This window comes from Patella vulgata, chromosome 5 (assembly GCF_932274485.2).
Source record: "Patella vulgata chromosome 5, xgPatVulg1.2, whole genome shotgun sequence".
NCBI classification, from domain to species: Eukaryota; Metazoa; Mollusca; class Gastropoda; family Patellidae; genus Patella; species Patella vulgata.
The window spans coordinates 43,750,616-43,894,794 of record NC_065883.2 but is presented as its reverse complement, the minus strand read 5'-3'; positions in this window follow the sequence as shown (position 1 = coordinate 43,894,794).

Here is a 144,179-nt window from a genome sequence, read left to right as displayed (position 1 = left end):
AACGAGGCTATCAACATTGATACAATGTAAACAATACACTATGGAGACGAACAGGACTTTTGCCGTTTTTAATACCTTAAATCACTGTCCAAAATTTTAGGGAAGACCCCAGATTAAACGAAGGGCTGTCATGTTGCTGTACTTGGGGTAGATTTTATTGAACGGAAAGAATAGACACACTCGCTCAAAAGCTCAAGTATCAGAGGCTAAACCAGCAATGGGCAGAGAGGGATTTCTCGGACCATTGCTTCAGGAATATGGCGATGACATTGTCTACAGATCTGTACTAGAGAACGCAGCCTTTAAAAAAACAAATCATAAAATGAATATTGTACACGTTTTCTATTGGCTATAAACACCATTTAATACGTGTACATGTTGGTTCATGCTTATTATTAGCCTTGATGACATTTTTTTTTAAAACGAAACATAGTCAGAAGTCCTTTATCTGATCTTATTTATTGTCAGTGTTGTCTATAAAATATCTCTGAGTGCTGGTGTTATATCGTCTAGTTTACCATGTAAAATGACTCCTAAATCTCCAGCTGATGGTCTTCAATCGTCAACATCGTCACAACACCGATAATCCTTGCAATTAGAAATATTTAAGATTAGATTAGTATATATAGTGGGTAAATTAAGCTAATTAATACAGATAATTCTAACTTGAAATTTGTAATTTAGAACATAAAATATCAGTCTTTATGCATTGAGTTAAACTACTTCTATATTAGCTCTGGCTTCTAATATCCAACAATTGCTTTGATGGGCAGTATTTACGGGTGTCGTGCAGGAAACAGGACATTTTGATTATTTCTGTAATATGTGATATTTCTTCCAGTTCGGTTTATTTCGCTGCACTTTTTTTTTTATCCTGTAACCACATTTCAAATCTACTGTATCTAATTCGTATTTTTTACAGATAGATAAATTGTTGGCTCTATTACGAAACAGGTAGCCGATATGTGTAGCCCAGTGAATACGCTGCCTCGCCAACCAGTAAGTCTCGGCTTCGCTCCGGGTGTTGGCCGAGAAATTCTCGGGATTTTTCCGACGTGGTTTCCCTTTGTGAGTGGTGCAGGACGTAGGGCCTGGCAAACAACAGGCCGTAGTGCGCCTGTTCGGGCAAAGTTTCCGTCATAGCACATTTTATAGCCTATGCCCGTCTTCATTACCCCAGTCGGTGCAGAAAATAGGACGTTAAGCCTCATTTAATTTCATTTCAGAACAAACCAGTAGGCTATTATAAATATTAAACGTCATTGATAGTTCAAAAACTAATCTTAGTCTTGTATTATTGTTTAATTGGAGAGTTGGTTGATATATACTCTTCAAAAAAAGTAGGGGATATTGAAATGCAACCTATGCAGGTTGTGATATCATAAATAGTCACTGACACTTGACATGCTTTCAGAGTATGTTCACAGATGAAGAACTTATCGCCCCACTGAGCTATACGCGCGACACGCAATAGCGCCATACATGTGGGAGGGGTTCATTGTCAAATTTGACACTTTAAGGAAGGGGTTACGTTACGTGTGTTACGTTTAATTTGAAATGAGGGGATCACGTGGCTAAGTGGGTAAGGCGATAGCCTATGAGTTTGCGCAGAAGCCTTCAACTTGATCAGCGTACAGAATGACGGTGTCATCGTTGTCGTTGATGAACTTTGGCATCACGGGTTGGGTATTCTTGAACTAAATCTACCTCGTGACGTCATGTTCGATCGAAATAAGTCTGTTCCTTGACTTGACTAACAAACAGGCTTCCCGTGGGACTATTGGCTATATGTTTGCTTATATATTTTAATAATTCCAAACGCTACAACTTTCTAATTCTAATGACAGTTTTTAAAAATATTCAGGATCCTTTTGCGATAAAAATAGTAAGAATATTGGGTGTTATTTTCTTTATTTAAGCAAAAGAATGGGTCTGTATAATTGCAAATGGCAGAAATGGCGTCACGTGACCAATTTGAGATGGCAGTGTCAAGAACAAACGCCCTGAAGGAATGGAGGTATCGCCTTGTAATTTTCAGGGTACTTTGACAGTGCCGTGACACGTTTGTAGCCGGAGTTGTTAGTCATAGCGTCATTGGTTCCAGCATTGCGCATGTGCTAAGGTCAAATCTCATTTCTGCTCCGCGACATCTAGGCACTGACCTTTTTGCTGGAATTTTGAGAGAGTCACCCCATATATATGTATACTAGGAAGAGGCTGTGAAAATTTCAGCTTGCTAGATTCAGTCAAAATAGAGATATGGGCTCAATACATGTCTAGAAATGGCAAATTTGACCGAATGTCATTTCTGGGGCGTCAAAGTGTCATCTATGTAATGCCCTGTATTGCATTCTATTAATGCCAGTAGGCTGTAATTGGGAGAGGTACCTCTGCAGGGACTGTTGGAGAATATATAAAACTATCGAGGAGGTAGCATGACTGGAAGGTACCAAGGCAGTGGGGTTGAGTTCTGCGTTCTTGGGCGATTCCTTGCCATTTTGAGCTATCTTCATGTATCAGCACTGCTTTCTTTTAATATTGGAGCTAGGAAGCTGAAATTGTGAGAGATTCATACTTCATGTATTCCTGGGTGGCTGTGAAAATGTCAGATTCATAGCTGCAAAAATAAGGAAATGCAGCCTTCCACAATTGAGTGTCAAAAATCACTTCATGACTGAAATAAGCCTATTGTTTGACTAACAAACAGTATTCCCGTGGGACTATTGCCTTGAGGTTTTTACAGTGCCTTCGTATACCACCCCATCATCAAGAGCCTTATCTCTTAAAATCGCTCATATCTTATCGATTTATCATTGTTCTCGAGATCGCAGCTTTTTCTGCTTTTAGTATGTGATAGATATGAGTAGTGTGCACCCTAAATTACAATTCCCAGATATTAGATAAGGATGGTTCCATTTGTTTTAACAATTTAAATTTTTAGGACAATGCGTATAATACTAATACCTATCACGTACGGATGATCCGATAAAGTGCGCTTGGGGTAACAATTTTTAAAAAAAAAATTATAAGCCCGAAAATGCGGATTTTGGCTAAAAATCATTTTTTGGGAATCGGATCAAAATGGGACTAGAGTACAAAGTCTGGGACGGTATTCTACCGATTGTATCAACATTTCCAGGTTCTGCGACCACCGGTGCCGGTGTTGATGCCAAAATCATTTCTGTCCCCCTTGTAGAAGCAGGGTCAGGTGAAGTGGTGCCGTGTCAAGAACAAATATCTTGAAGGAATGGAGGTATCGCCTTGACATTTTCAGGGCACCTAACTACCCACCTGAAAAGTTCATACATGGAATTTGGTAGTCATGGTACCATTGGTTCAAGCGTAGGGCATGTGCAAAGGCCAAAAGTCGCTAAATATATACGTTACTATGAACGGGTACTTTTCTTTTTTTTTTTTTTTTTAACCCTTGTCGATTCACGTGGGGTCTCCGTGAAGCACATGTACATGTTTTATAGTGTTTTGTAAGAACTACTGGGTACAATTTTCTGAAATTTAGTGACTTTGTCTCCAATACATTTTTACACGTAGCAAAGAGATCGGTATTCATATGCTTCCCACATGCAGAGTTATGTCACATGCAAATCAGGCCCAACGCTTGAAGGGAACAAGGGGTCCAACCGGACCCCTAACTTGTAACTCACAGTAGTGATTTTGCTAATGTGTTTGCTGCCTGAAATCATATTGCGTATGCCAGAGTATTCCCATGTTTAGCATCTGCATATTACAAATACCAAAAATTAAATGATGAATTCCAAATATTGAATGGTTTTTGTATCAAGCGTGAATTGCCATTTAACCTTTTTAACACAAAGTACACAAAGTAGCAATTTGGTGAGAATTATTCAATCTTTTCAATACGCTACTAAAATGTTTTTGGATAATAATTTAGTTGTTTTTCAGATGTCAAATATGAATGCAAATAAAAACCAAACCGCTGCCTTTTAATTCAAATATATCTGTATGTAAAAACTTGAATTATAACTGGGTCCATATGGACCCCATGATACCTGCTATGTGATTCTCACAACGTGAACCCACAAGGGTTTAATGGTCTTAGATCTTCTAAATTTCGGCTACCCCGCCATTTTCGTCCCCGGGGCGACCGAAAATGGTCTCAAAATTAAAATCGGTGGTTTCAAGTGGCGCGACAGTAAGGACAGTAAGGACGTGGCGCGCATGTGCGCACGCACTTCGATTTTAAGCCGATTGCGCTCTGAAAAAGGGTTCGTACAATTTGAAACTCAGTGTTAATATAGGTGACCACAAGGCAAAAATGGCCAAAGTCGGCGTTTCCACTTGTATATCCTAAATACTTCTTTTAAAAATGGTGTAAAGTCTTCGAAATTTCTTCAAAATTAAAATGGGAGCATTCTACGATTATTTCTTTTTTAAAAATGTTCGAAATTTCGGCTACCCCACCATTTTCGACTTTTGCGCATCCGAATCTGGTCTCAAAATTAAAATAGGAGCAATCTACGGTTTTTGGGTTTGTTTTTTTTTTAAATTTTCATTTCGGTAACCTCGGGAAAATGGCCATCCTTCGACTTGCAAAGGTTGAAACTGGAAGTAGGTGTTATGGAATGCTGCGGAAGGTCATAGGGCGGGTACCAAGTGAATTTCAGGCTGATACCCACGAAAGTACGGATGCTGTGAGCAAACGGGCACGCGTATTTCGATTTTTGGCCGAATTTGAACTGATTTCGGGCTGAAAATGGGCACGTACTCAGGGGCCCGGGTATCTGCCCTAATATTTTGGTGCCGATCGTTCCTTTGGAAGGGGCCGATCGTAGCGATAATCCACCTAAAAAACGGACGAAAAGGGAAAATGTCGATTTTGGCATTTCGATACTCTCTAGAAAATGCCCATCGCTCAGCCCCTATGGATGGGCAATGGGCCAAAGTACCTGCCCTGATATTTTGGTGCCAATCGTTCCTTTGGAAGGGGCCGAGCGTAGCGATAATCCACCTAAAAAACGGACGAAAAGGGAAAATGTCGATTTTGGCAATGCGATACTCTCAAGAAAATACCCATCACTCAGCCCCTATGGATAGAATGTCCCTGAAATTTGGAGGGTGGTCGGTGGGGCCGTGGACACGTGCCCACCAAAAATTGGCAAGATCGCCCTGGGGGTTCAGATTTGATTAAAGTTCTTCCTTAAAAGTCGAATTTAGGGTAGGTAAGTATCTGATCAGAACCCTACTCAAGGGTCTTGAGCCAAATTTTCTGTCATTTTCCTGGGGTTAGGGCGAAAACATAAAAAAAAGTTGGGGTTAGGCTAACCCTCCCTAAACCTCATATTCATATTTCTATCCCCGACCCAAAGACTTTTTTCTCCAAGTCACGTTTTTCTAAACCTAGCCCCTTCCCCTGCGGCTAGTGGCTGAAATTTGGTATGACGGTGGGCTTGTGAATGGTCCCTAACCCTCTTTGGTTTCGACCCCCTAACCCGAACCCTTCTTCAGGGTACTTTTAAGGTCAAAACGTGAGCTGTGGCCATACCCTGTGTGTCTGAAATTTTCAGAGCCGCCTCGTAATATAAAGGCTATACGGGGCGATTCTCTCGAAATTCCAGCTTCCTTGCTCCAAAAATAAGGAAAAGGGCCAGGCGTTGCAGAGCAGAGAAATGACATTTGACCTTTGCACATCCGGCTACGAACTTGTGACGGCCCTGCCAAGGTACCCTGAAAATTTCAAGGCAATACCCCCATTCCATCAAGGCTTTTGTTCTTCACACTGCTATCTCAAAAGTTCTGCGATCTCGAAAGTACACATTGCCGCCATGATGGAAATGGTCACGTGACGCCATTTGCAATTATAACAAACACATTCTTTTGCTTAAACAAAGATAAAAACAGCCAATATTCTTATTTTTTTATTGCAAAAGGATCCTGCATATTTCTAAAAACTAGAAATTTGAAAGTTGTAGCGTTTGGAATTATTTAAAATAAGCAAACATAACTTAATAATGCTGTCACGTTGTAGCCAGGATCCGCTAATCTTTAATTCTGAGACTAACATGCTAATTTTTACACAAACGTTTTATTGATATATCAGGCCCATTTGAGGAAAGTCTTGGCCCAATAGTTGCAGAATTCATCAAATGCATGTGATATTTTTCACTCAATAGTGGACGGCTGCATTTCCTTATTGAAGCAGCTATGACCCTGAAATTTTCACACCACCTTGCTGTAGATAATGCGAAGGTGCTGTGAACATCTCGGTGCTGTGAACATATGTTCACAGCTGAAATAATAAGAAAATGCAGGACTCCACAGTTGTGCAATATATAAGGTTCATACGAAGTAACTGCTTCCAAATCTTTAATATAGATGTAATTGGTCTGAAATTTTAACACAACTTTCCTGCATACATAACTTAGTTACTGTTAAAATTTGAGTTCTTTAGTTCAATATATTAAGCAAATGCGATCAGTTTTATCTGCCAAATTGCTGTCCGTGTGTCGTATGAAGGCTTCACACAGCTGGCATATAGGGTATAAAATCTTTAATATTGATGCTAGGAGTCTGAAATTAGCAGAGCACTTTCATAATGTATATAGGATGATGTCTCAAAATTCCAGCTAACTAGATTTAGGAGAAATGGAGATATGCAAAATTGAAATTGGGAAAGGCGATTTCTGACATAGTTCTGCATATGACACTGAAATCCATTTTTAGTGTGACATTGATATCTACATCTAGGGTTTGCAAGAGTTATTGGGCGTTTTTACGAAAAACCGATTATGGCTAATCGATTTGCATTCCCTTTCCAAACACATTTACGGCAAAAATTAGCCTAATCGGTTTCACCTAATTGTCGTATTTACCCCGACGATTGCCAAAACGATTATGCAAATCTTAAAACTAGATCGCCTGCCGGATTGACGATTCGATTTCCAAGATTTCGTCCCCAAAATAGGACACGACGTGCCCAACGTTAGTTAGTTGACTAAGAGGTCCAGGAAACTTTTGTACGCAGCGGATTTTTCAAAAATTGAGTTGTATTTCTTTATTGAACCAAAATCTGCTCACTGTTTAGAAAATGACCAAAACCAAGATGGCGGCCATGTGAACGGTGACCTTTATGCAATGCATTTGATGAATTCTGCAACTATTGGGCCAAGATTTTCCTCAAATGGGCCTGATATATCAATAAAACGTTGTGTAAAAATTAGCATGTTAGTCTCAGATTGGCTACAACGTGACAGCATTATTAAGTTATGTTTGCTTATTTTAAATAATTCCAAACGCTACAACTTTCAAATTTCTAGTTTTTAGAAATATTCAGGATCCTTTTGCAATAAAAAAATAAGAATATTGGCTGTTTTTATCTTTGTTTAAGCAAAAGAATGTGTTTGTTATAATTGCAAATGGCGTCACGTGACCATTTCCATCATGGCGGCAATGTGTACTTTCGAGATCGCAGAACTTTTGAGATAGCAGTGTGAAGAACAAAGGCCTTGATGGAATGGGGGTATTGCCTTGAAATTTTCAGGGTACCTTGGCAGGGCCGTCACAAGTTCGTAGCCAGATGTGCATAGGTCAAATGTCATTTCTCTGCTCTGCAACGCCTGGCCCTTTTCCTTATTTTTGGAGCAAGGAAGCTGGAATTTCGAGAGAATCGCCCCGTATACCCTTTATATTACGAGGCGGCTCTGAAAATTTCAGCTTCAATGTGTTCAGACACACAGGGTATGGCCACAGCTCACGTTTTGACCTTAAAAGTACCCTGAAAAAGGGTTAGGGTTAGGGGGTCGAAACCAAAGAGGGTTAGGAGCCATTCACAAGGCCCACCGTCATACCAAATTTCAGCCCATAGCCGCAGGGGAAGGGGCTAGGTTTAGAAAAACGTGACTTGGAGAAAAAAGTCTTTGGGTCGGGGATAGAAATATGAATATGAGGTTTAGGGAGGGTTAGCCTAACCCCAACATTTATTTATGTTTTCGCCCTAACCCCAGGAAAATGACCGAAAATTTGGCTCAAGACCCTTGAGTAGGGTTCTGATCAGATACTTACCTACCCTAAATTCGACTTTTAAGGAAGAACTTTAATCAAATCTGAACCCCCAGGGCGATCTTGCCCATTTTTGGTGGGCACGTGTCCACGGCCCCCACCGACCACCCTCCAAATTTCAAGGACATTCTATCCATAGGGGCTGAGTGATGGGTATTTTCTTGAGAGTATCGCATTGCCAAAATCGACATTTTCCCTTTTCATCCGTTTTTTAGGTGGATTATCGCTACGCTCGGCCCCTTCCAAAGGAACGATCGGCACCAAAATATCAGGGCAGGTACTTTGGCCCATTGCCCATCCATAGGGGCTGAGCGATGGGCATTTTCTAGAGAGTATCGAAATGCCAAAATCGACATTTTCCCTTTTCGCCCGTTTTTTAGGTGGATTATCGCTACGATCGGCCCCTTCCAAAGGAACGATCGGCACCAAAATATTAGGGCAGATACCCGGGCCCCTGAGTACGTGCCCTTTTTCAGCCCGAAATCAGGTAAAATTCGGCCAAAAATGGAAATACGCGTGCCCGTTTGCTCACAGCATCCGTACTTTCGTGGGTACCCGCCCTATGACCTTCCGCAGCGGTTTGGTTTTTATTTGCATTCATATTTGACATCTGAAAAACAACTAAATTATTATCCAAAAACATTTCAGTAGCATATTGAAAAGATTGAATAATTCTCACCAAATTGCTACTTTGTGTACTTTGTGATAAAAAGGTTAAATGGCAATTCACGCTTGATACAAAAACCATTCAATATTTGGAATTCATCATTTAATTTTTGGTATTTGTAATATGCAGATGCTAAACATGGGAATACTCTGGCATACGCAATATGATTTCAGGCAGCAAACACATTAGCAAAATCACTACTGTGAGTTACAAGTTAGGGGTCCGGTTGGACCCCTTGTTCCCTTCAAGCGTTGGGCCTGATTTGCATGTGACATAATTCTGCATGTGGGAAGCATATGAATACCGATCTCTTTGCTACGTGTAAAAATGTATTGGAGACAAAGTCACTAAATTTCAGAAAGTTGTACCCAGTAGTTGTTAAAAAACAGTATAAAAAATGTGCATGTGCTCCACGGAGACCCCACGTGAACCGACAAGGGTTAAAAAAAAAAAAAAAGTACCCGTTCATAGTAACGTATATATTTAGCGACTTTTGGCCTTTGCACATGCCCTACGCTTGAACCAATGGTACCATGACTACCAAATTCCAGGTATGAACTTTTCAGGTGGGTAGTTAGGTGCCCTGAAAATGTCAAGGCGATACCTCCATTCCTTCAAGATATTTGTTCTTGACACGGCACCACTTCACCTGACCCGGCTTCTATAAGGGGGACAGAAATGATTTTGGCATCAACACCGGCACCGGTGGTCACAGAACCTGGAAATGTTGATACAATCGGTAGAATACCGTCCCAGACTTTGTACTCTAGTCCCATTTTGATCCGATTCCCAAAAAATGATTTTTAGCCAAAATCCGCATTTTCGGGCTTATAATTTTTTTTTTAAAAATTGTTACCCCAAGCGCACTTTATCGGATCATCCGTACGTGATAGGTATTAGTATTATACGCATTGTCCTAAAAATTTAAATTGTTAAAACAAATGGAACCATCCTTATCTAATATCTGGGAATTGTAATTTAGGGTGCACACTACTCATATCTATCACATACTAAAAGCAGAAAAAGCTGCGATCTCGAGAACAATGATAAATCGATAAGATATGAGCGATTTTAAGAGATAAGGCTCTTGATGATGGGGTGGTATACGAAGGCACTGTAAAAACCTCAAGGCAATAGTCCCACGGGAATACTGTTTGTTAGTCAAACAATAGGCTTATTTCAGTCATGAAGTGATTTTTGACACTCAATTGTGGAAGGCTGCATTTCCTTATTTTTGCAGCTATGAATCTGACATTTTCACAGCCACCCAGGAATACATGAAGTATGAATCTCTCACAATTTCAGCTTCCTAGCTCCAATATTAAAAGAAAGCAGTGCTGATACATGAAGATAGCTCAAAATGGCAAGGAATCGCCCAAGAACGCAGAACTCAACCCCACTGCCTTGGTACCTTCTAGTCATGCTACCTCCTCGATAGTTTTATATATTCTCCAACAGTCCCTGCAGAGGTACCTCTCCCAATTACAGCCTACTGGCATTAATAGAATGCAATACAGGGCATTACATAGATGACACTTTGACGCCCCAGAAATGACATTCGGTCAAATTTGCCATTTTTAGACATGTATTGAGCCCATATCTCTATTTTGACTGAATCTAGCAAGCTGAAATTTTCACAGCCTCTTCCTAGTATACATATATATGGGGTGACCCTCTCAAAATTCCAGCAAAAAGGTCAGTGCCTAGATGTCGCGGAGCAGAAATGAGATTTGACCTTAGCACATGCGCAATGCTGGAACCAATGACGCTATGACTAACAACTCCGGCTACAAACGTGTCACGGCACTGTCAAAGTACCCTGAAAATTACAAGGCGATACCTCCATTCCTTCAGGGCGTTTGTTCTTGACACTGCCATCTCAAATTGGTCACGTGACGCCATTTCTGCCATTTGCAATTATACAGACCCATTCTTTTGCTTAAATAAAGAAAATAACACCCAATATTCTTACTATTTTTATCGCAAAAGGATCCTGAATATTTTTAAAAACTGTCATTAGAATTAGAAAGTTGTAGCGTTTGGAATTATTAAAATATATAAGCAAACATATAGCCAATAGTCCCACGGGAAGCCTGTTTGTTAGTCAAGTCAAGGAACAGACTTATTTCGATCGAACATGACGTCACGAGGTAGATTTAGTTCAAGAATACCCAACCCGTGATGCCAAAGTTCATCAACGACAACGATGACACCGTCATTCTGTACGCTGATCAAGTTGAAGGCTTCTGCGCAAACTTATAGGCCGTTGTTTTGAATGGTGTATTTTACCAACCCTTATACTTGCCCCTTCAAGAGTAATAAATTATAATTTAAGTTATGAAATTATTAACTTAGACTCTTTGAACAGCAACAATTTAACAGAGTAACCTGCTCTTCAAGCAAGGCGAATCGGGTGACTAGGCTACATTTATGGAAACACACAATGAAAATACAATAAATCGTACACTGCCTACGATTACGTGCCTCTTGCTTTGATATGTATTGTTACACAGTTACGAACCGGACTAGGTTTTTTTTCATTTACCGAGTGAAATTTGTTCAACTAAAATATTCTAACATATTTAGTCCATAAATACGAAACACCACCATCGCGGACAAGTATACTCAGCCAAATTAAAAACTTGACACTCGGGATTTTTGGGACTAGATTTTTAATATTTGGTTTGTGCACAGACGACCTTGACATCAACAGAAAGCAAGAATACGTCTCGCCGAAAGTCCTTGACATTGATAACGTTCGTGATGTCACAGTACCCCCCAAAATGAAATTCACAGACTTGGAGAACAATCGGAATAAAGTGTTTAGTAACGGTTGTGGCCTCCTCTAGCGTATCGTATTGCCACACAACGTCGTGGATCTCAGAACATTAGTAAACACTACCCGAGGAAGACGTCGCCACTGCCCAGCAAAAGCATGTTGAAGGTCCTGCAACGTCAGTGGTGGATTCACTTGCTGACGAACACGTCGACCCAGTTCGTCCCAGATGTGTTCAATAGGATTAAGGTCGGGGCTAAGCGACGGCCAATCCAGGACTTGGACACCGGCATTTTTTAAAAAATTCTAGGTAGCAATTGCTGTATGGGGTCGAGCATTGTCTTGTTGAAACGTTAGTCCAGGCCCATGTCTCTGCATAAACGGAAGAAGAACAGGTTGCAAAATCTGATCCCTGTACTGGACAGCATTTAAGTTCCCTTGGACAGCAACAAGAGGAGAACGTCCATGTGCACAAAAAGAACCCCAAACCATGACGCTGCCGCCACCAAATCGGTCAACTTTTCTGACGCATACTTGAGCGTAACGTTCACCTCGTCTGCGGTACACTCGGGCCCTGCCATAGGGAAATCTCAAAGTGAATCGGGATTCGTCACTTAAGACAACCGAATTCCACTGTCTTTGAGTAAATCTTATGTGTCTTGTGGCCCACACAAGTCGGTTACGGCGATGAAGAGGTGTCAATATTAGTCCATTATAGGGCCTCCGAGCTCGAAGATCAGCAGCCTGCAAGCGATTTCGAACAGTTTGTGCAGTTACCCTTCCACCAAACATGTTTCACGAAATTTTTAACTAAGATAAAATCCAAATTTGAGTAATTTGATTGGATAATATTAGATTGATTTTAGTGCTTAGCCGATCAAAATTGAAGTATTTACTAAAATTGGATTTTATCTTTAGTTAAGATTTCGAGAAACAGGGCCCTGGGCAGTAGGCATTAGGGCGGCTCCAGGAACTCCATTTTGTCTCGCTAAACGCGTGATGATCAAATGGAAACTCATGAGCCGTTGTTTTGATTGGTCTACTTTACTAACCCTTCTTCTTGCCTCTTCAAGAGTATTAAATTATAATTTAAGTTATGAAATGATTAACTTACTGTCTGTTCCAGGTAATACTACGACTCGAAAATTGCTTGTCATTTCTTCAAATTTTAATTAAAATGGCTAAAACTTTGTGAAATACCTCGAATGGTCACCCCATTGCTTTCTTTCTTGTGAGAACTAAGTTCAGGTCAAGTTTTATAGCCTTTCTCCTTTGTAAAATCGAAGTTTGTTGACATCTTACTACTGGAAACAGCCATGTTTGGCCTAGTTGTCTGGAGGAGCCTAAGTGGACAAGAGTTCAAAGAGTTATTTACTGAATCCCAGACCACAGTTGTTTGTCCCACTAACTTGAATATTTAATTTCCCCCCGTGATAGAACGTTTTATCTTGAAATTGTGCATAACAATATTCTGTTATTTAAGGGACTATATTTTCCTAACATTCGTTTGTTTTTCTTTTCTTTTCTACTACAACATCGGAAACAAATCTGTTGTGCCTAAATTTAAAGGTGTATATTTAAAGGAATAAAAGTATGTGAAACTATTGTAAATCCAAAAAATTTTAAGACATCTTACAAATATTTTACACTTTATCCCAAAGGTTACTATTCCAATCCGATTAAAATACAGATAAAAATTTCGTTTCGTTTTTTATACATTCGATGGCCTACACCACTTGAAGATCTGACAAGTTATAGTGGGAGTTCACGTCGGGGGTCAACAGCGCGACTTTTGATCTTACGACATCAGACATTGATTAATCAATCAGCGTTAACGTTTCTAGTGGCTTACCCACAGTTCCGTGCATCAAAAGCCCAAGAACTCGCTGTTGATTTATATATTCGCAAAAATATAATTTTTGCCAGAATGACGTCATTTTCAGTGACCAATTGATAAAATCTAAGGAATATTCACAGAAAATCAAACAACTATTTATTCTTTTATGGGCATAAAAAGTTGAAAAGTGATTCCCACAAAATTGCTTATTTCCTGGACATTTGAAATGATCTATGGATTTTCGTTTGCTCTTATATATGACTTATATATGCCTTTGAAAATAGTTGTGTTTCAGCCTTAAGATCTAAATTGCAGGAAAACGAAATTCGAAAATTGGTTTCAGTCTTGCTTTGCTTATTTACAACAGCAGCTAAATTTTAACCCCTAAAAGTGTTCTCTCAATCAGAGCTATAAAGTCTCAGTAAACAAAATTCGGAATCGATTACCCGACATATTTATTCAAATTGAAATAAGGGCTAACCTTTTACACCAATTTACTTATTTCTGAGAGTTCGCATGGTTCTGAAATGTGCCGACTTTTCAAAATAGCTTTAATCTTTAAGTCACTCAAAATTATCCAATGAGAATTTTGGTGCGAAATAAAGTCTCAGAAAACAAAATTCGGAATCGATTACCCGACATATTTATTCAAATTGAAATAAGGGCTAACCTTTTACACCAATTTACTTATTTCTGAGACTTCGCATGGTTCTGAAATGTGCCGACTTTTCAAAATAGCTTTAATCTTTAAGTCACTCAAAATTATCCAATGAGAATTTTGGTGCGAAATAAGCAAGGTGGAAACAGAAAAAAAACCCCATATCAATTTGAACAAAAACAATATTGTTTCAAACAAGCTTCGAAGTGTGAAAACCTAATAAGTATTATTGTCGCGAAACAAACATTTCTAACCGAATGCACCAAATTTATGAAGTACCTGTCTACCCTAATGCGAAATGCAAGCACCCCATTTAACGCACGCGTAGTCGAAATGTTTATGTTCTGAGAAAGTGACAATGTCGAAATATATGACATTTACAAGAGAATACTGGATTTTTTCGGACTTCTAGTCATTTATTCTAAGGAAAGAAATCAAAGGGATGACAAAGTTTTAGCCATTTTAATTTAAACTTGAAGGCATGGCAAGCATTTTTCGAGTCGGAGTATCACCTGGAACAGACAGTAGGGCCTTTGAGCAGCAATAATTTAAAAGAGTAATCTGCTCTTCAAGCAAGGCGAATCGAGGGTGTGAAATAGGCTATCGATGAGCTATACAAGCCTACTCTCATTATTTTGTTGTATGGTAGTCTCAAGGGAGGGGGAGGGGTGTTGAGACTAGTTGCGTTATTATTATGTGTTGAGAGATTTTACAATAATTTCGTTCAGTCTGAATTAAAGAACAGTTATCAAACATAAAATATTAACCACTTAGGTTTTCCCCGATATAACCAATTTTAATATATAAAACGATTAAATGTTTAAAGATACATTATGGGAGATTAGATAAAGAGCTGGCAGTTCTCATTATAATAGGTAAAACAAACTAGATAATGTAAGGGAATTTGCTGAAATTTTCAGTCAAATTGAGCCACTCTAAATCGATAATTTAGCGATTGAAATTTAGGCCTAGCCTCGATCATCATTACTAAAGTCGGTACGATAAACAAGCCAACAGCGAGGCTGATGTTCCCCGTCGAAATCGCAAAATAAATAGATGACACATATTAATTAATCGCACAATTATTTTTTTCAAAAGTATCGAGCAATCAAACTATACAGAAGTTTCATCAAGATTATCTTGTCCCAAAGCATCGACCAATGAAATTGATAGCTCTGCTTAGCTTTAGCTCGAAATGTTAATCATTGATCTTAGTCAAGACATTCACCTAATGAACATCTACACCAAGTTAAAACATTCTACGCCAATTAAAAGCAGAGTTGTTATGTCGCAAAGTCTTGCCCAATCTTGTTGCCTCTCGCTCCTTAGCCTAAGCAGAAAATTCGAACCATCGAACTTAGTCAAGGTAATGATATAATGAATCTACTTTCGGAGTTTCATCGCTCTCACTTCATTATAACCAAAGTTATCGTGCCCCAAAGCATCAACCAATCAGATTGCTTATCTCTACTTACCTTAAGCAGACAATGTTCATCATCGAACTCATCAAGGCATTCACCTAATGAAATCCTACACAAAGTTTGAACATTCTACCTCAATGGGGGATCTCCGTCAGTTATCTCATTAGAAGGAGAGTTATCGTGTTCCAAAGTCTCGGCCAATCAAATTGCTTATCCCTCTGCTTACCCTCAGCAGAAAATGTTCATTATCGAACTTAGTCAAGGTATTGATGTGATAAAACTATACACCAAGTGTCCTCACTCTCACTTAATTGGAACTAAGGTTATAGACACCTACCTAATAGACACCTACGCCAAGTGTGAACATTCTAACTCAATTAGAATGAGGGTTATTGTGTTCCAAAGTCTCGACCAATTAAATTGCTTATCGCTGTGCTTACCCCGAGCAGAAGATTATCGAACTTAGTCAAGGTATTGGTGTAATGAAACTATACACTAAGTCTCGCCACTCACACTTAATTAGAACTAAAGTTATCGTGCCCCAAAGCATCAATCAATCAAATTGCTAATTTCGGCTTACCCTAAACAGAAAATGCTCATCTTCGAACTCCATCAAGGTTTTGACCTAATAAACACATACACCAAGTTTGAACAATTAGAAAGAGAGTTATTGTGTATCAAAAAGTGTGATGGACAGACAGACGGACGGACGGACATACGGACGGACGAGCCCATTTTAAGAGTCCTCTGCTTTCTTCGAAAGGCGGGGGACAAAAAACTTTTTAATTTAATCATCAATGATCGTTGAGCTGCAGATGGAATTATAATCCAGTAAATATCGTAGGCTAGCGATGACATGTTTAAACACACATTATGCAAGAGCTAAATCTGCCTATTGCAGGTCTTTCTTTGGGCCTTAAATGTTATCTAAATTATTAATTAGACATTAATTAACTTATCAAGACTATAGTCAACTCTCGATGCCATCGTTAGCCTGCGATATTTAATGGATTTGAATACGTTTTGTAATGAATGAAAATGGGGTTTAACGTCCACTCGACACAAACTAGGTTATTTCGGGACTAACATATAGTTCAATTTTATTTCAATAATTCGCTTGTGCGTAGGGGTCTTTAGCAGTGGGAGGAAACTGAGGACCCGGAGAAAACCCACGAGGTTGGACAGGCGACGTACTCCTTGTCACGTACAAGCGGGGATTCGAAGCCACGCCACTTGACTCAATGATAGAACCTACGATTTCATGGACACGTGTTAAACCACTGGACCATACCCCCCCCACACACACACACACACACACATACCGGCATTTGTCAGACCCTCGACTCCGAACATACTTATGGGGACGTCATGATCCACCCATGCAATCAAGACCTTTTTTGGCATTTATAGAGAGTTTGACATTCTAATCAATATTAGACATTGTAAAAACTGATGAAATTGAAAATAAAGATATTTATCATTGTGGGAACATCGTTGTGGGGGCCTGTTGATCATTGTGGGGACAGTCTCACAAGGCTGGGTATATTGGAATAGCCAACTCATACACTCTATTCTAGTTTTAGATACATAGCAAGGACCAATAATTTCCCTACCTGGGAGAGGAAAGTTTTGAATGAAAAGGCATAAAGGGTATGTTCTTTTGAAGATTACGGCTAACAATTAAACTATTTAATATTAATTGTTTGAATAAAGTAACAGGATAGTTACCAAATAGCGAAATAAGGTAAAATATCCGTGAAGAATATGGAAACTATGTGAAGAACACTTACAAAATCTTTTTATATATTTTTTTCCGATTTGAAGACCAAAATAATTACAAAGTCCTCTAGATAGAAACCAGACCCATAGTTCTATCACTACGATATCTTCATTATTGGGACGTCCCCACACTGACGGGTAAATTCCATTTTATAACACTTGCACAGCATAAACAACAAGCATTAACAAATACATTATGGGAACAGATGCATAGCTGCCCACAAATATAGTCTGTCTTGCATAGTTATCCCTCTTTAAGAGTAAAACACAATATTAGCTGCATTATGGGGTCGTCCCCGTAATGATAGGTATATTATGTTGCATAACACTTGCACACCATAAGCAACAAGCATTACCAGGACTTCTTATAAACTTTTGTCATTTGCTACATACAGTTGTCTCCCCTTTAACTACATCCTAAATTGCCACACTTATTTTAAGTATTTAAAAAAAAACATTCACCCGCATTATGCAGATGCCGCCATCTTATAACACTCGCATACATGTGTCTACCCAAGGGCTACCTACATGCGAAATTTCAGTGCCCTGGGAGCAAGGGGAGTGGCAAGGTTTAAGAAAAAGTTACACAGGTCGGGGGTAGAAATGGCAATAGAGGGGTTAAAAATGATTATTCTGACCTCGGGGCATCCAAATATGGTCTCAAAATTAAAATCGAACACCTAGTTCCATCTCTATTTTTTTTTTACTTTATGTACCCCCGGGAAAATGGCCACCGCTCGCCCCGCATGGGTCGGGCCCAAAAATTTCTTTTTTGGAATTGTGCTTGGGACCATAGGCCAGGTACCTAGTGAGTTTCAAGTAGGGATGTGACGCCATTTTTTTGGACGATTTTGCTCTGGAAAAGGGCTCTTATGGGGACGAGGGGGTCCCAATTTGGCTGAAAAAAGAAATTTCATTTCGGTAACCTCGGGAAAATTGTCACCCCTCGACTGACGGATGTCGGAACCAGAAGTGGGTGATATGGAACGCTGTGCAATGTCCTGGGGTAGGTACCTAGTGAACTTTACGATGAAACCACCGAAGGTACGGATGTTGTGAGCAAACGGGCACGCGTATTCGGATTTTTAGCCAAAATTGGACGAATTTTGCTCCGAAAAAGGGCCCGTACTCAGCCTCCAGGGGTCCGAAGGATCCCAAATTAGGCTGAGAGATGGGCGATGTGATGAGGTACCTGCCCTGAAATTTGATGTCGATCGGCCCTCTGAAAGTGTCGGGCGTAGCGATAATCCTAATGAAAAATAGGCGAAAATGGAAAAAATCGATTTTGGCATTCCGGTGCCCCCTAGAAAACGCCCATAACTCATCCCCTATGGTTAATAGATACATTCTGTGCAAATTTGAAGGCAATCGGACCACCGGAACGATGCCTGTGCAGTGAAAATCAACCCTGGTCGTGAAAATATGCTCATTCTTTACGCCATGGCGGCCATACTAGATCCACCCGACTCTACCAAACCACACCAAAATTCATCTAAATCTATCCCATATTCCATTTTCATTTCTGCATATTTCAATTTCTCTTGCATCTATAAAGCTGAACTTTTAAGACATCCAACCCGTATACGTCATGAAAGTGCATTGCAAATATCAGGCTCATTGGATTAATATTAAAGATTGTAGACCATAAATTCCTGGTGTATCACGCCGTCATACGACACACGTTTAGCAACTTGGAATGCAAAACTGCATAATATTTTATCGAATGACCTCAAATTTTCACAGTGGCTACGTTATGTATGTAGGAAGGTTGTGGGAAAATGGCAGGTTCTTTGAATCAATATTAAAGATTTGGAAGCAGTTACTTTTGTCCGTAAAAGATCGAAATACCACGAACTGAGCCTGCCCTGAAATTCTTAATTGTTGACTGATCAGGCTGAAATTTGGGTACCACCTTCCTGAATATAGTACGAAGATATACAGGATCAACGTTGGCCCAATGTTTTTTTTCTCTCATTATTTTTTCTAATTATTTCCTATCTTCCCCGGAGGAACTAGTCCTCGCGGCTACGCCCACTAAATCAACCCTTGCGCGTCACGTGGTGCCCTTGAAATCTTCTACGGAGACCGGAAGTAGGTTAAAGGGGCACATAATGGTCATTTGACCTTGACCCCTGATTGTCAAACCAAGGTCACCACGAGACTCCCAGGGGTCAATTTAGTTTAAGAGGCCGCGACCTCAAGGTTGTCAGATCATGTTTGGGAAGGACGAGTTATCTGCCCTTAGACCACATCACTTCAATGCTCAATGACTTTGTAGGGAAATTTGCCCCAAAAATGTCTTTCAATAGCCCCGGGATTTGGTGGCCCGATAGACCGACCCCACGTTTGTTCTTCATTTTTTTAAAATCGTCAACCAAAAGTCGTGACCTTGACCCGCTAGGGGCCTCGGAAGTATTTTGGTTTTTGACACCTAGGGGCCCATCTAATAAAGTCAGGGCCACTGGACCTTGACCTTTCGACATGTCATCTCAGCCCACATGACCCCGGTAGGTCATGGTCGTCTGAAAGGGTCAAGGATACACAAATATCTACTGACTCGGGTGCTCCCGGGAACATGTTGGGACCCCGGGTCCGACGGCAAATCAAAGGTCATGACCTTGGATGGACAATTCACTGACCTTTCGAATGGGACCTTTGACCTGACCCTTGACCTTGGGATCGAAAAAGTCTCAAAACTTCATGTACCACCCAGACTTTCGCCAATAAAGGTCAAGGTCAAAGTCGTGACCCGCAAGGTTAGTTACAGGCTTGTCACCTGAGTCATGGTCATGACATTGCCTGCCCGGGACGACAATTTAGGTAAAAAGTCATATCCCCAGACTTTCAAAAAAGAAACTGAAAGCGGAACTTTCAAAATGTAATTTGGAAGAAAATATTTTGCTTTCTTGTCAGTAAAATTAAGGGCCCGAAATTCGATGACTTAAGTATAATAAAACATTGTGACTTTCTTGTCATTGAACACGGCGAATTTGTACTGCATTGATTGCGGATGAAAACACTTCGTCAGGCCCTACTCGGCGGTGTGCGACATCGATCATTTATTTTTTTTTTATTTTTTGGGAATCATAATTTCTTTTAATGCATTAAAGTTATTAGTGTAATAAACAGGCTATACTGGCCTACGTTTGCGTCCGTCAAGTATTATACAAAATGTATAATGGACTGTAAACGAGATGCGTCTCCCGCGCCTAAATGTCACGTTTTTTACATTCGGTGTTTTTCAATTGAAATAATAACACAAAGCACATTCAGTGCATAAAACAAGAATTGCAATGCGCTTAGCTATATAAATTGACGTATGATCTCGGTTAACGACGTAGATCGAGATTTAATAACACAATATAAAATATAATACATTTTAATTAAGACTTATTGTAAAACAAGAGTGAAATTCAGTGAAATTTGAAAATTTTGCTCAATCTCACTGCAATGACCAAATTTCACTGAAATCTCAACAAAATTTCACTGAAATCTCAAAATTTCACTGAATAAAAATACATTTTGGTCTATTACTGAAATTAACAGTTTTTTGGGTCTACTGAAATTTCACTGAAATAAAGAATTATTTTTGTCAACTGGAATTTCACTGAAATTTTTATGTTGCAAATTTCATTGAAATTACAAAATAAAAAATGACATTTTTTCATTGAAAATATTTTAATAAATGCATACATGGATTTTACAAAGAATAATTTGTAAGTTGTGAAAGAGAGCATTTTGAAATTATAATAGTGTCTGAAGATGTAATGTTTTTAATTTCCATGTTATTATTTAAATTACCGTATCACAAATTCTGAAATGGGTGAGAAAAAAAATTGAAAACATTTACACTTTATTTACAGTAAATATTTTACGATGAATTGATATAAAATCATGTTTTGAAATCAACCCTTTATTAATATTTAAAAAAAAAACAGAGAATAAAACTAAACCAAACTTAATTCAAGTTTTTACGTCATTGTATATTATTAGCGTAAACAATAACGAGATTCCAACCAAGACTGGCACGAGACGATGTCGGGTGCAAGGTTACTATGACGTCAATGGGCGAACCGCAATATTTATAAAACAATTGGAATGTAAAACAAACAAAGAAATTCTTAATTCTATAATTGTTGGAACAGTAGGACGTTAAACCCCATTTCATTTCATTTCTATAATTGTTGTAAATTGTATGGAACTCTCACGCAAACAAAAAATCACCTCGCGTGTTTCATGACTAAATTGATAAACTGGTGCGGCTTTTTTTTACACAGATTAACAGCCTAATTGAGCTACTATGTTCGTTTCGCGTAAAGTTTCCGTAATTTTAACACCCGTTTTAATTTGACGCGAAGTTGGAATCATTAGGTTCTGTTTATGCATAGATAATACCGTATTTATTGTAGGATACTTTCGCAGTAATTAATTATAAAATGGATGTACCGATAAGAAGAAGGCCTACTGGCAAAAGCAGCCATGGTGAGTATTTAAATTCTACTTCTAGTAATCTGGCTATTAATTTTCGTAATTCAAATTATATGTGACCTGGTTACAAAGTGGTTGTGTTTCGTTTGAAAAAAATAAGGTAAAACCGTTCTCTCTAAAAAAAAAAAAAAAGGTCACGGATCCACGATAAATAGAACAAAAAATATTTTAAAAATGATTGATAGAAAATCCAATTTTAAGACTACAACAAACAATATTTACAATTGTGATAATTATCAGTGTTAATCTTGAGTATTTAGAAGTAAATGCCTGCCACTCCGGCACTAGTGTGACTAGTGACAGCCTACATGTGTACACATTGATCCCTATTTAACTGGTTAACCAAAATTTATTTTAAATTATGTGTGATAAACCGTCATGATATTGAATTTTATACATAACATGTAGTTTTTAAAATATCGGTATACAGGTTTACTTTGTTTTTCATCGGGCTAATTTTGAAAATCTTCACATGAAGAATTTTGTACTTGATTTGTCTGTATAAATTTGACAAATCAATGTCATACTGCTGTATAACTTATATATATAGAACATTACATGGCACATGCATATATGTTTTTTTAAATATTATTTTGATTGTGACATTTTAGGCTAAATATTAGAAGACAGAATAAAAACCTTACAATAAAATAGTAATGATGGAAGAGGATCAAAATTTCCATTTTCCAGTTTAATTTTATCAAAGGTTGTAAATTGTAAGTAGATATCTAAATATTGGACTTTCCAATGGCAATAACTATCGTTATATTTGTTTTCGTGCACATAAGCTAACAGCATTAGACACATTGCTTGTACTGAGAGTAAAATATTCATCTGAAAATGTTATTTTTTTATTTTACGTCATTGATAGACCTGGTTTGACGTCACGAAGCTATCGCATAATCGAATTTTAGCAAAGCTGTTAATCATGATGTGCATGGTTCAGTTAAAGAACAAGAATTACATTCCATAAGTTTTCATATCTGTAGCACTGAAAGGAATTATTTATGAACAATCATGAACTATATACTGTAAAACATTGAAATCTTTCCGGATAGCTGTTGAATGCTGCGCTATCTCCTCTTATCATTCACACTTCCAACTAAAGTTGGGGATCATGGTAGCTAAGTGGGTAAGACGCTTGGTCGCTATCCTGGAGGTCGGGTGTTCGATCCCTGCATTGGCCGAGAAGGTTCATCCCGATTTTCCAGCGTGATTTCCCATTGTCAGTGATACAGGACGGAGGGCCTGATAAGAACGGCTGTCTAGTCGTTCTGATGGGACGATAAACCAAGGTCTCGTGTACACATTGGCGTGCAAATAAAAGATCCCTTGGTAGTTGGAATTCAATATAAAAGTAGGCTGTAGCGCCGCTGCCTGGCAAAATTTCCCTCATAGCACACTGTATGGCGTATGCCCATCTTCATTAGTCCACTTCGGAGAAGAACAGTGAGGCGTTAAACCCCATTTCATTTCATTTCAAACTAAAGTTATATGGCTAGCCTGATTTTAAATCTGAAACAGGTCATTTAAATGTATATTAAAGAAATAAACTTTCCTTTTACCTCATTTATGCAATTATGAAAAACACTGACACTACTGGCCAATGAATCAATGATGCATGAATCGCTGTCATTTGCCGGAATTTTCAGTGTTGTTCACAACTGCATAAATGAAGTACATGTAAGTGACGTTAATTCCTAAAATGATAAAAGTATACAATAACCTTAGGATCAGGATGCATTGTGAGAGCGAAACCTGCCTATTTACAGGTTTTTATTTTGCTTCAAATGTTATATAATTTATTTACACGACAACCCTATAATGAACTGTCTATAACATCGGATGGCACAGATGTAAACAGATGAAATACAATCCTCATTTAATGATTTCATTTAAAAATGGAAAGGCGCAGCTGACTCTTGATTAACAAGTAATCTTGCTCCGATAATAAATGTGGTTTAATGTCCTACTGTTCAGAATAAAGTAATTTGAATGAATTTTTAAATACCGGTTTATAACTTTTTAATTATTTATTTTGGAATTCCCCCTTGTCAGTGATGCAGGACGGAGGGCCTGGCAAGGACAGCTGTCTAGTCCTTCGTATGAGAACCGAGGTCTCGTGTATACATTGGAATGCACGTAAAAGATCCCTTGGCAGTTGAATTTCGATATAAGAGTAGGTGATAGTGCCGCTGCCCGGGCAAAATTTCCCTCATAGCACACTGTATGGCGTATGCCCGTCTTCATTAGCCCAGCATAGGAGCAGAACAGTAGGACGTTAAACCCCATTTCATTTCATTTCATTTTCTATTTTGGAACTATTATAGCAAATATAGCCAGCTCTTTATCTAAATCTTACATAGTGCATCTTTATGGTATAAGAATTTTTTTTAAAATAGTTTTTATACGCCCATATTTTCATGTGGGCGTATATTGGCGTCGCCCCTGTCTGTCCGTCCATAATTGTTTGTGAACACTCTACAGGTCACAATTTTTATCCGATTTCAATGAAACTTGAAATATAGGTTCATCACCCTAAGATCCCAGTTCATTTCGATATTGGTATGTATCAGACTGTATCTTCATGGATTATGGCCCTTGATTGTACAAAATATCACGTTTTTAGCTTGTGAACACTGTAGAGGTCATATTTTTTATCCGATTTGGTTTAAACTTGAAATGTATGTTTATAACCCACAGATCTCGGTTCCTTTCGATATTCGCACATATTGGACCATAATTTCTTGAATTATGGCCCCTGATTGTACGAAAAATCGCGTTTTTAGCTTGTGGACCCTATAGAGGTCACAATTTTTATCTGATTTACAAAAGCGTTAAATATATCACCGTTACACCCTAAGGATGGTTGAGTTCCAATTTCGTAAAAATCGGACCAAAACCTACGGACAAAATGGCCGCCCCTCGTTCGCAAATAGTGTCAAAATATTGTGTATCAGGGTTGTGGACCCTCTGGAGGTCACAATTTTAATCTGAGTTTGATGAAACTTGAAATGCATGTTTGTAATCCAAAGATATTGGTACCTTTCAATATTCGCGCATATCGGATCATAACTTCCTGAATTATGGCCCTTGATTAAACAAAAAATCACATTTTTAGCTTGTGGTCTCTGTAGAGGTCGAAATTTTTATTCGATTTATAAAAAACGTGTGAATATATCACCATTACACATTAAGATCTTGGTTCCTTTTGTTAATCGCGGATACCCAAACTTAAATTCCTAGATTATGGCCCAAGATTGTTTGAAAAGAGTCTAGAGGTCATAATTTTTTTTCCGATTTTAAAAACCGTTTAAATACATCACCATTTCGGGAAAATCGAAATGAAACTGCCCGACAAAATGGCCGCTCTTTGTACACAAATTGTGTAGAAGTGGGTGGACCCTCTAGAGGTCACAATTTATATCCGATTTTGATGAAACTTAAAGCATATCTTTATATCCCAGAGATCTCAGCCCCTTTTGATATTTGCACATTACAGGCCATGACTTTCGAGATTATTGCCCCTGATTGTACAAAAAATCGCGTTTGTTTTTAGTTTGTTCTCTGTCGATCTCTCTTGCAAAATGTGGAGGTTTCCTGCCTGGCAGGCACTGGTTATTACATTTTATGAGATATCCTTTTTGTGTCTAAATTATAGCTGCCTGCAGAAAACAGGGCCATTCAGAGGCCAATGCCAAGGAATGATTGAAGGCTTGGCTGCGCTACATTTCGGACAGAAAAGAAGACAGAAAAAGGAGCAGCATTTGAGGGGAGGTATTATTTTGAAAGTCTTTTTAATGTTTACATTCTTCAATTTGGATTTGCTAATATTAGAAGTAAAATCAATCTCTTCAATTCTTTACAATGAATGAAATGGTGAAATGTAATTAAATGTCTGTTCTCCTCCAACTGGGCAAATAAAGACGGACATACGCTATACAGTGTGCTATGAGGGAAATTTTATCTGGGCATCAGTGCTGTGACCTACTTTTATATCGAATTCCAACTGCCAATTCCACGACCTCAAGGCTAGGGAGCAAGCGTCTACTCACTTAGCTTCTGAATGAAATGGTATAGATACCTTAATTTCATATATTAAAATGACAAAATTATTAGAGTAAATTGTTGATATTAGACATAGATTTACGGTAATAATTATATTAATCTAAATCATTATTTATTTGTAGCTGTGGAAGTTGAAGATCTCTTTTCCTCTGATGAAGAAGGTTAGATAATGAAATGGCAATTCTTACTATAATAGTTAAAAACTAGATAATGTAAAGGGAATATGCTGAAAATGTTTTGTCAAATTATTTTAAAATCACAGTAGCCTTGATTGTCATTGTTACCGCTAAGTAACGGTTAAGTAACACAGTCTTGATTATCCTCTTTTTGCTTTTAATCATCAATGGCCGTTGAAGAGCAGATCGGATTGAAATCAAATCAAAGTCGGAGATATCAGATGGCATCGAGAGTTTAATATTGCCTTTTCATGATAATAAATGTCTAATTAGTAATTTAGATACCATTTCAGGCATAATAATGTTTAAATTTACAATAAACAGAGATATCAATGATCTTTTGGGGCTTTCTTATTTATTTCCAGCCTTTCAAGGGATCAAAATTTGTCTTTGAGAATCACATGCAGCAAGTATGAATGCACAATTTTTGAAGAGTAATGCCAAGTTTCATATCGATTGTCCTTGAACTGTGTGAGACTTTCGCATTTTTTAAAAGCCCACCCAAAAGAACAAGAAGAACAATAAAATGAGTAGTGCTTGGGGTCCTGTTTCTGGTAAAAAGACATTTAGATAGCTCTTATAATAAACTGGGGGACAGGGGTGGGGGGTAACCTAATCCACCATTATTTTGATTCATGTCAAAATATTGATTTTTTTACGATTCACGTTTCTTTATGCCAATTTGTCATTTTCATTTTAAAAAAACAGCATTTGTATGTGACATAAGTTGAAATAGTGGTGGATTTGGGTAGATTTAGGTGGCTTTTGCTTAAGTCTAATTGTGCTGTGGTGTTATTACATGCATAATGGGGTCTAAGCAAATTGGAAGAGGGTGGGGAGGGTGTGCAGTATGGGGGGGGGGGCTGTAATTTGGTCAATGTTGGACCAACATTGGTCCAACGTTGGCCCAACAGATTTAAATATACTGGATCAATGTTAGCCCAATGTTGTCCCAATGTAAGTTTGGCCACCATTGGGCCAACGTTGGCCTAACAGATTTAAATATACAGGATCAACGTTGGCCCAATGTTGGCCCAATGTAAGTTTTGCCAACATTGGGCAGCCATTGGGCCAATGTTGGACAACTACGTTGGACCAATGTAACTGCATACATTGGGAAAGATCTTAGACCATATATTCCTCATTGGATTAATATTAAAGATTAATATTCCTGCTGTATAAGGCCGTCACACGACACACGTTCAGCAAAACGCTCGAAATACCACGAACTGAGCCTGCCCTGAAACTCTTAATTGTTGACTGATCAGGCTAAAATTTGAATACCACCATCCTGAATATAGTACGAAGGTGCTGTGGAAATTGCAGGCTCGTTGGATTAATAATAAAGATTTTAGACAATATATTCCTGCTGTATAGAGCCGTCACATGACACACGTTCAGCAAAACGCTTGAAATACCACGAACTGAGCCTGCCCTGAAACTCTTAATTCTTGACTTATCAGGGAACTTGGATACCACATTCCTGAATATAGTACGAGGGTGCTGTGCAAATTTCAATGCAATAGTCCTACGAGAAGGCTAAAAATGACAGGCCTATTTCGGTCGAACATGACGTCATGACTTCAATATTGTCAGGCAACTAAGGAGGGGGTGCATTTCCTTAATATTCCTCAATGCAATAGTCCTACGAGAAGGCTAAAAATGACAGGCCTATTTCGGTCGAACATGACGTCATGACTTCAATATTGTCACCCAACTAAGGAGGGGGTGCATTTCCTTAATATTGCAGCTATGAACCTTCCAATATATTACACAAAGTGACCCTGCGAATTTCAGGTTCATAGCTTCAGCCAAAATCAAATGCAAGCACATTCAGTTGAGCGAAAAACCGCATTCTGTACATAGACCAGTTTCTATTGAAAAATGTCGTTTTATGCTTATCACTGCCTAAAATATACAGTTCTACTTGACCTAACAAGCTGAAATTTACACAGCCGACTTGGAATACACGTAGGATGATTCTCTGAAAATTTCCGCTTAATCGCTCCAATATTTCCAAAAAATACCAGGGCTCATACATCTGCATACTGGGAAAAGAGACGGAATTGCAAAAAAGTGCACAACTGAACCCCACAGCCATGATCCCTTCTAGGCATCCTTGAAATTTATATATGTTCTCCCTCAATACCTGACGAGGTAACTCTCCAAATTACAGCCCATTAGCATTAATAGAATGCAACACAGAGCTTTACATTGATGACAGAGAAATGAATTTCAGCTTTGCACATGCGCACGGTGAACCAATGCTACCATCAGTACGGGATTCCGGCTACGAACTTGTCACGACACTGCTAAGGTACCCTGCAAATTTCAAGGCGATACCTACATTCTTTGAAGTCCGGCATCACGTCATCGGTATCACGTGATCGCGGCCCTTTGCATTAAAATTGACGCATTATTTTGCTAAAATAACTAGCCTGGAGGTCGGGTGTTCGATCCCTGCATTGGCCGAGAAAGTTCATCCAGATTTTCCGGCGTGGTTCCCCCTTGTCAGTGATGCAGGACGGAGGGCCTGACAAGGACAGCTGTCTAGTCATTCGGATGAGACGAAAAACCGAGGTCCCGTGTACACATTGGCGTGCACGTAAAAAATCCCTTGACAGTTGGAATTCGATATAAGAGTAGGCCGTAGTGCCGCTGTCCGGGCAAAATTACCCTCATAGCACACTGTATGGCGTATGCCCGTCTTCATTAGCCCAGTTCGGAGCAAAACAGTAGGACGTTAAACCCCATTTCATTTCATTTCATTGCTAAAATAAAGAAAACTTACTGCCAATAGTCTATTTTCATTTATTGATCCTGGATATATCTAAATATTGTCATTAAAATTAGAACGTTGTAGCGATTGTAATTATTAAAATATAAGCAAATATAGCGTCATAATGACGTCACGTTGAAGATATAGCCCCCAAATCTTTAATTCTGAAACTAACAAGCTCATGTTTTCACAAAAGTTTTATCAATATGTCAGGAACATTTGGAGAAAGTCTTGAGGCAATAGCTGCATAATTCAACAAATGCATTGCATAAAGGTCACGTGGTCGCCATTTGCATTTTCGTCATTTTCTAATAGTGAGCAGATTTTGGTTGAATGAAGAAATACAAATCCATTTTTCAAAATTCCGCTTGATACAAAACGTTCCTGGACATCTTGGTCAACTGCTATTAACTCTTGCAAGCCCTACATGTAGATATTAATGTCACAATAACTTTGTATGTTAGTGCCAAATGTTGAACTTTTCGAGGAATCCCTTAATCCATTTTCATCGAATTAATATTAAAGATTTTAGACCATATATTCCTGCTGTATAAGGCCGTCACACGACACACGTTCAGCAAAACGCTCGAAATACCACGAACTGATACTGCCCTGAAACTCTTAATTGTTGACTGATCAGGCCGAAATTTGGATACCACCTTCCTGAATACTTCCGGTATAGAGAGAATTGTCGGGGTAGTTTTAATAATCGGGTTGGACAATTAAATGGCCGCAGGGCTCTGTAATGATATATACATTATCTGATCAGGTAAAATGCCCCGTAATTAGGTCAGCTATCTGAATGTGTAACCCTTTCGTAAAAATATGTTTAAATAATAAAGTAATAGAGCATTTTCGAAAATTTCACGATTTTTCGATTTTTTTCGATTTTCAGCCCCTTTTTTTTATCCTATTCCAGACATTTCAAAGTCTTATTGGATGGCTTCATGCACAAGACTATCGAATGAACTGTCGAAAGAGAAAGTTAAAAAAAATTGTAGGTTAAGTTTTTTGAGATAAAGGCGTACAAAAACGCTCCAAATCAGAAAATACTTGATTTTCAGCGTGCCATATTTTGCTGTCTTTGAATATTCGAATATTGACGGAGAAATTGCGTTTTTCAAATCACCCATGTATTGACCTAATATCTCCATTTTGAATGAATCGATTGAGCTGAAATTTTCAGGGCCACCTTGTAATGTATATGGGGTGATTCTCTGCAAATGTAGGGAGCTGCCGTGGGCGGTAGAGTTCAGCCTAGGCCATGACCTCGAGCCCACGTGTCAGCCCCGTGACCGGCCTTCCGTAACCTGACTTTGAATTTGATCTTGACCTTTCTGGCTACAGTCCAGACGGTACATGAAAATTTGTACCTGCGGGGTGACTTTGAGCCTTTGAGATGATCTTGACTCACCAAGATCATGCAGGTCTGCTCAAAGGTCAAGGTCCGGTGGGCGTGACCTTATCCGGACCTCACCAGGGTTGATATAGTTCAAGAATATCCAGCCTTGGGCGCCGCCCATAGGCCCTTCTGGGTGTTTGAGGAAATCCGATCTAATCGAAAGTTAGTTTTTCACGGTGGTATACCTATTGAACAAGATACTAAAAAGTTACTATTTTAAACGATGATAAGTAATCTTTTGGTAATGGTCACCCGAGGTCATGACTCATACCCCCGTGACAGACCTTCCATCCCATGACCTTGATCTTGACCTTGACCGTTTTCCCAAAAGTCTACATGGTATTGGGAGTTTTTCGACCCCAGGGTAAATCGGCAGATCAAAGCTCATGGTCAAATATGAAAGGTCAATAAATTGTCCTTCAAGTGTCGTGATCTTTGTTGTGTCAAAGGGGGCTGAGGGAGTTCCCGGGGGCCCAATACATCGGGATGGGACGAAATTTTGTTGACCTTCACCTTTTGGGATGACCTTGAACTAACGTGGGCACTGGGGCCCAGTCGACATGACCAAAGGTCAAGGCGAGAAGGCGTGAAAATATACGGGGGCCCGATGGGGGCGCAAAGGCGAAATACATTCCGGGGCACCCAGCGGGTCAAGGTCACGACTTTTGTTTGACGATTTTGAGAAATGAAGAATAAATGTGGGGTCTGTCTATCAGGTCACCATGCCCCTGACCGTTCGGACGACCTTGACACACGTCCCACCTCCGGGACTGGCGCGAAACACAAGGCGGCCCGGGATTGTAACAACGACCTTCAACTCGCGGCCTCTTGAACTAAATCGACCCCGGGCGTGCTCCATGACTTTGGTTTGACATCCAGATGTCGAGGTCAAGGTCAATCGTGTTTTGGACGTCAATTTCGCCCACTTCCGGTCGCTGGAAGTGCATTTTGATGTAACCGGGCGACTTTTCGGGGTCGATATACTTAACGAATACCCAACCTGGGACCTCGCCCACGAGGAGCCGTGTGCGGGATCTTTGAATGTGACTTTTTACCTATGTTGCCGCCAGGGGCATGGTATGTCAGCCAAGGTCATGACCTTGACCCAAGGGATAGACCCTGGCTAGTGGGGCGTGACCTTGACATTTACCTTGGCATTTCTAGCGAATGTCTGGATGGTACATGAAATTTTGGGAATTTTTCGATCCCAAGGTCAAAAGTCAGATCAAAGGTCAAGGTCTCGTATAAAAGGCCATTGATGTGTGCACCCATGGTCATGACCTTTGACATGCCACGTGGCCATGGACCCAACCAGAGGCACCCGAGTCGGAATATATTTTGGTGACCTTGACCTTTCAGATGAGCTTGACCTATCAGGGTCACGCGGGTCCCGATGTCATGTCGAAAGGTCAATGTCCGGTGGTCCTGACTTAATTAGTTTGGCCCCTTGTTGGCGATTTTAAAAAAATAAAGAACAAATGTTGGATCGATCTATCGGGTCGCAAGATCTCGTGCCGATCGGAAGACATTTTTGGGTCAAAATGGTCTGAGCAAGTCAAATAGCTGGCTTTTTAATGCTCTGGTCAAAGGGGAGGTAACTGGCCCCTCCCGAATCGCATCCGACGACCTTATACAAAATCGACCGCTGGGAGTCACGTAGTGACCTTGGTTTGACCCTCAAATGTCAAGGTCAAATGACACTTGTGTCTCCACTTCCAGTCGTGGCAGAAAAATTTCAAGGACATCAGGAAACGCGCAAGCTTCGATTTGTGGGGGATAGCCGTCAGGACTAATTCCGAGGAAGATCTGAAAAAATAATGATTAAAAAAGAACTGTTCGTCTGATTTAATAACCATGTCTTGTGCTTAATCTTGCTCAAGTGTTGCCACTTTTGTGGAGACTTGGTATGCTTGGAAATGTATTGAGCCCATATCTCCATTTTGAGTGAATCTAGCAAGCTGAAAGATTCACAGCCACCTTGTGATATATATAGGGTGATTCTCTTACAATTCCAGCTTCCTAGCTTCAAAATTAAGCAAAAGGGTCAGGTTGTCAGGTTCATCTCTTTCAATAACCATGTCATGTGCTTAATCTTGCTCAAGTTTGCAACTTCTGTGGGGACTTGGTACGAAGTCGTTGATTGGTCAATATTTAAAGACAGTGTAAGGCTCATTCTGATTGGATATCACTCACACTCTGTCAAATATAAGGTGGCGTGCAATGTGCTTTGTAAATTGTGTGAAGGTGTGTCTAAAAATACCGATGTTTGCTCACATGTTGGGACATTGTGAGCACCTGGGCAAAAAAACATTGTGGGGACAACGAAAAAGGTCCCCACATGGTTGGTGTGCTGTCAAGTTCGTGTGCAAACACCAGGGGGAAGCAATTTGACTGAAATTTCCATTGTCTTTTCATTATCTATTTTTTTTTACCATTATAGCTAGACCTGTCAACTAATGTCCCTTTGAAGGTGTTAATGTTTACTGAAGAAAGAATATGAACAAAGTCTTTCACCTAATTAAGGGTTTTAATTACGTATAATGAACGCTGCACTATGCTTAACATAAGATTAATCAGTTGCCTTCAGTATTCCCTAAATGATCCATTTGTTAGCACAGCAATCTTAAGATGCTGTATAGAATTTGAAACCGTTGACACAATAAACACATAAAAAAACTACAGTTCTAAGGTTTATTTCTGAGAGTTTTTAATGGTAGCTGAAGATGCAGTCAAAAACCCCAAAGCAATTCCTTTGATATAAATGCCCCTACATTAATCGACAGTAGAATAATAACCTTAAACCCCAGGTCAAATACAACTTCTGAAATACTTTTATTTTAGAATGTTAGGTTATAATCACGATGTAATATTTTACAGGTTTGGTAAAGGAACTTGATATGCATAAGAAGGATTACGCAGGGAAATATCTCACATCTCACTCAACATACGTACTTGTTCAAAAAGAACTTATAGTGGATGAAAATATGAAACTATTGGATGGAATACAACCAGTAGCTGTAGCCGATAAAGATTATTTATACACCCCTTTATTAGAACAAATAGTTGAACTTTTTCCAGAATTTAAAGTGCACGTGCAAGATGTTGAGATTAAAAAACCGAGACGACATTTAGCCAAGTCACCGAGTCCTGCAGGCAGATTTCTTAAAAGTAAAAAGGGTGGCAACAAAACTAAAACAAAACGATCATTAACTCCAAAAGACTGATATGGAATTTAAATAATGTTTTATCAGAAACAATGAACTAACTGCTTATGTTTTGCATCTATTGCAGTTTAGTTTTCCTGGAAACAAAAACAGTAACAATTGAGCTCTTTCTCTGGTCAAAATACGTAATCCGCACTTACTGAACCTGAAAACAAGTTTTATGTGCGTTTGGAAATAAATAGATTGTTTTCGGATTGTAAATCAATATAATGACCTGAAATGTACGGAAGCGTATAGGGGTCATGCAAAATTTTGTAGAAGGTCTCGGGATCCTGCGATCCTGTAATACTTTCTCGAAATCCCGTGATCACCTGGTAATTTTCTTGAGATCTCAATTTAATGTTCTCGAAATCCCCTGATAATTTTCCTGGGATATTGATACCCTGTGTGCATTTTCTCGAGAATTCGAGTTAATGTTCTCGAGATCTTGACATCCTGTGTAAATTTTGTCGAGATCCCGAGTTAATATGAAACCTTATATGATAGTGTCTCCACGTTGTAATGCAACCATTGGCCCAATACTTCGCACCAAATTTGATAAAAAAAAAATAACTAACATTTGTTACAAAGGAAAACTGCTAACTAACGAAAGAATAAACGGACAATCGATAGGGTACCCATGATTTACACTAAATTTGAAATTTGATTAAAATCGATAGAGTTCATCGTCTTATGGTCTAAATACTTCACACCAAATATGAAATTCAAAACCCTCCCACGTTAGCTTTAATATGTGAAGCTTTGAATTACAGACATGCTTGTTAAATTGTTTCAATTTAATGTTTGGGCGACGTTTAATAGAAAATGTCAATTTTTGCATGGTTTTCAGACCATATTTTGTTTTAGAATAAAGCTAGACACAGAGTTTATTGTCTTGTGGCACAAATGCTTCGAAGCAGATATTATATCAAAAATCTTGAAAAACTCAGGACTCTAACACGTTCACAAGGTTTACCGGAAAATAGGAATAACGCCATAACAAAACGCCAGGGAGCGCTGCAAATCAATAAGGTTCATTGTTCCGCCGAAAATATATAGGGTTCCTCTGCTTATGACACTAATGATTCAAAGGAAATTTGAACGATTGCCACGCAAAGTGTGGAGATACGCCCACGCAGCATCTATGCCTCAAGAACAGATTATTCGAAAGGAAGACTTGGTTGTTTATTAAATTGAATAAGGATCGAACATTCTTCAAGAAATCTAACCTCTATCGTGTTTACGTGCTTGTTATATCTCTGGGAGAGAAAACCTTATATTGCTGAAAATTAACAGGGGTCATCCTTGTCGCCGAACATTGAATTTCGAAAATTATTTAAAAACAAGGATTTCAAAGAATGGAGGGTATAACTCCGGATCGGAAGATCGCTAACCATTGAATATCCATAAATTTCGTGTATCCAAAGCTTCACACAAAATTTTAAAAGTAAAGCCTCTATGGCGTGAACAAGGCTTTCAGGGAGCGGGCGGGGAGGGGGCTATATTAAGGAACAGAAGGTCACAGAATGCTGAATATCGATAGGGTTCGTCCTCTCATCGTCACATATTTGAAAGAAATACGGACAAAGAGGGTAACTCTCAAACAGAAGCTTGCGGAGTACTGACAATCGAAAGGTCTTATGGTTTCACACCACATTTGAAAAGCTGTAGCCTCTATTCCGTTAACAAGTTTTTCGGGTAAGGGGCATAACTCCAGGACGACAAGGGGCGATAGTAGCGACAGGGGCCGTCCTTTCATGGTCCCAATGCTTTACACTAAATTTGAAACAAATCCGTTAAAAACTGTTTGGCTCTATCGTGCTATTAAGTTTTTCGGGAAAGTGTGTGTGTGGGGGGGGGGGGGGTGTAACCTCCGAAACGACAGATTGTGGGGCGCTGAGAATACGTTAAATCTCCATAAAATTTACACAGCATGGCAAGATCCCGAGAACAGTAACTCGAATTCTCGTGTTCGTTAACACAGGATGGGAGATTCTCGAGAATATTATTAGGGGATTTCGAGAACATTAAATTGAGATTTATAAAAAGTATCACAGGATCTCAGGATCTCGAGGTCTTCTACAAAATTTTGCATGACCCCTATACGCTTCCGTAGAAATGCGCCTCTATAAAAGTTTTAGAAGATACCAAATTAATATATAAATGACTAGTATATACTATATATAACTGTTTATATTAAACATCTGTTATCTTACGACTTTCTTTTTTTTATTTGTTTCCTGTCTCTCCATTTATGTAAGAGTAATATTTCTTTTAACTATTTCATTCAAAATTGTGTGACTTCAAGCTAAATAATCCTAATTCTGCATGTGAAAAAGATATTGCGCTTATGGACCACGCGTATAATTTCTGGCAATTCACTATTGATAGACGATAGACTGTGAGGGTGGCGGGTATCACTCCATAAATGTATTCATACCAAAGACGTATACTGATATATAGGGCTCTGATTCATATACCATGCATTGTTTATGCTGTTAACTCGATTTTGTCATTAAAGATCACCCGTCAGGTAGATATGGTACATGGTTAGTATTATAGATTCCGTTCATAATCTACTGGAAATACCGTTTATGCGTTCTTTAGAATTAAAGCTAGTCCAATACCCAATCGCCTAGATAGCAGGTTTTACAAAAAAGCAACACACACTGTATAATTTTGTTGAATATCAAAGATGCCTTCCCATGTACAAACTGGGTGATTTGATGATATATTTGGACTAAAACATATTTAAACTATTTAATAATCTATCAAAACTGTGTTTCAAATCCCTCTCAAAACATTGTATTCGCTAGGAAATACCCCAACATATAAAAAAATCTATTTATAGAAACCATATTGACACTTAACTTGATTAAGGGAGGGTCTATTTTCCAGAATGTATTTGTCGTCACTTACTGTCCATTTACCATACATATTGAAGCTTACGTAAATTCTTGGCCGTTACATGTTTTTGAGTGAAAAAATCGGTGTGTCTTTTCACCACCGACGACCGCCAGGACAACCAACGGCCGCCGATTGTTTTCAAACTACAAGATATTATTAACACACTCAGAATAGGGAATATTAAGTTTGGGATCTCACACCAAATTTCAGACGAATCGGTCAAAAACATTTGATTTTACACAACTTTTAATTATCCATCATTAAGACGACACAGCCATTCGGGAAGCCATTAATGTTTACTATTGAGACTCGAATACCAAGACACTAATATGACTTGCTGAACACCAAGCACGCTTCTTACATCACTGACCATAAATAATAATAATAACAATTTTCGTCATTTTGTTAAGCAGCTATTCTTTACGAATATAAATAGCCACGGTAGCTCAATGACAAAGCGCTGTCACGATAATCAGACGGTTCGATCCCTATTTTTCATAAAAACGGTATAATACGACTAATCTAATGCTAATGGTCTCTTTATCAGTTTTAATGCATAAGACCATGTCACATAATCCGATGGTCTCTTTAACATTTTTTTATATATGAGACCATGTCGTATACCTCGATGGTCTCTTTAACAATTTTAATACATGAGACCATAATATAGCACCTTGGTGGTCTCTTGAACACTTAATATATGAGACCATACATTTAATTCCTGATGCACTTTCGTACACTTAGTACTTTCCGTGATCGCAGACACTTAAAATGTGCTGAGGGTGTTAGGGGTCACAAAATATGAACTCACAGCATCTTTCAGACCAATCGGTCAATAACTTTTGATTTTAGACAACTTTTTAAACAGTTTTGCGTACCTTGGTGGTCTCTATACTATTTTAAATGCATGCGACCATGTTGTATACCTCGATTGTCTCTTTAACAATTAAAATGCATGAGACCACAATATAGCTCCTTGGTGGTCTCTTTAACAGTTTTAATATAAGAGACCATCCATTCAAATTCTAATGCACTTTCGTACACTTTGTACTTCCCGTTATTGTAGAGACTTGAAATTTGCTGAGGGTCTTCAGGGTCACTAATTATGAACTCACATCAAATTCCAGACGAATCAGTCAATCACGTATATTTTACATAATATAGCAACCGTCGTGGTCCCTTGAACATTTTGAATATATGAGACCATACATTTAATTTCTAATGCACTTTCGTACACTTTGTACTTCCGGTGATTGTAGAGATTTGAAATTTGCTGAGGGTGTTCAGTGTCCCTAATTATGAACTCACATCAAATTTCAGACGAATCGGTCAATAACTTTTGATTTTACATAACATAGCACCCCGGTGGTCTCTTGAACAGTTTTAATATATGAGACCATCCATATAATTGCTAATGCACTTTCGTACACTTTGTACTTCCAGTGATTGTAGAAAATTGAAATTTGCTGAGGGTGTTCAGGGTCCCTAATTATAAACTCACATCAAATTTCAGACGAATCGGTCAATAACTTTTGATTTTACATAATATAGCACCGTGGTGGTCTCTTGAACAGTTTTAATATATGAGACCATCTATTTAATTTCTAAGGCACTTTCGTACACTTTGTACTTTCCGTGATTGTAGAGACTTGTAATTTGCTGAGGGTGTTCAGGGACACTAATTATGAACTCACATCAAATTTCAGACAAATCGGTCAATAACTTTTGATTTTACATAATATAGCACCGTGATGGTCTCTTGAACAGTTTTACTATATGAGACCATCGATTTAATTGCTAATGCTCTTTCGTACACTTTCTACTTCCCGTGATCATAGAGACTTGAAATTTGCTTAGGGTGTTCAGGGTCCCTAATTATAAACTCACATCAAATTTCAGACGAATCGGTCAATAACTTTTGATTTGACATAATATAGCACCGTGATGGTCTCTTCAACAGTTTTAATATATGAGACCATATATTTAATTTTTAATGCACTTTCGTACACTTTGTACTTCCCGTGATTGTAGAGATTTGAAATTTGCTGAGGGTGTTCAGGGTCACTAATTATGAACTCAAGCCAAATTTCAGACGAATCGGTCAATTAATTTTGAATTTTGATTTTACATAATATAGCACCGTGATGGTCTCTTGAATAGTTTTAATATATGAGACCATCTATTTAATTTATAATGCACTTTCGTACACTTTGTACTTCCCATGATTGTAGAGACTTGAAATTTGCTGAGAGTGTTCAGGAACACTAATTATGAAATCACATCAAATTTCAGACCAATCGGTCAATAACTTTTGATTTTACATAATTATAGCACCGTGGTGGTCTCTTGAACAGTTTTTATATATATATGAGACCATCTATTTAATTATTAATGCATTTTCGTACACTTTGTACTTCTCGTGATTGTAGAGATTTGAAATTTGCTGAGGGTGTTCAGGGTCCCTAATTATAAACTCACATCAAATTTCAGACGAATCGGTCAATAACTTTTGATTTTACATAATATAGCACCATGATGGTCTCTTCAACAGTTTTAATATATGAGACCATATATTTAATTTTTAATGCACTTTCGTACACTTTGTACTTCCCGTAATTGTAGAGATTTGAAATTTGCTGAGGGTGTTCGGGGTCACTAATTATGAACTCACATGAAATTTAAGACCAATCGGCCAATAACTTTTGATTTTACATAATACAGCAATCGTGGTGGTCTCTTGAACAGTTTTAATATATGAGACCATATATTGAATTCCTAATGCACTTTCGTACACCTTGTACTTCCCGTGATTGTAGAGATTTGAAATTTGCTGGGGGTGTTCAGGGTCCCTAATTATAAACTCACATCAAATTTCAGACGAATCGGTCAATAAATTTTGATTTTACATAGTATAGAACCGTGATGGTCCCTTGTATAGTTTTAATATATGAGACCATATATTTAATTCCTAATGCACTTTCGTACACCTTGTACTTCCCGTGATTGTAGAGATTTGAAATTTGCTGAGGGTGTTCAGGTTCGCTAATTATGAACTCACATCAAATTCCAGACGAATCGGTCAATAACTTTTGATTTTACATACGCGATGACACCCTATCTTGTGTATCATACTGTTGGGTCGCGTGAAATTGAAACTGTTAAGTAGACCTCTAAGGTTGTACATAGTCCTGCGTATTATACGATAAGGTCCCATGTAATAAAACTGATAAAGGGACCACCAACTTTAAAAAAAATAGTCTCCTGTATTATACGATGTAGTCTCATGCAACTAAAACTTTTAAACGGCCCACTAGGGTACAACAATATGGTCCCATGTTTTAGGGCACGGTAGGTTCTCATGCATTATAACAGAAATAGGATATGGTCCCATGTAATCAAAACTTTGAAAGAGACCATACAGGTACAATATGGTCCCTTGTTTTATAGCATATGTTCCCATGAAATTAAAATTGTTTAATAGACCTGCATGGTACAAAATAATCCCGTGTATTCTACGATATGCATTTAAACTGTTAAGGGTCCATGAAGGTACATTATTTTATCGGATATTTTTCAGGTTTTCTGTATTGAGATATATGGAGAACGCATTTGTGAACAGGAAAGTGTTTAACTGAGCTTTAAATGTATTTCAGGAGTAAATGGTTTGTAATGTATGAAAGCAATGAATTCCCAAAGAGAAGAGGAAAGAATGTGAACCATCTATTTGAAATTCAAAAATTTGCCATTCACAATTTCTCATGTGAAATTACACCTAACTGTTTAATTATAATGGTCGTATGGTATATATATATATATAATGACAGACTAATATCTCGTGTAGTTTATACCATTATATTTGATAATACGTGTATTTTATGAATAGATAGTCTATATTTTCAACTGTAGAATTACAAAACTAACAGTAAATTATATGTTGAATATATCTAAAACGAAATGTTACTATTTTCTTAATCTTTTGCTATTCTTCGTCAATTAAGACCGAGGTGTTGTAGAGCTGGCAAGACTAAACAAAGATTAATTAAGACAGTCATTAGTGAAAGAATTCCTATTGTCAAGACCAGCCAAGGTGTTAATCTTAATAACTTAATTGATCTGACCCTAAATGCTCCAGCAAAGAAAGTGGAAAACGAGATAAATTAATTCTGAAAAGTTTAGTTTATGCATATTGAATACCAGATCTGTCTGAAATAAAACTGATGAAGTGAATGAATATGTTAATGATAATGATGTGGATTTATTTATTGCAAGTGAGTCGTGGATTCGTAGTGAAGACACAGTTATCACCGCAGGGGGGCGGTGGGGGTGGGGTTAGTTTAGGTTTTTAATCGATTACATCACTACTTTATCAGTTTGAATCGTTTTGTAGCACTAATGAATAATTTTAAAACAGGCCTGGTTCTCACAATCGTTTACGTTGACTGAAATATTGTGGAAATGGTAGGGGAATTTATCGATGGTACGGATTCGTTCTTCCTTGTTCATTGGGCAAAAAAAGAAAAAATGTTCTGTATTTTCCATGTAGTAGGCACACTTACATGAAGGATTTTCGGAGAAATGCATTAGAAATTTATGATAATTTAGTGCGCTTTTACCATGTCTAAGTTTTGTATGGACGACATTTACTGAGCGATTGCCAAAGTAGAAGTATAAGGGGGCTTGTTTATCATGTTTGGAAAAATGCTGTTTAAATGTTTTAAGTGAAGAGGAATCTTCAACATTGGCAGGTAGTTCATTCCAATCGTGGGACAAAGGAAGATTTATAGGGGTCTGTATTACAATGGACAGATCGTACAGAGTTGGTGTCGCGCAGAAAATATGGATTATTGTCAGATATTTTAGGTGGGACAAGAAGACATAAGTTTTGGGGGCCAGTTTGTTTACTAGTTTGTAAAATATGGTTAACCTATGCCTATATCTTCGTTGTTTCAGTGAAGTGAGTCCTGATTCCGTGTATAGAATTTTGTGGGATGTACCTTTAACCAAACCCGTTATAGTTCTAAGGGCATCTAAGTGGATTTTGTCAAGTTTTTCACTGTCAGTTTTATTACAATTATCATAAATCACATCAGTTTAATCAAATATAGGGAGAATAAAGAATTTGTATATAGTCTCTAATGATTTCCTTGACAGTTTATATTTGAAACTTCTAAGAACATCCACAAGTTTACCCACTTTAGTAATTATGGAGTTAATGTGAACGGTCCACTGTCCCGTGGAATGGAATGGTGACGAGTCTGATTTGTATATCGATGAAATCAATATAAACCTATAATTTTCATATACACATATAATTTTATTAGGTATAGTGCGGGTTTTGAATATTAGGGAATGACCTTACGCTTGGCATATCGATCATGTGTATTAAAATAATCTTGTATATAATATTAAAATACAAGGTAGTCTCTCTCTGGGGTCCGCGCTTGTAATCACATTGGATTTGAGGTAATATATTCATCAGGGCCATCCTAGTTTACAAAACCTGCAGAGTTGGATTAGTGGAGTAAGGGGAGACCGCGATAAGACGGGCCTGGCACCTAAACACGAATCCCACAAAGACGACATCCACCAATCCATAAAAAAAAATCGACTACCAAACATTACTTTTTGTTTTTTGTATTTAAAAGTTTGCCGCAAATGGAAAGATTGCAAAATCATATTCTAAAAACAGGAGGAAGCCTTGGCTCCTCATGTCTTGTCTGCGATATCACTTCTGTGGAAACAGACGTTAAAACACCAGGTAGCAGTAGTAGTAGTAGTTTACAAAAAAGAACTTTGTGACACTGTTTAATACGCACGGATTTAAAATAACAATTTAGTCTGGTTTCCATTACATTAACAGGTTCAGGGATTTCCTATGCACGTAAGGTACACCTGACTGGTTATTTCATTTTAAATATACTACAATTAATGTACACGTACAAAGACTTTCATTTACATAGTATGAAATAAACTTCCGTTTATATGTTAAACTAAATGATAATTGTTAGTATTGATAATAAGAGATTCGTTGCATATGGTATAAGCTTTTATGTTAAGTTTCGGTTACTATACTTACGCTTAGCGTATTAATGAAACATTGATAAAGGGGCTATCGCATATAGACTGAATTTATATTTTATAATACGCGAGATAAGTTAAATACTGATTTGTATGACGATGAAACGTGTATGACGATGAAATCTATATCACCATATTCTCTACGCACATATATAATTTTATAAGGTATAGTGTAAAATTTATTCTAATTTTAGGAACTATCATTAAGTTTGGCATACATAAACATTGATACTTTGAAACCATTGGGAAACATTGTGAGCCATGGCCTTTTAAAACTAAACTTTTGTGCTACAGCAGTTCAAGTCAGTCTTTCTCTGAGGTCCGCGCTTAAGCGCGTTTTAAAATGTCATATTTGTATAAAGTTTTCAGATGCTTTTGCTAAGCTTGACTGTGCTTGTAAATAAAATGTCATTAAATTAATAGAACGATCAAATAAAAGATCTGTTCACAAAAGTGAATATCTATGTCGATAAACAATCATTTCTTGTGTATGTACACATAATATAATATAAACTTTTATTTGTGTGTTAAACTGAATGATAATGATTACATAATAAGAGATTACAAAATTTTAATTATGTTTTGGCAACTATATTTACAGTTGGCATATAATTTTAGACTGAACTTTTATAAGTCTCTCTTTGAGGTCCGCGTCTGTGATAGTAAACTATTGAACTGCGCCGTTTGTTGGAGAAACACCCACCAATCTTATTCTTTATCCTGTCAGTATACGTTATTCAAATTTTAGGAACTAATATTGATGCTTTGAAAGACATTGGAGAAAATTGTGAGCTATGGCCTCTTAAAACTGAACTTGTTTGCAACGACAGTTGAAGTCATTCTTCCTCTGATGTCCGCGCTTTAAGCATGTTTTAAAATACTATATTTATAGAGTTCACATCTATTAGAGATCTAAGTTTAATTAATTTCACGATGTTGTGAAGGATATTTATAATAAGCAAGATAAGTTAAATACTGATTTGTATAACGATGAAACGTGTATGACGATGAAATCTAAATAAACATATTCTCTACACACATATATAATTTTATAGGATATAGTGTAAACTTTATTCTAATTTTAGGAACTATCATTACGTTTGGCATACATAAACATTGATACTTTGAAACCGTTGGGAAACATTGTGAGCCATGGCCTTTTAAAACTAAACTTTTGTGCTACAGCAGTTTGAGTCAGGCTTTCTTTGAGGTCCGCGCTTAAGCGCGTTTTAAAATGTCATATTTGTATAAAGTTTTCAGATGCTATTGCTAAGCTTGAGCCTGCTTGTAAATAAAATGTCATTTTATGTCTTGGACATTAATAGAACAATCAAATAAAAGATCTGTTCACGAAAGTGAATATCTATGTCGATAAATAGTCATTTCTTGTGTACGTACACATAATATAACATGTATGTGTACGGGAAACGCAGACCATTCAACATACCAAACCTTGAAGACGGAGATCAGTACGTTACCGACGGCAAAGAAAAGGCAGATCTACTTGCTAAAACATTTGCAGATGCAAGCAGGGATGAAAACCAATCACCAGAATTCTTGAAGAGGAAGGAAATCTTTTACTCGCAGCACCCTTCATTAGTATATGAATCTAATGAAGAGGCTGAGCCAATCAACCTACCCTTCTCTGAGGAAGAGTTAAATAAAGCCCTTTCCCTCAAATAGGATAGTGCGGCTGGTGAGGACAAAGTAAAGTACTCAGTGCTCAAAGATCTGCCTAGAAACGCCAAAACGATACTACTAAATTTCCTCAACACATCCTGGTTGACAGGAGAGGTACCTAAAGAATGGCGGAAAGCCAATGTCACCCCTCTACTGAAACCGAGGAAAGAGGGGACAAAGACAGAGTCCTATCGACCAGTAAGCTTGACATCCACACTGTGCAAAATCTTGGAAACAATGGTTAACATCCGATTAAAATTCTATCTGGAGAGTATACCGACTGATCGACGAAAATCAAAGCGAGTTCAGGAAGGGAAGATCAACAATGGACCACTTGGTGCGACTACAGCAAGTCAGGTCTCAGACACTCCTCTCGGGGAGCCTGTTATGTGCCTTGTTCGTAGATTTAACTAAGGCTTTCGATTTAGTTTGGTTAGACGGGCTGCACTTCAAGCTGGAACGCATCGGCATCACGGGCATAATGTTTCGATAGATCAAAAGCTTTCTGAGCGATAGAAGGATACAGGTGAATGTTGGTAGATTCCTGAGTGCCGAGCAAATATTAGAAAATGACACGCCTCAGGGGTCCGTCATCAGTCCCACACTCTTCAACATCATGATTAACGACATACAAAAATCCTTCTACCTCGACTGCAAAACTGAGTACAATTTGGAGGAGAGGGGCAAGCTATTGTGAACTACAACTAATCCACGATCTAATGACCACGGTTGGATTAAGCAGAATAGTGAAGTAAGAGAGGGTCACGATTAGACGGGCTCGGCATCTAAACACTAAACTACACAGGGGAGATAAACCAAAATAGCAGGATATTGGAGTAAGGGAGGGTCACGGTCACACGGACTCGGCATCTAAACACTAATCCACTAAAAAGACACCAAAACCGACAGAGTGGGACAGAGGGGTAAGGGGAGGCCACGATAAGACGGGTCTGGCACCTAAACACTAAACCCACAAAGATGACATCTACCAATCCAGAAACGAGACGCATATATGTCTGCACATATGCTGTCTCCACAGGTCAACAACCAAACTATACGTTTTTTTTATTAAATAAAGGGAAGAACTTCCCACTAAACCTACTACATGGCCTAAGGCCGCAAATAGAAAGATTGCAAAATCATATTCTAAAAACAGGAGGAAGCCTTGGCTCTCCTATGTCTTGTCTGCGATATCACTTCTGTGGAAGCAGACGTTAAAGCACCAGGTAGTAGTAGTAGTGTATGTATACATAATATAATATGTATGTACACATAATATAATATAAACTTTCATTTATGTGTTAAACTGAATGATAATGATTACATAATAAGGGATTACAAAATTTTAATTATGTTTTGGGCACTATATTTACAGTTGGCATATAATTTTAGACTGAACTTTTATAAGTCTCTCTTTGAGGTCCGCGTCTGTGACGGTAAACTATTGAACTGGGTCGTTTGTTGGAGTAACACTCACCGATCGTATTTTTTATCCTTTCACTATACATATAGGTTTAGTAATTTTCATACAAGATATAGTTTGATTTTAAAACCATGCATACAAACTTAAGAATGAAACGTGTATGACGATGAAATCTGTATAACCACATTCTCTACACACATATATAATTTTATAAGATATAGAGTAAAACGTTATTCCAATTTTAGGAACAAATATTGATGCCTTGAGAGACATTGGAGAAAATTGTGAGCTATGACCTTTTAAAACTGAACTTGTGCGCAACGACATGTGAAGTCATTCTTTCCCTGAGGTCCGCGCTTTCAGCATGTTTTAAAATACTATATTTATAGAGTTCACAAAGCTATTGCTAAGCGTGTGCATGCTTGTAAATAAAAGATCGTTGTGGAGTTTTGTTAAACTGTTTGTAGTTATATTAGAGCTAGAAAGAATGATCACCATTTACTTGTACTATAAAATCGTATTTTGAGGTGTTGGATTTAGTGAGCCAATTGTGTTGGGCGTAAGATCTTCTATTAAAGGCTCAATACCACTCTTGTTGTAACTGAATAATATGTCCTAATCTTTATTCTGGTCAACAATATTCCAATTAATTGATGATACAAATTTCATCTTAACACACCTAATTTAAAAAATTGAAAAAATTCAACTAAATGATTTGAAGAGCCTGACGTAAAGCTTTTCAAATGTGACTTGGATTTAAAAATATTTTTGAACCCTCTGGACAAGTAAAATATGATTTAATGGATAATTTACACAACAGGTAGGACACTAACACATCTAGTACTTAGAATAAGTCTATTTTTTATTTTCTGGAACTTAACACACCTAATTTAAAAAATTGAAAAAATTCAACTAAATGATTTGAAGAGCCTGACGTAAAGCTTTTCAAATGTGACTTGGATTTAAAAATATTTTTGAACCCTTTGGACAAGTAAAATATGATTTAATGGATAATTTACACAACAGGTAGGACACTAACACATCAGTATAATTGTTAGCTCTTGGATATATGGATTATTTAGATTGAAAACTGCATATCAAGTCATTCTAGTAATTATCAGTTATCGGGTCTTATTTATTAGTTAAAGGATATCGGGTATTACTTATTAGATATACAACTGGCGGTAGTTTTTACTTTGATGTCCATAGCAGTTATATCTCATAACAACCTGTCATAACATCATCATAGGTTGATATATTCGTTCATATCAACCGCTGATGACGTCATGACAGGTTGATATATCATATCAACCGCTAATGACGTCATCTCAGGTCAATATATTCGGCTCATATCAACCGCTGATGACGAAGATGATCGAAATAATACCAAAAAAAAACCACAGAAATAAATTTTTATTCTTTTGACAATTAAAATTTGTTATGGTACAGTTTCTAACATTCAGGACCGAAATAGACGGCGTACTTATCGACATACATGTATTTAGATCGGTTATCCATGTCTAAGACATCTTTCAGAATTTTCTTTTCGTCCACATTGCGATTATTTCTCCACACACTACAAGACTTGAAAGTATTTATCGCCCAAGAGTTCCTTTGTAAAGTATTTTTGGGTACAGTCCACTTAAAACAGTCGGCCAAATCCTTCTCTGAACATACCGAAAACCTTCAATCATGGTTCACTGATAGAATTCTTGGATAAGAATGTCTTTTGGTCCAAATTTTCTGTAGGCTTTGGATAGATCCTCGTCGATATTTGCATTCACATCTATTCCATCGTCAATATGTTGCTAAAAAGGATTGATTATTCGTCTGACTTCGTATTACTATCCATTTTGTTTTTGCTTTCAATTCAATAGTCCAAAATGGCGACGTATAAACAAAAACATGCACGTAATTGCACGTGATTACTTCGGTAATTTTCGCTAATTGGCGGAAACTATCGAGCAATTATCCAATCGTTGTTGCCTTTTAATGAAAAGCCCATTAAATTTAAGGGTGAAATGGCGTTGTATATGTCGGATATAAAGCTACTCTCCCTCGGATTGATATGGTAGAGAACGGGTACCTACCTCGGGTAGGTTAATATCCTATACTTAAAAGATCCTATAATACTTTATTCAACCAGTACAGATTTAATCAGTGGACTTTATTTCTGTTTGATCTTGATCTTTGTTTTGAATCACGTTCCGTTCTGATAAGTTTAACATCTCCAGATTGAGTTTTAACAAATATTATTCCATCGATAGACCAATTCCCAATAATTTTCTTATCTTTATATAAGTTTCGACATTTTGAGTCAATTAGGGCACGTTTCTTAGTTAGATCATCATTTATGTATATTGAATGATTCTTCATACATTGAGGGAGATTTGGGTCCGACTTGGAGTCTTTCATTTTCTTGCGATTCTTCATAAAATATCGCTTAACGGAGTACCCCTTGAACCTTGCAATAATTGGTCGTGGTCTAGTGGAATTATCGTAATCTTTGGGATTTCCCACCCTATGACTGCGATTAATATCATTTATTGACATATTTATGACCATGTAGGCATTAATGTCAGCAACTATTTGATCTGTTGATTCAGCGTTGATTTCAGTTATGCCATTAATTCTGACCGCTTCTCTTCTGCTATATTGCTCACTTTCGTCTAGCTCATCTAGATTGTCATCTATAATGATATCTCGATCTTTCAGCTCAGATTCAAGATAGTCTATTTACTTGTTTAGAGTTTTGTTCATATGTTGCACACAGTCTCTTATTTCTTGTCGCATTTGTGGCAGCATTATGCAGGCAACACTATTTGCCAGTTTGTGCAATACAGTTTCATCTTCTAACAGCGTTAACAGACATATAAAATGTTTCTCACCTTCTGTGGATGATCGGGCGGGCTCCTCTGTGCTCATATCTGGATCTAGTAATAGGACTTCGAGATCCTCGTTTATACGTTTCTTTTCTTGAAACCTTGAGTCAGAGTACAATCTCCTTTTAAATCCGTTGATGATCTGTGCCATTAAAACAAACTCTACTGATTTCATGTTAATGAATGACACAAAACAGACCTTTTCAAACGTTTGTAAAATTGTCTTCCAGGAAATTTGATTTACTTGATTATTTTACACTATTTTATGAATAAACAAGTAATAAACCAAACAAGAAGAGTAGTGCATTTGGTGTTTACACAACTATAGAGGAAAGATGCGGGGTTTTCCGACGCGGTTTCCATTGTCAGTTTTACAAGGGCACTGTCTAGTCGTTCGCATGGGACGGAAAACCGAGGTCCCGTGTATACATTGGCAAACACGTAAAAAATCACTTTACAGTTGGAATTCGATATAAGAGTAGGCCGTAGTGCCGCTGCGCAGTCAAAATTCCCCTCATAGCACACTTTATGGCGTATGCCCATCTTTTGTAGCCGAGTTCGGAGTAGCACAGTAGGACGTTAAACCCCATTTCATTTCATTTCATCAAAAAATCTGTAAGAGTTTCCCAGTTTAGTTCAAAAAACGTATTTTCAACTTTTGAAATACTACAATTTAAACGTACTCTTTGGCAAGAATCACGTAAGAATAGTGTCAGTATATCGCCCTCCTTCAACACGTGGATTTCCTGACAGAATTTGCTGAACTACTCAATAATCTGAAAACTGGACCCGGCCATTTACTAATTCATGGACATTTCAATATTCATAATGATAAAGTTAATGATTCGAACATTAATTTTTTTTTTACTATTGTTGGACGCATTTAGTTTAAAACAGCATACGGATGTGCCAACCCATAGGCATAATCGCATTCTTCATCACGTGATAACGAGAGAACACAAGACCATTATTCAATCATGTGGCGTTGTTAATCATCAGATATCTGATCACTACGGTTTATTCTGTGATCTTTTGTTTCCTCAACCTGAACCAATAAATAGGACAATAAATTTAGAAGCTATATTAATAATTCATTACTTCTGAGATACTTGACAAACATGTTCCACTGAAAACAAAAGAAATCATCATTCGGCCCAATAAACAATACGTGATCATAAGGTTAAACGCAGGAAAGCCGAGAAAACATGGAGAAAAACCAATCTAGCAATTCACAGACAAATTAACAATAAGGCTCGAACTACCACTAACAATTTAATTTAATTGGCTAAACGATCCTTCATTAAGGACTATCTGTTATCAAACACACACACTCGACGTGAAGTCTACGAAATTACAAACAGTCTGCTAAAACCAAGAGAAGCAAAGGTTCTGCTATCGGTTAAAAATGATGCTAGCCTATCAGATCTATTTTCTGAATTTTTCCACGACAAAGTCTCCACCATTTTTCCAGCCCCCCCCCACCCCTGCAAAAAATCGGCGCCCCTAATGGGCCTTTCCATTAGACGCAATTCGAAGCCAACGATCAACGTGCCCATATCAGTATGGGCGCCCCATAAAGCCGAGTGACATTGATTGGGCGCCCACGACGAGATGTTGTTATATATGAGGACCCACCCAAATGGCAAATCACACAATTAACACCGCAACTTTATTGATGGGACGCCCAAAACGGCGTGATCTGTGGGGTGCCTTATATATATATACCTATATAACTTCGAGTTTGATTAATAATTCCTTTTCCTTGTTGAGATTTTTTATATAACCCATAACATGTGACAGAAACTGACCGTGAATATGAAAGCTGAAATTTGTTCGGGCATGAAATGAAATGGGGTTTAACGTCCTGTTTTTCGGCACAAACTGGGCTAATGTAGATGCTTTTTCGGGCATTCAGGTTCTGCCCCCATAAGATTCACTTCTGTCCATTCGGTGCAAACATTTTTAATCTCTTTCTACAAACATTATGTCAGATTATTAGAAATTGTAAATATATTGATGGCATAGAATTTGGAAACAAATCTTCAAATGACCATAACTTGTTTATTGAATGATTTCAACACGACACATATTAGAAGTTTTAATGCAATTAATGTAATCAAAACCGAGATGGCAGACTTAAATAGCAGTAATGAGTTGGGAATAATTTTACATAAAGAAAATATTAATATTTTAGGAATCGATTTCATAAAAAAATTTTGTATATCAAAACAATAGTGAACAGGTGGAAAAACGAAATCTGACATATGAGGGGGATGGTCTTTATGTGGTACATTTCGATGAAATGTTGAAGAGCGGGATTGTATTTTGGAGAGAAAGAGAGAGAGAAATGGGGTTTAACGTCCACTCGACACATACTAGGTCATTTCGGGACTAACATAAGGTTTAATATCTTTTTCCTCAACAATTCGATTGCGCGTAAGGGTCTTTAGCAGTGGGGGGAAACCGGAGGACCCGGAGAAAACCCACGAGGTTGGACAGGCGAATCCTACTCCTCGTGGAATCGAAACCCCGCCAGTTGCCTCTATGACAGACCGTAGGGGATACAGCGTGCGCGTGCTAACCATTCGGCCTTCCACCCCACCCCCATCGAATTGTATTTTGGATAATGAAATTAGACTCATAACAAAAACAACCATGGATTATTATTTATGAATATATTCCACAAAATTATAATCGACATTTTATACTAATCTAATTTTAATGACATTGTCTCGACGCCTTTCTACACAAACTTATTTCAGAATTGGTAATAACATACACGATATATTGAAAAAGTGTTTCCCTACAAAAATTAATTGATCTGAAATAATCATAATTTAAAAATTACAATTAAATCCAAAATTATTAATACATTAATGATAATATTTCATTTTTTTCCTTATATATCGGACATTGGCCTTAAGAGATATTTATAAAACGGTTATACAAAATAACTACACATAATGTATAGCTATTGCCAAATGCAAAATATTATAATATTACTATTTTTACACTGATACAAGAATAACAAAAGATTAAAAAAAATAGTAACATTTCGTTTTAGATATATCCAACATTTAATTTACTGTTATTTTTGTAATTCTACAGTTGAAAATATAGACTATCTATTCATTAAATACACGTATTATCAAATATAATGGTATAAACTACTCGAGATATTAGTCTATCATTATATACATATGCCATTATAATTAAACAGTTAGGTGTAATTTCACATGAGACACTGTGAATGGCAGATTTTTCATTTACAAATAGATGGTTCACATTCTTTCCTCTTCTCTTTGGAAATTCATTGCCTTAAAACATTACAAACCATTTACTCCTGAAATACATTTAAAGCTCAGTTAAACACTTTCCTGTTCACAAATGCGTTCTCCATATATCTCAATACAGAAAACCTGAAAAATATCCGATAAAATAATGTACCTTCATAGACCCTTGCTGGTCTGTTAAACAATTTTAATTTCATGGGAACATATGCTATAAAACGAGGGACCATATTGTACCTGTATGGTCTCTTTTCAAAGTTTTGATTACATGGGACCATATCCTATTTCTGTTATAATGCATGAGAACCTACCGTGCCCTAAAACATGGGACCATATTCTTGTACCCTAGTGGACCTTTTAAAAGTTTTAATTGCATGAGACTACATCGTATAATACAGGAGAATATTTTTTAAGTTGGTGTTGGTGGTCCCTTTATCAGTTTCATTACATGGGACCTTATCGTATAATACGCAGAACTATGTAGAACCTTAGAGGTCTACTTAACAGTTTCAATTTCACGCGACCCAACAGTATGATAGATAGGGTTCGACATTATCTCATGCATTAAAACTGTTAATTGGACCACCAAGGTACAATGGTTTTAATTGCATGAGACCACATCGTATAATACAGGAGACTATTGTATTAAGTTGATGGTCCCATTATCAGTTTTATTACATGGGACCTTATCACTGGAAGTACAAAGTGTACGAAAGTGCATTGGAAATTAAATATATGGTCATATATATTTAAATTGTTCAAGGGACCATCACGGTGCTATATTATGTAAAATCAAAAGTTATTGACCGATTCGTCTGAAATTTGATATGAGTTTATAATTAGAGACCCTCAACACCCTCAGCAAATTTCAAACCTCTACAATCATTGAAAGTACAAGTGTACGAAAGTGCATTAAAAATTAAATATATGGTCTCATTTATTAAAAGTGTTGAAGAGACCACCACGGTGCTATGTTATGTAAAATCAAAAGTTATTGGCCGATTCGTCTGAAATTTGATGTCAGTTTACAATTAGGGACCCTGAACAGTAGAACACCCTCAGCAAATTTCAAATCTCTACAATCACTGGAAGTACAAAGTGTACGAAAGTGCATTAAAAATTAAATAGATGGTCTCATATATTAAATTGTTCAAGGGACCATCACGGTGCTATATTATGTAAAATCAAAAGTTATTGACCGATTCGTCTGATATTTGATGTGAGTTCATAATTAGTGATCCTGAACACCCTCAGCAAATTTCAAGCCTCTACAATGTTGGGAAGTACAAAGTGTACGAAAGTGCATTAGGAATTAAATATATGGTTTCATATATTAAACTTATGTAAAATCGAAATTTATTGACCGATTCGTTTGAAATTTGATGCGAGTTCATAATTAGTGACCCTGAACACCCTCAGCAAATTTCAAATCTCTACAATCACGGGAAGTACAAGGTATACGAAAGTGCATTAAAAATTATATTTATGGTCTCATATATTAAAATTGTTGAAGAGACCATCACGGTGCTATATTATGTAAAATCAAAATTTATTGACCGATTCGTCTGAAATTTGATGTGAGTTTACAATTAGTGACCCTGAACACCCTCAGCAAATTTCAAGCCTCTACAATGTCGGAAAGTACTAGGTGTACGAAAGTGCATTAGCAATTAAATGTATGGTCTCGTATGTTAAAATTATTCAAGAGACCACCACGGTACTGTATTATGTATAATCAAAAGTTATTGACCGATTCGTCTGAAATTGATGTGAGTTCATAATTAGTGACCCTGAACACTTTCAGCAAATTTTAAGTCTCTACAATCACGGGAAGTACAAGGTGTACGAAAGTGCATTAGAATTTGAATGGATGGTCTCTTATATAAAAACTGTTAAAGAGACCACCAAGGGGCTATATTGTGGTCTCATGTATTTTAATTGTTAAAGAGACAATCGAGGTATACGACATGGTCGCATGCATTAAAAATAGCATAGAGATCACCAAGGTACGCAAAACTGTTTAAAAAAAAGTTGTCTATAACCAAAAGTTATTGACCGATTAGTGACCCCGAACACCCTCAGCAAATTTTAAGTATCTGCGATCACGGGAAGTACAAAGTGTACGAAAGTGCATCAGGAATTAAATGTATGGTGTCATATATTAAAAGTGTTCAAGAGACCACCAAGGTGCTATATTATGGTCTCATGTATTAAAATTGTTAAAGAGACCATCGAGGTATACAACATGACATGGTCTCATATATAAAAAAATGTTAAAGAGACCATCGGATTATGTGACATGGTCTCATGCATTAAAACTGATAAAGAGACCATTAGCATTAGATTAGTCGTATTATACCGTTTTTATGAAAAATAGGGATCGAACCGTCTGATTATCGTGTCAGCGCTTTGTCATTGAGCTACCGCGGCTATTTATATTCGTAAAGAACAGCTGCTTAGCAAAATGACGAAAATTATTATTATTATTATTATTATTTATGGTCAGTGATGTAAGAAGCGTGCTTGGTGTTCAGCAAGTCATATTAGTGTCTTGGTATTCGAGTCTCAATAGTAAACATTAATGGCTTCCCGAATGGCTGTGTCGTCTGAATGATGGATATTTAAAAGTTGTGTAAAATCAAAAGTTTTTGACCGATTGGTCTGAAATTTGGTGTGAGATCATAGATAACACCCTGGAACGCCCTCAGCAAATTTGAAGTCTCTGGGACCACGACAAGTACTAGGTGTACGAAAGTGCATTAGCGCCCACAATTCAGGGTAGAAACTATTCCAATTGCACAAACATAAAATCTTCCAACATTTATGATTATATTTCCCGTATAATAACAGCCAGTAGTGGATTATAGCGGAGGCGCCAGTCTGTGACCCGAAATTTCTTTTTGAAAATCTCAAACAATAAAACTGAAAGACAACACCAAATCCAAGAAGATCATTTGATATATAGGGGGTTTGTTTATGTTTGGTGCACTCACTATTATCTAAGCGGTATCATTCTTTCTCCGCTGCAGAGCGAATCGTGCATCACTGTAGCGGAGCCGTGGTGGCTCGGTTAGTAAGACATTGACTCCCTAACCTAGATGTCCCGTTATTGGCCGAAAAGGTCATCGGGATTTTGTACAGGCGTCGTCTTCGTGCATGCATGCTGTTACCAAATAGTAACTATAAATTTTCCCGCGTTTAGACGATTCTAACCAATGATAAAATAGTTGTTTGTCACACGTAGATATTCTCAGACCTTTTTTGTAAAATATTCTTTTGTAAAATCTCACGATTTTCCATAATAAGTGTGTGTCTGTTTTATATGTTTTCTTTAAAAAAAACAAGCCAACAGCGAGGCTGATGCCCCCCCGCCAAAATCCTAAAATAAATAGATGGCACATATTAATTAATAGCACAATTATTTTTTTAAAAAGTATCCAGCAATCAAGCTGATTATCAACTATACACCAAGTTTCACACCCGATTCGCCTTGCTTGAATAGAAGGTTGTTCTATTAAATTATTGCTGTTCAAAGGGACCAAGTTAATAATTCATAACTTAAATTATAATTTATTACTCTTGAAGAGGTCGGTAGACGTACTGGCAAAAAGACCAATCAAAGACGGGTTTAGGAGTTTGCGCAGAAGCCTGCGATTGGGTAATTGTACAAAATGGCGTCGTCAGTTGTTGCCGTTGATGAACCGGTAAGCTTAGATGAAGTAGTAGAATTAGATGAATTGTTCTGGGGGCTGCCCTTACAACCAAGGAGCAAGTATTTTAAAATTATTGTGTGCGGGGGGAGGGGGTTATCTAGAGCTTGGTTGCTATGGCCCTGGCCTAGACAAGTATCTACTAGGCCTAGTAGCAACTAACAAGGGAAGGGCTGCCTTGCTTATAGTATACTGTATAGCCTAGTTAGTAAATTTCCGATATAAATCGGAATAAAAGATCGAATTGATATAGGGTTCCTTCTTATGACGACCGGAACAATTCTTTCAAGTTAGAGAAAACCTTTGAAAAAACTCTGACCTAAAATATAGCCTAGCGCCCGCCGACCCTCGCCACTGTAGACCCTATGCTACCGCAGCGTAAAAGGCTATGGAGTGCAGTAATTAATAAACAGGTTTCAATAGCATTTAGTATATGAACAGGAATATAGGCCTACAGGTCACATTTCTATGGAACGCAATTACCAGTACTGCTCATTATTAGGCTGGAGGGGGTCTGGAGTTCGATCCCGGTGTGGATTTATAAATCCCTCGTGGTTTTTCCCTTGATAGTGGTGCAGGATTTTGAGGCAAGGTTTCCCCTTAAAATTGTCAGTGGAGCAGGGCGGAGTGCCTATAGCAAGGAAAAGCTACACACAGTCGTTCAAATGGGACAAAAACGAGGTCACGCGTACACATTAAGAAATCGGTCACATTTTTGATTCGAAACAAGAGCACACCGTACCCGGTACCGCCGATGTCTGGACCCCCCCCCCCCTCCCCCAACATAGCATACTGCATTGGGTCTGTATGATGTAAATCCCATTTGATTTCTCTATGAACGGGAATCGTCTTGAAGAATCACATTGTGAGTTACTAGGGTTACGCTATCTTTCGAACTACTTTCCTGCGATCTTTTGGACAAGGTTCAAGGTCAACAGAGTGGGAAAGGGCACCATTATTAATATACTTATCTTATATATAGGCTTGGAAAATCCAAAATACGAGGTATCTTACTTTATTTTATATTAAAAGGGCAGATCTAAACAGGGAATATAGAACCCATCTAAAGGGTTGAGACAGAGAAAGACTCAGAGAGAGAGAGATATGGGGATAGTCCACTCGTCTCAACTACTCGACAAAAATGAAAACTATCTAAACTACTTTAACTAGCCTATTCTACTACTATTTAGTACTAAGCCTAAATCATTTCGGGACTAACATTGTTAAATTCACTTGAGAAATAGGAGTCTTTAGTAGTGAAAGAAAACACCAGTAAGTTTTGACAGTCGACCCACGCCATGTTAGACTGGATGACAGACCTTATGATCTAGGCATTTTCAAGTTCAAGCTTTACTTAATTACCGCCCCCCCCCCCAATAAAATAAAATAAAATCCCCACACATGAATAAAATCTGAAAAATATTCCTACAGATTGTCATCAAGCACTATACTAGATTTGAAGCCTACTTCATTTGTACCCTATAACTATAGTAGATCTGCTCTTTCCGGGCTGTGACACTAACGTAGCCTACTACACTTACTCTTTTTTGGAATTCTAACTGTCTAGGATGTGCAGGACCGCGTTTTTTCTTCCCATCCGAACAACTAGGCACTGTTCCATGCAAATGTTCAATCAGAGACATAGCCCATTTCTATGGTTTAACAACCTCTAAAAAAACTGATCTATAAAAAGGATGCGACTTTAGTCTAGGCCTTTTTATTAAGGCTAATTTAAATTAGAGAACTGAACACCTAGCGCTAGCAAGTCATATAGTAGCCTATGCAGGGTGTATTTATTGTTTTTAGAACATCTGATAGAACTTCTTGTTTTTGTTTTGCATTGTCAAAGAATAATTTGAATCGACCCCTAAAATTAAAAGTGTAGGCCTACTCATATTCATAAGAGAGTTGCAGCCGATACCTAAACAGTCCTTTGCTTGCTTCTGGTGTCAAAGAAACATTATCATTCCATTTCATTTTACAGAGGACGTAGGTCAGAGTTTAGAATAGACCACCCTTTCTCTCAACAATAACTGACAAACGAGTAGATGTATATCATTCCAAATGTTGAGGCCCACTGTAGCAATTGAACATTACGCTCTATCCTTGACCTCCCCAATATGATGTAAATAAACCCGTGCCAGTGGATGGTGTATTAAATCAGTCAATTAAATATTTGTTGATTTGACATAACACCCATGAATGGTATGAATGGACGGATAGACTACTTTTTATACGCCCACATTGAAATGTGGGCAGTAGTAAAAAAGGGCACTTGGAGGGAGTATTTCCGGTAGGGTTATCTTCCCCTGTTTTGTTTACCTTAGCAACGTCAGAAGAGTTATCCCCCTTTTATTATGGGCGTGGTTGTTGACCCTAGTTACGATAGAATCACGTGACAACGACGTAATATGAACACCATGTCCGTTTAAATTTGAATTGTTGGGTGTGTTTGTGTTTGTAATGTTGTCCGCCTTTTTTTTTAAAAGAGTGGGGTTAACGGTTAATTGTAGTGATGATGGAAACCCGTGGCAACTAGGTAATATGAAGTTGTGAGTTTAAATTTGAATTGTGGATATGGGGGGGGGGGGTCACCGTAATGAGCGTGCGAAGTTCACCTCGAACCCACGCACCGCTCGCCCAGTCCAGCCCGCCCGCGTCCGCCCGCGCCCGCGTCCGCCCGCGCCCGCCCGCGGACGCTCTGATCATATTTTTATTCAATGTATTATTGGTGGTGTGAAACAAAATGTTTTATTTGTACCGCGCATGGGCCCCGCCTCGCCACGCCCCAACGTCTTTTTCGTCGTCGCTTCAACCCAAAGACCAAAACATGTCCTAAAAGACATTCCCGTCAATTGTATGGTTAATTGTATTTGTTAATTGTATTTGTTAATTGTATTTGTTAATTGTATTTGTTAATTGTATTTGTTAATTGTATTTGTTAATTGTATTTGTTAATTGTATTTGTTAATTGTATTTGTTCATTTAGTCTTGTTATTTCCTCATTTAGTTGATTATTTATAATCTAATTATTCATAATCTAATTTTTTTTTTTTTCATGAATTCTTTTTCATGAAGAATTCTTTTTCATGAAGAATTCATTTTCATGAATTCTTTTTCATGAATTCTTTTTCATGAATTCTTTTTCATGAATTCTTTTTCATGAATTATTCATAATTCAGTTATTTTTTTCATTATTTTGTTTTATTAATTAATTTCTTTTCATTAATTTTTTTTTCATTAATTCTTTTTTTTTCATTTATTCTTTTTTTTTTCATTAATTCTTTTTTTTTCATTAATTCATTTTTTTTTTTTTAAATTTATTTTTATTTATTTAAATTTGGTGAAATTATTTACTGGTCTGGCGGTAGTTCAATTTGATCTTTTGAATTTCACGACCAAAATTTGGTTTTAAATAAGAGAAATGAAACGAGTTTTAACGTCCATACTGACTAATAGGGACTAGATTAATATTTTGGAACTTGAATATTCTCAGATGTCACCAATCAAATAATTGTAGTCATTTGTAGTATTAAGTAATATATTAATTAGTATATTAATTGTTTATATTAATTGAGGTTAATCAAACTCGTGTACTTGTTTTAAAAAATACAAATTGTACATCGTTAAGGTATGAGAAATGTTTTAAAATGATAATTGTAGTCATTATCGCATTAATTAATATGTTAATTAGTATATTAATTGTTTTATATTAATTTAGGTTAGTCTAACCCTAACGTACTCAAATGCTAAAATATTTAAGGAAAATAAAAGTGGTTAGTTCTTTAAAAACCAGGTTAATAATATTAATATTACATTATGTATTTAACAGATGTTTTTCGGGGTAGTAGGTGAACTTTTGACCGATATTCTAAAAAATGCCATGAACCTTTTTAAATAAACCAATAACCTATATTCCTTCTATGCCAGTTTTTTTGGGGTTTTTTTTGCCGAGTTGTTAAAAAAACTACAAGCTGTATGCTGTTAACGCGTAAGAAAATGGCCTTAAAAAAACAAAAATGACCGGATAATTGTAGTAATTAACGTATTAATTAATGTGCGAATTAGTATATTAATTGTTTTATATTAATCGCGGTTAATTAAACTCACGTACTTGTTAAAAGGTTACAAGCTGTATGTCGTTAACAGATGAGAAAATGTTTTAAAAGTAAAAGTAGTATTAAGTAATATGTTAATTAGTATATTAATTGTTTATATTAATTGCGGTTAATTAAACTCATGTACTTGTTTAAATAAATACAAGCTGTACATCGTTAAGGTATGAGAAATGTTTTAAAATGACAATTGTAGTCATTATCGTATTAATTAATATGTTAATTAGTATATTAATTGTTTTATATTAATTTAGATTAGTCTAACCCTAACTTACTTAAATGTTTTTATTTTAGCATTTGAAATATATTTAAGAAAAATAAAAGTGATTAGTTCTTTAAAAACCAGGTTAATAATATTAATATTACATTATGTATTTAACAGATGTTTTTCGGGATAGTAGGTGAACTTTTGACCGATATTCTAAAAAATGCAATGGACCTTTTTAAATATGCCAATAACCTCTATATTCCTTCTAGGCCAGTTATTTTTATTTTTTTATTTTTTTTTTTTTTTTTTTTGCCGAGTTGTTAAAAAATTACAATCTCTATGCTGTTGACGCGTAAGAAAATGGCTTTAAAAAAACAAAAATGACCAGATAATTGTAGTAATTAACGTATTAATTAATATGAGAATTAATTATATTGTTTTATATTGATTAACGTTAGTTAAAACCGACATACTTCAGTAAGATTTTTATTTTTTTATTTTAGCCTTTGAAATATATTTAACAAAAAATATAATAGGTGACCTCTTTTAAAACAAACTGACGGCTAACACTAGATAATGTACTTAACAGATGTTCTAACCGATGGCTTTTGATTTTAAACTAGATAAAACATAATATCGTGCAGTAAAACATTCCATCCACATATATGTGTGTTACATACAGATGTGATCATGTGATCTGTTTAAAAAAAGGAGCGGCTTATTTAAAAGCTGATGACGAAGCACCATTCCTTTGTTCAATGCCAATCTTTCAGTCTTTCGCGTGGTGGGTGACCTTTGGACCGATATACTAAAACTTAATCTGGAACTATTTAAAATATGTCTATGAACTTTTGTAAACTTTTCCATTGACCTGAATTCATCTAAAATGCAAATGACTTGCGAAATACACAATTGTCATTGGTTTTCTAGGTCTTGCATGAAATGGAAATTCACCGAACATGGAAATAATTTGTGACATACACTCCCTCATTGGTTCTGTTAGATGAACTTTATGCCGTCTGAACCGTATATGTAAATGACTTTGTTTCTGTGGTATATAACCACGATTCCATAAGACCTTCTTACCATTTTTCAAACTTGTGTATCAAAGGAATCCCTTCTATCCTTATAGAGTTTTCATTCATTAGTTGTTTTTTTTCAATAAGTGATGTACATATGATTTATTTTAATTTGTTGAAATCATTTACCGATTATTTGTAGATATTTTTTTTTAATTTGATGGAAAGTTTGCTTCTGTAGTCAAATGTTTGAAATTTGAACAATATTTCATCTGCTGATAGTTTTATATTTAATGAAAGGTTTTAATAAAATGTGGTGGTATGATGAATCTGTTCCAATATTTGAATTATGAAAAAAGTATGACCAAGTTTCCATGACCGAAATATGTTCTTTATATAAATGGGTTTTATTTTCGTTACACGGTATTTTAGATTCGATTTATATATTATAGCGGTGGTCACAGTTATCTTGTATGGAGTTATGACATGTTTTAGCACCATGTAATTTAATATCTTTGAGAACTAAAGAAAATGTCTTCTGTAAAGGCAATTTGGTGACTATGTTTAATTAACTCCAGTCTTTTAGTTGTGACATATGTTTTAATCATCAAAATAAAAGTCAAGCACCTTGGTGTCCTTTGATATTCTTGAGAACCAAAGAATATGTCTTTGGCGTGGGAAAGTTTGGCATGTGTTATATAACCAGTGTCTTAACTGTGTCAGATGGTTTAGCTATCAAATTACAAGGCAACACGACTTTGGTGTCATCTGATATTCTTGAGAATTGAAGAATGCGTCTGTTGCGTGGCAAAGTGTTTTTATTGCCCGTGCCTTAGCTGTGCCAGATGTTTAAAATGTTTTCAAAGTATTTGCTTTTTTTTGACAAAAGATTTTGGACAAAGAAAATTTGATTTTGCTTAAGTAAATCCATCTTAATAAATGATGACTCCCAACACACACACACGCATGCACAAACACACACTCGGTTCCCAACATGCACACATACACAGATTCGCCAACCACACTCATAGGCTGCCACACCCACACACAACCCTCCCAACACACACACAGTGCTCAACATGCACACATACACAGACACACCCACTACACTCATGGACTGCCACACTTACACACAACCCTCCCACCACACACGCTCTAATTGACTGGGACACCGACACACAATCACCCACAAATCATCTTAACTGTCAAATATAGAGAATGTAATTCAATGTTAAAAAAACGTACTTACCTATACGTGGCACGAATTATATACCCGTCATAAAATGTACACATTTCCCAGCGCTTGGAAATATATGACACCATACTATAACAGATGTGCTTTAACTTTTTTCCTTTAACTTAAAGCCTGATTACCTCCCTTTTCCCCAGAACTCTTAGAAAGAGCCCCAACATATGCTGCTTCAAGGAGCGCAACAGTTTTTTGTATAATACATACACCATCCTACCGGTACCCATTTACAGCTGGGTAGACTGGAAATACAGGGATAAAGTGTCTTATTCAAGGACACAAGAACTCGGCGTACAATTCGGGCTCGAACCTGCAACCATTCCGACACAAATCCTACTCTCTAACCATTGCGCCAAGTTTTATGTTACTCGAGGTTAGTACAACCCCAACTTACCAACTTACTTGAATAAGGATGTTTCTATTCTAGTATTTGAAATATATATATATTTAAGAAAAACAAAAGTGGTTAGCTCTTTGAAAACAAGGCTGACATTGCATTATGTACTTAACAAGATGTTTTAACTGATGTTTTTATCGTGTCGTGGGTGATCATTTGAATGATATACTTAAAATATATGTGACCTATTTGAATATGTCAATATGAACTGTATATTCATACTCGACAGCTCCCATGCACACACACCCACACACTGCCATACCAACGCACAGATGTTGGCACAGCATTTTTACAGTGAAATATAGAGGACGTAATTCTAATTGAGCAAAATGTAATAACTTTTGCTTTCTTTTCTATCGTCGTTTTACAGGTCGAATATTTTTCCTCAAATACATACATATACATTTACGGGACGGAACAATGTATGCTGAACCCAACATGTAACACTCATCTAGAGTGTCTACCGGTGGTATAATCATGTTATAAGGGAGCACGAATCTTTACCAAATGACCCCACTACAACACATGGCGCGAATTATATCGTTTAAAATTACCCGTCACACAAAATTTACACATTTGTCTTTGCTTTGAAAAATCTAACCAATCATAAACATGTATCCTACACGCATTATACGAATTATATGTTATCTCTTGAAATATGTAACCAATCATACATTTTTCTTGTAAATATGAATAAATCAATCAATAAATAAAATATACAAATTAGTTCAAGTCGGCAATTAGTATAATTCAAAAAGTTAGATGCCTTTCAGGACTTACATACTTAATTGATGATAACAGGTAGATTATAGATTTGCTTAAACGTAACATAGTTCGTATCACCAAATCGACTAATGGTGACACACACCCCTTTCACACACACCAATCAACCAAAATATACAGCCTCACAAACATCGACCCACATCGCAGTGCACTTATTCACACATTATTTGTACATGTCAATCCCTTTGGCTGTATTACCTTTTTACATATTCAATATCACAACAGCGTTAGCATGCGGAATATTAACTAATATAAGTTGCGTTGAATTAACGAGTAAATTGTTAATTAATCTATTCTTTCATACAAAATAGTCTGAATTTTAATGTATTGATATCTTTAAAAAGTGGTCGGGTATCCGATCATTTACATCACCAGATACTATAGATTTACATTGGTTCAAGCGAATTATTATTCGTTAACTCTTAACTGACTCATGGTGCCATTACCGTTCAGTGCGAATTATTAGTACCATTACCGTTCAGTGCCAATGATATGTCAATGTGTAGATGTTCTGCTAATGACGGATTACCATCCATATTGAAGGACAGTGGTGCAGATGTTATTGAGGGTATATATTGTGATGGTTTTGTGTTGGAACGTCATAGAAATAGGCCTACGCATTATGTGGTTGTAATTTTGTAGTCTAGATAATTAAAAAGTATTCACGATGAATGATTTTTAGTTAAACAATAAATGGAAACCAACATTACAGAAACCCCACTGGCTTCCAGTTCGAGCGAGGAATCAATTTAAAAGTCTTGTAAATGTGTTAATTCGATTTCTTCTGACACAGTACCCGAGTATTTAAAAGAACTTTGCTTTCTATGCTCCCCGCAGTTCCAACCTGTGTACTTCAGGTGATGGCAGCTTATTGAGGATTTCGAAATATAATACGCTTTCTGGTGAATATGTTTTTAATGTCAGTGCCGCTAAGATATGGAATTATCTTTCTCTTCCATCCAGGGCTTTAACATTCACCTAAAAGCATATTTATTTCAAAAATGTTTTTGAACGGTTTTGTTGCGAATGCTCTTAGAAACAGTCATGTGTAATGAAGCTCTATAAACATCGAACAATAATAATACTAATGATATACACCACATTTCCATGAAATATCTGAATTAGAGTATTTGGCACAGTAATCTATGAAAATACCATTAAATCGAGATCATTTTATCCATTTACATGAAGGGTCTATCAACAGCTGTCTTTTTGTTTTAAATGAGATGACTTTGAAATGCATATCTATATTTTAACACTATTGATCATTATGACGTTGTTGTTTTTAATAAAGTCAAACCTCTTAGACACTTATGAGACAACAATAATTCTGATGTAGCTTAAATCTGAAAAATGTGATTGACGAGGGTTTTGCTTTTTTCACTGTAACGGAAATGGTAGAGCAAGTTTGTCCAGAGTGCTGATCGACCATAGAATTTGTATCTGACCGGGATCAATTTCCACGACTAAATCACAAAAACATACAGGAAGAGAAATCTACCACGATAATTGGTTTTATTGCTTATCTTTTGTAGTCACCGCTGCAGTTTACGTGATCTACTAACATTTTTTTCAATTTCAATTCTGTAATAAGACGAGAGAAAGTGCGACAGACACTTAGTCTGTGTCGTTTTACTAGTAACAGTGTGTGGATTCGGAGGTATAAAAAACTAACACAATATATATTTTCAAAGATATCTTTATATTATTCTATACATTACAGTCACAGAAATATAATGATAATAATGTACATTTGTAGAGCGCCTAATCCATCCAAAAGTACGCTAAAAGCGCAATGAGACAATAGTTATATACACAGTAAACAGAGAGTTCAATTCTCATCGCATTCTCGAAATAAGTGAGTCTTCAGCTGTGATTTAAAAGTAGTCAAAATATCACAGTTTGTGGGGTTTTCAGTGGTAAATCAACAAATATACAAAGAAAGAAGTCGTTAAAATGTTGAAACACAAATGATCATCGAATTAAAATTAAATTTAAAATAATATATATTTCGAAAACATCACAAAGAATACAGAATGGCAAAGTGTTTTTGTTATTTGTTGGTTTCGTCAAGTTTGATACCTATTAGTATTAGATAGGTTTTTTTTCAAGGGGTTTCGTAACGGACTTTGTTATCTTTCAATGACTTGTTGGCGAAGAATCTGCATTTTAAGCTTGTGTTCGTTTACGATCGAGTCTATTTTTGCATTTAACAGGTTCAACCGCAGGTTCTGCTCTGTCGTTACTTCACGTACACTCACTGGTTCGGAAATGACCGAGATGATAGAACGTCATTGGTTTAAGAAATAGGGTTCAAAATCTAGTGTTATGATTGGCATATTGTCTATATTCCATTGTTTGACTTTATCTTCTTTGAAATTCCACTCGGTTAGGAATAAATAGGGTCTACCCATACTATCAATTGACTTTCTTAGCAGCGTCAATAGATTCAGCTTTAGACTTGTACAACACAAGCTAGTATTCCATTGTGTTCCCAACAGTATCCACCACTCAAAGACAATTTAATCATGGTCATATATTGGCAAATTCGTTGATATTTAGCATGCTCGTGGAATGGATCGTCGAATTTCTCTCAATCCTTCAATATTAATTTACAACTGAAACACTGCACGCGATCATTATCCCCATAATACCCAAATCTTGCTTCACTTAACTTGGGATCCATGTACGCCCAGTAATGAATCGTAATGTAGTGTAGTGTGAGTACATGTAATAACTAATAAGAACATTTATTTCCTTTTGAAATATAAAATGACACACAGATAAACATGTCGTGCTTTGTACGTAAATATAGTGAAACTATGAACAAATGCAATCTTGCCGATTTTGACCGTATATTATATACAGCTACCGTTTGTACTAAACTTTGGACAACATTTGTTGAAAACTCGCTTTTTGGTCATTTCGTTCTAATGAGTCATGTTGCTGTAAGTATTTTATTTATATATAAAAAATTGAATTGTGATAGTTTTCTCAGTACACAGACATAATTTGTACGTGATGGCTGAAAAAAGAAAACGCGCACCGTCAATGACAGTTTTAGAGAAAAAATTCCTGCTGGACGCAAGTAAAATAATTCCTTCATATACTTGGTACTAACAGAAGGGACACACATTCAGTGGCTCTTAAAGAACAGGCTTGGGAGGAAATTGAAAAACGTTTCTGTGCACAGCCAAATTTCACTGTTAGAACGCGGGCTCACTTAAAAAATTACTGGCATTATCTTAAAAGAAACGAAATGAAGTTAACGAAAACGCCAATTAAAAGAAAGAAACCAAGGTTGACTGAGCGAGTAGAAAATGGTGCATCTTTTGGTAAGTAATTAACGACCATTTATAATATGATAAGATGACAGTCAACAACCATGGAATGTTTGTTGGGCGGATCGGTGTATATTTGTTTGTACATAAAAGATTTTAAGTTGCCTGTTTAAAAACAATCATCATATAGACTTAAACTGATTTTTTGTATCGTATAGACTCGAACATGCTTATTTATATTATCTTTGGGGTCTGTGACCATTCTCAATCGGTAGCGATAGAAACGTTTTATCTTCATAATACATTGCAACAACAAGATTATTCGTATTGTGTACACGCTGGTTTGTCCATTTCTTATTAATTTATTTGTATGTATCCTTCTTTTCAGAAACTATCCAGAACAATGACAGTAACGAAGGTGGCTACCCTAAAAATACAGAGTGTAACGCAGATTTGAATGTAATCAAACATTACCCGCCCTCGGTCATTTCCGAACCAGTGAGTGTACGTGAAGTAACGACAGAGCAGAACCTGCGGTTGAACCTGTTAAATGCAAAAATAGACTCGATCGTAAACGAACACAAGCTTAAAATGCAGATTCTTCGCCAACAAGTCATTGAAAGATAACAAAGTCCGTTACGAAACCCCTTGAAAAAAAACCCTATCTAATACTAATAGGTATCAAACTTGACGAAACCAACAAATAACAAAAACACTTTGCCATTCTGTATTCTTTGTGATGTTTTCGAAATATATATTATTTTAAATTTAATTTTAATTCGATGATCATTTGTGTTTCAACATTTTAACGACTTCTTTCTTTGTATATTTGTTGATTTACCACTGAAAACCTCACAAACTGTGATATTTTGACTACTTTTAAATCACAGCTGAAGACTCGCTTATTTCGAGAATGCGATGGGAATTGAACTCTCTGTTCACTGTGTATATAACTATTGTCTCATTGCGCTTTTAGCGTACTTTTAGATGGATTAGGCGCTCTACAAATGTACATTATTATCATTATATTTCTGTGACTGTAATGTATAGAATAATATAAAGATATCTTTGAAAATATATATTGTGTTAGTTTTTTATACCTCCGAATCTACACACTGTTACTAGTAAAACGACACAGACTAAGTGTCTGTCGCACTTTCTCTCGTCTTATTACAGAATTGAAATTGAAAAAAATGTTAGTAGATCACGTAAACTGCAGCGGTGACTACAAAAGATAAGCAATAAAACCAATTATCGTGGTAGATTTCTCTTCCTGTATGTTTTTGTGATTTAGTCGTGGAAATTGATCCCGGTCAGATACAAATTCTATGGTCGATCAGCACTCTGGACAAACTTGCTATACCATTTCCGTTACAGTGAAAAAAGCAAAACCCTCGTCAATAACATTTTTCAGATTTAAGCTACATCAGAATTATTGTTGTCTCATAAGTGTCTAAGAGGTTTGACTTTATTAAAAACAACAACGTCATAATGATCAATAGTGTTAAAATATAGATATGCATTTCAAAGTCATCTCATTTAAAACAAAAAGACAGCTGTTGATAGACCCTTCATGTAAATGGATAAAATGATCTCGATTTAATGGTATTTTCATAGATTACTGTGCCAAATACTCTAATTCAGATATTTCATGGAAATGTGGTGTATATCATTAGTATTATTATTGTTCGATGTTTATAGAGCTTCATTACACATGACTGTTTCTAAGAGCATTCGCAACAAAACCGTTCAAAAACATTTTTGAAATAAATATGCTTTTAGGTGAATGTTAAAGCCCTGGATGGAAGAGAAAGATAATTCCATATCTTAGCGGCACTGACATTAAAAACATATTCACCAGAAAGCGTATTATATTTCGAAATCCTCAATAAGCTGCCATCACCTGAAGTACACAGGTTGGAACTGCGGGGAGCATAGAAAGCAAAGTTCTTTTAAATACTCGGGTACTGTGTCAGAAGAAATCGAATTAACACATTTACAAGACTTTTAAATTGATTCCTCGCTCGAACTGGAAGCCAGTGGGGTTTCTGTAATGTTGGTTTCCATTTATTGTTTAACTAAAAATCATTCATCGTGAATACTTTTTAATTATCTAGACTACAAAATTACAACCACATAATGCGTAGGCCTATTTCTATGACGTTCCAACACAAAACCATCACAATATATACCCTCAATAACATCTGCACCACTGTCCTTCAATATGGACGGTAATCTGTCATTAGCAGAACATCTACACATTGACATATCATTGGCACTGAACGGTAATGGTACTAATAATTCGCACTGAACGGTAATGGCACCATGAGTCAGTTAAGAGTTAACGAATAATAATTCGCTTGAACCAATGTAAATCTATAGTATCTGGTGATGTAAATGATCGGATACCCGACCACTTTTTAAAGATATCAATACATTAAAATTCAGACTATTTTGTATGAAAGAATAGATTAATTAACAATTTACTCGTTAATTCAACGCAACTTATATTAGTTAATATTCCGCATGCTAACGCTGTTGTGATATTGAATATGTAAAAAGGTAATACAGCCAAAGGGATTGACATGTACAAATAATGTGTGAATAAGTGCACTGCGATGTGGGTCGATGTTTGTGAGGCTGTATATTTTGGTTGATTGGTGTGTGTGAAAGGGGTGTGTGTCACCATTAGTCGATTTGGTGATACGAACTATGTTACGTTTAAGCAAATCTATAATCTACCTGTTATCATCAATTAAGTATGTAAGTCCTGAAAGGCATCTAACTTTTTGAATTATACTAATTGCCGACTTGAACTAATTTGTATATTTTATTTATTGATTGATTTATTCATATTTACAAGAAAAATGTATGATTGGTTACATATTTCAAGAGATAACATATAATTCGTATAATGCGTGTAGGATACATGTTTATGATTGGTTAGATTTTTCAAAGCAAAGACAAATGTGTAAATTTTGTGTGACGGGTAATTTTAAACGATATAATTCGCGCCATGTGTTGTAGTGGGGTCATTTGGTAAAGATTCGTGCTCCCTTATAACATGATTATACCACCGGTAGACACTCTAGATGAGTGTTACATGTTGGGTTCAGCATACATTGTTCCGTCCCGTAAATGTATATGTATGTATTTGAGGAAATATATTCGACCTGTAAAACGACGATAGAAAAGAAAGCAAAAGTTATTACATTTTGCTCAATTAGAATTACGTCCTCTATATTTCACTGTAAAAATGCTGTGCCAACATCTGTGCGTTGGTATGGCAGTGTGTGGGTGTGTGTGCATGGGAGCTGTCGAGTATGAATATACAGTTCATATTGACATATTCAAATAGGTCACATATATTTTAAGTATATCATTCAAATGATCACCCACGACACGATAAAAACATCAGTTAAAACATCTTGTTAAGTACATAATGCAATGTCAGCCTTGTTTTCAAAGAGCTAACCACTTTTGTTTTTCTTAAATATATATATATTTCAAATACTAGAATAGAAACATCCTTATTCAAGTAAGTTGGTAAGTTGGGGTTGTACTAACCTCGAGTAACATAAAACTTGGCGCAATGGTTAGAGAGTAGGATTTGTGTCGGAATGGTTGCAGGTTCGAGCCCGAATTGTACGCCGAGTTCTTGTGTCCTTGAATAAGACACTTTATCCCTGTATTTCCAGTCTACCCAGCTGTAAATGGGTACCGGTAGGATGGTGTATGTATTATACAAAAAACTGTTGCGCTCCTTGAAGCAGCATATGTTGGGGCTCTTTCTAAGAGTTCTGGGGTAAAGGGAGGTAATCAGGCTTTAAGTTAAAGGAAAAAAGTTAAAGCACATCTGTTATAGTATGGTGTCATATATTTCCAAGCGCTGGGAAATGTGTACATTTTATGACGGGTATATAATTCGTGCCACGTATAGGTAAGTACGTTTTTTAACATTGAATTACATTCTCTATATTTGACAGTTAAGATGATTTGTGGGTGATTGTGTGTCGGTGTCCCAGTCAATTAGAGCGTGTGTGGTGGGAGGGTTGTGTGTAAGTGTGGCAGTCCATGAGTGTAGTGGGTGTGTCTGTGTATGTGTGCATGTTGAGCACTGTGTGTGTGTTGGGAGGGTTGTGTGTGGGTGTGGAAGCCTATGAGTGTGATTGGCGAATCTGTGTATGTGTGCATGTTGGGAACCGAGTGTGTGTTTGTGCATGCATGTGTGTGTGTTGGGAGTCATCATTTATTAAGATGGATTTACTTAAGCAAAATCAAATTTTCTTTGTCCAAAATCTTTTGTCAAAAAAAAGCAAATACTTTGAAAACATTTTAAACATCTGGCACAGCTAAGGCACTGGCAATAAAAACGCCTGTCAAACTTTGCCACGCAACAGACGCATTCTTCAATTCTCAAGAATATCAGATGACACCAAAGTCGTGTTGCCTTGTAATTTGATAGCTAAACCATCTGACACAGCTAAGACACTGGTTATATAACACATGCCAAACTTTCCCACGCCAAAGACATATTCTTTGGTTCTCAAGAATATCAAATGACACCAAGGTGCTTGACTTTTATTTTGATGATTAAAACATATGTCACAACTAAAAGACTGGAGTTAATTAAACATAGTCACCAAATTGCCTTTACAGAAGACATTTTCTTTAGTTCTCAAAGATATTAAATTACATGGTGCTAAAACATGTCATAACTCCATACAAGATAACTGTGACCACCGCTATAATATATAAATCGAATCTAAAATACTGTGTAACGAAAATAGAACCCATTTATATAAAGAACATATTTCGGTCATGGAAACTTGGTCATACTATTTTCATAATTCAAATATTGGAACAGATTCATCATACCACCACATTTTATTAAAACCTTTCATTAAATATAAAACTATCAGCAGATGAAATATTGTTCAAATTTCAAACATTTGACTACAGAAGCAAACTTTCCATCAAATTAAAAAAAAATATCTACAAATAATCGGTAAATGATTTTAACAAATTAAAATAAATCATATGTACATCACTTATTGAAAAAAAACAACTAATGAATGAAAAATCTATAAGGATAGAAGGGATTCCTTTGATACACAAGTTTGAAAAATGGTAAGAAGGTCTTATGGAATCGTGGTTATATACCACAGAAACAAAGTCATTAAACATATACGGTTCAGACGGCATAAAGTTCATCTAACAGAACCAATGAGGGAGTGTATGTCACAAATTATTTCCATGTTCGGTGAATTTCCATTTCATGCAAGACCTAGAAAGATTGGCATTGAACAAAGGAATGGTGCTTCGTCATCAGCTTTTAAATAAGCCGCTCCTTTTTTTAAACAGATCACATGATCACATCTGTATGTAACACACATATATGTGGATGGAATGTTTTACTGCACGATATTATGTTTTATCTAGTTTAAAATCAAAAGCCATCGGTTAGAACATCTGTTAAGTACATTATCTAGTGTTAGCCGTCAGTTTGTTTTAAATGAGGTCACCTATTATATTTTTTGTTAAATATATTTCAAAGGCTAAAATAAAAAAAATAAAAATCTTACTGAAATATGTCGGTTTTAACTAACCTTAATCAATATAAAACAATATAATTAATTCTCATATTAATTAATACGTTAATTACTACAATTATCTGGTCATTTTTGTTTTTTTAAAGCCATTTTCTTACGCGTCAACAGCATAGAGATTGTAATTCTTTAACAACTCGGCAAAAAAAAAAAAAAAAAAAAATAACTGGCCTAGAAGGAATATAGAGGTTATTGGCATATTTAAAAAGGTCCATTGCATTTTTTAGAATATCGGTCAAAAGTTCAACTACTACCCCGAAAAACATCTGTTAAATACATAATGTAATATTAATATTATTAACCTGGTTTTTAAAGAACTAATCACTTTTATTTTTCTTAAATATATTTCAAATGCTAAAATAAAAACATTTAAGTAAGTTAGGGTTAGACTAACCTAAATTAATATAAAACAATTAATATACTAATTAACATATTAATTAATACGATAATGACTACAATTGTCATTTTAAAACATTTCTCATACCTTAACGATGTACAGCTTGTATTTATTTAAACAAGTACATGAGTTTAATTAACCGCAATTAATATAAACAATTAATATACTAATTAACATATTACTTAATACTACTTTTACTTTTAAAACATTTTCTCATCTGTTAACGACATACAGCTTGTAATCTTTTAACAAGTACGTGAGTTTAATTAACCTCGATTAATATAAAACAATTAATATACTAATTCGCACATTAATTAATACGTTAATTACTACAATTATCCGGTCATTTTTGTTTTTTTAAGGCCATTTTCTTACGCGTTAACAGCATACAGCTTGTAGTTTTTTTAACAACTCGGCAAAAAAAACCCCAAAAAAACTGGCATAGAAGAAATAATGGTTATTGGTTTATTTAAAAAGGTTCATGGCATTTTTTAGAATATCGGTCAAAAGTTCACCTACTACCCCGAAAAACATCTGTTAAATACATAATGTAATATTAATATTATTAACCTGGTTTTTAAAGAACTAACCACTTTTATTTTCCTTAAATATTTTAGCATTTGAGTACGTTAGGGTTAAAGTAACCTAAATTAATATAAAACAATTAATATACTAATTAACATATTAATTAATGCGATAATGACTACAATTATCATTTTAAAACATTTCTCATACCTTAACGATGTACAATTTGTATTTTTTAAAACAAGTACACGAGTTTGATTAACCTCAATTAATATAAACAATTAATATACTAATTAATATATTACTTAATACTACAAATGACTACAATTATTTGATTGGTGACATCTGAGAATATTCAAGTTCCAAAATATTAATCTAGTCCCTATTAGTCAGTATGGACGTTAAAACTCGTTTCATTTCTCTTATTTAAAACCAAATTTTGGTCGTGAAATTCAAAAGATCAAATTGAGAACTACCGCCAGACCAGTAAAAAATTTCACCAAATTTAAATAAATAAGAATAAATTTTAAAAAAAAATGAATTAATGAAAAAAAAAGAATTAATGAAAAAAAAAAGAATAAATGAAAAAAAAAGAATTAATGAAAAAAAAAATTAATGAAAAGAAATTAATTAATAAAACAAAATAATGAAAAAAATAACTGAATTATGAATAATTCATGAAAAAGAATTCATGAAAAAGAATTCATGAAAAAGAATTCATGAAAAAGAATTCATGAAAAAGAATTCATGAAAAAAAAAAATAATTAGATTATGAATAATTAGATAATAAATAATCAACTAAATGAGGAAATAACAAGACTAAATGAAAAAATACAATTAACAAATACAATTAACAAATACAATTAACAAATACAATTAACAAATACAAATACAATTAACAAATACAATTAACAAATACAATTAACAAATACAATTAACAAATACAATTAACAAATACAATTAACAAATACAATTAACAAATACAATTAACAAATACAATTAACAAATACAATTAACAAATACAATTAACAAATACAATTAACCATACAATTGACGGGAATGTCTTTTAGGACATGTTTTGGTCTTTGGGTTGAAGCGACGACGAAAAAGACGTTGGGGCGTGGCGAGGCGGGGCCCATGCGCGGTACAAATAAAACATTTTGTTTCACACCACCAATAATACATTGAATAAAAATATGATCAGAGCGTCCGCGGGCGGAGGCGGGCGGGCGCGGGCGGACGCGGGCGCGGGCGGACGCGGGTGGGCTGGACTGGGCGGGCGGTGCGTGGGTTCGAGGTGAACTTCGCACGCTCATTACGGTGACCCCCCCCCCCCATATCGACAATTCAAATTTAAACTCACAACTTCATATTACCTAGTTGCCACGGGTTTCCATCATCACTACAATTAACCGTTAACCCCACTCTTTTAAAAAAAAAGGCGGACAACATTACAAACACAAACACACCCAACAATTCAAATTTAAACGGACATGGTGTTCATATTACGTCGTTGTCACGTGATTCTATCGTAACTAGGGTCAACAACCACGCCCATAATAAAAGGGGGATAACTCTTCTGACGTTGTTAAGGTAAACAAAACAGGGGAAGATAACCCTACCGGAAATACCCCCTCCAAGTGCCCTATTTTACTACTGTGGGCATATATTGTTGTCGCCATTGTCCGTCCGTCCGTCTGTACATCCATAAGGTTAAGTTAATATCCGCTTGATACACAACCCGGTAACCAGGGTTTCGGAATAGTATAAATAAAAACGCCTGCCACGTGAGTCCAATCAATCTGAAGAGTTCAATACGAACAAAACTAGTCACTGACACTCGGGATAACCAGGTCTTCATAGCCACTCTCATCTCTGACATTAAATTTATACGAAGGGAGACCAGTAGGACGTTAAATCCCATTCCATTTCATTTCATTTCAGGTCATGAGAGAAGTCAAGTCAATTGATTTTCAATGATTTCCGATAATTAGCTCTAGAGGCTAAAGTTAATGACTGATTGACTTTAAATTTATGGGTGGTTGGATATGGATGGCCGAATGGTTAGCACATGCGCGCTGTATCATAAGGTCTGTCATTGAGTCAACTGGTGTGGTTTTGTTTCCCCGGTTATACGTGACAAGGAGTAGGGTCGTCTGTCTAACTTCGTGGGTTTTCTCGGGGGCTCTCTAGTTTCCTGCCACTGCTAAATACCCATACACGCAACATTTATTGAAATAAAATTGAGCCATGTGTTAGTCCTGAAATGACCTAGGTTTTCTCTCTTTTTTAAATTTATACACAGTGTTTAAGGTCATATGAGACAAGGAAGTCTATTGATTTTCACCGATTCCAAATAATTACTGCCAGAGTATAGCCCTTGATCACTTTGAAAAATCTTTTGGAAGCTCTACGGGCTAAAGTTAATGTCTGATTGAGTTTTATACACATTGTTTACGGTCATGATACGAAGAGCCCTATTGATTTTCAAAGATTTTCAATAATTACTGCCAGAGTTATAGTCTTTGATATTAAATGTATTGTATACTAAACGTTCACTTAGGGCATAACTAGAAGCCAAATGGGTTGTTACTCGTGTGTTGTAAATGTGTTCATTACTGACAAAAGACAAATGTGACAACCTTTGTTGACTGCACGGGCGACGTTTCATTGCCTGGCAACCTATCTTTCTTTCTTTTAATTTATAGAACTCATTCCTTAAAATATTTTAACAATATGAGATGTATACATCTTCTTCAGGTAATAATGGACATTCTCAATGCAACATTTTTAAAAAGATTCATTATCAAGTAGTCAGGTGAGATGTTTATTGTGGTAGCTTGCTGGTGGAGTAGATACGATGTTTAAGGTTTCTTTTCAAGATGCATTATGTAAGAGCTAAATTTGTCTAATGTTGTTGGACTCAAATGTTATTAAAATTATTAATTAGACATATATTCACATGACAAGCCCATAATCAACATTCTGGACCATCGAAATGAAATGAAATGAAATGGGGTTTAATGTCCTAATGTTCTGCTCCTAACCTGGGCTAATGAAGACGGGCATACACCATACAGTGAGCTATGAGGGAAATTTTGCCCGGGCAGCGGCGCTACGGCCTACTCTTATATCGAATTCCAACTGCCAAGGGATCTTTTACGTGCACGCCAATGTGTACACGGGACCTCGGGTTTTCGTCCCATCCGAACGACTAGACAGCTGTCCTCGTCAGGCCCTCCATCCTGCATCACTGACAAGGGGAAACCACGCCGGAAAATCTGGATGAACTTTCTCGGCCAATGCAGGGATCGAACACCCGACCTCCAGGCTAGCGAGCCAGCGTCTTACCCACTTAGCCACGTGATCCCCCCCTAGACCATCGAATGGCTGTGATTATAATGAACAGATTGAAACAGGATTGCTATTTAATAATAATTTAAAAATGGATATTTGAGACTTTGTTTATATCGTAACAAACAGTAGCAATGAAAATTTATAACGTCTCAAAGAATGCAGTAATTTTACTGAAATTTTCAAATTATTCCTTTGTTAAAATCTTACTGAAGGAATCTTTAATTGTTTTTTTTCCTTCAATAAGCTTACAGATTTACAGATTGCATTGTCTTTTGTGTGTTTACAACTTTACTATATCTCTTCATCCTACATCATAACTACATATATTTTTTGTGTTGCTTAAAATCATGTAGTTCTTTACTAATAGTACATTTGATGTATGCATTAAAGATCAGCAGATAGAATTTTGCTACTATGATAATTGATTTTATTCTGTTGTAAGATGGCACCAGTAATGGTTACTCAACCCAAAATTTAGCTACATTTCAGGTCCATAACACTATCATTGTGCATGATGGATTCTTCAAACCGTAATACTCTGTAATGTATTTATTTTAGATTTGTCAAGAGATGAAGTAAAAAAATTATCAATGGAAGAAAAGCAATGCTTCACAGCTTCATCGGTCTCATACAAGGTACCATACTCACAATATTGAAAATTTTGTATGTTGCAGAGAATTGATAACTTAATCTTTTCAATACATAGGGCCCTAGTCATTGGGACGTCTCACAGGTCACAAGTCACAATTGTCTGTGGGATCCAGTAACTGGGCCTATTCCTAGCCATGAGTAATCTAGAATGCCAACGACCACATTCAATTAAACAGTAGACCACAATGACCAAAAGCGAATAGGTCTAGCTGTAGTAGAAATAAGATCACAAAGCTGGTCACCACAGTGACCAGTAACTGTAAGGAATGGATTAAATCGGTACTAGTATCAATGAGCAATGAGCAATTCACTGAGCAAAATAATACATTACTTTTAAAATTATGTGTCTTAAGTACTTTGAAGTTCTTTGATCTTTACTGTTTTGTTGAAATCCTGACGTCCCGCTTTGAAATGCTAAATGGTCACATAATACCCTTCAGTTCTCATATATTTGGTACATTATCTTTTATCTTAATACACACCTTGGTTATTATTATTTTACTTACTTTTTCTTCAGAAATACTATTTGTTTTTTACAGGAGTCAAGGCTGCTGCAATCAGATTTGGAAGGCAACTGAAGAAAATCAGTATTAACCAAAAGTCACTAAACTTATCAAACAACACAACAAAAAATACCAGAAGGGAAGTCTTCAACAACAATCAGATACATTTTAATACAGTGTAACATCTAATTCTCTACACCCATTAATAAATTCTTACATATGATACACTCTGGGAAGAATTCAAGCTACTTCAAATGGACAAATTAAGTGATTACTAGAAATCTGAAGAAGCTGCTAATGCCTTAACATTGTCTCACAGTTTACAAACAGAACAGGTTTGTTTGATGCGGAAAGTAATATTATGCAGATATTTAAAACATGTTCGGAAAAAATGTTATTGCGGATGAGTTCACAGAAAAAAACATTGTTTGACTATTATGTAAAAGATTACAGTCATAATGATAAAGATATATAATGTGTGTCGCGAATAGTTCATTTACCGAGTGTATTGATAAATAGTCTGTTTATCAACATATAGAGTTATTGTTTATGACTATAGTGTGAATAATTTGTTCATTTTATCAACTATAGTGTATGGAGTGTATTGATAAATTTTGTTGGACACCATATTGACAGTATTGATAAAGTATTATAAACTTTTCCAGTGCACTGATTAAGGATGAAAACGGTCATTCGATTAACCGGTCGCCTTTTGGTTGCATTATTGAACCGGTTTAAAAAAATACTAACTGGTATTCGTTTACATATCATACCTGACCGTCATTCCCAGGAATGATAGCCACAACATGTTTTCTTTCTATAAGACCCAAAGCCCAACTTAACCGGAGCAGGGCCCCGGGCCTGACTAGAACCGTGGGGCCCCTAACGCAGCAAAAAAATTATTTCATATCCGTTTGAATGGCACGTATGCGTAACACACAATTAAACAATCTGTAATACAAGAATAATTACATAATATCTGATCACATACGAAATCTATTCAGTTCCGAATGACATACGTTGCGGGGGAAAAGACATATAAGGGTGATTACCGTGAAACTTTCATCTGGAATTTGATTTTTTTTCTCTTTTTGCAATGAACCATGCCTAAGTTGGGCTTTGCTAAGACCATATAAATACTTCAGATAGCACTTGCTATTTGTAATAAGTTTCGGGACGTTAACATCTTTAAATTCACGCTCAAAGTTTTGTATAGGTTATTACTATTAGCACTTGCTCGCTACCAAGCATTAAATAGCCTCAACTAATTGAAAATTAATTGTTTCAAAGTATCTATTAACCTCATCACTCCATAAATTAAACAAAGTCTCGAAGAAAACAAATTTGATGTTATGAAATAATTTTAAAATAAACAGGATATAATAGTAAAATTGTTGATATTATCACTGAGCGCGCACTGCTGTGCCAATGGGGCCACTGGTACCATCCGATTCAGCATGGCTTGTGATAGAAACGTGTAGTAAATTCTTTGGAATTAGCTGAAGTTAAATAATTAATCAACCTGATTTGAACTGTCAAAGTACTGTGCAAGATGGATAAATGAAACGTCAAGAATGAATGAATGGAATTTGTACTGACAGTTAACTTAAAAGCTGTAATACTCTGAATGGGATTGGGGAACAGGCTAAGCCTGTGTTAAACCCCTCTCCCTAGATAATATACATACATAATATTGAAACAAAGGAACAAAATGGGTGTATATACACAGTTAAAGTTAAAATGGCAAATACGTCCATAGATATATGTAAATACATATATAATGAGATGGATGGAAATGTACAATATATACTATTCAAAAAAAGTAGGGGATATTTGATTTTGGGGGCATAATACTAAAATATGCAAATGACTAAGAAAAAAGTCACTATAGAACCTAAGAGAAGAAACATTTCCAGTTACATGTGACGCCCAAACGCACCAATAGCTACCGCATGGAATGCAGGTGATGCTTGGGATCATCATGGGGGTCCAACCCAAGATTTGCACGACTCTGACTTTGAATGTTACAGTCATTGTGGCATTGAATTCCAGGGTGGAAACATCAGTTTAATTGTTTTAGTGACCAGAAAACAAATTTTGATATGCGTCGGCTTACCCAAAATGAAAGGTTACGTGCCCTTGGCATGCTACAGATCGGCACAACACAGGCGGTTGTGGCGCGGACGATGAATGTTTCTCAGTCTGTCATAAGCAGGCTATGGTCCAGATACCGTGATACACAATCTGTACAGGACAGACCACGCTCAGGTCGACCAAGGGCGACAACTCAAGCCCAGGATCGATTTATCCGTACCTTGGCCTTGAGAAATCGTGTCATCACAGCAAATCAGATCAGCGCTCGTCTTCAAACAGACACTGGTGTGAGAGTGAGTGGCCAGACGATTCGGAATCGACTGCATAGGGGTCACCTTCGCGCCCGACGTCCTCGCGTGATCCCTTGTTTGAGAGATCATCACATTCAGGCAAGACGTCGTTGGTGTAGGGATCGTCAACACTGGGATAATCGACGCTGGAGCAATGTGATGTTTTCAGATGAGTCAAGGTTCACTGTTGATTTTTTGGACATACGTAGGAGGGTGTGGCGTCGTTGAAACGAGCGCTTCCAAGACGTTAACGTCATCAGACATGATCGATTTGGGGGTGGTTCTGTTATGGTGTGGGGAGGCATCACTGTTGCTGGAAGAACGGCTTTACATGTTGTTGCAGGGCGTGTTACAGGCCAGTACTACCGGGACAACATCTTGGCAGTCCATGTTGTGCCGTTCGCACGACGTCATGGCCGCCGTTTTATCTTCCAGGATGACAACGCAAGATGTCACAGGGCCAGGATCGTTACAGGTTACCTCCAACAACAGAACATCACCACATTAACTTGGCCAGCACTGAGTCCCGACCTCTCCCCCATCGAGCATGTCTGGGACATGCTTGGACAGAGGTTACGTCAACGTCAACAACGTCCTGCCAATGTCCAAGAACTTGCTGCTGCGTTGCAACAGGAATGGGACAATCTGGACCAAAATGAACTTAGACGTCCCATTAGGAGTATGCCACGTCGGATCAATGCTTGTTTGGCAAACAGAGGAGGATTTACCCGTTACTGACTTGGTTGTGATGCTGTGGTAACTTTGCTGTTTGACCCCGGGTATCATTTTACCCTTATAATGGCCAGTCTGTGCCTTACTTAGTCTAACGATCATTTGGAATAAATCGAAGAATGTGAACTTCATTTCATTTTGTCATTTGTTTCTTCGTCAGTTTCATTAGGTGACTTTAATAACACTTAAAAATCAAATATCCCCTACTTTTTTTGAATAGTATATATTAAAGGTTACATCGTTACTTAAATTTAAAACTAATATTAAAAATTAAACTGCTAATGAGCAAGATTAAAGTCTGTTTGATGTGTGAGTAAACTTGTTGACTTCATTAAAAGTATTGTTTGTATCAGTACAGCGGTTTGAGCACCCGAACAAGAAACAGTTAATGTTTTTAAGATCGTATTGTAATTTTTCTATGGTTTACTTTGGTGCATTTGAATGTGAAAAGCATTGCAAAAGGTAGTGATCAGGATCTTCAAAAATGTGACCAAAGAGGCACGCGGGGCTGTCAGCAACATGTCTGAAGTATTTGTGGCCCTATAGGTCAGAACATTGTAGTCTATGTTTACTATGGATTATCAGGAGTTTCCGTTGACTGTTGTAGTAAAAAGATGGATTTTTTATATATGATTTAAAGAGATGATCAGAGACTATTTTAAAGAGTTCTTGAGTTTATTGCAGGGATAGCTGAGTTTATTCCACTCTCTTATGCTGGATACATAGTTTATTACGTGTTATGGAGTGTTTGTTTATCAGCTTATTGACTGTATTGATATAGAGTTAAAAACTTTTATCAACAGTTGTGTAAATCATATGTCTGTTCAGTGTATTGATAAATAGTCTGTTTATCAACATATAGAGTGTATTGTTTATGACTATATTGTGAATAATTTGTTCATTTATCGGCGATTTTATATCAACTATAGTGAAAATATAATATTGGCCATTTTGTTAACTATATTGTAAATAGTTTATTGTTCATTTTATCAACTATGGAATGAATAATTTCTTCATTTTATCGGCTATAATTTATTGATTCAATTGGTTGATTAATAAAAGGATGTCGGTATTATATTTCTTGTAATTGTTCATAAATTTCGAAAATTTGCTATGTTGAGATTAGTGTGGTAACTGTTAATGGTCAATAAATGGCTTCATCTATACTCAAAGTTGGAGTTGAGAAGAGCGTTTTTCGGGGAGTGATTTTCAGCTGTTGTAGTTTTAGGAGAGTTTTTTATGGCTTCTCTATGATTTTCAAACATGAAGCACTAAGGTAATACTTCTCTATCAGAAATTTACCTTGTTAATGATTTTTAAAAATACTCTATCGTAATGAGGCGAGGGTATAAAAGAAATGAAATGAAATTTGGTTTAAGGTCCTATAGTTCTGCTACGACAATGCCAGTGAAGTCTTCCATATACCATGCAGTGTGCTATGAGTGAAATTTTGTCCGGACAGCGGAACTGTGGTCTACTCTGATATACAACCATAGAATTTTATTTTCTTGCTTGCCAATGTCACCTATTGTTGAATTTTGGCAAGAATTTCACAGAGCGTCATTTATCCAAGGGTAGGTAAGCCAGTCAGTATTTTGTAATATAGTTTGTGGTGGGAGATTAGGCTTACAGTTGCACAAATTAAAATAACTATAGCAGGCAATTAATATACTGAGCGCCATGGAAAACGCATCACTTAGTTTTTCGTATAACAAAATGATCCTGTAAACATATCTTATTTATTTTGCTTCTTATTGTGAACAATATTCAAATGGGAACACATCAATAACAACACATTTGTACACTTATGGATGTTTAATCTGTAATCAACGGTACAAAGTCAGGGGGGTCAAAACCAAAAGTACGACACAAATGTCAGTAGCCCGTGTGTCCTCCACGGCCTCTTACGCACGCTGTGCAGCGACGTCGCATGGAATTTACCAATGTTTGAAAAAAGGCCTGGGGCAAATTGTTCCATTCTTGGACAAGAGCAGCTTCCAAAGCAGCAATGGTGTGCATCTGTGGTCTCCGAAACAGACGGCGTCCAATCTCATCCCAGACATGTTCTATCGGTGCCATGTCCGGAGACGATATGCGGACGTGCATTATCCTGTTGGAAGTGCTGAAGTTGTGGGTTGCGATCGAAACATCGGAACAACAATTGGTTGCAAGACATCATCACGGTAGGCTACAGCATTAACGCGACCCCTGCAAATGTGTAGGGCGGTCCGGTGATGAAATGTGAAGGCTCCCCACACCATTACACTTCCCCCACCCCAGCGATTCGTTTCGAAGACGCAGCAGTCTGCAAGACGTTCCCCAAGACGTCTCCACACACGTTGACAGCCATCACCGTGACAAAGATGAAAGCGACTCTCATCACTGAAGAGCACACTTTGCCAGTCTACTCTTCTCCATGTCTGGTGTCCTTGAGCCCATATCAAACGCCGCTGACGGTGATGATCCCTGAGGATAGCTCCAACATAAGGTCGTCGTGCACGGAGTCCTACTTCTCTTAGAAACGGTCCTACGGTGTTGGCACTTACTGGTCCTTGTCTTCCGACGACTGCTGCACCTGTTCGAGTCGCTGGGCGGAATCTGCCACGCAGATGAGTGACCCGGATGTAGCGGTCTTGAGCCTGGGTTGCAACGCGTTGTGGACCAGGACGTTGACGGTCACGTGTTGATCCAGTAACTCGAACACGATCCACCAACCTTACAATAGTGGACTAATGACAATTAAAGTGACTGGCAATGGCACGTGTAAACATGCCAGCCCTGGACATTCCCATGGCTTCATTCCGTTGATTTTCAGTAAGTCTCGGCATCTCTAGCTCGATTCCTTCACACGTCCAACAACAAATTACGACAGATTGACGTTTCACAGTTCATGTACTGCACATTAAGTTGAAAACATGCTTTTAAAGGGCTCACACACAATGCTGCACATGAATATTGGGTTTTTCATGTGCATCTCGTGCAATTTTTTTTTTTGCAGACGGGCCGATATGTTTTGCGTTTGGGAGCATTGTGTGAAACAATAGTTCATAGTATTGCATAATATTATACATACAAAACCACCTAGTATTAAAATATTTGGGAAAAAAAGTGATGCGTTTTCCATGGCGCTCAGTAGGTAATTTTATAATCGGCACATACCCTACGCGTATAACATGCATTTGCGCTTAGGGTTACGGCGGCCGACATTTGAATTGTTTCACTGAGGACAGTAATATGTCAAGTACAGATCGATCAATATAGAAAATTCGCACAAATTTAAATAATTGTTGCAGTCAACTTTGGACTTTTTCCCGGAATTGAAAATTGGCCGTTGTTTCGTCAATTCTTTACCTATTTTTAAACAAATGACATTTTCGGAAACCCTAAATCTTTTCCGAGATAATGGCTATCTCACATTTTTAAATGTCGAACATTCGTCCATGACTTTTATCGTTCGAAAATTGAAAACACGTTGTTTTCGAGACAATTTTTGTTATTTTTCCAAATTTTCAAATTTGACCTAAATTTTTGGATACCTGATGTCCTTCCGATTCCAGTAATATAAGTTTCATTCCGAGTTATCGCCCTTTATTTTTCGATTTTTTTCGAATTTTCTGCCCAATTTCGAACCCTTATATTTTTTTGAAAGCATCAATCGATCTTTATGAAACTCCAGGATCGTAAATCCATATTGTCAGACGGTTAAATAAAGCAATTTCAACAACGATCCGTAAACAGGAAGTAGTCGAAATAATGCTCGATATTTTGAAATAAAGCAAAAAATGGGTGCGTTTGGGAAAAACGGGATTAAACAAATTAATGTATCGTTGGGTAGCACGATGATTGGACTGTCGTATGATACCAAATTTATAAGGATACTATGACCAGGCAGCAAATTATGGCACGCTGAAAATCAAGTATTTTCTGATTTGGAGCGTTTTTGGACGCCTTTATCTCGAAAACTGCTCCAAGGATTTTTCTTAAACTTTCTCTATCGAGAGTCCTTTCGGATGTCTTGTGCATGAAACCATCCAATAAGAATTTTAAACGTCTGGAATAGGATAAAAACATGGACTGAAAATTGAAAAAAGTCGAAAAATCGTGAAATTTTGGAAAATTCTCTATTATTTGTTTATTTTAACAGATTTTCAAAAAAAAAGTTATAAACTGAAAAAGCTGACCTAATAGCGATTCTAACCATGTTTAATATTTAGTCAGTTATTGAAATTTAATTTTTGATATTTTGACATTTTGGGATTTTTGGCACTTCTGAACATAGGATTTCTCAGGGGGCTTTTATCTGATCGGTTAATTTAGTATATCATTAGAAAGCCCTGTGCCCATTCAAGTTCCAAAACCGGATGTTAAAACTACCCGACAAAGATTCGTATACCGGAAGTAGTTTAAAAAACGAAAAAAAGGGTAAAAAAAAAAAAATGGCGCTCTTGTTAAACTCGAATTCTCCGTCAGATATTAGCGGACCAAAACAATTAAAGTGTCGTCGGATAGTCCCATGAATAGACTATCTTATGACATCTAAATGATAGGAATTCGATGGTTAGGAAATAAATTATGGTACGCGGAAAATCTAGTATTTTCCGTTTTGGTGCATTCTGAGACGCCTTTTTCTCCAAAACGACGCCAACGATTTTTCTTAAACTTTTTTTAATCAGAGTCCTATCGGTGGTCTAGGGTGTGAATCCAAAAATAAAAGCATTGAAATAATATAGGTGGTCCAAAAATGGCCTCAATCTTTGAAAAAAGTTGAAAAATAGTGATATTATTGAAAATGCTCTTTTATTTTTATTTTTTTCGAAAACTATTATATGGATGTTTCTAACACTTCTGGCACAGGAAGTTAAGTATCTATACAACTTGTTAAAGCTATCCCGACAATGATCCAAAAACCGGAAGTAGTCGAAAAAATATCCGACATTTTAAAAAAAATGCAAAATAATGAAGATTTTTTGCCAAAAACGTGATTTCACCTTTGGATTTCACCGAATCTAAACTAATAAAGTCTCATTGGATAGCCCGAATAATGGACGTTCTTATGACATCCAAATGATACAAATTCGATGCGTAAGGCAATACATTATTGGACGCTGAAAATCTAGAATTTTCCTTTTTAGAGTCGTCTATTCAGAAGCATTTATCACGAAAACTACTCTAAATTTGTTTCTTAAACTTCGGTTACTTAGGGTCCTAACGGTGGTTTAGGGTGTGAATGCAAATCTAAAAGGGTAAATATAGCATAAACGGTCCAAAAAGGGCCCCAATCTTTGAAAACATGTCGAAAAATCGCTATATGATTGATATTAATGATAAAGCCTGGCGCACACTATGCGACAACTTAAGCGACGAGTCTGGCGACAAATATCGCCTCAATATAAGTGGATTTAGCACACTACACGACGACTTTGGCGATCACGGAAAAAACACCCTGTCACGTGCTTCGTCATGTGACACCTGTAAATTCATTTTAGTCGTCATCGCGTTGAATACTTCAATTAATATTGTTTTGTACATGATGATCAGGAGGCGGCGTAGCCGTCTTAGTAGAACGCCCGTCGAGTGCAGTGCGTTTATAGTATTATAAGTAACTAGCTCAAATTGGGCGACTCTTGCATGTATAGAAAACAAGCTACGTGAGGATGAGTCCAGAAATATTCCAGAGAATCCTAAATATAATCAATCCTCTCATTGCCAAACAAACAACCAAGATGAGCCAACCAACAAGCCCAGGAGGGCGATCGACGGTCACTCTCCGTTTTCTCGCTACAGGTACTGGAAAAATAACGCCCATTCTAATTACCATCCATGAATCCTAGGACTATATTATTATTGAGTAAATTGCTATATAGACGGAACAATCCACTCTGCCTACTATGTATTCGACAGCTTTGCCAGAATTCCAAACTTAATTTCAATTAGTTAGTTAGGGCTAAATTAGATTACCCGAGTCACTTAATATTATACATGCCAAAAACGTGATTTCACCTTTGGATTTCACCGCATCTAAACAAATTAATTCTCATTGGATAGCCCGAATAATAATAAGTATCTATACAACTTGTTAAAGCTATCCAGACAATGATCCAAAAAACCGGAAGTAGTCGAAAAAATATCCGATATTTTGAAAAAAATGCAAAAAAATGAAGATTTTTTGCCAAAAACGTGATTTCACCTTTGGATTTCACCGAATCTAAACAAATAAAGTCTCATTGGATAGCCCGAATAATGGACGTTCTTATGACATCCAAATGATACAAATTCGATGCGTAAGGCAATAGATTATTGGACGCTGAAAATCTAGAATTTTCCTTTTTAGAGCCTATTCAGACGCTTTTATCACGAATCCTACTCTAAATTTGTTTCTTAAACTTCGGTTACTTAGGGTCCTAACAGTGGTTTAGCGTGTGAATGCAAATCTAAAAGGGTCAATATTGCATACACGGTCCAAAAAGGGCCCCAATCTTTGAAAAAGGGTCGCTATATGATTGATATTAATGATAACGCTTGTAACGGTATAAGGGAGGTAACTACTCCTAACAAATTGGACTCAGACAAGCAATTATTTGCTAAATATCGTTACATATCCGATATTTTGAGGAAAAAAACAATAAATGATTGGTACTTTGGCGAAAATCGAGATTTTTAGATATATTTTTCTCCCTCCTTTTATGGCATATTGTTTGCCTATCTGTATTGACATTTTCGTGTAGAATTGATGAAGAGGTATTGAATATCTATGTTCTGCCTGATTTGGTGTCCGTCTCGTTTCTTTTTTGCCATTTTGATTGCCTATCTCTATTGACATTTGGGTGTAGAATTGATGAAGAGGTATTGAATTTCTATTTTCTGCCTGGTTTGAGACTTTTATGGCGTAATAATACACCAAATCGAGAAGCGTTGTTTTGTTTTTGCACTAACACGGTCATGATATTCTGTCCCCAGTCTGCATTCAATATCAGTGAATTGAAATTTTGGTGGTCAACTCTTATACAAATTCAGTACTCTGATGATCCCATAATGTCATACTAGCTGTGCTGTAAAGGGAAGTTCTCGACGAAATTTAGAGAATGGGCTACTGCATGTAGAACACCAGTGATTCAACATTGGAGAAATTAATAGTGGTCTGCCTCCAAATACATTGGATAATCAACCATGTAAAAAAAACAACTCCCGGTTAGGCATGGGCAAGGGAACTTTTCGTGAAATATTGACAACCGTCTAAAAACCCCTCCAGTACGTTGAAGATTAGGGGGTTGTGGGTGTCGGAAACTACGCGACTTGATGCAATGACAGACCACTGTTATTATACGTGTATAATAGCTAATCGTGAAAATCTATTTCTTATAACGACTTGGCTGATGAAGAAATGTGGTTTAACATCCATCGACACGAAATAGGTAATTTTGGGCATAACTTATGGTTAAACTTCATTTCAATAATATGCTTGTGCATTGGGGTCTTTACCAGTGATTGGACAGGCACTAGTCCTTGTCATGTCGTCATGTATAATCTATGACACATCCACACCAATCGATTCAATGATAGAGCTCATGATCGAATACATACGCGTTAACCATTTGGTCACCCCACCCCTCCTTAAAATATGTGACTGGCACCCCCACAGCTGCTTAGGTAGAAAATGGCATCAAAGTGGTGCACATTACCAGAAATAGATAATCAATTTAGAAAATTGTGGTATGAAGGATTTTTGCCCGGACAGCAGCGCTATAGGGAACTTATTTAGTATTCCAATTGTTTTGGGTTGTGTTACGTTCAAGCAAATGCGTACATAGGACCTAGGTTTCTCATCCCCTCTGACTATATGTTGTCCTTTGTCAGGCCATCCATCATCCTTACTCTTTTCACAAAGGAAGAACCAAGCTGGAAAATCTGATAATTTCTCGACTAATTGACTATTGGATCTAGAGGTTAGCGAGTTGTGGTCTAGGGTGTGCATCCAAATGTAAAAGACTTGAAATGATATAAATGGTCCAAAAAGAGCCTCAAACTTTGAAAAAAATTGAAAAATCGTTAAATTACTGAAAATGCTCTTCTATTTTTCGTTTTATTCAAAATTGCTCAATGCATGTTTCTGAATCTTCTGGTACAGGAAATTAAAGGCCAGCGCCATGTTTTAAAACTATCCCGAAATTGATACGTAAACCGGAAGTAGTTGATACGATATCCGTAATTTTGAAAAAATGCGTAAAAATAAAGATTTATGCCAAAAACGCGATTTCTCCGTTGGATATTACGAGATCAAAAGAGCTTAAGTATCGTTCGATAGCTCAGTGAATGGACTTTCGTATGCTTTCTTCGGGTCTGTTACCTGAAAGCCGATTCAGTACTGCCATGCAGGTCTAGTTATTATTATTATTATTATTCAAATTCAGTTTTGATTAGATCTCAGCAACTGCTTGTCGCATCGTTTCAATTTCTTCTGTTTTACTTGGAAACTGGGTGTGACTTAGGGGATAAAACTATTTTGAACGTTCTGCGACAATGAGAAATATCCGAAATCACCGAACTTATCGTTTTTAAACATATTGCAGTAATTTTAACAATAATCTTTGGATTTTAACTTTCGATACATTTTGGCATAGCCTGAGACAGGGCACATAGCTACGCTACTTTTGATTTTTGATTTTTGGCCAATCTTCGCAGATAAATTTAAATTTTTACAAAAAACTTTTTTATTTGTGAATATTTTTTAGTGATGTTTTACACAGAATTGAAGAGTCATCTGACTTAAGCAAAAATGTATATATTTTTTTTGTCTCAGTAATTAAGAGGTGAAAAAAGGTGTAAAATTGACCTATTTACAACCCATTCAGGCTTTTCAGATTTTAAAATATTTGTACGTAACTTTTATAAACTTGTAGCTATAATTTATACGAAGAAAATGTATGTTAAAATTAGTTTGTAATATAAGCAGTTGCCTAGAAATGGGCAATTTTGCATAAGTCACTGTTTTCGTTATTTTGCCTTTAAAATAGTCAATAATTATTGGCTTTTCATAAAAGTGACACCGTTTAATTCAAAAAGGAAGTATGCGTCATATCAAATTGATTACAATTTAAAATTGACACCAGAAGTGACGCCATTTTGTCAAAAACTACATTTTAAACTTTTAAAATCAATATTTTTTTCAACCAAGAATTATTTAATATGTATTGATATTTTTAAGTTTTGGTTTAAATTAACATATGATTAAAATTCATACGGTCATATAGATATCATAAAATTGTTTCTAACATGTTCGGTTTCGGAGAAATAGGCGGTTTTCTACAAGTCACTTTTGAAGGTTTTTGGTCCATAAAATTGTCAATTATTATTCGATTTTCATAACATTTTCACCATGTGATGCCCGATGTCATAGACGATGTTATAAAACTAATTTAACATTTTTAGTATCACCGGAAGTAATGTCATTTTGGCAAAAACTGTATTTTTAGCCTTCAAAACAGATATTTTATAAAAAAAAATGAATCTGATTTGTAATGTTATTAAAATTATGATATTTGATTCCAATCATCAAATATAATAAATCCATACGATCATACAGATACCACAAAATGGTTTCTAACGTGTACGGTTGCAGAGAAATAGACGATTTTCTACAAGTCACTTTTCAAGATTTTTGGTCTATAAAGGTGGCAATTATTATTCGATTTACATAAAATTTTCACCATGTGATGATGCTACTTCTGATTTTATAAACCAATCTAACGTTTTCAATATCACCGGAAATAATGTAATTTTGTCAGGATCACTGACATGTAACAGATGTATAAAATGAATTGATTGCTGCATTTGATTGATTCTGCGTCCATTTTATTCCATGTGTGCAATGCTTATGTGGAAACCTGTTTAACGGTTTCATTGGTACCGGAAGTGACATAGGTTCAAGGGTAACTTGGCACCGGTGAAACCCGTCATTACTGCTTCGCAGTTCTAGTAATTTATTAGGCTTTCAGACTTTCGTCTGAAAGACTATTGTTTTTTCGAAAATTATTATTATTTAGGCTTTCATATTTCATATGAAAACTTATTGTTTCTGTTAAGATTATTATTATTCTTATTAAGCTTTCATATTTCATATGAAAGCTTATTGTTTCTGTAAAGATTAATATTATTATTTTTTTTTTTTTAATTACTTCAAATCTCCAGTTTCAGATTTTCGAATTTCGAAAATTCGTCGCTTTGATTTCGAACCGGTATTTATGACCAATTTGACAATTTCTTTAATAGTTGAATGATTTTCATTAAATTTAGCATGTAAGTAGATCTTACCAATGCGACTTCAAAAATATGATTAGCAATTTGCTAAATTATCTCCCCTTAATGAAATTAAGGATCAAAATTTTCAAAAAAATCTTCGAAATATTGGTCAGAATGACCTAATTTTTTCTTCGATACTAGACAAGTAATTACTGATTCATACACAAAATATGGAGTTTGTCGATCGAACCGGAAATGCCACCATCTTGAAACGTGAAAAGTCCCTAAAGCTTTTGCGATATTGCACTTACAGACATGGGAGTTATATTTTCTGAATCCCTGAAGGAATGCCTAAAAAACGTTCAGAGCAGAATTTTGATTTAGGTCAACTGATGGCCGCCATTATGAAGTGAATATGAAAAATAGCGAAAAATCGACATTTACGGTCTTCTAAAAAAACACAATAGGGCATAGTATGTCCAATACGTCTCCTATTACCGAAATTAATACATTTCAGGATAGCCTGGCTCATGGTGGAATGTTTGATATTTGAATATTTCAAAAATTCCAATTTTGCCTTTGATGTTTTCCGTGCCGACAAGGTTGTTTCCGAGTGTAGGCTCGCGCATGCTCGTCACAACCCTACTTTCGTGCACACCAACTTGAAACTCACGGCTCAAGGTCAGATGCCAGATCCGGCTTCCGTAAGGGGTAAAGGGGGAATTTAGCCACGACACCGGAACGGATTGTCCGAGAACCATGAAATTTGGACACAATACGCCTAATACCACCCCGGATTCTGTACTTGACTCCCATTTTGATCCGATTAAAAAAAAAGAGTTTTAGCAAAAAAAAACGATTTTCGAAATTTAAATTTTGTTTTAATTAATTTTGACATTGCAAATGTAAAGGGATCTTATCGCCTCTTCCGTATGTGATAAAGTGTTAGTACTATACACATTATCCTTACAAGACAATTTTTTAAAATGACCGCAATCGCCTATTTTGACCTTTTTTGACTGCTGAGGCAACCTTCCGGTGGTCAAAATCTCTGGAATTTCTAGCGGTTGACTGCACCGCGATGATATTTATCACATATTAAAAGGAGAAAATGGTCAGATATCGAGAACAATAAAAATTCGATAAAATACGGCAATTTTTTAAGCAAAAAAAAATTGATGGGCGGGGGTGGGCTTCGAATTTATTTTCAACGTTCTCGAAATTCCACACTCTTTTTTTTTTTTAATATGTGATAGCTAGAATCCCAAGGTACATTATGTGCAAATTTGAAGGTAATCGGACCACAGGAACGATGCCTGTGCATTGAAAATCAGTCCCGGTCGCAAAAATTCATGAACGCTTGTTCATGTATTATGGCCGCCATCTTAGGTCCACCCGACCTCGCGGATCCCCCCGACCACACCAAACCACTCCGAAATTCACCCAAAATCCACCACAACTTCGTTTGAATTCGCGCATGCGCCATGCGCCATGTACCATGACTACCAAATTCCGGCTAGGAACTTTTCAGGTTGATACCTAGGTGCCCTGAAAATTTCAAGGCGATACATGCATTCGTTCATGTCGTTTGATCTTCACACGGTTCCTGCCGTTCGTCAATTTAGGGATTCTGTAAGGGTAAAAAATTGGAATTTCGCTACGACACCGGCACCGATTGTCCGAAAACCATGATTTTGGACACAGTACGCCCATTACCTCCCCGGACTCTGTGCTTTACTCCTATTTTGATCCGATTAAAAAAAAAGAGTTTTTGCAAAATATTGTTTTAATTAATTTTGACATTGCAAATGTAAAGGGATCTTATCGCCTCTTCCGTATGTGATAGGTGTTAGTACTATACACATTATCCTTACAAGACAATTTTTAAAAATGACCGCAACACTAAAAACCGAAATCGCCTATTTTGACTTTTTTTGGACTGCTGGGGCATCCTTCCGGTGGTCAAAATCTCTGGAATTTCCAGCGGTTGGCTGCGCCGCGATAATATTTATCATATATTAAAGGGAGAAAAATTTCGCGATATTATACTTACTGACATGGGAGTAACATTTGTGAGGGGCTCTGGCGAAAACAGGCACTTCTCGCTGGTGGCTATTTTAAGCTACGGCCAATATACGTTGCAAAATCAAATTTTTGTCAGAAATGCGTTTCGGCCAAAAATAGATCGAAAATACATTAAACTTTAATCCCCGAAAAAGAGAAAGTGGAATTCCACTCCAAAATTGTATTTTAGAAGAGATTTGTCAAGGTATTCATTCAGAAGTTATGTTTTTATCCAATAAAAAGTAAAAAACCCCACCAAAATCGGTCATTGTTTTGAAGTATTTCTCCTGGCTCGATTGCTAAATAACTTCTATCAAACTCCGCCCCCTGACGTCAACTTTCCAAATATGGTAATTCATTTTTTTTATAAAAAAAAAAATACACCCCCCTCCCCCCCCGTCCTCCACACACAGACACAAACACACAAAAAGAAAATGAATCCGGGGGTGGTAAAAAAAAATTTGCATGTGTTGAATTAGGGTTTCACACTGCGTAGCTTGTGTGAAACACTATTGTTTTTGTTAAAATTATTATTAGGGTTTCACACTGCGAAGCTTGTGTGAAACACTATTGTTTTTGTTAAAATTATTAGGGTTTCACACTGCGTAGCTTGTGTGAAACACTATTGTTTTTGTTAAAATTATTATTAGGGTTTCACACTGCGAAGCTTGTGTGAAACACTATTGTTTTTGTTAAAATTATTATTCTTATTATTATTATTATTCTTCTTTTGTTTTGAGTAGATCTCAGCAACTACTTGTCGCATCGTTACGATTTCTTCGGTTTTACTGGGAAAGTGGGTGTGACTTAGAGGATAAAGCTATTTTGAACGTTCTGCGACAATGCGAAATGTCCGAAATCACCGAAGTTATCGTTTTTACAAATATTGCGGTAATTTTAACAATAATCATGGGATTTTAACTTTCGATACATTTTGGCATAGCTGGAGACAGGGCACATAGCTGCGCTACTTTCGATTTTTGATTTTCAGCAAAAATTCGAAGATATTAGGCGCCAAATTTCGGAAATTTAAAATTTTACAAAAAACTTTTTTATTGATGAATATTTTTTACTCGTGTTGTGCACAGAATTAAAGAGTCATCTGACTTGCGCAAAAATGTTAAAATTTTTTGTCTCAGTAATTTTCCTTGGCCTCCATTGGCTAATTCAGTTTTTCAGTCCTAGCTTAATTTTTTATTGTTCGATTTGTATAAAACAAAGTTCATATGCTTCGTTGTCTCAATTGTCATTTTTTTTATTACCAAAAGTGTTATCTGTCGGCACCGGAAGTGGCATAATTTTACCAAAAACTACAATTTTGACAGTTAGGTACCATTTTTTGAAAACAAATATTATTTTTTTGAAAAATTATATGACTCAAAGAGTGTGTCCTTTAAAGGCGCAAAAAATGTCGGAAGCAGTTTTTTTAATTTCTTTTTCATTTTCTAGCAAATTGGATTAAGAGGTGAAAAAAGGCGTAAAATTGACCTATTTACAACTCATTCAGGCTTTTCAGATTTTAAAATATTTTTACGTAACTTTTATAAACTTGTAGCTATAATCCATACGAAGAGAATGTATGTGAAAATTAGTTTGTAATATAAGCAGTTGCCGAGAAATAGGCAATTTTGCATGAGTCACTTTTCACGTAATTTTGGCTGTAAAAGAATCAATTATTATTCGATTTTCAATTTTCTTTCGCCATTGGATGCCTAATGCCATAGTGGACTATGTCAAACCATTTTACCCCTTGCGCTGCCACCGGAAATGACGTCATTTGCTCAAAACTTAAATTTTAGCCTTCAAAAAACAATATTTTATTCAAATGATTCGTATTTGTTATTTTTTTCAAATTATGATATTTGATTCTATTGATCAAATAGATTGAACCCATACGATCATACAGATACCACAAAATGGTTTCTAACTTGTACGGTTGCAGAGAAATGGGCGATTTTCCTTAAGTCACTTTTCAAGGTTTTTGGTCTATAAAAGTGTCAGTTATTATTCGATTTTCATAAAATTTTCACCATATGATATCTTGTGTCATTTATGATTTCATAGAACTAATTTAACATTTTCATTATCACCGGAAGTAACGTCATTTTGGCAAAAACTGTATTTTTAGCCTTCAAAACAGATATTTTTTTCAAATGAGTCTTATTTGTATTGTTTTTAAAATTATGATATTTGATTCCAATCAGCAAATAGATTGAACCCATACGATCATACAGATACCAGAAAATGGTTTCTAACTTGTACGGTTGCAGAGAAATAGGCGATTTTCTACAAGTCACTTTTCAAGGTTTTTGGTCTATAAAAGTGGCAATTGTTATTCGATTTACATACAATTTTCACCATGTGATGCCCTATGTCATTTCTGATTTCATAAAAGTAATTGAACATTTTCATTATCACCGGAAGTACAGTACACTTACATGTAACAAATGTATAAAATGAATTGATATTGCTGGATTTTGTTGATTCGGCGTCCATTTTATTTGATGTGTGCAATGCTTATGTGGAAACCTGTTTAATGGTTTCATTGGTACGGGAAGTAACATGTTTAGGGTAAAGTGGCACCGGTGAAACCCGTCATTACTGCATCGCAGTTCTAGTTCTTATTATTATTATTATTCTTCTTTTGTTTTGAGTAGATCTCAGCAATTGATTGTCGGATCGTTACGATTTCTTCGGTTTTATCGGAAAAGTGGGTGTGACTTAGAGGATAAAGCTATTTTAAACGTTCTGCGACAATGCGAAATGTCCGAAATCACCGAAGCTATCGTTTTTAGAAATATTGCAGTAATTTTAACAATAATCATTGGATTTTAACTTTCGATGCATTTTGGCATAGCCGGAGACGGGGCACATAGCTACGCTACTTTTGATTTATAATTTTCGGCAAATCTTCGCAGATATTAGGCGCTAAATTTAGAAAATTTAAATTTTTACAAAAAACTTTTTTATTTATGAATATTTTTTGGTCGTGTTTTACACAAATATAACAAGTCCTCTGACTTGGGCAAAAATGTGAAAAAATTTTGTCTCGGTAATTTTCCTTGGCCCCCATTGGCTAATTCAGTTTTTCAGTCCTAGATTAATTATTTATTGTTCGATTTGTATAAAACAAAGTTCATATGCTCCGTTGTCTCAATTGCCATTTTTTTTGTTACCAATAGTGTTATCTGTCGGCACCGGAAGTGGCGTAAATTGACAAAAAACTACAATTTTGACAGTTAGGTACCATTTTTCGAAAGCAAATTTTTTTTTTTCAAATCTGGTATAACTGAAATTGTGCGCTCTTTAAAGGCGCACAAAATGTTGGGACCAGTTTTTTTAATTTCGATTCCGTTTTCGGGCTATTTCGATTAAAAGGTGAAAAAAGGTGTAAAATTAAGCTATTTACAACCCATCCAGCGTTTTCATATTTTAAAATATTACTTCGTAACTTTCATAAACTCGTAGCAATAATCTATACGGAGAGAATGTATGTGAAAATTAATTTGTAATATGCGCAGTTGCCGAGAAATGGGCAATTTTGCATGAGTCACTTTTTACGCTAGTTTGCCTGTAAAAGAGTCAATTATTATTCGATTTTCATAAAAGTGACACCATTTGATGTGTAATGTCAATTTTAACTAGGTCAAACCAATTTAACATTTTCAATATCACCGGAAATGACGTAATTTGGGCAAAAATTGTATTTATAGCCTTCGAAACCAGTAATTTATTCAAATGAGTCATATTTGTTATTTGTTTAAAATTGTGATATTTGATTCAAATCAACTAATACAATGAACCCTTACGATCATATAGATATCACAAAATGGTTTCTAACTTGTTCAGTTGCGGAGAAATAGGCAATTTTCAACAGGTCACTTTTTAAGGTTTTTTGTCAATAAAAGTGTCAATTATTATTCGATTTTCATGAAATTTTCACTGTGTGATACATAATGCCATTTACGATTTCATACAAGTAATTTAAGATTTTCATTATCACCTGAAGTAACGTCATTTTGGCAAAAACTGTATTTTTAGCCTTCAAAACAGATATTTTATTCAAATGAATCAGATTTGTAATTTTTTTAAAATTATGATATTTGATTCCAATCAACAAATAGAATGAACTCATTCGATCATACAGATACCTCAAAATGGTTTCTAACTTGTACGGTTGCAGAGAAATAGGCGATTTTCTACAAGTCATTTTTCAAGGTTTTTGGTCTATAAAGGTGGCAATTATTATAGGATTTACATAAAATTTTCACCATGTGATGATGCTATTTCTGATTTCATAAACCAATTTAACATTTTCATTATCACCGAAAGTAATGTAATTTTGACAGGATCACTGACATGTAGCAAATGAATTGATTGCTGGATTTGGTTGTTTCTGCGTCCATTTTATTTCATGTGTGCAATGCTTATGTGGAAACCTGTTTAACGGTTTCATTGGTACCGGAAGTGACATAAGTTCAAGGGTAACGTGGCACCAGTGAAACCCGTCATTACTGCTTCGCAGTTCTAGTTATTCTTATTATTAGGGTTTCACACTGCGTAGCTTGTGTGAAACACTATTGTTTTTGTTAAAATTATTATTAGGGTTTCACACTGCGTAGCTTGTGTGAAACACTATTGTTTTTGTTAAAATTATTAGGGTTTCACACTGCGAAGCTTGTGTGAAACACTATTGTTTTTGTTAAAATTATTATTAGGGTTTCACACTGCGAAGCTTGTGTGAAACACTATTGTTTTTGTTAAAATTATTATTAGGGTTTCACACTGCGTAGCTTGTGTGAAACACTATTGTTTTTGTTAAAATTATTATTCTTATTATTATTATTCTTCTTTTGTTTTGAGTAGATCTCAGCAACTGATTGTCGGATCGTTACGATTTCTTCGGTTTTATCGGAAAAGTGGGTGTGACTTAGAGGATAAAGCTATTTTGAACGTTCTGCGACAATGCGAAATGTCCGAAATCACCGAAGCTATCGTTTTTAGAAATATTGCAGTAATTTTAACAATAATCATTGGATTTTAACTTTCGATGCATTTTGGCATAGCCGGAGACGGGGCACATAGCTACGCTACTTTTGATTTTTGATTTTCGGCAAATCTTCGCAGATATTAGGCGCTAAATTTAGAAAATTTAAATTTTTACAAAAGACTTTTTTATTTATGAATATTTTTTAATCGTGTTTTACACAAATATAACGAGTCCTCTGACTTGGGCAAAAATGTGAAAATTTTTTGTCTCGGTAATTTTCCTTGGCCCCCATTGGCTAATTCAGTTTTTCCGTCCTAGATTAATTATTTATTGTTCGATTTGTATAAAACAAAGTTCATATGCCCCGTTGTCTCAATTGTCATTTTTTTTGTTACCAATAGTGTTATCTGTCGGCACCGGAAGTGGCGTAAATTGACAAAAAACTACAATTTTGACAGTTAGGTACCATTTTTCGAAAGCAAATATTATTTTTTTCAAATCTGGTATAACTGAAATTGTGCGCCCTTTAAAGGCGCACAAAATGTTGGGACCATTTTTTTTAATTTCGATTCCGTTTTCGGGCTATTTCGATTAAAAGGTGAAAAAAGGTGTAAAATTAAGCTATTTACAACCCATCCAGCGTTTTCATATTTTAAAATATTACTTCGTAACTTTCATAAACTCGTAGCAATAATCTATACGGAGAGAATGTATGTGAAAATTAATTTGTAATATGCGCAGTTGCCGAGAAATGGGCAATTTTGCATGAGTCACTTTTTACGCTAGTTTGCCTGTAAAAGAGTCAATTATTATTCGATTTTCATAAAAGTGACACCATTTGATGTGTAATGTCAATTTTAACTAGGTCAAACCAATTTAACATTTTCAATATCACCGGAAATGACGTAATTTGGGCAAAAATTGTATTTATAGCCTTCGAAACCAGTAATTTATTCAAATGAGTCATATTTGTTATTTGTTTAAAATTTTGATATTTGATTCAAATCAACTAATACAATGAACCCTTACGATCATATAGATATCACAAAATGGTTTCTAACTTGTTCAGTTGCGGAGAAATAGGCAATTTTCAACAGGTCACTTTTTAAGGTTTTTTTGTCAATAAAAGTGTCAATTATTATTCGATTTTCATGAAATTTTCACTGTGTGATACATAATGCCATTTACGATATCATACAAGTAATTTAAGATTTTCATTATCACCGGAAGTAACGTCATTTTGGCAAAAACTGTATTTTTAGCCTTCAAAACAGATATTTTATTCAAATGAATCAGATTTGTAATGTTTTTAAAATTATGATATTTGATTCCAATCAACAAATAGAATGAACTCATTCGATCATACAGATACCTCAAAATGGTTTCTAACTTGTACGGTTGCAGAGAAATAGGCGATTTTCTACAAGTCATTTTTCAAGGTTTTTGGTCTATAAAGGTGGCAATTATTATAGGATTTACATAAAATTTTCAACATGTGATGATGCTATTTCTGATTTCATAAACCAATTTAACATTTTCATTATCACCGGAAGTAATGTAATTTTGACAGAATCACTGACATGTAGCAAATGAATTGATTGCTGGATTTGGTTGTTTCTGCGTCCATTTTATTTCATGTATGCAATGCTTATGTGGAAACCTGTTTAACTGTTTCATTGGTACCGGAAGTGACATAAGTTCAAGGGTAACGTGGCACCGGTGAAACCCGTCATTACTGCTTCGCAGTTCTAGTTATTATTATTATTCTTCTTTTGTTTTGAGTAGATCTCAGCAACTGATTGTCGGATCGTTACGATTTCTTCGGTTTTATCGGAAAAGTGGGTGTGACTTAGAGGATAAAGCTATTTTGAACGTTCTGCGACAATGCGAAATGTCCGAAATCACCGAAGCTATCGTTTTTAGAAATATTGCAGTAATTTTAACAATAATCATTGGATTTTAACTTTCGATGCATTTTGGCATAGCCGGAGACGGGGCACATAGCTACGCTACTTTTGATTTTTGATTTTCGGCAAATCTTCGCAGATATTAGGCGCTAAATTTAGAAAATTTAAATTTTTACAAAAAACTTTTTTATTTATGAATATTTTTTAATCGTGTTTTACACAAATATAACGAGTCCTCTGACTTGGGCAAAAATGTGAAAATTTTTTGTCTCGGTAATTTTCCTTGGCCCCCATTGGCTAATTCAGTTTTTCAGTCCTAGATTAATTATTTATTGTTCGATTTGTATAAAACAAAGTTCATATGCCCCGTTGTCTCAATTGTCATTTTTTTTGTTACCAATAGTGTTATCTGTCGGCACCGGAAGTGGCGTAAATTGACAAAAAACTACAATTTTGACAGTTAGGTACCATTTTTCGAAAGCAAATATTATTTTTTTCAAATCTGGTATAACTGAAATTGTGCGCCTTTTAAAGGCGCACAAAATGTTGGGACCATGTTTTTTAATTTCGATTCCGTTTTCGGGCTATTTCGATTAAAAGGTGAAAAAAGGTGTAAAATTAAGCTATTTACAACCCATCCAGCGTTTTCATATTTTAAAATATTACTTCGTAACTTTCATAAACTCGTAGCAATAATCTATACGGAGAGAATGTATGTGAAAATTAATTTGTAATATGCGCAGTTGCCGAGAAATGGGCAATTTTGCATGAGTCACTTTTTACGCTAGTTTGCCTGTAAAAGAGTCAATTATTATTCGATTTTCATAAAAGTGACACCATTTGATGTGTAATGTCAATTTTAACTAGGTCAAACCAATTTAACATTTTCAATATCACCGGAAATGACGTAATTTGGGCAAAAATTGTATTTATAGCCTTCGAAACCAGTAATTTATTCAAATGAGTCATATTTGTTATTTGTTTAAAATTTTGATATTTGATTCAAATCAACTAATACAATGAACCCTTACGATCATATAGATATCACAAAATGGTTTCTAACTTGTTCAGTTGCGGAGAAATAGGCAATTTTCAACAGGTCACTTTTTAAGGTTTTTTTGTCAATAAAAGTGTCAATTATTATTCGATTTTCATGAAATTTTCACTGTGTGATACATAATGCCATTTACGATTTCATACAAGTAATTTAAGATTTTCATTATCACCGGAAGTAACGTCATTTTGGCAAAAACTGTATTTTTAGCCTTCAAAACAGATATTTTATTCAAATGAATCAGATTTGTAATGTTTTTAAAATTATGATATTTGATTCCAATCAACAAATAGAATGAACTCATTCGATCATACAGATACCTCAAAATGGTTTCTAACTTGTACGGTTGCAGAGAAATAGGCGATTTTCTACAAGTCATTTTTCAAGGTTTTTGGTCTATAAAGGTGGCAATTATTATAGGATTTACATAAAATTTTCAACATGTGATGATGCTATTTCTGATTTCATAAACCAATTTAACATTTTCATTATCACCGGAAGTAATGTAATTTTGACAGGATCACTGACATGTAGCAAATGAATTGGTTGCTGGATTTGGTTGTTTCTGTGTCCATTTTATTTCATGTGTGCAATGCTTATGTGGAAACCTGTTTAACGGTTTCATTGGTACCGGAAGTGACATAAGTTCAAGGGTAACGTGGCACCGGTGAAACCCGTCATTACTGCTTCGCAGTTCTAGTTCTTATTATTATTATTCTTCTTTTGTTTTGAGTAGATCTCAGCAACTGATTGTCGGATCGTTACGATTTCTTCGGTTTTATCGGAAATGTGTGTGTGACTTAGAGGATAAAGCTATTTTGAACGTTCTGCGACAATGCGAAATGTCCGAAATCACCGAAGCTATCGTTTTTAGAAATATTGCAGTAATTTTAACAATAATCATTGGATTTTAACTTTCGATGCATTTTGGCATAGCCGGAGACGGGGCACATAGCTACGCTACTTTTGATTTTTGATTTTCGGCAAATCTTTGCAGATATTAGGCGCTAAATTTAGAAAATTTAAATTTTTACAAAAAACTTTTTTATTTATGAATATTTTTTAGTCGTGTTTTACACAAATATAACGAGTCCTCTGACTTGGGCAAAAATGTGAAAATTTTTTGTCTCGGTAATTTTCCTTGGCCCCCATTGGCTAATTCAGTTTTTCAGTCCTAGATTAATTATTTATTGTTCGATTTGTATAAAACAAAGTTCATATGCTCCGTTGTCTCAATTGTCATTTTTTTTGTTACCAATAGTGTTATCTGTCGGCACCGGAAGTGGCGTAAATTGACAAAAAACTACAATTTTGACAGTTAGGTACCATTTTTCGAAAGCAAATATTATTTTTTTCAAATCTGGTATAACTGAAATTGTGCGCCCTTTAAAGGCGCACAAAATGTTGGGACCAGTTTTTTTAATTTCGATTCCGTTTTCTGGCTATTTCGATTAAAAGGTGAAAAAAGGTGTAAAATTAAGCTATTTACAACCCATCCAGCGTTTTCATATTTTAAAATATTACGTCGAAACTTCCATAAACTCGTAGCAATAATCTATACGGAGAGAATGTATGTGAAAATTAATTTGTAATATGCGCAGTTGCCGAGAAATGGGCAATTTTGCATGAGTCACTTTTTACGCTAGTTTGCCTGTAAAAGAGTCAATTATTATTCGATTTTCATAAAAGTGACACCATTTGATGTGTAATGTCAATTTTAACTAGGTCAAACCAATTTAACATTTTCAATATCACCGGAAATGACGTAATTTGGGCAAAAATTGTATTTATAGCCTTCGAAACCAGTAATTTATTCAAATGAGTCATATTTGTTATTTGTTTAAAATTTTGATATTTGATTCAAATCAACTAATACAATGAACCCTTACGATCATATAGATATCACAAAATGGTTTCTAACTTGTTCAGTTGCGGAGAAATAGGCAATTTTCAACAGGTCACTTTTTAAGGTTTTTTGTCAATAAAAGTGTCAATTATTATTCGATTTTCATGAAATTTTCACTGTGTGATACATAATGCCATTTACGATTTCATACAAGTAATTTAAGATTTTTATTATCACCGGAAGTAACGTCATTTTGGCAAAAACTGTATTTTTAGCCTTCAAAACAGATATTTTATTCCAATGAATCAGATTTGTAATGTTTTTAAAATTAAGATATTTGATTCCAATCAACAAATAGAATGAACTCATTCGATCATACAGATACCTCAAAATGGTTTCTAACTTGTACGGTTGCAGAGAAATAGGCGATTTTCTACAAGTCATTTTTCAAGGTTTTTGGTCTATAAAGGTGGCAATTATTATAGGATTTACATAAAATTTTCACCATGTGATGATGCTATTTCTGATTTCATAAACCAATTTAACATTTTCATTATCACCGGAAGTAATGTAATTTTGACAGGATTACTGACATGTAGCAAATGAATTGATTGCTGGATTTGGTTGTTTCTGCGTCCATTTTATTTCATGTGTGGAATGCTTATGTGGAAACCTGTTTAACGGTTTCATTTGTACCGGAAGTGACATAAGTTCTAGGGTAACGTGGCACCGGTGAAACCCGTCATTACTGCTTCGCAGTTCTAGTTATTATTATTATTATTATTCTTTTGTTTTGAGTAGATCTCAGCAACTACTTGTCGCATCGTTACGATTTCTTCGGTTTTACTGGGAAAGTGGGTGTGACTTAGAGGATAAAGCTATTTTGAACGTTCTGCGACAATGCGAAATGTCCGAAATCACCGAAGTTATCGTTTTTACAAATATTGCGGTAATTTTAACAATAATCATGGGATTTTAACTTTCGATACATTTTGGCATAGCTGGAGACAGGGCACATAGCTGCGCTACTTTCGATTTTTGATTTTCAGCAAAAATTCGAAGATATTAGGCGCCAAATTTCGGAAATTTAAAATTTTACAAAAAACTTTTTTATTGATGAATATTTTTTACTCGTGTTGTGCACAGAATTAAAGAGTCATCTGACTTGCGCAAAAATGTTAAAATTTTTTGTCTCAGTAATTTTCCTTGGCCTCCATTGGCTAATTCAGTTTTTCAGTCCTAGCTTAATTTTTTATTGTTCGATTTGTATAAAACAAAGTTCATATGCTTCGTTGTCTCAATTGTCATTTTTTTTATTACCAAAAGTGTTATCTGTCGGCACCGGAAGTGGCATAATTTTACCAAAAACTACAATTTTGACAGTTAGGTACCATTTTTTGAAAACAAATATTATTTTTTTGAAAAATTATATGACTCAAAGAGTGTGTCCTTTAAAGGCGCAAAAAATGTCGGAAGCAGTTTTTTTAATTTCTTTTTCATTTTCTAGCAAATTGGATTAAGAGGTGAAAAAAGGCGTAAAATTGACCTATTTACAACTCATTCAGGCTTTTCAGATTTTAAAATATTTTTACGTAACTTTTATAAACTTGTAGCTATAATCCATACGAAGAGAATGTATGTGAAAATTAGTTTGTAATATAAGCAGTTGCCGAGAAATAGGCAATTTTGCATGAGTCACTTTTCACGTAATTTTGGCTGTAAAAGAATCAATTATTATTCGATTTTCAATTTTCTTTCGCCATTGGATGCCTAATGCCATAGTGGACTATGTCAAACCATTTTACCCCTTGCGCTGCCACCGGAAATGACGTCATTTGCTCAAAACTTAAATTTTAGCCTTCAAAAAACAATATTTTATTCAAATGATTCGTATTTGTTATTTTTTTCAAATTATGATATTTGATTCTATTGATCAAATAGATTGAACCCATACGATCATACAGATACCACAAAATGGTTTCTAACTTGTACGGTTGCAGAGAAATGGGCGATTTTCCTTAAGTCACTTTTCAAGGTTTTTGGTCTATAAAAGTGTCAGTTATTATTCGATTTTCATAAAATTTTCACCATATGATATCTTGTGTCATTTATGATTTCATAGAACTAATTTAACATTTTCATTATCACCGGAAGTAACGTCATTTTGGCAAAAACTGTATTTTTAGCCTTCAAAACAGATATTTTTTTCAAATGAGTCTTATTTGTATTGTTTTTAAAATTATGATATTTGATTCCAATCAGCAAATAGATTGAACCCATACGATCATACAGATACCAGAAAATGGTTTCTAACTTGTACGGTTGCAGAGAAATAGGCGATTTTCTACAAGTCACTTTTCAAGGTTTTTGGTCTATAAAAGTGGCAATTGTTATTCGATTTACATACAATTTTCACCATGTGATGCCCTATGTCATTTCTGATTTCATAAAAGTAATTGAACATTTTCATTATCACCGGAAGTACAGTACACTTACATGTAACAAATGTATAAAATGAATTGATATTGCTGGATTTTGTTGATTCGGCGTCCATTTTATTTGATGTGTGCAATGCTTATGTGGAAACCTGTTTAATGGTTTCATTGGTACGGGAAGTAACATGTTTAGGGTAAAGTGGCACCGGTGAAACCCGTCATTACTGCATCGCAGTTCTAGTTCTTATTATTATTATTCTTCTTTTGTTTTGAGTAGATCTCAGCAACTGATTGTCGGATCGTTACGATTTCTTCGGTTTTATCGGAAAAGTGGGTGTGACTTAGAGGATAAAGCTATTTTGAACGTTCTGCGACAATGCGAAATGTCCGAAATCACCGAAGCTATCGTTTTTAGAAATATTGCAGTAATTTTAACAATAATCATTGGATTTTAACTTTCGATGCATTTTGGCATAGCCGGAGACGGGGCACATAGCTACGCTACTTTTGATTTTTGATTTTCGGCAAATCTTCGCAGATATTAGGCGCTAAATTTAGAAAATTTAAATTTTTACAAAAAACTTTTTTATTTATGAATATTTTTTAGTCGTGTTTTACACAAATATAACGAGTCCTCTGACTTGGGCAAAAATGTGAAAAAAATTTGTCTCGGTAATTTTCCTTGGCCCCCATTTGCTAATTCAGTTTTTCAGTCCTAGATTAATTATTTATTGTTCAATTTGTATAAAACAAAGTTCATATGCTCCGTTGTCTCAATTGTCTTTTTTTTTGTTACCAATAGTGTTATCTGTCGGCACCGGAAGTGGCGTAAATTGACAAAAAACTACAATTTTGACAGTTAGGTACCATTTTTCGAAAGCAAATATTATTTTTTTCAAATCTGGTATAACTGAAATTGTGCGCCCTTTAAAGGCGTACAAAATGTTGGGACCAGTTTTTTTAATTTCGATTCCGTTTTCGGGCTATTTCGATTAAAAGGTGAAAAAAGGTGTAAAATTAAGCTATTTACAACCCATCCAGCGTTTTCATATTTTAAAATATTACTTCGTAACTTTCATAAACTCCTAGCAATAATCTATACGGAGAGAATGTATTTGAAAATTAATTTGTTATATGCGCAGTTGCCGAGAAATGGGCAATTATGCATGAGTCACTTTTTACGCTAGTTTGCCTGTAAAAGAGTCAATTATTATTCGATTTTCATAAAAGTGACACCATTTGATGTGTAATGTCAATTTTAACTAGGTCAAACCAATTTAACATTTTCAATATCACCGGAAATGACGTAATTTGGGCAAAAATTGTATTTATAGCCTTCGAAACCAGTAATTTATTCAAATGAGTCATATTTGTTATTTGTTTAAAATTTTGATATTTGATTCAAATCAACTAATACAATGAACCCTTACGATCATATAGATATCACAAAATAGTTTCTAACTTGTTCAGTTGCGGAGAAATAGGCAATTTTCAACAGGTCACTTTTTAAGGTTTTTTGTCAATAAAAGTGTCAATTATTATTCGATTTTCATGAAATTTTCACTGTGTGATACATAATGCCATTTACGATTTCATACAAGTAATTTAAGATTTTCATTATCACCGGAAGTAACGTCATTTTGGCAAAAACTGTATTTTTAGCCATCAAAATATATATTTTATTCAACTGAATCAAATTTGTAATGTTTTTAAAATTATGATATTTGATTCCAATCAACAAATAGAATGAACTCATTCGATCATACAGATACCTCAAAATGGTTTCTAACTTGTACGGTTGCAGAGAAATAGGCGATTTTCTACAAGTCATTTTTCAAGGTTTTTGGTCTATAAAGGTGGCAATTATTATAGGATTTACATAAAATTTTCACCATGTGATGATGCTATTTCTGATTTCATAAACCAATTTAACATTTTCATTATCACCGGAAGTAATGTAATTTTGACAGGATCACTGACATGTAGCAAATGAATTGATTGCTGGATTTGGTTGTTTCTGCGTCCATTTTATTTCATGTGTGCAATGCTTATGTGGAAACCTGTTTAACGGTTTCATTGGTACCGGAAGTGACATAAGTTCAAGGGTAACGTGGCACCGGTGAAACCCGTCATTACTGCTTCGCAGTTCTAGTTCTTATTATTATTATTATTCTTCTTTTGTTTTGAGTAGATCTCAGCAACTACTTGTCGCATCGTTACGATTTCTTCGGTTTTACTGGGAAAGTGGGTGTGACTTAGAGGATAAAGCTATTTTGAACGTTCTGCGACAATGCGAAATGTCCGAAATCACCGAAGCTATCGTTTTTAGAAATATTGCAGTAATTTTAACAATAATCATTGGATTTTAACTTTCGATGCATTTTGGCATAGCCGGAGACGGGGCACATAGCTACGCTACTTTTGATTTTTGATTTTCGGCAAATCTTCGCAGATATAAGGCGCTAAATTTAGAAAATTTAAATTTTTACAAAAAACTTTTTTATTTATGAATATTTTTTAGTCGTGTTTTACACAAATATAACGAGTCCTCTGACTTGGGCAAAAATGTGAAAAATTTTTGTCTCGGTAATTTTCCTTGGCCCCCATTGGCTAATTCAGTTTTTCAGTCCTAGATTAATTATTTATTGTTCGATTTGTATAAAACAAAGTTCATATGCTCCGTTGTCTCAATTGTCATTTTTTTTGTTACCAATAGTGTTATCTGTCGGCACCGGAAGTGGCGTAAATTGACAAAAAACTACAATTTTGACAGTTAGGTACCATTTTTCGAAAGCAAATATTATTTTTTTCAAATCTGGTATAACTGAAATTGTGCGCCCTTTAAAGGCGCACAAAATGTTGGGACCAGTTTTTTTAATTTCGATTCCGTTTTCGGGCTATTTCGATTAAAAGGTGAAAAAAGGTGTAAAATTAAGCTATTTACAACCCATCCAGCGTTTTCATATTTTAAAATATTACGTCGTAACTTTCATAAACTCGTAGCAATAATCTATACGGAGAGAATGTATGTGAAAATTAATTTGTAATATGCGCAGTTGCCGAGAAATGGGCAATTTTGCATGAGTCACTTTTTACGCTAGTTTGCCTGTAAAAGAGTCAATTATTATTCGATTTTCATAAAAGTGACACCATTTGATGTGTAATGTCAATTTTAACTAGGTCAAACCAATTTAACATTTTCAATATCACCGGAAATGACGTAATTTGGGCAAAAATTGTATTTATAGCCTTCGAAACCAGTAATTTATTCAAATGAGTCATATTTGTTATTTGTTTAAAATTTTGATATTTGATTCAAATCAACTAATACAATGAACCCTTACGATCATATAGATATCACAAAATGGTTTCTAACTTGTTCAGTTGCGGAGAAATAGGCAATTTTCAACAGGTCACTTTTTAAGGTTTTTTGTCAATAAAAGTGTCAATTATTATTCGATTTTCATGAAATTTTCACTGTGTGATACATAATGCCATTTACCATTTCATACAAGTAATTTAAGATTTTCATTATCACCGGAAGTAACGTCATTTTGGCAAAAACTGTATTTTTAGCCTTCAAAACAGATATTTTATTCAAATGAATCAGATTTGTAATGTTTTTAAAATTAAGATATTTGATTCCAATCAACAAATAGAATGAACTCATTCGATCATACAGATACCTCAAAATGGTTTCTAACTTGTACGGTTGCAGAGAAATAGGCGATTTTCTACAAGTCATTTTTCAAGGTTTTTGGTCTATAAAGGTGGCAATTATTATAGGATTTACATAAAATTTTCACCATGTGATGATGCTATTTCTGATTTCATAAACCAATTTAACATTTTCATTATCACCGGAAGTAATGTAATTTTGACAGGATCACTGACATGTAGCAAATGAATTGATTGCTGGATTTGGTTGTTTCTGCGTCCATTTTATTTTATGTGTGCAATGCTTATGTGGAAACCTGTTTAACGGTTTCATTGGTACCGGAAGTGACATAAGTTCTAGGGTAACGTGGCACCGGTGAAACCCGTCATTACTGCTTCGCAGTTCTAGTTCTTATTATTATTATTATTCTTCTTTTGTTTTGAGTAGATCTCAGCAACTACTTGTCGCATCGTTACGATTTCTTCGGTTTTACTGGGAAAGTGGGTGTGACTTAGAGGATAAAGCTATTTTGAACGTTCTGCGACAATGCGAAATGTCCGAAATCACCGAAGTTATCGTTTTTACAAATATTGCGGTAATTTTAACAATAATCATGGGATTTTAACTTTCGATACATTTTGGCATAGCTGGAGACAGGGCACATAGCTGCGCTACTTTCGATTTTTGATTTTCAGCAAAAATTCGAAGATATTAGGCGCCAAATTTCGGAAATTTAAAATTTTACAAAAAACTTTTTTATTGATGAATATTTTTTACTCGTGTTGTGCACAGAATTAAAGAGTCATCTGACTTGCGCAAAAATGTTAAAATTTTTTGTCTCAGTAATTTTCCTTGGCCTCCATTGGCTAATTCAGTTTTTCAGTCCTAGCTTAATTTTTTATTGTTCGATTTGTATAAAACAAAGTTCATATGCTTCGTTGTCTCAATTGTCATTTTTTTTATTACCAAAAGTGTTATCTGTCGGCACCGGAAGTGGCATAATTTTACCAAAAACTACAATTTTGACAGTTAGGTACCATTTTTTGAAAACAAATATTATTTTTTTGAAAAATTATATGACTCAAAGAGTGTGTCCTTTAAAGGCGCAAAAAATGTCGGAAGCAGTTTTTTTAATTTCTTTTTCATTTTCTAGCAAATTGGATTAAGAGGTGAAAAAAGGCGTAAAATTGACCTATTTACAACTCATTCAGGCTTTTCAGATTTTAAAATATTTTTACGTAACTTTTATAAACTTGTAGCTATAATCCATACGAAGAGAATGTATGTGAAAATTAGTTTGTAATATAAGCAGTTGCCGAGAAATAGGCAATTTTGCATGAGTCACTTTTCACGTAATTTTGGCTGTAAAAGAATCAATTATTATTCGATTTTCAATTTTCTTTCGCCATTGGATGCCTAATGCCATAGTGGACTATGTCAAACCATTTTACCCCTTGCGCTGCCACCGGAAATGACGTCATTTGCTCAAAACTTAAATTTTAGCCTTCAAAAAACAATATTTTATTCAAATGATTCGTATTTGTTATTTTTTTCAAATTATGATATTTGATTCTATTGATCAAATAGATTGAACCCATACGATCATACAGATACCACAAAATGGTTTCTAACTTGTACGGTTGCAGAGAAATGGGCGATTTTCCTTAAGTCACTTTTCAAGGTTTTTGGTCTATAAAAGTGTCAGTTATTATTCGATTTTCATAAAATTTTCACCATATGATATCTTGTGTCATTTATGATTTCATAGAACTAATTTAACATTTTCATTATCACCGGAAGTAACGTCATTTTGGCAAAAACTGTATTTTTAGCCTTCAAAACAGATATTTTTTTCAAATGAGTCTTATTTGTATTGTTTTTAAAATTATGATATTTGATTCCAATCAGCAAATAGATTGAACCCATACGATCATACAGATACCAGAAAATGGTTTCTAACTTGTACGGTTGCAGAGAAATAGGCGATTTTCTACAAGTCACTTTTCAAGGTTTTTGGTCTATAAAAGTGGCAATTGTTATTCGATTTACATACAATTTTCACCATGTGATGCCCTATGTCATTTCTGATTTCATAAAAGTAATTGAACATTTTCATTATCACCGGAAGTACAGTACACTTACATGTAACAAATGTATAAAATGAATTGATATTGCTGGATTTTGTTGATTCGGCGTCCATTTTATTTGATGTGTGCAATGCTTATGTGGAAACCTGTTTAATGGTTTCATTGGTACGGGAAGTAACATGTTTAGGGTAAAGTGGCACCGGTGAAACCCGTCATTACTGCATCGCAGTTCTAGTTATTCTTATTATTATTATTCTTCTTTTGTTTTGAGTAGATCTCAGCAACTGATTGTCGGATCGTTACGATTTCTTCGGTTTTATCGGAAAAGTGGGTGTGACTTAGAGGATAAAGCTATTTTGAACGTTCTGCGACAATGCGAAATGTCCGAAATCACCGAAGCTATCGTTTTTAGAAATATTGCAGTAATTTTAACAATAATCATTGGATTTTAACTTTCGATGCATTTTGGCATAGCCGGAGACGGGGCACATAGCTACGCTACTTTTGATTTTTGATTTTCGGCAAATCTTCGCAGATATTAGGCGCTAAATTTAGAAAATTTAAATTTTTACAAAAAACTTTTTTATTTATGAATATTTTTTAGTCGTGTTTTACACAAATATAACGAGTCCTCTGACTTGGGCAAAAATGTGAAAATTTTTTGTCTCGGTAATTTTCCTTGGTCCCCATTGGCTAATTCAGTTTTTCAGTCCTAGATTAATTATTTATTGTTCGATTTGTATAAAACAAAGTTCATATGCCCCGTTGTCTCAATTGTCATTTTTTTTGTTACCAATAGTGTTATCTGTCGGCACCGGAAGTGGCGTAAATTGACAAAAAACTACAATTTTGACAGTTAGGTACCATTTTTCGAAAGCAAATATTATTTTTTTCAAATCTGGTATAACTGAAATTGTGCGCCCTTTAAAGGCGCACAAAATGTTGGGACCATTTTTTTTAATTTCGATTCCGTTTTCGGGCTATTTCGATTAAAAGGTGAAAAAAGGTGTAAAATTAAGCTATTTACAACCCATCCAGCGTTTTCATATTTTAAAATATTACTTCGTAACTTTCATAAACTCGTAGCAATAATCTATACGGAGAGAATGTATGTGAAAATTAATTTGTAATATGCGCAGTTGCCGAGAAATGGGCAATTTTGCATGAGTCACTTTTTACGCTAGTTTGCCTGTAAAAGAGTCAATTATTATTCGATTTTCATAAAAGTGACACCATTTGATGTGTAATGTCAATTTTAACTAGATCAAACCAATTTAACATTTTCAATATCACCGGAAATGACGTAATTTGGGCAAAAATTGTATTTATAGCCTTCGAAACCAGTAATTTATTCAAATGAGTCATATTTGTTTTTTGTTTAAAATTTTGATATTTGATTCAAATCAACTAATACAATGAACCCTTACGATCATATAGATATCACAAAATGGTTTCTAACTTGTTCAGTTGCAGAGAAATAGGCAATTTTCAACAGGTCACTTTTTAAGGTTTTTTTGTCAATAAAAGTGTCAATTATTATTCGATTTTCATGAAATTTTCACTGTGTGATACATAATGCCATTTACGATATCATACAAGTAATTTAAGATTTTCATTATCACCGGAAGTAACGTCATTTTGGCAAAAACTGTATTTTAAGCCTTCAAAACAGATATTTTATTCAAATGAAACAGATTTATAATGTTTTTAAAATTATGATATTTGATTCCAATCAACAAATAGAATGAACTAATTCGATCATACAGATACCTCAAAATGGTTTCTAACTTGTACGGTTGCAGAGAAATAGGCGATTTTCTACAAGTCATTTTTCAAGGTTTTTGGTCTATAAAGGTGGCAATTATTATAGGATTTACATAAAATTTTCACCATGTGATGATGCTATTTCTGATTTCATAAACCAATTTAACATTTTCATTATCACCGGAAGTAATGTAATTTTGACAGGATCACTGACATGTAGCAAATGAATTGATTGCTGGATTTGGTTGTTTCTGCGTCCATTTTATTTCATGTGTGCAATGCTTATGTGGAAACCTGTTTAACGGTTTCATTGGTACCGGAAGTGACATAAGTTCAAGGGTAACGTGGCACCGGTGAAACCCGTCATTACTGCTTCGCAGTTCTAGTTCTTCTTTTGTTTTGAGTAGATCTCAGCAACTACTTGTCGCATCGTTACGATTTCTTCGGTTTTACTGGGAAAGTGGGTGTGACTTAGGGGATAAAGCTATTTTGAACGTTCTGCGACAATGCGAAATGTCCGAAATCACCGAAGTTATCGTTTTTACAAATATTGCGGTAATTTTAACAATAATCATGGGATTTTAACTTTCGATACATTTTGGCATAGCTGGAGACAGGGCACATAGCTGCGCTACTTTTGATTTTTGATTTTCGGCAAATCTTCGCAGATATTAGGCGCTAAATTTAGAAAATTTAAATTTTTACAAAAAACTTTTTTATTTATGAATATTTTTTAGTCGTGTTTTACACAAATATAACGAGCCCTCTGACTTGGGCAAAAATGTGAAAAATTTTTGTCTCGGTAATTTTCCTTGGCCCCCATTGGCTAATTCAGTTTTTCAGTCCTAGATTAATTATTTATTGTTCGATTTGTATAAAACAAAGTTCATATGCTCCGTTGTCTCAATTGTCATTTTTTTTGTTACCAATAGTGTTATCTGTCGGCACCGGAAGTGGCGTAAATTGACAAAAAACTACAATTTTGACAGTTAGGTACCATTTTTCGAAAGCAAATATTATTGTTTTCAAATCTGGTATAACTGAAATTGTGCGCCCTTTAAAGGCGCACAAAATGTTGGGACCAGTTTTTTTAATTTCGATTCCGTTTTCGGGCTATTTCGATTAAAAGGTGAAAAAAGGTGTAAAATTAAGCTATTTACAACCCATCCAGCGTTTTCATATTTTAAAATATTACTTCGTAACTTTCATAAACTCGTAGCAATAATCTATACGGAGAGAATGTATGTGAAAATTAATTTGTAATATGCGCAGTTGCCGAGAAATGGGCAATTTTGCATGAGTCACTTTTTACGCTAGTTTGCCTGTAAAAGAGTCAATTATTATTCGATTTTCATAAAAGTGACACCATTTGATGTGTAATGTCAATTTTAACTAGGTCAAACCAAATTAACCCTTTCAATATCACCGGAAATGACGTAATTTGGGCAAAAATTGTATTTATAGCCTTCGAAACCAGTAATTTATTCAAATGAGTCATATTTGTTATTTGTTTAAAATTTTGATATTTGATTCAAATCAACTAATACAATGACCCCTTACGATCATATAGATATCACAAAATGGTTTCTAACTTGTTCAGTTGCGGAGAAATAAGCAATTTTCAACAGGTCACTTTTTAAGGTTTTTTGTCAATAAAAGTCTCAATTATTATTCGATTTTCATGAAATTTTCACTGTGTGATACATAATGCCATTTACGATTTCATACAAGTAATTTCAGATTTTCATTATCACCGGAAGTAACGTCATTTTGGCAAAAACTGTATTTTTAGCCTTCAAAACAGATATTTTATTCAAATGAATCAGATTTGTAATGTTTTTAAAATTATGATATTTGATTCCAATCAACAAATAGAATGAACTCATTCGATCATACAGATACCTCAAAATGGTTTCTAACTTGTACGGTTGCAGAGAAATAGGCGATTTTCTACAAGTCATTTTTCAAGGTTTTTGGTCTATAAAGGTGGCAATTATTATAGGATTTACATAAAATTTTCACCATGTGATGATGCTATTTCTGATTTCATAAACCAATTTAACATTTTCATTATCACCGAAAGTAATGTAATTTTGACAGGATCACTGACATGTAGCAAATGAATTGATTGCTGGATTTGGTTGTTTCTGCGTCCATTTTATTTCATGTGTGCAATGCTTATGTGGAAACCTGTTTAACGGTTTCATTGGTACCGGAAGTGACATAAGTTCAAGGGTAACGTGGCACCAGTGAAACCCGTCATTACTGCTTCGCAGTTCTAGTTATTCTTATTATTAGGGTTTCACACTGCGTAGCTTGTGTGAAACACTATTGTTTTTGTTAAAATTATTATTAGGGTTTCACACTGCGTAGCTTGTGTGAAACACTATTGTTTTTGTTAAAATTATTATTAGGGTTTCACACTGCGAAGCTTGTGTGAAACACTATTGTTTTTGTTAAAATTATTATTCTTATTATTATTATTCTTCTTTTGTTTTGAGTAGATCTCAGCAACTGATTGTCGGATCGTTACGATTTCTTCGGTTTTATCGGAAAAGTGGGTGTGACTTAGAGGATAAAGCTATTTTGAACGTTCTGCGACAATGCGAAATGTCCGAAATCACCGAAGCTATCGTTTTTAGAAATATTGCAGTAATTTTAACAATAATCATTGGATTTTAACGTTCGATGCATTTTGGCATAGCCGGAGACGGGGCACATAGCTACGCTACTTTTGATTTTTGATTTTCGGCAAATCTTCGCAGATATTAGGCGCTAAATTTAGAAAATTTAAATTTTTACAAAAAACTTTTTTATTTATGAATATTTTTTAGTCGTGTTTTAAGCAAATATAACGAGTCCTCTGACTTGGGCAAAAATGTGAAAATTTTTTGTCCCAGTAATTTTCCTTGGCCCCCATTGGCTAATTCAGTTTTTCAGTCCTATATTAATTATTTATTGTTCGATTTGTATAAAACAAGGTTCATATGCTCCGTTGTCTCAATTGTCATTTTTTTTGTTACCAATAGTGTTATCTGTCGGCACCGGAAGTGGCGTAAATTGACAAAAAACTACAATTTTGACAGTTAGGTACCATTTTTCGAAAGCAAATATTATTTTGTTCAAATCTGGTATAACTTAAATTGTGCGCCCTTTAAAGGCGCACAAAATGTTGGGACCAGTTTTTTTAATTTCGATTCCGTTTTCGGGCTATTTCGATTAAAAGGTGAAAAAAGGTGTAAAATTAAGCTATTTACAACCCATCCAGCGTTTTCATATTTTAAAATATTACTTCGTAACTTTCATAAACTCGTAGCAATAATCTATACGGAGAGAATGTATGTGAAAATTAATTTGTAATATGCGCAGTTGCCGAGAAATGGGCAATTTTGCATGAGTCACTTTTTACGCTAGTTTGCCTGTAAAAGAGTCAATTATTATTCGATTTTCATAAAAGTGACACCAGTTGATGTGTAATGTCAATTTTAACTAGGTCAAACCAATTTAACATTTTCAATATCACCGGAAATGACGTAATTTGGGCAAAAATTGTATTTATAGCCTTCGAAACCAGTAATTTATTCAAATGAGTCATATTTGTTATTTGTTTAAAATTTTGATATTTGATTCAAATCAACTAATACAATGAACCCTTACGATCATATAGATATCACAAAATGGTTTCTAACTTGTTCAGTTGCGGAGAAATAGGCAATTTTCAACAGGTCACTTTTTAAGGTTTTTTGTCAATAAAAGTGTCAATTATTATTCGATTTTCATGAAATTTTCACTGTGTGATACATAATGCCATTCACGATTTCATACAAGTAATTTAAGATTTTCATTATCACCGGAAGTAACGTCATTTTGACAAAAACTGTATTTTTAGCCTTCAAAACAGATATTTTATTCAAATGAATCAGATTTGTAATGTTTTTAAAATTATGATATTTGATTCCAATCAACAAATAGAATGAACTCATTCGATCATACAGATACCTCAAAATGGTTTCTAACTTGTAAGGTTGCAGAGAAATAGGCGATTTTCTACAAGTCATTTTTCAAGGTTTTTGGTCTATAAAGGTGGCAATTATTATAGGATTTACATAAAATTTTCACCATGTGATGATGCTATTTCTGATTTCATAAACCAATTTAACATTTTCATTATCACCGGAAGTAATGTAATTTTGGTACCGGAAGTGACATAAGTTCAAGGGTAACGTGGCACCGGTGAAACCCGTCATTACTGCTTCGCAGTTCTAGTTCTTCTTTTGTTTTGAGTAGATCTCAGCAACTACTTGTCGCATCGTTACGATTTCTTCGGTTTTACTGGGAAAGTGGGTGTGACTTAGAGGATAAAGCTATTTTGAACGTTCTGCGACAATGCGAAATGTCCGAAATCACCGAAGTTATCGTTTTTACAAATATTGCGGTAATTTTAACAATAATCATGGGATTTTAACTTTCGATACATTTTGGCATAGCTGGAGACAGGGCACATAGCTGCGCTACTTTTGATTTTTGATTTTCGGCAAATCTTCGCAGATATTAGGCGCTAAATTTAGAAAATTTAAATTTTTACAAAAAACTTTTTTATTTATGAATATTTTTTAGTCGTGTTTTACACAAATATAACGAGCCCTCTGACTTGGGCAAAAATGTGAAAATTTTTTGTCTCGGTAATTTTCCTTGGCCCCCATTGGCTAATTCAGTTTTTCAGTCCTAGATTAATTATTTATTGTTCGATTTGTATAAAACAAAGTTCATATGCTCCGTTGTCTCAATTGTCATTTTTTTTGTTACCAATAGTGTTATCTGTCGGCACCGGAAGTGGCGTAAATTGACAAAAAACTACAATTTTGACAGTTAGGTACCATTTTTCGAAAGCAAATATTATTGTTTTCAAATATGGTATAACTGAAATTGTGCGCCCTTTAAAGGCGCACAAAATGTTGGGACCAGTTTTTTTAATTTCGATTCCGTTTTCGGGCTATTTCGATTAAAAGGTGAAAAAAGGTGTAAAATTAAGCTATTTACAACCCATCCAGCGTTTTCATATTTTAAAATATTACTTCGTAACTTTCATAAACTCGTAGCAATAATCTATACGGAGAGAATGTATGTGAAAATTAATTTGTAATATGCGCAGTTGCCGAGAAATGGGCAATTTTGCATGAGTCCATTTTTACGCTAGTTTGCCTGTAAAAGAGTCAATTATTATTCGATTTTCATAAAAGTGACACCATTTGATGTGTAATGTCAATTTTAACTAGGTCAAACCAAATTAACACTTTCAATATCACCGGAAATGACGTAATTTGGGCAAAAATTGTATTTATAGCCTTCGAAACCAGTAATTTATTCAAATGAGTCATATTTGTTATTTGTTTAAAATTTTGATATTTGATTCAAATCAACTAATACAATGACCCCTTACGATCATATAGATATCACAAAATGGTTTCTAACTTGTTCAGTTGCGGAGAAATAAGCAATTTTCAACAGGTCACTTTTTAAGGTTTTTTGTCAATAAAAGTCTCAATTATTATTCGATTTTCATGAAATTTTCACTGTGTGATACATAATGCCATTTACGATTTCATACAAGTAATTTCAGATTTTCATTATCACCGGAAGTAACGTCATTTTGGCAAAAACTGTATTTTTAGCCTTCAAAACAGATATTTTATTCAAATGAATCAGATTTGTAATGTTTTTAAAATTATGATATTTGATTCCAATCAACAAATAGAATGAACTCCTTCGATCATACAGATACCTCAAAATGGTTTCTAACTTGTACGGTTGCAGAGAAATAGGCGATTTTCTACAAGTCATTTTTCAAGGTTTTTGGTCTATAAAGGTGGCAATTATTATAGGATTTACATAAAATTTTCACCATGTGATCATGCTATTTCTGATTTCATAAACCAATTTAACATTTTCATTATCACCGGAAGTAATGTAATTTTGACAGGATCACTGACATGTAGCAAATGAATTGATTGCTGGATTTGGTTGTTTCTGCGTCCATTTTATTTCATGTGTGCAATGCTTATGTGGAAACCTGTTTAACGGTTTCATTGGTACCGGAAGTGACATAAGTTCAAGGGTAACGTGGCACCGGTGAAACCCGTCATTACTGCTTCGCAGTTCTAGTTCTTATTATTATTATTCTTCTTTTGTTTTGAGTAGATCTCAGCAACTGATTGTCGGATCGTTACGATTTCTTCGGTTTTATCGGAAAAGTGGGTGTGACTTAGAGGATAAAGCTATTTTGAACGTTCTGCGACAATGCGAAATGTCCGAAATCACCGAAGCTATCGTTTTTAGAAATATTGCAGTAATTTTAACAATAATCATTGGATTTTAACTTTCGATGCATTTTGGCATAGCCGGAGACGGGGCACATAGCTACGCTACTTTTGATTTTTGATTTTCGGCAAATCTTCGCAGATATTAGGCGCTAAATTTAGAAAATTTAAATTTTTACAAAAAACTTTTTTATTTATGAATATTTTTTAGTCGTGTTTTACACAAATATAACGAGTCCTCTGACTTGGGCAAAAATGTGAAAATTTTTTGTCTCGGTAATTTTCCTTGGTCCCCATTGGCTAATTCAGTTTTTCAGTCCTAGATTAATTATTTATTGTTCGATTTGTATAAAACAAAGTTCATATGCCCCGTTGTCTCAATTGTCATTTTTTTTGTTACCAATAGTGTTATCTGTCGGCACCGGAAGTGGCGTAAATTGACAAAAAACTACAATTTTGACAGTTAGGTACCATTTTTCGAAAGCAAATATTATTTTTTTCAAATCTGGTATAACTGAAATTGTGCGCCCTTTAAAGGCGCACAAAATGTTGGGACCATTTTTTTTAATTTCGATTCCGTTTTCGGGCTATTTCGATTAAAAGGTGAAAAAAGGTGTAAAATTAAGCTATTTACAACCCATCCAGCGTTTTCATATTTTAAAATATTACTTCGTAACTTTCATAAACTCGTAGCAATAATCTATACGGAGAGAATGTATGTGAAAATTAATTTGTAATATGCGCAGTTGCCGAGAAATGGGCAATTTTGCATGAGTCACTTTTTACGCTAGTTTGCCTGTAAAAGAGTCAATTATTATTCGATTTTCATAAAAGTGACACCATTTGATGTGTAATGTCAATTTTAACTAGATCAAACCAATTTAACATTTTCAATATCACCGGAAATGACGTAATTTGGGCAAAAATTGTATTTATAGCCTTCGAAACCAGTAATTTATTCAAATGAGTCATATTTGTTTTTTGTTTAAAATTTTGATATTTGATTCAAATCAACTAATACAATGAACCCTTACGATCATATAGATATCACAAAATGGTTTCTAACTTGTTCAGTTGCAGAGAAATAGGCAATTTTCAACAGGTCACTTTTTAAGGTTTTTTTGTCAATAAAAGTGTCAATTATTATTCGATTTTCATGAAATTTTCACTGTGTGATACATAATGCCATTTACGATATCATACAAGTAATTTAAGATTTTCATTATCACCGGAAGTAACGTCATTTTGGCAAAAACTGTATTTTAAGCCTTCAAAACAGATATTTTATTCAAATGAAACAGATTTATAATGTTTTTAAAATTATGATATTTGATTCCAATCAACAAATAGAATGAACTAATTCGATCATACAGATACCTCAAAATGGTTTCTAACTTGTACGGTTGCAGAGAAATAGGCGATTTTCTACAAGTCATTTTTCAAGGTTTTTGGTCTATAAAGGTGGCAATTATTATAGGATTTACATAAAATTTTCACCATGTGATGATGCTATTTCTGATTTCATAAACCAATTTAACATTTTCATTATCACCGGAAGTAATGTAATTTTGACAGGATCACTGACATGTAGCAAATGAATTGATTGCTGGATTTGGTTGTTTCTGCGTCCATTTTATTTCATGTGTGCAATGCTTATGTGGAAACCTGTTTAACGGTTTCATTGGTACCGGAAGTGACATAAGTTCAAGGGTAACGTGGCACCGGTGAAACCCGTCATTACTGCTTCGCAGTTCTAGTTCTTCTTTTGTTTTGAGTAGATCTCAGCAACTACTTGTCGCATCGTTACGATTTCTTCGGTTTTACTGGGAAAGTGGGTGTGACTTAGGGGATAAAGCTATTTTGAACGTTCTGCGACAATGCGAAATGTCCGAAATCACCGAAGTTATCGTTTTTACAAATATTGCGGTAATTTTAACAATAATCATGGGATTTTAACTTTCGATACATTTTGGCATAGCTGGAGACAGGGCACATAGCTGCGCTACTTTTGATTTTTGATTTTCGGCAAATCTTCGCAGATATTAGGCGCTAAATTTAGAAAATTTAAATTTTTACAAAAAACTTTTTTATTTATGAATATTTTTTAGTCGTGTTTTACACAAATATAACGAGCCCTCTGACTTGGGCAAAAATGTGAAAATTTTTTGTCTCGGTAATTTTCCTTGGCCCCCATTGGCTAATTCAGTTTTTCAGTCCTAGATTAATTATTTATTGTTCGATTTGTATAAAACAAAGTTCATATGCTCCGTTGTCTCAATTGTCATTTTTTTTGTTACCAATAGTGTTATCTGTCGGCACCGGAAGTGGCGTAAATTGACAAAAAACTACAATTTTGACAGTTAGGTACCATTTTTCGAAAGCAAATATTATTGTTTTCAAATCTGGTATAACTGAAATTGTGCGCCCTTTAAAGGCGCACAAAATGTTGGGACCAGTTTTTTTAATTTCGATTCCGTTTTCGGGCTATTTCGATTAAAAGGTGAAAAAAGGTGTAAAATTAAGCTATTTACAACCCATCCAGCGTTTTCATATTTTAAAATATTACTTCGTAACTTTCATAAACTCGTAGCAATAATCTATACGGAGAGAATGTATGTGAAAATTAATTTGTAATATGCGCAGTTGCCGAGAAATGGGCAATTTTGCATGAGTCACTTTTTACGCTAGTTTGCCTGTAAAAGAGTCAATTATTATTCGATTTTCATAAAAGTGACACCATTTGATGTGTAATGTCAATTTTAACTAGGTCAAACCAAATTAACCCTTTCAATATCACCGGAAATGACGTAATTTGGGCAAAAATTGTATTTATAGCCTTCGAAACCAGTAATTTATTCAAATGAGTCATATTTGTTATTTGTTTAAAATTTTGATATTTGATTCAAATCAACTAATACAATGACCCCTTACGATCATATAGATATCACAAAATGGTTTCTAACTTGTTCAGTTGCGGAGAAATAAGCAATTTTCAACAGGTCACTTTTTAAGGTTTTTTGTCAATAAAAGTCTCAATTATTATTCGATTTTCATGAAATTTTCACTGTGTGATACATAATGCCATTTACGATTTCATACAAGTAATTTCAGATTTTCATTATCACCGGAAGTAACGTCATTTTGGCAAAAACTGTATTTTTAGCCTTCAAAACAGATATTTTATTCAAATGAATCAGATTTGTAATGTTTTTAAAATTATGATATTTGATTCCAATCAACAAATAGAATGAACTCCTTCGATCATACAGATACCTCAAAATGGTTTCTAACTTGTACGGTTGCAGAGAAATAGGCGATTTTCTACAAGTCATTTTTCAAGGTTTTTGGTCTATAAAGGTGGCAATTATTATAGGATTTACATAAAATTTTCACCATGTGATCATGCTATTTCTGATTTCATAAACCAATTTAACATTTTCATTATCACCGGAAGTAATGTAATTTTGACAGGATCACTGACATGTAGCAAATGAATTGATTGCTGGATTTGGTTGTTTCTGCGTCCATTTTATTTCATGTGTGCAATGCTTATGTGGAAACCTGTTTAACGGTTTCATTGGTACCGGAAGTGACATAAGTTCAAGGGTAACGTGGCACCGGTGAAACCCGTCATTACTGCTTCGCAGTTCTAGTTCTTATTATTATTATTATTCTTCTTTTGTTTTGAGTAGATCTCAGCAACTGATTGTCGGATCGTTACGATTTCTTCAGTTTTACTGAAAAAGTGGGTGTGACTTAGAGGATAAAGCTATTTTGAACGTTCTGCGACAATGCGAAATGTCCGAAATCACCGAAGCTATCGTTTTTAGAAATATTGCAGTAATTTTAACAATAATCATTGGATTTTAACTTTCGATGCATTTTGGCATAGCCGGAGACGGGGCACATAGCTACGCTACTTTTGATTTTTGATTTTCGGCAAATCTTCGCAGATATTAGGCGCTAAATTTAGAAAATTTAAATTTTTACAAAAAACTTTTTTATTTATGAATATTTTTTAGTCGTGTTTTACACAAATATAACGAGTCCTCTGACTTGGGCAAAAATGTGAAAAAATTTTGTCTCGGTAATTTTCCTTGGCCCCAATTGGCTAATTCAGTTTTTCAGTCCTAGATTAATTATTTATTGTTCGATTTGTATAAAACAAAGTTCATATGCTCCGTTGTCTCAATTGTCATTTTTTTTGTTACCAATAGTGTTATCTGTCGGCACCGGAAGTGGCGTAAATTGACAAAAAACTACAATTTTGACAGTTAGGTACCATTTTTCGAAAGCAAATATTATTTTTTTCAAATCTGGTATAACTGAAATTGTGCGCCCTTTAAAGGCGCACAAAATGTTGGAACCAGTTTTTTTAATTTCGATTCCGTTTTCGGGCTATTTCGATTAAAAGGTGAAAAAAGGTGTAAAATTAAGCTATTTACAACCCATCCAGCGTTTTCATATTTTAAAATATTACTTCGTAACTTTCATAAACTCGTAGCAATAATCTATACGGAGAGAATGTATGTGAAAATTAATTTGTAATATGCGCAGTTGCCGAGAAATGGGCAATTTTGCATGAGTCACTTTTTACGCTAGTTTGCCTGTAAAAGAGTCAATTATTATTCGATTTTCATAAAAGTGACACCATTTGATGTGTAATGTCAATTTTAACTAGGTCAAACCAATTTAACATTTTCAATATCACCGGAAATGACGTAATTTGGGCAAAAATTGTATTTATAGCCTTCGAAACCAGTAATTTATTCAAATGAGTCATATTTGTTATTTGTTTAAAATTTTGATATTTGATTCAAATGAACTAATACAATGAACCCTTACGATCATATAGATATCACAAAATGGTTTCTAACTTGTTCAGTTGCGGAGAAATAGGCAATTTTCAACAGGTCACTTTTTAAGGTTTTTTGTCAATAAAAGTGTCAATTATTATTCGATTTTCATGAAATTTTCATTGTGTGATACCTAATGCCATTTACGATTTCATACAAGTAATTTAAGATTTTCATTATCACCGGAAGTAACGTCATTTTGGCAAAAACTGTATTTTTAGCCTTCAAAACAGATATTTTATTCAAATGAATCAGATTTGTAATGTTTTTAAAATTATGATATTTGATTCCAATCAACAAATAGAATGAACTCATTCGATCATACAGATACCTCAAAATGGTTTCTAACTTGTACGGTTGCAGAGAAATAGGCGATTTTCTACAAGTCATTTTTCAAGGTTTTTGGTCTATAAAGGTGGCAACTATTATAGGATTTACATAAAATTTTCACCATGTGATGATGCTATTTCTGATTTCATAAACCAATTTAACATTTTCATTATCACCGGAAGTAATGTAATTTTGGTACCGGAAGTGACATAAGTTCAAGGGTAACGTGGCACCGGTGAAACCCGTCATTACTGCTTCGCAGTTCTAGTTATTATTATTATTATTCTTCTTTTGTTTTGAGTAGATCTCAGCAACTACTTGTCGCATCGTTACGATTTCTTCGGTTTTACTGGGAAAGTGGGTGTGACTTAGAGGATAAAGCTATTTTGAACGTTCTGCGACAATGCGAAATGTCCGAAATCACCGAAGTTATCGTTTTTACAAATATTGCGGTAATTTTAACAATAATCATGGGATTTTAACTTTCGATACATTTTGGCATAGCTGGAGACAGGGCACATAGCTGCGCTACTTTCGATTTTTGATTTTCAGCAAAAATTCGAAGATAGTAGGCGCCAAATTTCGGAAATTTAAAATTTTACAAAAAACTTTTTTATTGATGAATATTTTTTACTCGTGTTGTGCACAGAATTAAAGAGTCATCTGACTTGCGCAAAAATGTTAAAAATTTTTGTCTCAGTAATTTTCCTTGGCCTCCATTGGCTAATTCAGTTTTTCAGTCCTAGCTTAATTTTTTATTGTTCGATTTGTATAAAACAAAGTTCATATGCTTCGTTGTCTCAATTGTCATTTTTTTTATTACCAAAAGTGTTATCTGTCGGCACCGGAAGTGGCATAATTTTACCAAAAACTACAATTTTGACAGTTAGGTACCATTTTTTGAAAACAAATATTATTTTTTTGAAAAATTATATGACTCAAAGAGTGTGTCCTTTAAAGGCGCAAAAAATGTCGGAAGCAGTTTTTTTAATTTCTTTTTCATTTTCTAGCAAATTGGATTAAGAGGTGAAAAAAGGCGTAAAATTGACCTATTTACAACTCATTCAGGCTTTTCAGATTTTAAAATATTTTTACGTAACTTTTATAAACTTGTAGCTATAATCCATACGAAGAGAATGTATGTGAAAATTAGTTTGTAATATAAGCAGTTGCCGAGAAATAGGCAATTTTGCATGAGTCACTTTTCACGTAATTTTGGCTGTAAAAGAATCAATTATTATTCGATTTTCAATTTTCTTTCGCCATTGGATGCCTAATGCCATAGTGGACTATGTCAAACCATTTTACCCCTTGCGCTGCCACCGGAAATGACGTCATTTGCTCAAAACTTAAATTTTAGCCTTCAAAAAACAATATTTTATTCAAATGATTCGTATTTGTTATTTTTTCAAATTATGATATTTGATTCTATTGATCAAATAGATTGAACCCATACGATCATACAGATACCACAAAATGGTTTCTAACTTGTACGGTTGCAGAGAAATGGGCGATTTTCCTTAAGTCACTTTTCAAGGTTTTTGGTCTATAAAAGTGTCAGTTATTATTCGATTTTCATAAAATTTTCACCATATGATATCTTGTGTCATTTATGATTTCATAGAACTAATTTAACATTTTCATTATCACCGGAAGTAACGTCATTTTGGCAAAAACTGTATTTTTAGCCTTCAAAACAGATATTTTTTTCAAATGAGTCTTATTTGTATTGTTTTTAAAATTATGATATTTGATTCCAATCAGCAAATAGATTGAACCCATACGATCATACAGATACCAGAAAATGGTTTCTAACTTGTACGGTTGCAGAGAAATAGGCGATTTTCTACAAGTCACTTTTCAAGGTTTTTGGTCTATAAAAGTGGCAATTGTTATTCGATTTACATACAATTTTCACCATGTGATGCCCTATGTCATTTCTGATTTCATAAAAGTAATTGAACATTTTCATTATCACCGGAAGTACAGTACACTTACATGTAACAAATGTATAAAATGAATTGATATTGCTGGATTTTGTTGATTCGGCGTCCATTTTATTTGATGTGTGCAATGCTTATGTGGAAACCTGTTTAATGGTTTCATTGGTACGGGAAGTAACATGTTTAGGGTAAAGTGGCACCGGTGAAACCCGTCATTACTGCATCGCAGTTCTAGTTAGGGTTTCACACTGCGAAGCTTGTGTGAAACACTATTGTTTTTGTTAAAATTATTAGGGTTTCACACTGCGTAGCTTGTGTGAAACACTATTGTTTTTGTTAAAATTATTATTCTTATTATTATTATTCTTCTTTTGTTTTGAGTAGATCTCAGCAACTGATTGTCGGATCGTTACGATTTCTTCGGTTTTATCGGAAAAGTGGGTGTGACTTAGAGGATAAAGCTATTTTGAACGTTCTGCGACAATGCGAAATGTCCGAAATCACCGAAGCTATCGTTTTTAGAAATATTGCAGTAATTTTAACAATAATCATTGGATTTTAACTTTCGATGCATTTTGGCATAGCCGGAGACGGGGCACATAGCTACGCTACTTTTGATTTTTGATTTTCGGCAAATCTTCGCAGATATTAGGCGCTAAATTTAGAAAATTTAAATTTTTACAAAAAACTTTTTTATTTATGAATATTTTTTAGTCGTGTTTTACACAAATATAACGAGTCCTCTGACTTGGGCAAAAATGTGAAATTTTTTTGTCTCGGTAATTTTCCTTGGCCCCCATTGGCTAATTCAGTTTTTCAGTCCTAGATTAATTATTTATTGTTCGATTTGTATAAAACAAAGTTCATATGTCCGTTGTCTCAATTGTCATTTTTTTTGTTACCAATAGTGTTATCTGTCGGCACCGGAAGTGGCGTAAATTGACAAAAAACTACAATTTTGACAGTTAGGTACCATTTTTCGAAAGCAAATATTATTTTTTTCAAATCTGGTATAACTGAAATTGTGCGCCCTTTAAAGGCGCACAAAATGTTGGGACCAGTTTTTTTAATTTCGATTCCGTTTTCGGGCTATTTCGATTAAAAGGTGAAAAAAGGTGTAAAATTAAGCTATTTACAACCCATCAAGCGTTTTCATATTTTAAAATATTACTTCGTAACTTTCATAAACTCGTAGCAATAATCTATACGGAGAGAATGTATGTGAAAATTAATTTGTAATATGCGCAGTTGCCGAGAAATGGGCAATTATGCATGAGTCACTTTTTACGCTACTTTGCCTGTAAAAGAGTCAATTATTATTCGATTTTCATAAAAGTGACACCATTTGATGTGTAATGTCAATTTTAACTAGGTCAAACCAATTTAACATTTTCAATATCACCGGAAATGACGTAATTTGGGCAAAAATTGTATTTATAGCCTTCGAAACCAGTAATTTGTTCAAATGAGTCATATTTGTTATTAGTTTAAAATTTTGATATTTGATTCAAATCAACTAATACAATGAACCCTTACGATCATATAGATATCACAAAATGGTTTCTAACTTGTTCAGTTGCGGAGAAATAGGCAATTTTCAACAGGTCACTTTTTAAGGTTTTTTGTCAATAAAAGTGTCAATTATTATTCGATTTTCATGAAATTTTCACTGTGTGATACATAATGCCATTTACGATTTCATACAAGTAATATAAGATTTTCATTATCACCGGGAGTAACGTCATTTTGGCAAAAACTGTATTTTTAGCCTTCAAAACAGATATTTTATTCAAATGAATCAGATTTGTAATGTTTTTAAAATTATGATATTTGATTCCAATCAACAAATAGAATGAACTCATTCGATCATACAGATACCTCAAAATGGTTTCTAACTTGTACGGTTGCAGAGAAATAGGCGATTTTCTACAAGTCATTTTTCAAGGTTTTTGGTCTATAAAGGTGGCAATTATTATAGGATTTACATAAAATTTTCACCATGTGATGATGCTATTTCTGATTTCATAAACCAATTTAACATTTTCATTATCACCGGAAGTAATGTAATTTTGACAGGATCACTGACATGTAGCAAATGAATTGATTGCTGGATTTGGTTGTTTATTTCATGTGTGCAATGCTTATGTGGAAACCTGTTTAACGGTTTCATTGGTACCGTAAGTGACATAAGTTCAAGGGTAACGTGGCACCGGTGAAACCCGTCATTACTGCTTCGCAGTTCTAGTTATTCTTATTATTATTATTATTATTCTTTTGTTTTGAGTAGATCTCAGCAACTACTTGTCGCATCGTTACGATTTCTTCGGTTTTACTGGGAAAGTGGGTGTGACTTAGAGGATAAAGCTATTTTGAACGTTCTGCGACAATGCGAAATGTCCGAAATCACCGAAGTTATCGTTTTTACAAATATTGCGGTAATTTTAACAATAATCATGGGATTTTAACTTTCGATACATTTTGGCATAGCTGGAGACAGGGCACATAGCTGCGCTACTTTTGATTTTTGATTTTCGGCAAATCTTCGCAGATATTAGGCGCTAAATTTAGAAAATTTAAATTTTTACAAAAAACTTTTTTATTTATGAATATTTTTTAGTCGTGTTTTACACAAATATAACGAGCCCTCTGACTTGGGCAAAAATGTGAAAATTTTTTGTCTCGGTAATTTTCCTTGGCCCCCATTGGCTAATTCAGTTTTTCAGTCCTAGATTAATTATTTATTGTTCGATTTGTATAAAACAAAGTTCATATGCTCCGTTGTCTCAATTGTCATTTTTTTTGTTACCAATAGTGTTATCTGTCGGCACCGGAAGTGGCGTAAATTGACAAAAAACTACAATTTTGACAGTTAGGTACCATTTTTCGAAAGCAAATATTATTGTTTTCAAATCTGGTATAACTGAAATTGTGCGCCCTTTAAAGGCGCACAAAATGTTGGGACCAGTTTTTTTAATTTCGATTCCGTTTTCGGGCTATTTCGATTAAAAGGTGAAAAAAGGTGTAAAATTAAGCTATTTACAACCCATCCAGCGTTTTCATATTTTAAAATATTACTTCGTAACTTTCATAAACTCGTAGCAATAATCTATACGGAGAGAATGTATGTGAAAATTAATTTGTAATATGCGCAGTTGCCGAGAAATGGGCAATTTTGCATGAGTCACTTTTTACGCTAGTTTGCCTGTAAAAGAGTCAATTATTATTCGATTTTCATAAAAGTGACACCATTTGATGTGTAATGTCAATTTTAACTAGGTCAAACCAAATTAACCCTTTCAATATCACCGGAAATGACGTAATTTGGGCAAAAATTGTATTTATAGCCTTCGAAACCAGTAATTTATTCAAATGAGTCATATTTGTTATTTGTTTAAAATTTTGATATTTGATTCAAATCAACTAATACAATGACCCCTTACGATCATATAGATATCACAAAATGGTTTCTAACTTGTTCAGTTGCGGAGAAATAAGCAATTTTCAACAGGTCACTTTTTAAGGTTTTTTGTCAATAAAAGTCTCAATTATTATTCGATTTTCATGAAATTTTCACTGTGTGATACATAATGCCATTTACGATTTCATACAAGTAATTTCAGATTTTCATTATCACCGGAAGTAACGTCATTTTGGCAAAAACTGTATTTTTAGCCTTCAAAACAGATATTTTATTCAAATGAATCAGATTTGTAATGTTTTTAAAATTATGATATTTGATTCCAATCAACAAATAGAATGAACTCCTTCGATCATACAGATACCTCAAAATGGTTTCTAACTTGTACGGTTGCAGAGAAATAGGCGATTTTCTACAAGTCATTTTTCAAGGTTTTTGGTCTATAAAGGTGGCAATTATTATAGGATTTACATAAAATTTTCACCATGTGATCATGCTATTTCTGATTTCATAAACCAATTTAACATTTTCATTATCACCGGAAGTAATGTAATTTTGACAGGATCACTGACATGTAGCAAATGAATTGATTGCTGGATTTGGTTGTTTCTGCGTCCATTTTATTTCATGTGTGCAATGCTTATGTGGAAACCTGTTTAACGGTTTCATTGGTACCGGAAGTGACATAAGTTCAAGGGTAACGTGGCACTGGTGAAACCCGTCATTACTGCTTCGCAGTTCTAGTTCTTCTTATTATTATTATTCTTCTTTTGTTTTGAGTAGATCTCAGCAACTGATTGTCGGATCGTTACGATTTCTTCGGTTTTATCGGAAAAGTGGGTGTGACTTAGAGGATAAAGCTATTTTGAACGTTCTGCGACAATGCGAAATGTCCGAAATCACCGAAGCTATCGTTTTTAGAAATATTGCAGTAATTTTAACAATAATCATTGGATTTTAACTTTCGATGCATTTTGGCATAGCCGGAGACGGGGCACATAGCTACGCTACTTTTGATTTTTGATTTTCGGCAAATCTTCGCAGATATTAGGCGCTAAATTTAGAAAATTTAAATTTTTACAAAAAACTTTTTTATTTATGAATATTTTTTAGTCGTGTTTTACACAAATATAACGAGCCCTCTGACTTGGGCAAAAATGTGAAAATTTTTTGTCTCGGTAATTTTCCTTGGCCCCCATTGGCTAATTCAGTTTTTCAGTCCTAGATTAATTATTTATTGTTCGATTTGTATAAAACAAAGTTCATATGCTCCGTTGTCTCAATTGTCATTTTTTTTGTTACCAATAGTGTTATCTGTCGGCACCGGAAGTGGCGTAAATTGACAAAAAACTACAATTTTGACAGTTAGGTACCATTTTTCGAAAGCAAATATTATTGTTTTCAAATCTGGTATAACTGAAATTGTGCGCCCTTTAAAGGCGCACAAAATGTTGGGACCAGTTTTTTTAATTTCGATTCCGTTTTCGGGCTATTTCGATTAAAAGGTGAAAAAAGGTGTAAAATTAAGCTATTTACAACCCATCCAGCGTTTTCATATTTTAAAATATTACTTCGTAACTTTCATAAACTCGTAGCAATAATCTATACGGAGAGAATGTATGTGAAAATTAATTTGTAATATGCGCAGTTGCCGAGAAATGGGCAATTTTGCATGAGTCACTTTTTACGCTAGTTTGCCTGTAAAAGAGTCAATTATTATTCGATTTTCATAAAAGTGACACCATTTGATGTGTAATGTCAATTTTAACTAGGTCAAACCAAATTAACCCTTTCAATATCACCGGAAATGACGTAATTTGGGCAAAAATTGTATTTATAGCCTTCGAAACCAGTAATTTATTCAAATGAGTCATATTTGTTATTTGTTTAAAATTTTGATATTTGATTCAAATCAACTAATACAATGACCCCTTACGATCATATAGATATCACAAAATGGTTTCTAACTTGTTCAGTTGCGGAGAAATAAGCAATTTTCAACAGGTCACTTTTTAAGGTTTTTTGTCAATAAAAGTCTCAATTATTATTCGATTTTCATGAAATTTTCACTGTGTGATACATAATGCCATTTACGATTTCATACAAGTAATTTCAGATTTTCATTATCACCGGAAGTAACGTCATTTTGGCAAAAACTGTATTTTTAGCCTTCAAAACAGATATTTTATTCAAATGAATCAGATTTGTAATGTTTTTAAAATTATGATATTTGATTCCAATCAACAAATAGAATGAACTCCTTCGATCATACAGATATCTCAAAATGGTTTCTAACTTGTACGGTTGCAGAGAAATAGGCGATTTTCTACAAGTCATTTTTCAAGGTTTTTGGTCTATAAAGGTGGCAATTATTATAGGATTTACATAAAATTTTCACCATGTGATCATGCTATTTCTGATTTCATAAACCAATTTAACATTTTCATTATCACCGGAAGTAATGTAATTTTGACAGGATCACTGACATGTAGCAAATGAATTGATTGCTGGATTTGGTTGTTTCTGCGTCCATTTTATTTCATGTGTGCAATGCTTATGTGGAAACCTGTTTAACGGTTTCATTGGTACCGGAAGTGACATAAGTTCAAGGGTAACGTGGCACTGGTGAAACCCGTCATTACTGCTTCGCAGTTCTAGTTCTTCTTATTATTATTATTCTTCTTTTGTTTTGAGTAGATCTCAGCAACTGATTGTCGGATCGTTACGATTTCTTCGGTTTTATCGGAAAAGTGGGTGTGACTTAGAGGATAAAGCTATTTTGAACGTTCTGCGACAATGCGAAATGTCCGAAATCACCGAAGCTATCGTTTTTAGAAATATTGCAGTAATTTTAACAATAATCATTGGATTTTAACTTTCGATGCATTTTGGCATAGCCGGAGACGGGGCACATAGCTACGCTACTTTTGATTTTTGATTTTCGGCAAATCTTCGCAGATATTAGGCGCTAAATTTAGAAAATTTAAATTTTTACAAAAAACTTTTTTATTTATGAATATTTTTTAGTCGTGTTTTACACAAATATAACGAGCCCTCTGACTTGGGCAAAAATGTGAAAATTTTTTGTCTCGGTAATTTTCCTTGGCCCCCATTGGCTAATTCAGTTTTTCAGTCCTAGATTAATTATTTATTGTTCGATTTGTATAAAACAAAGTTCATATGCTCCGTTGTCTCAATTGTCATTTTTTTTGTTACCAATAGTGTTATCTGTCGGCACCGGAAGTGGCGTAAATTGACAAAAAACTACAATTTTGACAGTTAGGTACCATTTTTCGAAAGCAAATATTATTGTTTTCAAATCTGGTATAACTGAAATTGTGCGCCCTTTAAAGGCGCACAAAATGTTGGGACCAGTTTTTTTAATTTCGATTCCGTTTTCGGGCTATTTCGATTAAAAGGTGAAAAAAGGTGTAAAATTAAGCTATTTACAACCCATCCAGCGTTTTCATATTTTAAAATATTACTTCGTAACTTTCATAAACTCGTAGCAATAATCTATACGGAGAGAATGTATGTGAAAATTAATTTGTAATATGCGCAGTTGCCGAGAAATGGGCAATTTTGCATGAGTCACTTTTTACGCTAGTTTGCCTGTAAAAGAGTCAATTATTATTCGATTTTCATAAAAGTGACACCATTTGATGTGTAATGTCAATTTTAACTAGGTCAAACCAAATTAACCCTTTCAATATCACCGGAAATGACGTAATTTGGGCAAAAATTGTATTTATAGCCTTCGAAACCAGTAATTTATTCAAATGAGTCATATTTGTTATTTGTTTAAAATTTTGATATTTGATTCAAATCAACTAATACAATGACCCCTTACGATCATATAGATATCACAAAATGGTTTCTAACTTGTTCAGTTGCGGAGAAATAAGCAATTTTCAACAGGTCACTTTTTAAGGTTTTTTGTCAATAAAAGTCTCAATTATTATTCGATTTTCATGAAATTTTCACTGTGTGATACATAATGCCATTTACGATTTCATACAAGTAATTTCAGATTTTCATTATCACCGGAAGTAACGTCATTTTGGCAAAAACTGTATTTTTAGCCTTCAAAACAGATATTTTATTCAAATGAATCAGATTTGTAATGTTTTTAAAATTATGATATTTGATTCCAATCAACAAATAGAATGAACTCCTTCGATCATACAGATATCTCAAAATGGTTTCTAACTTGTACGGTTGCAGAGAAATAGGCGATTTTCTACAAGTCATTTTTCAAGGTTTTTGGTCTATAAAGGTGGCAATTATTATAGGATTTACATAAAATTTTCACCATGTGATCATGCTATTTCTGATTTCATAAACCAATTTAACATTTTCATTATCACCGGAAGTAATGTAATTTTGACAGGATCACTGACATGTAGCAAATGAATTGATTGCTGGATTTGGTTGTTTCTGCGTCCATTTTATTTCATGTGTGCAATGCTTATGTGGAAACCTGTTTAACGGTTTCATTGGTACCGGAAGTGACATAAGTTCAAGGGTAACGTGGCACTGGTGAAACCCGTCATTACTGCTTCGCAGTTCTAGTTCTTATTATTATTATTATTCTTCTTTTGTTTTGAGTAGATCTCAGCAACTGATTGTCGGATCGTTACGATTTCTTCGGTTTTATCGGAAAAGTGGGTGTGACTTAGAGGATAAAGCTATTTTGAACGTTCTGCGACAATGCGAAATGTCCGAAATCACCGAAGCTATCGTTTTTAGAAATATTGCAGTAATTTTAACAATAATCATTGGATTTTAACTTTCGATGCATTTTGGCATAGCCGGAGACGGGGCACATAGCTACGCTACTTTTGATTTTTGATTTTCGGCAAATCTTCGCAGATATTAGGCGCTAAATTTAGAAAATTTAAATTTTTACAAAAAACTTTTTTATTTATGAATATTTTTTAATCGTGTTTTACACAAATATAACGAGTCCTCTGACTTGGGCAAAAATGTGAAAATTTTTTGTCTCGGTAATTTTCCTTGGCCCCCATTGGCTAATTCAGTTTTTCAGTCCTAGATTAATTATTTATTGTTCGATTTGTATAAAACAAAGTTCATATGCCCCGTTGTCTCAATTGTCATTTTTTTTGTTACCAATAGTGTTATCTGTCGGCACCGGAAGTGGCGTAAATTGACAAAAAACTACAATTTTGACAGTTAGGTACCATTTTTCGAAAGCAAATATTATTTTTTTCAAATCTGGTATAACTGAAATTGTGCGCCTTTTAAAGGCGCACAAAATGTTGGGACCATGTTTTTTAATTTCGATTCCGTTTTCGGGCTATTTCGATTAAAAGGTGAAAAAAGGTGTAAAATTAAGCTATTTACAACCCATCCAGCGTTTTCATATTTTAAAATATTACTTCGTAACTTTCATAAACTCGTAGCAATAATCTATACGGAGAGAATGTATGTGAAAATTAATTTGTAATATGCGCAGTTGCCGAGAAATGGGCAATTTTGCATGAGTCACTTTTTACGCTAGTTTGCCTGTAAAAGAGTCAATTATTATTCGATTTTCATAAAAGTGACACCATTTGATGTGTAATGTCAATTTTAACTAGGTCAAACCAATTTAACATTTTCAATATCACCGGAAATGACGTAATTTGGGCAAAAATTTATTCAAATGAGTCATATTTGTTATTTGTTTAAAATTTTGATATTTGATTCAAATCAACTAATACAATGAACCCTTACGATCATATAGATATCACAAAATGGTTTCTAACTTGTTCAGTTGCGGAGAAATAGGCAATTTTCAACAGGTCACTTTTTAAGGTTTTTTTGTCAATAAAAGTGTCAATTATTATTCGATTTTCATGAAATTTTCACTGTGTGATACATAATGCCATTTACGATTTCATACAAGTAATTTAAGATTTTCATTATCACCGGAAGTAACGTCATTTTGGCAAAAACTGTATTTTTAGCCTTCAAAACAGATATTTTATTCAAATGAATCAGATTTGTAATGTTTTTAAAATTATGATATTTGATTCCAATCAACAAATAGAATGAACTCATTCGATCATACAGATACCTCAAAATGGTTTCTAACTTGTACGGTTGCAGAGAAATAGGCGATTTTCTACAAGTCATTTTTCAAGGTTTTTGGTCTATAAAGGTGGCAATTATTATAGGATTTACATAAAATTTTCAACATGTGATGATGCTATTTCTGATTTCATAAACCAATTTAACATTTTCATTATCACCGGAAGTAATGTAATTTTGACAGGATCACTGACATGTAGCAAATGAATTGGTTGCTGGATTTGGTTGTTTCTGTGTCCATTTTATTTCATGTGTGCAATGCTTATGTGGAAACCTGTTTAACGGTTTCATTGGTACCGGAAGTGACATAAGTTCAAGGGTAACGTGGCACCGGTGAAACCCGTCATTACTGCTTCGCAGTTCTAGTTGGTTTTAATTTGATTAAAACGTCATTCATTGTACATTAGGACAGACTTTGGTGGAATTGGCTTAATTTTGGACATTTTGAAATTGAAATCCAAGATGGTCGTTTGGTTGAGCTGTTGCTATGGTAACAGTGGGTGATGCTCATATTACTATAGTGTTATTTTGTTTAAATAAATTTATTAACAACAACGATGTGTAATGTTTATTTTTGGAGGTGTCCAAATATGAAAGCTTAATAATAATAATAATAATTTTAATGTTAATGTTAATGTTAAGATTAATATTATTTTTATTATTATTATTATTATTATTATTTTGTGTTTTGTCCACAAATCGGATTTCTCAGAATCAAACCATAGGATCTTTCTAAAGCTTTTATAGAGTGGCCCACAGACTCAATTATCTGTAGTATATAAACTGACCTGTTTTAACAGCATGTTGTCAGGCGGATCAAAACTTCGTTTATGAGAAAAGTGCTCTCACGGGCTAGCTCGTGAACTGTAGGCAGGAAACAGTCGCCCAAAATAGACATCCACGTGAAAATATTCATTCACTTATTTATCAATGAAGCCATGTAAAAAATTATTCTTTACTCGTTGGACTTTGAAAAATAAGTAGTTACGAACTAGATTAAAATTTTGGCTAAAACTCGGCGAATTAATTTCTAAGTTAGTTGATTGTAACCAATGACGTATATATTGTAACGCTTCTCGGTTCAGAGTCAACTCATGTAGTTTCGCCCTTTTTCTATCTTTTAAATTCACTCTCGTGGCAACATACCGGCACTGCAAGACTGTGAAAGTTACTTTTATTTAACCGTAAAACCATGTTTTTAGTTACTTTAGAAGTTACATTTTTGCAGAAAATTTCCAGATTGTTACATAATACGACACAACCAACCATAAGTGGTAATTCAAACACAAAGGATATATTTAAACTTAAATTTCTCTAACATTTCACTAAAAGATCCCTATTGTAGAACTTGAACTTATTATGTAGTCATTGTCATGCCGGTTGTCTTTAATAACAGAATAAAGAATTTTTCGAGACGTATTGTCACGTATCGAATTCTATTTTTAGATTATCTGGCGCCACAAATAGCCCAATCATATCAAAAAGCATGCAGTTCCACCTTAAAATGGGTTCAATTGATTTACGGTTTATTCTATAATTTATAACACAGTTTAGAGCACAATGTGTAGTAGTCGCATTTTTGACTTCTAAGTAGATTCTTATACGGAATTCCGGATGCAATGCTAGACATTTGGACCACTGCTGCCGAACCGATTTAAAAATGCTTAAGGCTTTGTTTCTTTGCGTATGTCGTGTGTTCCTCTGTTTTTGATGTGCATGGTTTTTATATTTGTTATAATTTTTTGAAACAAAATAGGATTATCATAAAGGATATTTAACATCTACAATATGAGTACGATAAGCACTCTCTACATACTGCGTTTGTAAACCACGAAATTCACCCCTTATTAGAAAGTTTTAACTATACTCTATTGCATGTAAACGTTAAAAAAAATCAGCTCAAAATACAGACAACCCCTCTCTCTCTCTCTCTCTAACTAAGTGATGCGCACGCGTACAAATGTTAAATTCAATCGTTAATTGTACGAACTTAAAAAAAGAATTCCGACTGCGGAAAGTAAGAATTCGTTTTTCAAAGCAAAATTTGAAACCTTGATTTGACCAAGAAACATAACTCTTTTTAATGAAAAAATCTACCGCTGTAACGCTACTTGGGCGATCAACTTTTACACATATTAAGCCCGACTCATACCGCCACGACTTGCCCAGACTCTACCCAACGCAACGTCTTGTCTCAGATAATCAGTGCAGTGTGGACCACGATTTAATCGATTTCCGTCGCGTCAATCGTAGTCGGATGCAATTGGTTGCAGTCGTAACTTATCGTGTTTGTGTGGACACTCACACGACGCGATCAATTGTCTTACTGATGTTTAGCCAATCAGAGAGTAGCATTTAGTCATGTGACTGTGCTCCTTGTTTAATTGAGGGAAAATTCAAGATGCCAGATTTTTGGACAGAAGAGAGAGAGAGGGTGGGTTGGTTTACATGTGAGTCGGGCCTGTGTGGAATGGTACCGTCGTAGGCAAGTGAAGTAAAGGCGCGACCCGATTTTCTTTTACAAACTACCCAAGACGCTGAGTCCTGTCGGCTTGTGTGTAGTCGTAGCGGTATGGGCCGGGCTTTAGAAAGTTCCATTCAAATGGTTAAATCACACAAATATCCAACTTAGCAATACTTTAATTGTTAATGAATGATGATTTTAATGGTGAGTCTTATCATTATTTGTAAAAATAAGCCCCAAATATAGCTCGTTTATTGGATTTTTGTTATTTGCACGAACCACTCTAACTTTTACCTATCCCCCTAAAAATGGGTGGTGGCTGTTGATTAAATATATTTTCAAAACGTTTTACGAATCCGAAATCACCGAATTTTACGAACGAATGCATTTGGCCTACAATGATGTAACTTTGTGACTATTTGATCTATTTTACTAAATCTTTTTTCTTTGAGTTCATTGAGACAATTACTTCAAATTTGCTATTTCGGATTTTCGAATTTCGAAAATTCGTATCTGTGATTTCGAACCAGAAGTTGAAACCAACTTGACAACTTCTTTAATAATTGCACGATTTTCATGACATTTTGTATGTAAGTAGATCTTACCGATGCGACTTGAAAGACGTCATTAGAAATCTTCTAAATTATATCCCCTTGATGAAATTAAGGATCAAAATTTTCAAAAAAATCGTCGAAATATAGGTCAGATTGCCTTGAAATGTTTTTTCTGTATTAGCTACGACACTTCTGATTCGTTTACAGAAAATGGAGTTTGTAGCCCATTCCGGAAGTGCCACCATCTTGAAACGTGAAATATCTCTACGGCTTTTGCATATTTTACTTACAGACATGGGAGTTACATTTTCTGAATCCTTAAAGGAATGCCTAAAAAACGTTCAAAGCACAATTTTGATTTAGGCCAAATGATGGTCACCATTTTGAAATGAATATAAAAATAGTGAAATACCCACATTAATGGGCTTGAAAACATACACAATTGGTCGTGGCTTAAAGAATCTGTCTCCTATTACCGAAATTAATACATTTCAGGATAGCCTGGCTCATGGTAGAATGTTTGGTATTTGAATATTTAAAAAATTCGAATTTCGCCTTTGATGTTTTCCGTGCCGACAAGGTTGTTTTAGAGTTTAGCTGGTTTTGACTTCGCGCATGCGCTACGCTGGAACCAAAGGTACCATGAGTACCAAATTCCGGCGAGGAACTTTTCACGTTGGTACCTAGGTACCCTGAAAATTTCAAGGTGATACCTGCATTCGTTCAAGTCGTTTGTTCTTGGCACGGCACAAGGTCACCTGCCGTAAATCCACCGCAATTTCTTATGACTTCGCGCATGCGCCACGCTGGAACCAAAGGTACCATGACTACCAAATTCCGGCGAGGAACTTTTCACGTTGGTACCTAGGTTCCCTGAAAATTTCAATGCGATACATGCATTCGTTCATGTCGTTTGTTCTTGACACGGTTCCTGTCGTTCGTCAATTTTGTCCGAAAACCATGAAATTTGGACACAATACGCCCATTACCACCCCGGACTCTGTGCTTTACCCCCATTTTGATCTCATTAAAAAAAGAGTTTTAGCAAAAAAACGATTTTCGGAATTTAATATTGGTTTTAATTAATTTTGAAATTGCAAATGCAAAGAGATTTTATCGCCTCTTCCGTATGTGATAGGTATTAGTACTATACACATTATCCTTAAAAGACAATTTTTTAAAATGACCGCAACGATGTGTCGATACTAAAAACCGAAAAGACCAATTTTGACCTTTTTTGACTGCTGAGGCATCCTTCTGGTGGTCCAAATCTCTGGAATTTCTAGCGGTTGGCTGCGCCGCGATAAAATTTATCACATATTAAAAGGAGAAAATGCTCAGATATCAAGAACAATAAAAATTCGATAAAATACGCAATTTTTTAAGTAAAAAAACTTTGATGGGTAGGGGTGGGTTTCGAATTTATATCCCAAGGTATATTCTGTGCAAATTTCATTCTTCAACGTTATTATAATAGTGTATTATTAGATCCATCCGGGTCCCCGATCCACCGTCACTTACCAAACCACTCCGAAATATACCTAAAATCCCCAAATCGACCGTAATTTCTTTTGAATTCGCGCATGCGCCACGCTGGAACCAAAGGTACCATGACTACCAAATTCCGGCGAGGAACTTTTCACGTTGGTACCTAGGTGCCCTGAAAAATTCAAGGCATTCGTTCAGGTCGTTTGTTCTTCACACGGTTCCTGCCGTTCGGCTTTTTCCGCCATTTACGGCTTCAGTAAGGGCGAAAAAAGTGGAATTTCGCCACGACACCGGCACCGATTGTCCGAAAACCATGAAATTTGGACACAATACGCCCATTACCATCCCGGACTCTGTGCCTGACTCCCATTTTGATCCGATTAAAAAAAGAGTTTTAGCAACAAAAAAAAAAAAGATTTTCGGAATTTAAATTTGGTTTTAATTAATTTTGAAATTGCAAATGCAAAGGTATCTTATCGCCTCTTCCGTATGTGATTACTATTAGTACTATACACATTATCCTTAAAAGACATTTTTTTAAAATGACCGCAACAGTCAGAGTTATGGCCTTTGATCACTTCAAAAAATCTTGTGGACGCCCTTGAGGCTAAATTTAGTATCCGATCGACTTTCAATTTATACACAGTGTTTAAGTCCATGAGACGAAGAAGCCTATTGATTTTCAGCGATTTCCGATAATTACTGTCAGAGTTATGGCCCTTAATCACTTCGAAAAATCTTGTGGACGCTCTAGAGGTTAAATTTTACTAATTCTTTTTTCTTTGAGTACCTTGAAACATTTACTTCAAATCGCTTTGATTTCGAACCGGAAGTTGAGACCAACTTGACAACTTCTTTAATAGTTGCACGATTTTTATGGAATTTATTATGTAAGTAGATCTTATCGATGCGACTTGAAAGATTTCACTAAAAATGTTCTAAATTATCTTCCCTTGATGAAATTAAGGATCAAATTTTTAAAATAAATCGACAAAATATAGGTCAGATTACCTTCAGGTTTTTTTTCTGTACTAGCTAATGTGTACACAAAATATGAAGTCTGCCGATTGAACCGGAAGTGCCACCATCTTTCGAATGCATTTGACCTACATTGCTGTAACTTTGTGACTTTTTGACCTATTTTACTATATTTTTTTTCTTTGAGTACATTGAAACATTTACTTAAAATCTGAAATTTCGGATTTTCGAATTTCGAAAGTTCGTCGCTGTGATGTAGAACCGGAAGTTGAAACCAACATGACAACTTCTTTAATAGTTGCACGATTTTCATGAAATTTAGTATGAAATTAAGGATCAAAATTTTCAAAAAAATCGACCAAATATAGGTCAGATTGCCTTGAATTTTTTTTCTGTACTAGCTTTGACAGTATTGATGTGTACACGAAATATGAAGTCTGTCGATTGAACCGGAAGTGCCACCATCTTAAAACGTGAAAAATCCATAAGGCTTTTGCAATATTTTACTTACAGACATGGGAGTTACATTTTCTGAATCCTTGAAGGAATGCCTAAAAATCTATTGGATTTGAATTATGGTCTAGGTCAATTGATGGAAACCATTTTGAACTGAATATGAGAAAAAGTGAAAAATCGACGATAACGGACATGAAAATGAAAACAATAGGCCGTAGTTTGGAGAATACTTCTCCTATTTCGAAAATGAATACATTTCTGGATAGCCGGGATCAGGGTCCAATTTATGGTATTTGAAAATGTCACAATTTTGAATTTTTCGTGCCCACAGAGTTGTTTACGAGTGAAAATTCGCATTAACTTCGCGAGTTTTTGACCGATTTTAATTGGGGTTTTTTTTATCTTGTTGAGATTCTTTATATGACCCTTGGCATGTAACAGGAAGTGATTGTGAATATGAAAGCTTTCATATCTGCTTAGCAGATCTATAGAGATTACTAAAATTATTATTATTATTAGGGTTTCACACTATAGTTTTTGTTAAGATTATTCTTATTATTATTTTTTTTTCCACTTGAGCATATCTCAGAAACTACTTGTCGGATTAATTCAATGTCTTCGGTTTTACTGGGAAAGTGGGTGTGACTTAGAGATTAAAGCTATTTCGAACGTTCAGCGACAATGCGAAATGTCCGAAACGCCAAAGTTGTCGTTTTTTTAAATATTGCAGTAATATTAACAATAATCGTCAAATTTTAACATTGGATACATTTTGACATAGCCTGAGACAAGGGACATAGCTACGGTAGTTTAGATTTTTGATTTTCGACGAAGCTTCGGAGATATTAGGCACCAAATTTTGACAAAAAACTTTTTTTATTAATGAATAATTTTTTATGGCATTTTACCAAGGGTTAAGGGGTCGTCTGATTTGAGCAAAAATATGAACATTTTTTGTCATGATAATTGTTCTTGGTCGCTATTGGCTAATTCAGTTTATCGGTTCTAGCTTAATTATTTATTGGCCGATTTTTATAAAACAACGTTCACATGCTCCATGGTGCAAATTCTCATTTTTTTATTATCGGCACCGGATGTGACGCAATTTTGCTAAAAAAAAACCTCCAATTTTATCGAGTCGGAACGTCTTTTCACTAGCAAATGTTAATTTTTGCAAATCTGATAGATCAAGATAAATGCCCCTACAAAAGGCGAAAAAAATCTCGGACTCGCCTTTTTTATTTTTGGTTTTGTATTTGCGCCATTTCGATTTAAAGGTGAAAAAAGGTAAAAATGAGCTATTTACAACCCATTCAGGCTTTTCATATTTTAAAATATTTTTTCACAACTTTCATAAACTTGTAGCAATAATCCATGAGTCACTATTTACGCTAGTTTGCCTGTAAAAGAATCAATTATTATTGGATTTTCATAAAAGTGACACTATTTGATGCGTAATGTCTATTTTAACTAGGTCAAACCAATTTAACATTTTCAATGTCACCGAAAATGACGTAATTTGGGCAAAAACTGTATGTATAGCCTTCGAAACAAATAATTTATTCAAATGAGTCGTATTTGTTATTATTTTTTAAATTTTGATATTTAATTCAAATCAACTAATAAAATGAACCCATACGATCATATAGATATCACAAAATGGTTTCTACTTTTTTCAGTTGCGGAGAAATAGACAATTTTCAACAGGTAACTTTTCAAGATTTTTGGTCTATAAAAGTGTCAATTTTTATTCGATTTTTATCAAATTTTCACCGTGTAATACGTAATGCCATTTACGATTTCATTCAAGTAATTTAAGATTTTCATTATCACCGGAAGTAACGTCATTTTGGCAAAAACTGTATTTTTAGCCTTTAAAACAGATATTTTATTCAAATGAGTCTGATTTGTAATGTGTTTAAAATTATGATATTTCATTCTAATCAACAAATAGATCGAAACCATACGATAATACAGATATCCAAAAATGGTTTCTAACTTGTACGGTTGTAGAGAAATAGACGATTTTCTACAAGTCACAGCTCAAGGTTTTTGGTCTATGAAAGTGGCAATTATTATTCGATTTACATAAAATTTTCACCATGTCAATGTGATGCCATATGCCATTTCTGATTTCTGAAACTTCTGCGCAGACCGGAAAGGGCCGAATTTTGAACGGTAGCAATAAATCAAAGCGGCCGTGGTTTCGCCAATTCTTTACCTATTTTAAAACAATTCACATTTCTGGAAACCCTGAATCTTTTCCGAGACAATGGCTATCTCACATTTTTCAGTTTAGAACATTGATCTATGGCTTTTGTCGTTCGAAATTTGAAAAATTTAATTTTTACAAAAAACTTTTTTATTTAGGAATATTTTTTAGTCGTGTTTTACACAAAATTAACGAGTCATCTGACTTGGGCAAAAATGTGAAATTTTTTTGTCTCAGTAATTTTCCTTGGCCGCGATTGGCTAATTCAGTTTTTCAGTCCTAGATTATATACTCCGTTGTCTCAATTGTCAGTTTTTTTGTTACCGATAGAATTATCTGTCGGCACCGGAAGTGGCTTAATTTTACCAAAAACTACAATTTTGACAAATAGGTACCATTTTTCGAAAGCAAATATAACTAAAAGAGTGTGCCCTTTAAAGGCGCACAAAATATTGGGCTCGGTTTTTTTAATTTCGATTTCATTTTCGAGCAAATTCGATTAAGAGGTGAAAAAAGGTGTAAAACTGACCTATTTACAACCCATTCAGGCTTTTCAGATTT